At 68.8% G+C, this 117,500-nt stretch overlaps 12 protein-coding genes across 22 annotated transcripts; 7 read left to right on the forward strand and 5 right to left on the reverse strand.

Annotated features, from left to right (window-relative positions):
* Positions 1 to 711: 711 nt before the first annotated feature.
* Positions 712 to 3,250, reverse strand: RABAC1 (Rab acceptor 1). The gene is given in 7 exon segments (XM_074857682.1): positions 712 to 1,021; positions 1,023 to 1,093; positions 1,548 to 1,568; positions 1,571 to 1,612; positions 1,615 to 1,646; positions 1,993 to 2,091; positions 2,647 to 3,250. Coding segments are annotated over 7 exon segments (753 nt in total). The 5' UTR covers positions 3,117 to 3,250; the 3' UTR covers positions 712 to 1,003.
* An 11,227-nt stretch (positions 3,251 to 14,477) lies between these two features.
* On the forward strand, positions 14,478 to 26,187 carry ERFL (ETS repressor factor like). Its single transcript, XM_074857685.1, has 8 exons — positions 14,478 to 14,570; positions 23,414 to 23,493; positions 24,040 to 24,274; positions 24,802 to 24,991; positions 25,073 to 25,196; positions 25,419 to 25,723; positions 25,983 to 26,063; positions 26,134 to 26,187. Exons 2-8 carry the CDS (start codon positions 23,430 to 23,432, stop codon positions 26,185 to 26,187), a joined length of 1,053 nt encoding a protein of 350 aa, XP_074713786.1. The 5' UTR covers positions 14,478 to 14,570; positions 23,414 to 23,429.
* Positions 26,188 to 26,318: 131 nt separating this feature from the next.
* ARHGEF1 (Rho guanine nucleotide exchange factor 1) lies at positions 26,319 to 35,050 on the reverse strand. Of its 2 annotated transcripts, none has more exons than XM_074857680.1 (31): positions 34,882 to 35,050; positions 34,521 to 34,559; positions 34,320 to 34,409; positions 34,122 to 34,235; positions 33,769 to 33,867; positions 33,647 to 33,689; positions 33,212 to 33,317; positions 33,003 to 33,143; positions 32,486 to 32,515; positions 32,265 to 32,367; positions 31,987 to 32,077; positions 31,838 to 31,876; positions 31,488 to 31,649; positions 31,296 to 31,410; positions 30,252 to 30,436; positions 30,031 to 30,177; positions 29,874 to 29,956; positions 29,667 to 29,792; positions 29,454 to 29,568; positions 29,249 to 29,349; positions 29,090 to 29,167; positions 28,942 to 29,017; positions 28,677 to 28,844; positions 28,341 to 28,428; positions 28,163 to 28,264; positions 28,002 to 28,069; positions 27,771 to 27,923; positions 27,416 to 27,601; positions 27,151 to 27,302; positions 26,957 to 27,031; positions 26,319 to 26,766 (listed from the first exon to the last, which is right to left on the reverse strand). In XM_074857680.1, exons 2-30 carry the CDS (start codon positions 34,545 to 34,547, stop codon positions 26,963 to 26,965), a joined length of 3,057 nt encoding a protein of 1,018 aa, XP_074713781.1. In that variant the 5' UTR covers positions 34,548 to 34,559; positions 34,882 to 35,050; the 3' UTR covers positions 26,319 to 26,766; positions 26,957 to 26,962. The 2 variants fall into 2 exon arrangements, with proteins under 2 accessions (XP_074713781.1, XP_074713779.1); XM_074857678.1 differs by having other exon boundaries at positions 28,002 to 28,072.
* A 482-nt stretch (positions 35,051 to 35,532) lies between these two features.
* On the forward strand, positions 35,533 to 37,303 carry CD79A (CD79a molecule). Its single transcript, XM_074857681.1, has 5 exons — positions 35,533 to 35,835; positions 36,213 to 36,644; positions 36,713 to 36,831; positions 36,912 to 36,980; positions 37,067 to 37,303. The coding sequence occupies exons 1-5, from the start codon at positions 35,763 to 35,765 to the stop codon at positions 37,178 to 37,180; spliced, it is 807 nt and encodes a 268-aa protein (XP_074713782.1). The 5' UTR covers positions 35,533 to 35,762; the 3' UTR covers positions 37,181 to 37,303.
* Positions 37,304 to 38,583: 1,280 nt separating this feature from the next.
* Positions 38,584 to 40,550, forward strand: PRR19 (proline rich 19). The gene is made up of 4 exons (XM_074857686.1): positions 38,584 to 39,235; positions 39,316 to 39,455; positions 39,551 to 39,619; positions 39,692 to 40,550. Exons 1-4 carry the CDS (start codon positions 38,584 to 38,586, stop codon positions 40,532 to 40,534), a joined length of 1,704 nt encoding a protein of 567 aa, XP_074713787.1. The 3' UTR covers positions 40,535 to 40,550.
* Positions 40,551 to 40,685: 135 nt separating this feature from the next.
* On the reverse strand, positions 40,686 to 43,754 carry LOC141938729 (uncharacterized). The gene has a single exon (XM_074857684.1). It carries the CDS (start codon positions 43,695 to 43,697, stop codon positions 40,812 to 40,814), a length of 2,886 nt encoding a protein of 961 aa, XP_074713785.1. The 5' UTR covers positions 43,698 to 43,754; the 3' UTR covers positions 40,686 to 40,811.
* Positions 43,755 to 44,762: 1,008 nt separating this feature from the next.
* TMEM145 (transmembrane protein 145) lies at positions 44,763 to 49,555 on the forward strand. Its single transcript, XM_074857688.1, has 15 exons — positions 44,763 to 44,945; positions 45,742 to 45,816; positions 45,888 to 45,965; positions 46,166 to 46,252; positions 46,322 to 46,423; positions 46,489 to 46,573; positions 46,791 to 46,862; positions 46,937 to 47,005; positions 47,084 to 47,164; positions 47,311 to 47,389; positions 47,495 to 47,588; positions 47,677 to 47,849; positions 48,242 to 48,362; positions 48,430 to 48,630; positions 48,785 to 49,555. The coding sequence occupies exons 1-15, from the start codon at positions 44,763 to 44,765 to the stop codon at positions 49,553 to 49,555; spliced, it is 2,271 nt and encodes a 756-aa protein (XP_074713789.1).
* A 214-nt stretch (positions 49,556 to 49,769) lies between these two features.
* Positions 49,770 to 69,066, forward strand: MEGF8 (multiple EGF like domains 8). The gene is given in 44 exon segments (XM_074857683.1): positions 49,770 to 49,829; positions 50,508 to 50,721; positions 51,246 to 51,409; positions 51,523 to 51,732; positions 52,152 to 52,332; positions 52,718 to 52,806; positions 52,889 to 53,102; positions 53,396 to 53,576; positions 53,698 to 53,843; positions 53,959 to 54,078; positions 54,280 to 54,443; positions 54,991 to 55,098; positions 55,399 to 55,546; positions 55,633 to 55,796; positions 55,881 to 55,988; positions 55,990 to 56,076; positions 56,326 to 56,526; positions 56,953 to 57,192; positions 57,530 to 57,648; positions 57,729 to 57,860; positions 58,335 to 58,448; positions 58,530 to 58,778; positions 59,154 to 59,386; positions 59,485 to 59,695; positions 60,131 to 60,362; positions 60,678 to 60,810; positions 60,890 to 61,104; positions 61,252 to 61,362; positions 61,805 to 61,923; positions 61,997 to 62,201; positions 62,293 to 62,464; positions 62,591 to 62,754; positions 63,000 to 63,144; positions 63,365 to 63,599; positions 64,036 to 64,162; positions 64,245 to 64,455; positions 64,542 to 64,756; positions 65,136 to 65,343; positions 65,912 to 66,074; positions 66,326 to 66,518; positions 66,712 to 66,882; positions 67,052 to 67,182; positions 67,263 to 67,395; positions 67,801 to 69,066. Coding segments are annotated over 43 exon segments (8,064 nt in total). The 5' UTR covers positions 49,770 to 49,829; positions 50,508 to 50,549; the 3' UTR covers positions 68,827 to 69,066.
* A 437-nt stretch (positions 69,067 to 69,503) lies between these two features.
* Positions 69,504 to 77,835, reverse strand: LIPE (lipase E, hormone sensitive type). 4 transcript variants are annotated; one of them, XM_074857665.1, is made up of 12 exons: positions 77,704 to 77,833; positions 75,778 to 76,291; positions 75,225 to 75,315; positions 75,006 to 75,151; positions 74,668 to 74,853; positions 74,047 to 74,341; positions 73,638 to 73,865; positions 72,906 to 73,055; positions 72,393 to 72,667; positions 70,374 to 72,151; positions 70,133 to 70,269; positions 69,504 to 69,750 (listed from the first exon to the last, which is right to left on the reverse strand). In XM_074857665.1, the coding sequence occupies exons 2-10, from the start codon at positions 76,288 to 76,290 to the stop codon at positions 70,886 to 70,888; spliced, it is 3,150 nt and encodes a 1,049-aa protein (XP_074713766.1). In that variant the 5' UTR covers position 76,291; positions 77,704 to 77,833; the 3' UTR covers positions 69,504 to 69,750; positions 70,133 to 70,269; positions 70,374 to 70,885. The 4 variants fall into 4 exon arrangements, with proteins under 4 accessions (XP_074713766.1, XP_074713769.1, XP_074713768.1 ...); XM_074857668.1 differs by having other exon boundaries at positions 70,133 to 72,151; positions 75,225 to 75,285; positions 77,704 to 77,835; XM_074857667.1 differs by having other exon boundaries at positions 70,133 to 72,151; positions 72,906 to 73,049; positions 77,704 to 77,834.
* CNFN (cornifelin) lies at positions 69,661 to 70,506 on the reverse strand. The gene is made up of 3 exons (XM_074857689.1): positions 70,374 to 70,506; positions 70,133 to 70,269; positions 69,661 to 69,750 (listed from the first exon to the last, which is right to left on the reverse strand). Exons 1-3 carry the CDS (start codon positions 70,504 to 70,506, stop codon positions 69,661 to 69,663), a joined length of 360 nt encoding a protein of 119 aa, XP_074713790.1.
* LOC141938723 (cell adhesion molecule CEACAM1-like) lies at positions 77,835 to 84,415 on the forward strand. 6 transcript variants are annotated; one of them, XM_074857671.1, is made up of 10 exons: positions 77,835 to 77,944; positions 78,353 to 79,497; positions 79,861 to 80,226; positions 80,910 to 81,185; positions 81,763 to 82,020; positions 82,180 to 82,455; positions 82,783 to 83,288; positions 83,372 to 83,430; positions 83,531 to 83,562; positions 83,644 to 84,415. In XM_074857671.1, exons 2-10 carry the CDS (start codon positions 79,440 to 79,442, stop codon positions 83,952 to 83,954), a joined length of 2,142 nt encoding a protein of 713 aa, XP_074713772.1. In that variant the 5' UTR covers positions 77,835 to 77,944; positions 78,353 to 79,439; the 3' UTR covers positions 83,955 to 84,415. The 6 variants fall into 6 exon arrangements, with proteins under 6 accessions (XP_074713772.1, XP_074713773.1, XP_074713774.1 ...); XM_074857672.1 differs by lacking the exon at positions 77,835 to 77,944 and having other exon boundaries at positions 78,257 to 79,497; positions 82,783 to 83,043; positions 83,189 to 83,288; positions 83,644 to 83,871; XM_074857673.1 differs by lacking the exon at positions 77,835 to 77,944 and having other exon boundaries at positions 78,257 to 79,497; positions 82,783 to 82,965; positions 83,189 to 83,288; positions 83,644 to 83,871.
* Positions 84,416 to 85,437: 1,022 nt separating this feature from the next.
* On the forward strand, positions 85,438 to 95,948 carry BCL3 (BCL3 transcription coactivator). Of its 2 annotated transcripts, none has more exons than XM_074857676.1 (12): positions 85,438 to 85,838; positions 85,937 to 86,108; positions 86,711 to 86,819; positions 87,145 to 87,349; positions 87,784 to 87,872; positions 88,158 to 88,235; positions 88,465 to 88,632; positions 89,270 to 89,363; positions 89,702 to 90,461; positions 91,559 to 93,148; positions 93,568 to 93,673; positions 94,718 to 95,948. In XM_074857676.1, exons 1-9 carry the CDS (start codon positions 85,586 to 85,588, stop codon positions 90,145 to 90,147), a joined length of 1,614 nt encoding a protein of 537 aa, XP_074713777.1. In that variant the 5' UTR covers positions 85,438 to 85,585; the 3' UTR covers positions 90,148 to 90,461; positions 91,559 to 93,148; positions 93,568 to 93,673; positions 94,718 to 95,948. The 2 variants fall into 2 exon arrangements, with proteins under 2 accessions (XP_074713777.1, XP_074713778.1); XM_074857677.1 differs by having other exon boundaries at positions 92,809 to 93,148.
* The last annotated feature ends 21,552 nt before the right edge of the window (positions 95,949 to 117,500 follow it).

Here is a 117,500-nt window from a genome sequence, read left to right on the forward strand (position 1 = left end):
ACAGTGTGTGTGGGACATGAGGGCCATGGACACGTGTGTGGTGGGACATGAGGGTCATGGACATGTGTGGGGGGACACGAGGGTCATGGACACGTGTGTGGGGGGACACGAGGTTCATGGACACGTGTGTGTGGGACACGAGGGTCATGGACACGTGTGTGAGGGGACATGAGGGTCATGGACACGTGTGTGTGGGACACGAGGGTCATGGACACGTGTGTGAGGGGACACGAGGGTCATGGACACGTGGGGGGGACACGAGGGTCATGGACACGTGTGTGTGGGACATGAGGGTCATGGACACGTGTGTGGGGGGACACGAGGGTCATGGACACGTGTGGGGGGACACGAGGGTCATGGACACGTGTGTGTGGGACATGAGGGTCATGGACACGTGTGTGAGGGGACACGAGGGTCATGGACACGTGTGTGTGGGACACGAGGGTCATGGACACGCATATGGGGGGACATGAGGGCCATGGACACGTGTGTGGGGGGACACGAGGGTCATGGACACGCATATGGGGGGACATGAGGGCCATGGACACACGTGGGGGGACATGAGGGTCATGGACACGTGTGTGGGGGGACATGAGGGTCATGGACATGCGTGGGGGGACACGAGGGTCATGGACACACGTGGGGGGGGCACAAGGGGCCGTTCACACATCACACATGTCACACCCCCCCTAGAAAATCCGCACACGTGTGTTTCCGGACACACAACATGTTTATTACATGGAGGGGGCCGTGAGACCCAGAACCCGGGGGGGGGGGGGCAGGGTCTGGTAACAGCCGGGGGGTGGGGGGGGGTGGGGCCGGTGTTTTGGGGTGGTTCCAGGTGTTTTGGGGCGGTTCCGGGTGTTTTGGGGCGGTTCGGGTTGTTTGGGGCATTTCTGGGTGGTTTTGGGGCGTTTCCGGGTGTTTTGGGGCGGTTCCAGGGTTTTGGGGGTGTTTCCGGGTGTTTTTGGGGCGGTTCCAGGTGTTTTTGGGTCCGGGGGGGTCAGACCGGCTCCATCTGCCAGCTCGGGGGGGTCGGGGGGGTCGAGCTGGCGCAGGGCGGCGTGAGACCCGATCAGCACCAGCGTAGCCCCTGGGGGGGCAAAAAAATGGGGGGGGGGGTGTCAGGAGGGGGCCCCAAAACACCCGAAACCCCCCGACAGGCGTGGGGGGGGTCTGGGGGGGTCCTGGGGAGTTTGGGGGGGGTTGGGGTGTCTCAGGAGGGTTTGGGGGGTTCCCAGGGGGGCTTTGGGGGGTCCTAGGGGGGTCCCAGGGGTGTTGGGGGTATTTGGGGGGGTATTTAGTCTGGGGGGGGTCTGGGGGGGTCCCAGGGGGTATCGGGGGGGTTATTTTGGGGGGGTATTTTGGGGGGGGGTATTTGGGGGGGTCCCAGGGGTTGGGGGGGTATTTGGGGGGGGTATTTATTCGGGGGGGTATTGGGGGGGTCCCAGGGGGTTTGGGGGGTCTCTGGGGGGGTCTCAGAGGGTGTATTTGGGGGGGGGGGTATCCGGGGGGTATTTGGGGGGGGGTATCCGGGGGGGGCTCACCCAGCACCCAGAAAACGGCGCCCCAGCCCCCGCCAGCCAGAAGAGCGGCAGCGACACCCCCCCGCCAGCACGTACTGGTGTGCGGGGGCAGCTCCCGGCCTGCGGGGGGGATCCCAGTGATACCAGTGACCCCGACCCCAGTGCTCCCAGTGACCCGCCCTGTGACCCCCCCCAGTGCTCCCAGTGACCCCCAAACCCCTCCTAGTGCCCCTCAGTCCATCCCCATAGCCTCCCAGTCCCCCCCAGTGCCCCCCTTATGCTCTCCCAGTGCCCCCCAGTGCCTCCCAGTCCCTCTCAGTGCCCCCCCAGTCTTTCCCAGTCCCCCCCAGTGCCCCCCTAATGCTCTCCCAGTGCCTCCAGTCCCTCCCAGTGCCCCCCCAGTCCTTCCCAGTCCCCCCAGTGCCCCCTTATGCTCTCCCAGTGCCTCCCAGTGTCCCCAGTTCGCACCAGCAGGACGAGCGGGGCCTGCTGGGCGCGCAGGCGGACGACGTAGCAGGCGCCGAAGAAAACCCCCAGAGCCACCAGCAGCAGGGGGGAGGTGATGCTGGGGGCAGATGTGGGGCAGGTGTGGGGCAGAGCAGCCTCAGGGGGGTTGAGGGGGGGGAGGCTGCCCCATAGCTGGCCCCACACTGACCTGCCCCACAGCCCCCACCCTTGACCCCCACCCTGCCCCATAGCAGCCCCCCACAGCCCCCCATCCTGCCCCCCCGCAGCCCCCCCCTGCTCCACAGCCCCCCCCACAGTCCCCCTGCAGCCCCCCATCCTGCCCCCCCCACCCCCCTCAGCCCCCTGGCCCACAGCAGCCCCCCACAGCCCCCCTGCAGCCCCCCCACCCCCCCACAGCCCCCCTCCTGCCCCACAGCTCCCCACAGCCCCCATCCTGCCCCACAGCCCCCCGCAGCCCTCCACAGCCCCCATCCTGCCCCACAGCTCCCCACAGCCCCCATCCTGCCCCATAGCCCCCCACAGCCTCCATCCTGCCCCGCAGCCCCCCACAGCCCCCATCCTGCCCCACAGCCCCCCACAGCCCCCATCCTGCCCCACAGCCCCCCGCAGCCCCCATCCTGCCCCCCCCAGCCCCCCCCGCCCCCCAGCTCACAGGCAGTAGAGGCTGAGGCCGAGCCCCACGCAGAGGTAGTTGCTCTGGAAGTGCTCGGCGTTGTGGCCCAGGCGCTGGCAGAGCTCCCCGAAGCTCCGCGGGACCCCGAAGCGCCGCTGGTCCAGGAAGGAGCCCCAGGGCCGGACGCCCGCGCGCCGCGCCTCGAGCCACTGCGGGCCGGCCCGGGGGGCAGCACGGCCGGCAGCCTGCGCCCAGCGCCACGGGCTGCGACCCACGGGCCCGACCCACGGACCCACGGACACGACCCACCGACCCACGGACCCACAGACACGACCCACCGACCCACGGACCCACAGACCCACGGACCCAGACCATGGACCCACAGACCCGATCCACAGACCCAGACCCACAGACACGACCCACCGACCCACGGACACGACCCACGGACCCACAGACCCATGGACCCACGGACCCAGACCCACGGAACTGACCCATGGACCCACAGACATGACCCACAGACCCAGACCCACGGACCCACAGACCCGACCCACAACCCCAGACCCACGGAGAACTCGACCCACGGCCCCAGACCCACAGTCCCAGACCCACGGGGGACCCGCCCCACGGCCCCAGACCCCCGTCAGACCTGGCCCACGGCGCCGGCTCCCGCCTCCCCCGTCTCCCAGCCCCACACCCTCGGCCCCACGGCCCCCCCCGCCCTCACTTGGTGCCCAGCGCGGCCAGGGGGTCGCTGTCAGCCGTGGGGTTGAACAGATGCTCCGGGGGGGGGTTTGGCGGCCGCCATGGCCGGGGGGGGGCGACTGGGGGAGAGACGGGGGGGATTATGGGGGGCCGAGCACAGCGGGGGGGCTGTGGGGCGCGGAGCAGCGCGGGGGGGCTGCGGGAGGCAGCGGGGGGGGTCATGGGGGGCAGAGCACTGAGGAGCCGTTATGGGGCGCGGGGGGGGTGACGGCGGCCCCGCGGGGGGGGGGGGGGGGGGGGTCGGTGGATGTTTTGGGGTGTCCCCCCCCCACCCCCCCCCGCTCCTGTTGCCATGGCGACCCGGCCCCCCCCCCTCCCCCCCCCCTCACCTGCTGCCGGCGCGGGGCGGAATCGCGGTGCCGCGTGGCGGGGGGGGGGGGGGGGGCGGGGGGGCGCGGGGGATGCCGGGAGGCGCCGCGGGCATCATGGGAGATGTAGTTTCACGGGGGGGGTGGGCTCTTCCCCCCACCCCCCCCCCCCCAAACCCCTCATAGGGACCCCTCGGGGAGGGGGGAGGGGGCAGAGACCTCCCCAGGGACACCCCAAAGCCCCGGGGAGGCGAGGATCCCCCAGACCCCCCCACCCAGACCCCCCCGGACCCCCAAGGACCCCCCAGGACCCCACCCGGAACCCCCCAGGACCCCCCCAGGACCCCCCAGAGCCCCCAAGGACCCCCTGGACCCCCCCAGGACCCCCCAGACCCCCCCAGGACCCCCCAGACCACCCAGGACCCCCCCAGGACCCCCCCCCGGCCCCCCTAGGTCTTTTGGGACCCCCAAGAGCCTCCTGGGACCATCGGGGACCCCCAGGGACCTCCCGGAGGCATCAGGGACCCCCCAGGGAAATCGGGGACCCCCCCCGGGGCCATTTCGGACCCCAGGGACCCACTCGGGGCCATTTGGGGACCCCGGGGACCCCTCCAGGAAAATCGGGGACCCCCCAGGCCCTTTAAGGCGCCCAGGGCCCCCCCGCTGCGGCAGCCCCGAGGCCGGGGGGGTTGGGGGGGCTGGGGGGGGGGTTGGGGGGTTTGGGGGGGGCGGGGGCGCGCGGCAGCCCCGCTCCATCTTCCCATTTAGCGCTAATGGGCAGGTCCCGCCCCCGCCCCCCCCCGCTCCGCACCCGCCGCCTGATGAAGATTTATCGGCTGCCGCCGCCCGGCGCGGGGGGGCTACGGGGGTGTAGGGACGTATGGGGGGGTATGGGGGCTATAGGGGCTATGGGGGGTGTAGGGGCTATGGGGGGTATGGGGGCTATGGGGGGTATGGGGGCTATAGGGGCTATGGGGGGTGTAGGGGCTATGGGGGGTATGGGGGCTATAGGGGCTATGGGGGGTGTAGGGGCTATGGGGGGTATGGGGGCTATGGGGGGTATGGGGGCTATAGGGGCTATGGGGGGTGTAGGGGCTATGGGGGGTGTAGGGGCTATGGGGGGTATGGGGGCTATAGGGGCTATGGGGGGTGTAGGGGCTATGGGGGGTGTAGGGGCTATAGGGGCTATGGGGGGTGTAGGGGCTATGGGGGGTATGGGGGCTATAGGGGCTATGGGGGGTGTAGGGGCTATGGGGGGTATGGGGGCTATAGGGGCTATGGGGGGTGTAGGGGCTATAGGGGCTATGGGGGGTGTAGGGGCTATGGGGGGGTATGGGGGCTATAGGGGCTATGGGGGGTGTAGGGGCTATGGGGGGTATGGGGGCTATAGGGGCTATGGGGGGTGTAGGGGCTATGGGGGGTATGGGGGCTATAGGGGCTATGGGGGGTGGTAGGGGCTATGGGGGGGTATGGGGGCTATGGGGGATACGGGGGGGTGTAGGGGCTATAGAGGATATGGGGGCTATAGCGGGGTATAGGCGCTATAGGGGCTATGGGGGGTATAGGGGCTGTAGGGGCTTATAGGGGCTATGGGGGGCCATAAGTGCTGTAGGGGATATGGGGGACTATAGCGGGGTATAGGAGGTATAAGGGCTATGGGGGGTAGGGGGGCTATAGGGGGCTATAGGGGATGTGGGGGGGTAGGGAGCTATAGGGGGTATGAGGAGGGGGGGCAATAGGGGGCTACAGGGACTATAGCGGGGTTTGGGGGCTATAGGGGCTGTAGGGGCTATAGGGGGTGGAGGAGCTATAGGGGAGATGGGGGCTATAGGGGATGTGGGGGCTATGTGGGGTAGGGGGGGTCTATAGGGGGTAGAGTGGCTGTAGGGGGCTATGAGAGAAATGGGGGGTATGGGGATAAGATATGGGGAGCTATAGGGGGTATGGGGGCTGTATGGGGGGTATAGGGGGATGTGGGGGCTACAGGGGAGGATGGGGGATATGGGGGCTATAGGGGGATATGGGGATCATGGGGGGAATCGGCTCCTATGGGGGACTATAGGGGCTACGGGGGGGGCATAGGAGCTATAGGGGCTATAGGGGGGGCATAGGGGGCTATAGGGGCTATGGGGAGGCCATAGGGGGCTATAGGGGGGGCATAGGGGGCTATAGGGCTATGGGGAGGTCACCAGGGGGCTATAGGGGGCTATAGGGGCTGTAGGGGCTATGGGGGGACCATAGGGGTCTATAGGGGCTATGGACGGGCCATAGGGGGCTATAGGAGCTATGGGGGGACTATAGGGGCTGTAGGGGGCTATGGGGGACCATAGGGGGGCTATAGGGGCTATGGACGGGCCATAGGGGGCTATAGGAGCTATGGGGGGACTATAGGGGCTGTAGGGCTATGGGGGACCATAGGGGGCTATAGGGGCTATGGACGGGCCATAGGGGGCTATAGGAGGACTATAGGGGCTGTAGGGCTATGGGGACCATAGGGGGCTATAGGGGCTATGACGGGCCATAGGGGGCTATAGGAGGACTATAGGGGCTGTAGGGGCTATGGGGGACCATAGGGGGCTATAGGGGCTATGGGGGGATATGGGGGTGGGAGGGTTGGGGGGTACCGGGGCTATAGGGGGGTGCGGGGCGCTATAGGGGCTTTGGGGAGCCCGGCCCGGCCCACCCCGCCGCGCCCCCTCCTCCGCCAGGGGGCGGCCCCCACCCCGCGCCGGGCCCGTCAGTAGGGACACGGGGTAACAGCGCTCCCCGCCCCCCCCCCCGATGCCGTTCAGGGGGGGCCGGGACGCCCCCATCCATCACCCCGCGCCGCCGCGCGCCGCCCCCAATCAAAACATTTCACTCGTAAATGGGCCCGAACTAATTAACTCAAGTGTTAATTAACGCGCGGCGCCGCCGCCGCCATCCATCTTCGGGCGGGGGGGGAGCGGCCCCCCCACCAACCCCACACCCCCCTCTTCCGATGGGTGCGCGGCGGGGGGAGGAGGGTCCCTTAGGGGGGGGGGGGGGGGATCGACCCCGGTTTGGGGGTCCCCGGGTGGGGCTGGGGGGGGTCCCCAATCTTCTGGGGGGGGTCCCCAAGCTGATGGGGGGGGTCCCTAAGCTGGGGGCGGTCCCCAGGTGCAGGAGGGGCTGGGGGGGTCCCCAGACGGGTTGGAGGGTGTCTGGGAGCGGGGGGGGCTGTTTCGGGGGTCCCTTCCCCTGGGGGGGGTCCCTTCCCCCTTGGGGGGGTCCCCCACTCTGCCCATGGCGGGGGGTCCCTTACCCGCGCCCCGCCGGGCGGGGGTCCGGGTCCGGGGGGGTCCCGGCCCATTGTTCGCCGCTCCCCGCGCCCCCCCCCGCCCCCCCCCCCGGCCCCGCCGCCCCCCGCCCGCCCCCCCCGCCCCCCCCGCCCCCCCCCCCGCCCCCCGCCGCCCCGCCACCGCCCCCATCCATCACCCGCTGACAGCTCCGGCGGCGGCGAATTAGCACCTAAATCGAATATTGATCAGCGCGGCGGCCGCTCCGCTCCGCTGACCCCCCCCCGCCCCGCCCCCCCCCCCCGCACCGGCACCGGCACCGGGACCCCCCCCCCCCCGCACCGCCACCGGGACCCCCCCCACGCCCGGCAATAGGAGCCCCCCCCCCCCGAACCCCCACCGGGGTGACACACACACACCCCCCCCCCATCACCGGGACCCCCCCCCACCACCGGGATCCTCCCCCCATCACCGGGACACCCCCCCCGCTACCGGACCCCCCCGCCGAGATACCCCCCATTACCGCAACCCCCCGCCACCGAACCCCCCATTTCCCTCCGCTGGCGCACACGGGGGGGCTCCCCCATCCCCAGGGGGGTGTCTCGGTCCCGGCAGCTTTGGGGGGGGGACACCACACCCCCCAGGACGCGTGTGGGGCCCCCCCCATCCCCCATCGCCCCCCCCCCCCCCGCTCCCGGCGGCGCCGTAAAGAATCACCGCTGAGCAATTAAGGAGGGAGCGGGGCGTGTCCAGACCCCCCCCCACAGACAGACAGACAGACAGAGCCCCCCCCCCGACAGACAGAGCCCCCCCAGACCCCCCCCAGACACACAGACAGAGCCCCCCCCCCCGACAGACAGAGCCCCCCAGACCCCCCCCCAGACACACAGACAGAGCCCCCCCCCCCCCCCGACAGACAGAGCCCCCCCAGACCACCCCCCCCCCCGACAGACAGACCCCTCCCAAGGCCAAGGGGGGTCCCGGGGGTCGGGGGGGGGCGGAGGGGGGGGGTCGGTCCTCCCTCATTAACCCCCGCGGTGCGGAACAGTGTCACCGCCGCCCGTGTGTGTGTGTGTGTCCCCCGGTGCTGTCCCCGCGTCCCGTGCCCCGGGCTCTGTCCCTGTCCCCATGTCTGTCCCCTCGGCATGGCCCCTGTCCCCTGCCCTCGTGTCCTGTCCCCATCCCTGTCCCCATCCCCGTCCCCATGTCCTGTCCCCTGTCCCCATCCATGTCCCCTGTCCCTGTCCCCTGTCCCCTGTCCCCATGTCCTCTGTCCTGTCCCCATCCCCATGTCCTTGTCCCCATCCCCTGTCCCCTTATCTGTCCCCATGTCTGTCCCCTTGCCATGTCCCCTGGGCCCTCTCCCCATCCCTGTCCCCTGTCCCCATCCGTGTCCCCCATCCCTGTCCCCATCCATGTCCCCATGTCCTGTGTCCTGTCCCCATCCCCTGTCCCTGTCTCCTCACCGGTGTCCTGTTCCCTCTCCCCGTCCTGTCCCCAACGCTCTGTCCCCTTGCCATGTCCCCTGGCCCTCTCCCTGTCCCCATCCGTGTCCCCATGTCCTGTGTCCTGTCCCCTCATCGTGTCCCTGTCCCCATCCCCAGCCCCCCTGCTCTGCCCCAGCCCCACTCCACATCCCTGCCGCAGCCGGGACCCCGTGGGGACCCTGTGGGGACCCTGTGATGACCCCTGGGGACCCTGCGAGGCCCTGTGGGGTCCCCGTAAGGACCCGTGAGGACCCGGCGGGACCCAGTGGGACTCTGTGGGGACCCGTGAGGCCCCGTGGGGACCCCGGTAGGACTCTGTGGGGACCCGTGGAGACCCGTGAGGCCCCGTGGGGACCCGTGGGGACCCTGTAAGGACCCGGCAGGACTCCGTGGGGACCCGTGGGGACCCGTGAGGCCCCGTGGGCCCCGTGGGGACCCTGTAAGGACCCGGCAGGACTCCGTGGGGACCCGTGGGGACCCCCGCGGGCCCAGCCCGTCCCGGCGGGGCGCGGCGGGCGCTGGCGGGCCGACAGCTTGAGCGATGGGCGGCATTAACCAGTTAATCCGCCTGATTGAATGTTTGCTTCCTCCAAATTGAAACATTAAACAACGCGGGGCCGGGCCGGGCGGCGACAAATCACTCATGAAAGATTCATTTTCTCCCGAATAATGCGGCTCATGAGCTCGGAATATACAAATAGGCGGCGGCGGAAACTGCCCCGTCCCGCCGGACCCCCCCGGCCTGTCCCGCCGCGGGGCACCGGGGGGGGGTCGTGTGGGGTGGAGAGACGGGATGCGGGAGGGTGTGGGATGTGGGGTAATGCAGGATAATGCGGGATGTGGGACGCTGAGGGATGCGGGATAACGCGGGATGTGGGATGTGGGATACAGGATGCGGGATGCTGAGGGATGCGGGATAACGCGGGATGTGGGATGCTGAGGGATGCGGGATAATGCGGGATGTGGGATACAGGATGCGGGATGCTGAGGGATGCGGGATAACGCGGGATGTGGGATGTGGGATACAGGATGCGGGATGCTGAGGGATGCAGGATAACGCGGGATGTGGGATGCTGAGGGATGCGGGATAACGCGGGATGTGGGATGTGGGATACAGGATGCGGGATGCTGAGGGATGCGGGATAACGCGGGATGTGGGATGCTGAGGGATGCGGGATAACGCGGGATGCAGGATGATGCAGGATGTGGGATGCTGAGGGATGCGGGATGATGCGGGATGTGGGATGTGGGATACAGGATGTGGGATGCTGAGGGATGAGGGATGCTGCAGGATGCTGAGGGATGCAGGATAACGTGGGATGTGGGATGTGGGATGCTGCGGGATGCTGCAGGATGCAGGATAACGCGGGATGTGGGGTACAGGATGTAGGACGCTGAGGGATGCAGGATAAAAGATGCAGGATGTGGGATACAGGATGCAGGATGCTGCGGGATGCTGCGGGATGCGGGAGGATGCGGGATGTGGGATGCTGTGGGATGAGGGACGATGCAGGGTGAGGGATGCTGAGGGATGAGGGAAGCTGTGGGATGACGGATACAGGATGCAGGATGCTGTGGGATGCGGGATGATGCGGGATGAGGGATGCTGTGGGATGCTGAGGGATGCGGGATGCCAAGGGATGCTGCAGGGTGTGGGATGCAGGATGCAGGGTGCAGGATGCTGAGGGATGATGTGGGATGCGGGATGCTGCGGGACACGGGATGCTGCAGGATGCCAGGGGGTGCTCTGGGATGCAGGATGCTGCAGGATGTGGGATGAGGGGTGCGGGACATGGGATGCTGAGGGATGTGGGATGCTGAGGGACGCAGGATGCTGAGGGATGTGGGATATGGGATGCTGAGGGATGCTCTGGGATGCGGGATGCGGGATGCAGGATGCGGGATGCTGCAGGATGCTGAGGGATGCAGGATGCTGAGGGACGCGGGATGCTGAGGGACGCAGGATGCTGAGGGATGTGGGATATGGGATGCTGAGGGATGCTGTGGGATGCGGGATGCAGGATGCGGGATGCTGCAGGATGCTGAGGGATGCAGGATGCTGAGGGACGCGGGATGCTGAGGGATGCAGGATGCTGAGGGGATGTGGGATATGGGATGCTGAGGGATGCTGTGGGATGCGGGATGCAGGATGCGGGATGCAGGATGCAGGATGCTGAGGGACGATGTTGGATCCTGGGATGCTGCGGGATGCGGGAGGGCGTCCCGGGATGGGGGGAGCAGCCGGACGCTCGCCGTCCCCCCGGGCACTGAGGACAGGTCTGGGCATCCCCCTCCCCCCTCTAAGCCCCCCCCGCCCCCCGGCCGGGGCTGCCGCAGGGGTCACCCCCTTCCCTCTGTCCGTCCCGGGGGGGGGACGTGTCACGCGCGGGGGTGACGGGTGTGCGAATTCCCACGGGTGACAGTGGCCTGGGGACACCGCGGGGCTCCAGCCGCTCCCCCCCGCCTCCGTCCGTCCGGCCTGGTGCTGCCTGTCCCTCCCTGCACCCCCCGGCCTCCCGCCCCTCCGTCCGTCCGTCCGTCCGTCCGTCCGTCCCCCTCTCCGACCCCCGTTATTCCCATCTGCACCCCCGGACTCTCGGCAGCCCGATGTCACCCCGAGTGTCCCCGTCACCCCCCAATCCCTGTGTCCCCCCCTTATCCCCCCACCCCCCCTAATCCCTCCGTCACCCCTTGTCCCCCCATCACCCCATTTTTCGTGAACCACCCCCCATCCCTCTGCCGCCCCCTTACCCCCGTGTCACCCCTTGATGCCTCCGCCATCCCCCCCCCGCCACCCCCCACCCCTCCGTCCCCCCAAATCCCTTCATCACCCCGAACCCCCCCTGCCCCGTATCACCCCTCCATCCCCCCATCACCCCCGATCCCTCCGCCACCCCTTTATCCCCCCCCATCCCTCCGTCCCCCAGCCCGCTGTCCGTCCACCACCCCACTGTCCGTCCATCCCGATGTCCGTCCGTCTGCCCCCCCACTCCCCCCCCCGCCCTCCCCTCCCCCGTCCCTCTCTCCTTTGTCTCTCCCTCTCTCCCGCTCTCAAGTGTTTTCAATTTTATTCTGAGTGGAATTAACTACCCCTGATGTCAAATTGCCGCCGCAATCGATAATAATATCTTTACAAAAGAGGATATTCTTCTCTCTGCGAACGGCCCCTGAAAAATGGAAAATTTAGTCGAAATTGATTCATTACTTGACACTTTATAGGACGGGCCTGCTATTGATCGGGGGCTGTCATGTCCTATCTGCCGTAATCGAAGCTGAGCCGCGCTGTCGATGGGGGTATTTTTCATAATTCCAGGAGACCAGACAGATACGAAAACACACGCGGCTCCCGCCCGACCCCCCCGCGCCGCCCCCGGACCCCCGCGCGCGGACCACCGACCGGCCGCGGGGAGGGGGGCGGCGGGGGGGACCCCTGAGAGCAAACGGGGGGGACCCCCTGGCGAGGTGGGGTCAGGGAGAGCAGGGGGACACAGAGCCCAGTGGGGGGGGGGCCCGGTGCGGCTGGGGGCGAGGGGGGGGGTGTCCCCCGAGCTGGAATTGGGGAGGTCGCCTCGGCGATCTGGGAGCGGGGAGGTGCCCCCCCGACCCGAAATGGGGGGACCCCCCTGCCTGGATGAATCGGGGGTGAGATGGGCATCCCCCCGACCCGAAATGGGGGGGCCCCCTGGCGAGGCTGTGGTCAGGGAGGGGGGGTCCCCCAGAGCTCGAATGGGGGGGACACCCCCTCAACGAGTCTGGAGCGGGAAGGGGCCCCCCCACCCCCAAAATGGGGGGAAACCCTGTTGGGGCCGGGGGGGGGGGAGGTCCCCCATGGGCAGAATTAGGGGGGTCCCTCTGGTGAGATTGGGGCGGGGGGGGGTCCCCAGGGCCAGAAGGGGGGGGACCCCTGGTGAGCATGAGGCTCGGGATGGGAGGGGTCCTCCAGACCCAAAACGGGGGGGTCCCCCCCCGCTTTCTGAATGTGGGGTGTAAAAGGCCTCCCCCGGACCCCAAACATGGGGGGACACCCCCCTCCTGCGACCGGGGTGGGCGGGGGTCCCCCAGACCCCAATGGGGACCTGCCAAGTCCGGGGTGACAAACGCCCCCCCCAAATCGTGGGGACCCCCCCAGCCAGACCCGGGCTCTGGGGGTGGGAAGCGCCCCTCCCCAGCCCCATACACGTGGGGTGCCCCACGCGTGTGCCCCCCTCCACCCCCCAGCCCACCCGCCCGCCCCTTCATTTAACCGCCGCTAACGAGGGCCCGCGACAGCCCGCGACACGTGTGCACACGTGGCGGGGAGGGGGCACAGGCGTGCGTGAGGCCTGCCGGCACACGTGACCCCTCCTCGCGTGTGCACGCTCGTCGCGTGTGCGAGGCCGCGCATGTGTCACGGCACACGCGTGTGTGTCATCACGGCACACGCATGTGTCCTCATGGCACATGTGCGCCGCGGCCTCCGTCTCATCCGGGCACACGCGGCCCAGACCCTGGGTGGCACCTGCCCGGCGCCTCCTCGCACTCGCAGGCGTTTGCACACGCGTGTGCTGCACATGCCACCACACCCGGCCCTCGTGCCGCCCTCACGCGTGTCTCCGCACACGCGTGTGCCTGGGGAAGGCCTTGGCGCCCGGGGCAGGCGTGATCGCCCCTCGCACGCCCCTCGCACGCCCCTCGCACGCCCCTCGCGCCCCTCGGCGTCCCGGGGGCCCGGGGGTCCCGGGGTGCCGCCGCTGCCTCCCGCCCCCCCGATCGAAGCCCATTTCGGGCCGCGCCGCGACATCTGTTTTCAAATTTGATCAGCGATGAACTTTATTTTCCGAGTTTGAGGAAAATTATCTCCATCGATCCGCCGGCCCCGCTCGGCCGCTACTTAAACCCCGCGCAGCCGCCGCCGCCCGCGCCCCTTCCCGCAGCCTCCGCGTCCCGCGTCCCTCTGTCCCCACATCCCTCCGTCCCTCCGTCCCTCTGTCCCCGTGTCCCTCCGTCCCTCCGTCCCTCCGTCCCTCTGTCCCTCTGTCCCTCTGTCCCCGTGTCCCTCTGTCCCTCTGTCCCTCCGTCCCTCTGTCCCCGTGTCCCTCCGTCCCTCCGTCCCTCCGTCCCTCTGTCCCTCTGTCCCTCCGTCCCTCTGTCCCTCTGTCCCTCCGTCCCTCCATCCCTCTGTCCCTCCATCCCTCTGTCCCTCCGTCCCTCTGTCCCTCCGTCCCTCCGTCCCCGTGTCCCTCCGTCTCTCCGTCCCTCTGTCCCTCCGTCCCGCATCCCTCCTCCATCCCCTTCTCCGCTCCCTCCATCCTCCGCCCCACTCCCCGCGTCCCTCCTCCGCCCCGATCCCTCCATCCCTCCTTCATCCCTCCCTCCTCCTCCTCCTCCCCTGCCCCGTCCCTCTCTCCTCCCCTCTCCCCTGCCCCGCTCCCTCCTTCCCTCCCTCCCGGCTCCCACCTGCCCGCTCCGATCCCTCCTTCCCTCTCTCCTCCTCCGTCCCCGTGTCCCTCCGTCCCTCCGTCCCTCTCCCCCGGACCCTGCCCCGCTCCCGCCGCCCCCGCACCCCCCGGTCCCGCTCCCCGCACCCCGCTTCGTCCCTACCCGGACCCTCCGTCCCGCCGATCCCGCTCCCGACCTCCATCCACCCTCCCGGCTCCGGCCCCGCTCCCCGCACCCCGGTGCTCCATCCCCGCACCCCCGTGCTCCATCCCCGCACCCCCGGTGCTCCATCCCCGCACCCCCCTGCTCCATCCCCGCAGCCCCGCTCGCTCTATCCCGCTCGCTCCGACCTCGCCTCCCGCATCCCCGGTTCTCCCCGATCCCGCTCCCTCCATCCCGGTTCCCGCATCCCCGCCGCTCCATCCCCGCCGCTCCCGCTCGCTCCATCCCGCTCGCTCCATCCCGCTCGCTCCGACCCCGCTCCCCGCACCCCCGGGGCTCCATCCCCGCTCCCCCGCACCCCCCCGCTCCATCCCCGCTCCCCGCTGTCCCGCTCCCCGCGCCCCGGTTCCTCCGTCCCGGCGCCCCGCTCCCCGCTGTCCCCGTCCCCGCTCCCCCCCCGCCCCGCTCCCTTCCGCGGCTCCCGCCGGGATGCGACGGACCCTCTAGGGAGCTGCGCCCCCCCCGCCGCCGGCTCCGACGACCCCGGCCCGATGCGGGGCCGCCCCGCGGTGAGTTGCGAAGTTTCCCGACGGCCGCGGCTCGGCCGGTCCCGCGTCCCCGCGCCCATCGCCGCGGCCTCGGGGCGGCTCCGAACGGGTCCCCCCCGCCCCCCCCCCGGGCCCCCCCGGCCCCCGGCCCCGGCCCCGGCCCCGGCCCCGGCCAGGATCGAAGTTTCTGGCAACAAAGGGAAATAGCGAATCGATCGGCGCCGGAGATTAAGAGACAAGTGCGAGAATCCATCAGCGCCCGCGGCCGCCCGCAGCCCCCAGAGCCCCTATAGCTCCTATAGCCCCCGGCACCTATAGCCCCTATAGCCCCCGGCACCTATAGCCCCTATAGCCCCTATAGCCCCTACAACCCCTATAGCCCCTATAGCCCCTGGCACCTATAGCCCCTATAGCCTCCGGCCGCTATAGCCCCTATAGCCTCCAGCCCCAGAGCCCCTATAGCCCACAGAGCCCCTATAGCCCCTATAGACCCCATATCCCCCATAGATACCATAGCCCCCGGCTGCTATAGCCCCTATACACCCTATAGCCCTTATAGCCCCCATATCCCCTATAGACAACATAGCCCCCGGCTGCTATAGCCCCTATAGCCCCTATACACCCTATAGCCCTTATAGCCCCCATATCCCCTATAGACAACATAGCCCCCGGCTGCTATAGCCCCTATAGCCCCTATAGCCCCTATACACTCTATAGCCCTTAGAGCCCCCATATCCCCTATAGACAACATAGCCCCCGGCTGCTATAGCCCCTATAGCCCCTATAGCCTCCGGCCCCTATAGCCCCCATATCCCCTATAAACCCCATAGCCCCCGGCCCCTATAGCCCCCATAACCCCCGGCCCCAGAGCCCCTATACACCCCCCGACCCCACAGACCCTATAGATCTCCCCAACCCCATAGACCCCCCCCTCCATCGGCCCCATAGACCTCTACAGAACCCATAGACCCCCCATACACCCCCCGACCCCATATACACTTATAGATCCTATAGATGCCCCAACCCCGTAGACCCCACAGTGTCCCCCCCACCCCCCCCAGACCCTATAGACCCCCCCAGACCCCCCCAACCCCATTAGGCTCCATAGGGACCCCAGACCACATAGAGCGCACAGACCCTATAGACGCCTACAGACCCCATAGCCCCCCACCCCCATAGCCCCCCACCCCTATACCCCCCCACCCCATAGCCCCCCGCCCTATAGGGCTGCACAATGCGGCGCAGGGCGCGACGCGTGACCGGGGTGCAGAGCGGGGTGGGGGGGGGCTCAGAGCTGCCGCGTGCGGGGACACACGCGTGTGCACACACACACACACACACACACCCCCGGCGAGCGTGCGACGCGTGTGCCGCCGGGTCTGCGCCCCCCCAGTGCCACCAGTGCCGCGGACTGGGGAGGGAAGGGGGGGGTGCTGGGAGCGGCTGGGCCTCCTCATCGACCCGAAATAAGCTGGTTTGAGCCCAAAATGCTGGGGGGGCTGCGGCAGGCGGGGGGACCCCGACTGGGGGGGGGGGGGCTGGTGCTGGGCGAGCTCACGCGTGCGATCGCACACGTCTCCCCGCATGCCAGCACAGGCGCGCACACGCGTGTTGCATGCCAGGCACGTGTGCTCTGCGTGCCCTTCACGTGTGCTCTGCACGCCTGTATACGTGTGCTCTGCGTGCCCTCGTGTGTGTGCTCTGTGTGCCCTTCACGTGTGCACTGCGTGCCCTTCACGTGTGCTCTGCACGCCTGTACACGTGTGCTCTGCGTGCCCTCGTGTGTGTGCTCTGTGTGCCCTTCACATGTGCACTGCGTGCCCTTCACGTGTGCTCTGCACGCCTGTACACGTGTGCTCTGCGTGCCCTCGTGTGTGTGCTCTGTGTGCCCTTCACATGTGCGCTGTGTGCCCTTCACGTGTGCTCTGCACACCCTTCATGTGTGCGCTGCACACCTGTACACGTGTGCTCTGCGTGCTCTTGTGTGTGTGCTCTGCACACCTGCACACATGTGCTCTGTGTGCCCTTCATGTGTGCTCTACATGCCTGTACACATGTGCTCTGCGCACCCTCAGGCCTGTGCTCTGCTCGCCCTCACAAGCGTGCTGCTCACGTTCACGCCCGTGTGTTCCGCACGCCTGTACACGTGTGCTGCTCATGTTCACACCCGTGTGCTCTTCACGCCTGTACACGTGTGCTCCGCACGTTCACGCCCATGTGCTCCGCACGCCTGTACACGTGTGCTGCTCACGTTCACGCCCGTGTGCTCCGCACGCCTGCACACGTGTGCTGCTCACGTTCACACCCGTGTGCTCCGCACGCCTGCACACGTGTGCTGCTCACGTTCACGCCCGTGTGCTCCGCACGCCTGCACACGTGTGCTGCTCACGTTCACGCCCGTGTGCTCTGCACACCTGTACACGTGTGCTCCGCACGTTCACGCCCATGTGCTCCTCACACTCTTCCTCCCGTGCTTTGCACGCCCGCTCCGCGTGCCCCACACGTGTGCCAGGCACCCCCCGTGGGCACCCCCCGCACACGCGTGTGCACCCCGCGGTGGCGGTGGGGGGACACCCGGGGCCGCCCCACACGTGTGGGGCCGCGGGGCCGGGGCCGGCCCCGATCGATGGCGCGAGAGTCGCGTCTTGTCACAATAATTTATTGCCGCCATCGCGCCTGATCGATGCCGGAATTAGCGCCCGGCTCGCGGCGCTCCCCGCCCCCCCCCGCCACTGCCGCCCCCCCCCGGGCCCCCCCCGGCACCGCCGGGACCCCCCAGCGCCCCCCACCCCCCGCCGGGACCCCCCCAGCGCCCCCCAGTGCCCCCAAACCGGTGCCCCCTCGCCCCCGCCTCGGCTTTACACCACCGTTACACCACCGCCTTGGCCCCGCACCCCCTTCGCTTTGCCCCACTGCCGCGGCTTTGCCCCCGCGCTCCGGCTTTACACCGGCATCCTGCTTTTGTGCCGGCGTCTCGGCTTTACACCAGCGTCTTGGTTTTACACCAGCGTCTCGGCTTTACACCAGCGTCTTGGTTTTATGCTGGTGTCTCGGCTTTACACCAGTGTTTCGACTTTACAGCAGCATCTTGGCTTTACACCGGTGTCTTGGGTTTACACCAGTGTCTTGGCTTTATGCCGGTGTCTTGGTTTTACATCAGTGTTTTGGCTTTACACCAGTGTCTCGGCTTTACACCAGCATCTTGGCTTTACACCAGTGTCTTGGCTTTACACCGGCATCTTGGCTTTATGCCGGCATCTTGCTTTTGTGCCAGCATCTTGGCGTTACACCAGCGTCTTGGCTTTACACCAGTGTTTTGGCTTTACACCGGTGTCTTGGCCTTCGGTTTTTCACCACCACCACTGCGGCTTTGCACCAGGGCTTTGGCGTGACGCCGGCGCCTCGGCCTTGCACCGGCATCTCGCTTTGGCACCGGCGTCTCGGCTTTACACCAGTGTCTTGGCTTTACACCGGTGTTTCTGCCACATGCCGCCGCCATGCCCTTTTTTTTGCACCCGCATCTCGGCTTTGGCTTCGTGCCGCCGCAGCTTTACACCACTTTCCCCCTCCCCACCCTTGGCCCCTGCCGGCACCGAGCGGAGGGTCCCGGGGGGGTCACAGGCGCCGCCCCCCCCCGCGGCCGCACACGCGGTAAATAAGAGTGTGGTGTCAGGGCCAAAGTGGCTCCAAATGAAGAAAAATGGGGCCAGGGCCGCGGGGGGGCGGGAGGGGCCATATGGATCCCATATGGGGATGGGGTGGGGGGGGTGAGGGGCCGTATGGATCCCATATGGGGAGGGGGGGGTGTATGGATCCCATATGGGGATGGGGGGGGCGAGGGGCCGTATGGATCCCACATGGGGATGGGGAGGGGTGAGGGGCCGTATGGATCCCATACGGGGATGGGGAGCGGGGGCTCAAGGGTCGGTGTGGCCGCGTGTCGCACACGCGTGTGCAAGGGGCTGCCCCCGCCCTCATTAACGTTAATTAGCGCGTGAACGGCCTCCGGGGTGGGGGGGAGGTCTCGTGAAATGGGGGGCAGCGCTGCCCCCCCCATGGGGCCCCCCTTGCACACGCGTGTGCAACACACACACACACACACACACGCGCGCGCCGCGCGTTCAGGCTTCGCCCGCCGCATTAATCACCCGGTAATGACTAATTACGGCGGCCCCGCCCCCCCGCTCCCCCCCCCCGCTCCCCCCCTCCCCCCGCTCTCCCCCCCCCTCTCCCGGGACCCGCCGAGCACAAACACCCCCCGGACTCGCGGGGCCGGATCCGCCCGGCGGCGGCGGCGCTTTGATGTGGCGGCCCCGGGACCCCCCCCCCGCCCCCCCCCCGCCCCTCCCCCCCCATAGGGACCCGCTGCTGGGGCCGTATGGACCCCCCCGTCCCCTATACATGGTCCGTATGGATACGCTGCTGCTGCTGCTGCCCGCACCCCCCACGCATGGGCCATACGGGCCCCCCATCCCCTACGCACGATCTATATGGACCCCCCCATCCCCTATGCATGGGCCATATGGACCCCCCAATCCCCTATGCATGATCTATATGGTTCCCCCATCCCCTATGCATGAATCTTATGGACCCCCATCCCCTTATGGACCCCCATCCCCTATGCACGATCTATATGGACCCCCCCATCCCCTATGCATGGTCCTTATGGACCCCCATCCCCTATGCATCGGCCATATGGTCCCCCCGTCCCCTATGCATGGTCCATACAGTCCGTATGGACACACAGCCATGGCTCTGCATCCCCTATGCATGGTACGTATGGACACGCCGCTGTCACCACCCCTGTCCCCTATACACGGTCTGTATGGCCACGCTGCTGTCACCGTCACCTTCCCCTATGCACGGTACGTATGGACACACTCCAGCCACCATCCCCATCCCCTACGCACGGTCCATACAGACACGTCGGCTCTATAGGGTCCCTGCCAGAGGATGCTGCAGCCGAGCCGTGGGTGCATCCCGCAGTATAGAGGCGCCTACAGGGTGCATACGTTACCTCTGCAGGAAAACGTGGGGCCGGGGCCGTGGCAGCCTGCACGTGTGTATATAGGGGCAGGATATTCCCTATAGGACTGGGGTTACGGCCATACCCACACTTACATGGTCTATACGGAGGCGTCTCCTACAGACCCGACGTACAGCGGCCGCTCTGCCCCGCAGCCGCCTATAGCTGAATTGTGTAGGGGACGCATGGGTCTGCCGGCTCTGCGGAAACACCTATAGGTGCTTTACACAAACACTGAGTATAGGGGGCTGCGCTCTCCCGCCTCGGCGTGTTTGCGTGGCATGTATAGACACCGTGCTTGCGCTGCCCTTGGGACGTTACCCCTCTGCCAGTAGCTATAGGGTACGGCCCCTATAGCCATTGGTGTTGATGCTGTTTATTCAGTGCTGGCAGAGGCACTACGGAGAGTCAGTGCCCCTATAGAGGGATGTATAGCTGCTGCGGGAAGCTGCCTTCATCCTCCCCTTGAAAACGTCTCTCTATAGGTGTGCTTCCTCTATAGGCGGATGCTGCTCCTATACGGGTATCTATATGGAGCGTGTGATAATACCCGGCGTATACAGGCTGCTCGTCCTTTCCACTATAGATTCCCCTATAGACCCCTCACGCTGGTGCCACTGTGTCCCTACAGAGCTCCGGCTGTATGGGCTCACCTGGCAGGGCCGTATAGGGCTATAGGGTGCAGCTGCGTATAGGGGGGTGTACACGGCCGTATAGCGGGGCTGCGTGTCTGTATACAGCGGGGCCGTATGACCTCTATATGTGGGGTGCGTATCTGTATATAGGGGACTGTGTGTCTGTCTGTAGGGGGCTGTATGTCTCTATATAGGGGGCTGTATGACCTCTATACGTGAGGTGCGTATCTGTATATAGGGGACTGTGTGTCTGTCTATAGGGGGCTGTGTGTGTATCTACCTATAGGGGGCTGTACACCTCTATACGGTGCGGTGTGTGTCTGTGTATAGGGGGGCTCCGTTCATGTATGCTGGAGGGGGGCTGCAGAGCTCTATAGGGATGCTGTAGGGGTGCTATAGGGTGCTATAGGGTGCTATAGGGTGCTGTAGGGTGCTGTAGGGGTGCTATAGGGGGCCGGGTGCTCTCGCGGCTCAGAGCTTTGCCCGGCGCCGGACACACGTGGGGACCCCCCCTCCCCCCATTCCCCCCTACCCCCCCCCTCGCCCCCCATTCCCCCCCCCGCCCCCCATTCCCCCCCACCCCCCCACCCCCCCGTTTTCCTGCCGGGGCGGCGGATCAAAGCGGCCCCATTGATCCCCGCATCGATCCGGCCGGGCCGGGGGGGCCGGGGGGGGCCGGGGGGGGCCGGGGGGGGCCGGGCCGCGCTCCCATCGCCGCGGGTCATGAAACAACGAGCCCAGGCGGGCCGCGGCCGGGCGCTAATTGGGGCCATGAATAATGCAGGGACGGGGGGCGGGGGGCGGGGAGTGGGAGGGTATAGGGGGTGTGGGTGCGGGGGGGGACGTATAGGGGGTGTGGGTGCAGGGGGGAGTGTATAGGGGGTGTGGGTGCAGGGGGTGAGGGTATGGGGTGTGGGTGTACATATAGCAGCGCATGTAAAGGGTCTGAGGGTATAGGGGCTGTACGTGCCGGGGGTGAGGGTATAGGGGGTGTAGGTGTAGGGGTGAGGGTATAGGGGATGTACGTGCAGGATCTGAGGGTATAGGGGGCGTAGGTGTAGGGGTGAGGGTATAGGGGATGTACGTGCAGGGGGTGAGGGTATAGGGGATGTACGTGCAGGGGTGGGGGTATAGGGGATGTACATGCAGGGGTGAGGGTATAGAGGATGTACATGCAGGGAACTGCGTGTCTGGGGACGTATGTGAAGGGTCTGAGAGTATAGGGGATGTATGTGCAGGATCTGAGGGTACAGGGGGTGTAGGTGCAGGGGGTGAGGGTATAGGGGATGTACGTGCAGGGGGTGAGGGTATAGGGGATGTACATGCAGGGGTGAGGGTATAGGGGATGTACATGCAGGGAACTGCGTGTCTGGGGACGTATGTGAAGGGTCTGAGAGTATAGGGGATGTATGTGCAGGATCTGAGGGTACAGGGGGTGTAGGTGCAGGGGGTGAGGGTATAGGGGATGTACGTGCAGGGGTGAGGGTATAGGGGTGCACAGGAAGGAGCTGCGTGTATGGGGGGGTGATCTGAGTGTGTAGGGGCTGAGTGTGTGGGGGTGTACGTGAGGGATCTGAGTGTCTGGGGTGTCCATAAGGGATCTGGGTGTATCGGGGTGTCCATAAGGGATCTGAGTGTATAGGGGTGTCCATAAGGGATCTGGGTGTATAGGGGTGTCCATAAGGGATCTGAGTGTCTGGGGGTGTCCATAAGGGATCCGTGTGTCTGGGGGTGTCCGTGTCGGGGTGTGCGCGCCGCAGGGGCTGTGCGGGGGGGGCCGTCGGTGTGTGCACGGGGTGTGCGCACAGCGCGTACGCAGCGTGTGTAGGGGACGCGTCTGCAGGGACAAGGGGTGCGCGTGACCGCACATGCAGGGGAGCTCTGCCGAGCGTACACAGTGCGTGTACAAGGTGCGTGTACAAGGGGCGTGTGCAAGGTGCGTGTACAAGGTGTGTGTGTAAGGCGCGTGCCGCGTGTGTAGGGGTGTAGGTGGCGAGTCTCAGGGTGTGTGCAAGGGCCGCCCGTGTGCACCGGGGTGTGCGCTGGGTGTGGGTGTAAGGAAAAGGGGGTGTGTAAGGGGGGTGTGCATGCGGGCGTGAGGGTATAAGGGGTGTATGTGTGTAGGAGAGGTGTGTAAGGGAGGGGTGTATGTGTACAAGGGAGGTGTGTGTAAGGGAAGCGTGTACAAGGGACCTATGTGTGTAAAGGTGGGGTGTACGTGTGTAAGAGTGGTGCACATATGTGTAAGGGAGGTGTCCAAGCGTGTGAGGGGAGGTGCGTGTGCCGGGGGGGTGTACAAGTGCCTAAAGGAATTGTGTGTGTGTGTGTAAGGGGCATGTACATGTGTAAGGGGCACATGCACATGTGTAAGGGGCATGTACACATGTGAGGGACATTACGCGTGTGTAAGGGACACGTACATGTGTGTAAGGGGCACGTACATGTGTGTAAGGGACACGTACAGGTGTGTAAGGGTGCGTGTGTGTAGGGGATTGTGTGGATAAAGGACGTGTGTAGGGGCTGGGCGTGCGAGGGGTGTGGGGTAAAGGATGTTTATGTAAAGTGTGTTTGTATAAAGGATGTGTGTGTAGGGGGTGGGGGGGTAGGGGTGTGTGTGTAGGGGGGTGTAGGGGTGTTTGTGTAGGGGGGGGTGTGGGGGGTGTGCGTGGGGGATGTGTGTGTAAAGGCTGTGTGTGTGTGGGGGGTGTGTGTACAGGGGCTGTTTGTATAGGGGATGTGCGGGGTGTCGGGGCGGGGGGCGGCGGGGGCAGGTGCCGGCAGCGGGCGGGTGCCCGCCGGCCGCAATTCCCAGCGCTGCTCGTTAGCGCGGGGCCGCGGGAGCCGCCGCCGAGTTGAAAGCGCCGAAACCCGAATCAAAACTAACAAGGAAACGAGCCGCTGCCGGGGGGCACGGGGGGGGGGGAAGGGGGGGGCGGGGGGGGGGCTGGGGAGGGGCTGGGATCCTCCCCGGGCCCCAAACCCTCCCCTGCGCCCCGTCCCCGCACCCCCAAATCCTCCTCGCACCCCCCAAATCCCCCCCCACCATAACTCCCCCCCACGCCCCTAAATCCCCCCCACGTGCTATTCCTGCACCCTCTTCCTGGACGCCCACCTCTGCACCCCCAAATCCACCCCCATCCCCGCTCCCCCCACGCCCCCCCGGCAAGGCTGCGCCCCCAAACCCTCCCATCGCCCCCCCGCAGGTGTGACCCCCCCGCCATGGACTGCAGCTGCGTCTCCGACCTGCTCCTCACCTCCCCGGTGCCGGCCCTCTGGACCCCAGGTACCCCCCGGCGCCACGGACACACGGATGCGGGGACAGACACCCCCGGGGACGCCGCTGCGCCCCCGTGACCCCCCCGCGGCACCAGCCCCCCCCTCCCCGGACAGAGGACGGGCCCCCCGCGCGGGGAGTGGGGACACACATGATGCTGTCCCGGGCACCCCCTCGTCTGGGGCACCCCATTGTCACCAGCACCCACAGGGACACCCCCCGGGCCCCCCACTGTCACCAGCATCCACGGGGACGGCGTCCCCAGCCCCCCCAGTGTCACCAGCACCCACGGGGACACCCCCCTGGGCCCCCCGCTGTCACCAGCACCCACGGGGACGCCGTCCCCGGCCCCCCAGTGTCACCAGCACCCCCGGGGACGCCCCCCGGGCCCCCCGCTGTCACCGGGACACGTGGCAATGTCATCCCAGGCCCCTCGGTGTCACCCGGCATCCACGGGTGCGCAGTCCCTGGCACTCGGCTGAACACCGGGGACGCTCCGCGGTGCCCCCCGTCGCGCACCCCCCCCCCACGGCCCGTGTCCGTCCCCCCCGTCAGGCTTCGCCTTCCCGGACTGGGCCTACAAGCCGGAGTCGAGCCCGGGCTCGCGGCAGATCCAGCTCTGGCACTTCATCCTGGAGCTGCTGCGGCAGGAGCAGTACCGGGAGGTGATCGCCTGGCAGGGCGACTACGGCGAGTTCGTCATCAAGGACCCCGACGAGGTGGCCCGGCTCTGGGGCGTCCGCAAGTGCAAACCCCACATGAACTACGACAAGCTCAGCCGCGCCCTCAGGTGAGACGGAGCCCGCGCGGGGACCCTGAGCCCACCTGGGGAGCCCCAAAACACCCCGGGGAGCCCCAAATCCACCCCAGGGAGCCCCAAAACACCCCGGGGAGCCCCAAACCCACCCCAGGGAGCCCCAAATCCCCATCTTGGGACCCCCAAACCCTCCCCGGGACTCCCAAACCCAAACCACCCCCCCGGGGAGTTCCAACCCCCCTGGAACTCCCCAAACCCCCCCCGAGGAGCCCCGTGCTGGTGAGGAGGGCGGCAGAGCTGGGGGGACTGGGGGTGCTGGGGATACTGGGGGGGACTGGGGGGACTGGGGGTGCTGGGGATACTGGGGGGACTGGGGATACTGGGGAGACTGGGGGTGCTGGGGGCGCTGGAGGTGTGAGGGGCACTGGGGGCACTGGGTGTACTGGAGGTGCAGAGGGTACTACGGATGCTGGGAGCAGTGGGGTGTCCCAGTGGGCAGTGGGGGGTCCCGGGGGGGGTCCCCGCCCCACCGCCGCCCCCCCAGCCCTCCCCCCCCCCAGGTACTACTACAACAAGCGGATCCTGCACAAGACCAAGGGCAAACGCTTCACCTACAAGTTCAACTTCAGCAAGGTGGTGCTGGTCAACTACCCGCTGCTGGAGGTGGCCGGGGGGGCCCCGCTCCTGCTGGCCCCCGGGCCCTTCCCGGGGGGGGGGCACGGCCCCGACTGCGCCCCGCTCACCCCCGAGGTACGGGGCGACACCGGGGGATGGGGGGGGTGTCCCATGGGAGCCCCCCCGCTCCCCGCTCACACCCCCCTGACTCCGCAGACGCTGCAGTCGCTGTTCTGCGGCCCGCGCCCCGCCGACCCCCCCGGGCGGGCCCCCCCGTTCGAGCGGCAGCCGGAGGCCGAGAAGCTGCGGCTGGAGGCGGCTGCGCCCTTCCTGGGCTCCGGTGAGCGGCGGGGGGGCAGGGGGTGCGATGGGGGGGCGGTGGGTGCGATGGGGGGGGGGGCGGTGGGTACCATGGGGGGGCGGCGGGTGCGATGGGGGGGCGGTGGAGGTGGGGGGGGGGCGGTTTGGGGGGGTGATGGGGGCCCGGCGGAGGTGTGGGGGGGCGGTTCGGGGGGGGGCGGTTCGGGGGGGTGCGGGGCCCGCCCTGACGCCCCCCCCGCAGGTCTCTCGGGCTACTCGAAGGCGCCGGCGCTGCTGGGGGGCTACGGGCGGGGCCCGGTGCCCGAGTACCCCTGGGGCTGGGGGCCCTACGTGCCCGGGGCGCTGCCGCTGGCCAAGCTGCCGGCCGCGCTCTACCCGCCGCCCTTCTACCCGCCGCTGCCGCCGCCGCCGCCGCCGGGGCCGGGGCCGCTGCCGGGGCCGGTGCCGCCGCCGGGGCCGGGGCCGCTGCCGGGGCGGCCGCTGGAGCCGGGCTCGGACTCGGAGCTGGAGGTGACGGACGGCGGCGGCGGCAGCTCGGGGGACGAGGCCGGCAGCCCCCCCCCGGGCCCCCCCCGCGCGCAGCTGAGCGACGCCGACACCCCAAAAAAAAAAAAAAAAAAAAGCCGGGGGTGTTGGGGGGGGGCGGGTCCAGGCACGGGCCCCCCCGAGACGTCCGGCCCCGCCAGCCGGGCCCTGGCCCCCCCCGCGCCCCACGGGGGACACTCCCTCCCCCCCCGGGGACAGAGCTGGGGGGCTCCGGCTCCCCCCCCCTTTTTTTTACCCCCCCCCCACCTGCCACTGGAAGTGCAATATCGTCTGTGCCCCCCGTGCCCCCCGCTTGTGCGTCGTTGTGATGGAGGAACGAGCCCCCCCGCGCCCCCCCACTGTAAATACACCCCCCGTGCCCCCCCCGCGCCCGCCCCCCCTGTAAATACACCCCCCCGTGCCCCCCCCAGCGTGTGTACGAGGCGGCCCCCCTGCCGCCCCCCCGGCGGCTGCTCAAGCAATAAAGTCACCTCGCTCGGCCTGGCCTCTGCCTCGGGGGGGGGCATGGGGGGGCCCAGGCGGTGGGGGGGGCTCAAGTGGCGGGGGGGCCCTGCTCCCCCCCCCCCCCCCCCCCCCCCCAAAAGGACTAAGCGGGTCAGAAGCAACGACGGTTTATTTGGCATTTTCCCGAATTCTTTGGTTTTCTGCCCGACGCACCCCAAACGCCCCCGTCCCAGCGCCTGCTCACAGCAGTGGGGGGGTCTGGGGGCCCTGCGGTAGCAGGGGGGAGGCCGCCTCGGGGACCCCCCCCATTTTCTGTACAAAGGTTTAAAAACACGCCCAAGCAGCCCCACAGCTCCGGACGCCCCCAGGAGCCCCCCCCGCGGCGCTCCCATATATATATATTTATATAAAATCCCAGCAAATGTATAAAAACCAAAGAAACAGCTCGGGGGGGCCGTGGGGGGCACACGGGGCCCCCCCAGAACGGTACCAGGGGAGGGGGGGTGCCCCCAGTGGAGCAACAGACGAGCCAGGATCGGGCCCACGGCCCCGAGCTGCTGCCCCACGGCGGGGGGGGGCCGAAATCCGCCGGGGGGGCCCTGGGGAGCGGGGGGGGGAGAGACAGAAACGGGTCAGCAAGTCCCTGATGTGCCCCACGGCCCCCCCAGCCCCCCTCTCCTGCTGGCTGCAACGCAGCTCAACCATGGGCCCCCCCCAGCCCCCAGCATCTGCCCCACACCCCCCCCAGCCCCCCAGCAGGTGCCCTGGGACCCCCCCGCCCCCCCGTACCTGCCCTCATGTGAAGAGACAGCCGCTGCGCTTGGCCAGGAGCTGCTGGAGCTGCCAGAACTGCTCCTCGATTTCCTGGGGGGCCCCGACCCCCACCCCGTTACAGGGGGGCCCGGACCCCCACCCCATCGGGGGGGACAGACCCCCCCGCCCCCCGGAGGGCCCAGAGCTCCCCCTGCCCCCCCACCCCTCACCTTCAGCCGCTGCAGCGTCTCCTCCAGGCCCTGCAGCTCCTCCCCCAGCCAGGCCGCCTGTGGGGGGGGCAGCGCCAGGGGGGGCGGCGGCCCCCCCGCCTCAGCCGGCCAGGACCCCCAGGGCAGGGGGCGGGGGCCGTTGGGGGGGCCCCCTGCGAGAGGGACAGAGAGAGAGGGGGGTGGGTTATGCCCTGCGGTGCCCCCGTGCCCCCCCGGGGGTTACACGCCCTGTGCCCCCCCCCCCCCCGCGCCCCCCCCTCCGTACCTGCTGCCCCCCCCTCGGGGCGCTGCCCCCGGCCCTCGCCCTCGCTCTCGGCCCCGTCGCCCGCGTCCCGCCGCTCCTCCTCGGGGGGGGCCGGCCCGGGGCCCCCCCAGGCGTCCTCGGGGGGGGCAGCAGCCCCGTCCCCCTCCCCCGGCGGCAGCGGCGGCAGCAGCTGCTTCAGCGCTGACACTGAGGGGGGACGGGGGGGTGAGGGGAGGGTCTGGGGGTGCAGAGAGGGGGGGTCTGGGGCAGGATTTGGGGTGCGGGGCAGTTCGGGGCAGGATTTGGGGTGGTTTGGGGTGGGGGTTGGGGCAGGATTTGGGGTGCAGGGGGTCTGGGGGGGCCGTCCCCCCCTCACCTCTGCGCAGCGCGGCGGTGGCCAGGCCCCCCTCGTCGCCGGGCCGGGGGGGTCTGCGCAGCGCCAGCAGCTCGGCCAGCGCCCGCTCCGCCCCCCTCTTCTCGGGGCTCCCCTCGAACTCGGTGCCCTCCACCGCCCCGTCCTTCTCGCGCTCTGGGGGGGGGGGCACAGCCTGTCAGGCCCCGCTGCTCCCCCCGGGCCCCCCCCAGTCCCCCCCCGGCCCCCGCTCACCATCCAGGGGCAGCGGCTCCTTCAGGGACCCCCCGTTCTCGGAGCTGCTCAGCAGCGGCTCCCGGTAACTGCTGCGGGGGGGAGGGGGGCTCAGCGCGAGCTTGGCGCCCCCCCGCGCCCCAAAACCGCCCCCCCGCGCCCCAAGGCCGCCCCTCACTCACTAGATGGGGCTGTGGGGGCTCTGCGCCCCCCGCGACGTCTTGGCCCGGTGGGACCCCGGCAGCTTGAGGGATCCGGCTGTCTCGCTGATCATGGCGCACCAGCTGGGATGGAGAGGGGGGGTGAGCGCCCCCCCAAACCCCTGCGCCCCCCCCGACCCCGCGCACCCCCCTCACTCACTTCTTCCTCTCCGACACCGTCTGCGCCACCAGCTCGTAGATCTGGGCCCCGTTCTCCCAGCTGATGATGACGTAAAAGGCCTTGTGGTCTGGGGGGGTGGGCAGCGAAAAGGGGGTGTCAAGGGCAAGTTTTGGGGTGACTCCAGCCCCCCCCAGCTCTGCTCTGCCCCCGCAGCACCGGCAGCGACCCCTCACCAGCTCCCACCAGCCCCGCGGCCCCCTCGTCTGCGCGGGCGCCCCGTCCCCCCAAACCAGCCCCCCCAACTGCCCTGCACCCCCAAACCAGCCCCGTGCCCCCCCAGACCAGCCCCGTGTCCCCCCACACCCGCCCCCCCACCTGTGGCGACCTCGCGGGTCATGGCGGAGCTGAGCTTGATGATGGGGCTCAGCATCTGCTTGCCGTCGGGCGCAGGCGTGATGGTGCGGCTGTGGCAGCGCAGCACCAGCCGCTCCTCCTGCCGCTGCAGCAGCACCAGCAGGTCGTCCAGCAGCAGCACGTGCACGTCTGGGGGGGGCACGGACACCCCGAAACCCCGGGGTGGGGTCAGCGGGGTACCCCAGCACAGCCCCCCGCCCCAGCCCGCGGCGGCCCCCGCGCTCACCCACGGCCTTGTCCCGGGTGACGCGCCAGGTCAGGGGCCCCTCGTGCACCAGGTTCCTCTTGGTGATGTCCGTGTTCTGGGGGGGTCGGGGGGCTCAGGGGGGGGTCGGGGGGGGGCCCCGAACCCCGCAGCCACCCCCCCACCTCACCTTGAACTCGCTCAGCAGCGGGTCCGTGCTCTGCTTCAGGTTGGAGAGATCCAGGCGCCGCTGGTAGTCCTTCAGCTTCTGCGGGGGGAACGGGGGGGGGGGTCAGGGGCGCGGGGGGGTGTGGGGGGTGCGGGGGGGGGGCGCGGGGGGGGCCCTTACCATGAGGTTCTCCATGTCCCGCACCTCCTGGTTGACGTGGTTCAGGATTTGGCGGCAGCACTCGGCCGCCTGCTCCACCTTGGCCCGCTCGCCTGCGGCCTCTGGGGGGGGGACAGAGGGACGGATGGACGGACAGACGGACCGGGGGGGTGTGCAGGGGGTCTGGGGGCGCGGCACGGCCCCCCCGCCCCCCCGCCCCTCTCACCGGTGCACTTGGTGATGTTGTGCAGCAGCAGCGGGTACTTGGTGAGGCGCTGCATCTCGGTGGGGATGATGTCCTTCAGCTGCAGCCGGCGGCAGCGGGGCTGGCTCTCCGCCTCCTGGGGGGGGACGCAGCGCTGGGGGGTGCTGGGGGGCGCGGGGACACCCCCGGCGGGCGCGGGGACGCACAGGGACCCCCCCGGGGGGCGCGGGGTACCTGTATGAACTGGCTGAAGCGCGTGTCCTTGCGCTGCTTGGCCTTGAGCTGCTCCAGGGCGAAGGACTGGCGGCTGCAGAACCGTGCCGAGATCTTCTGGAACCAGCTGCCCTCCGTGCCCTCGAACTGGGGGGGCGGGGGGGGGGGCCGGCGTCAGCCCCCGCCGCCCCCCCCGGCCCCGCCGCCCCCCCCGCCCCGCGCGCTCACCCGCGCCAGCAGCACGTCCCCGATCTCGGCGATGACGTAGCTGCTCTCCTCCCGCAGCTTCTTCAGGCTGTCGAGGAAAAGGGCTGGGGCAGGACGGGGGGGGTTGGTGGGACCGGCGCCCCCCCCGCGCCCCCCCCGGCCCCCCCCCCCGACTCACTGTGCACCTCCACCAGGTCCTCCAGGCTGGGGAAGATGTTGGAGAGCTCCTGCTCGTCGAAGAAGGCCTCGCGCAGCATGGGCTGGTAGAAGACCTCGAGCAGGACGCGCAGCATGCGCACGTGGGCGTGCTCCGTCAGGAACAGCTCTGGGGGGGCGGGGGGGTCAGTGCGGCGCGGGGGGGCGCGGGGGGGCCCGGGGGGGCGGGGGGGTGTGTCTCACCGTTGATGACTTCTTGCCGCTTGACTTCGCTCTTCTTCAGCCTGAGGAGGGCGTGGGGGGGGGCGAGCTGCCGCCAGGCCGGCGGCTCCAGCTCCAGCTCCGCCACGCGCGGCTCAGTCTCCTCAGACTGGGGAGGCAGAAAGGACTGCGGGGGCTCGCCCCCCCCCGGCCCCCCCGGCTCCAGGCTGCGGGGGGGGGAACACAGAGGGGAGGGGGGGTCAGCACCGGGGCGGGCGGTGAGCACGGGGCACCCCCCGCCACGGGCAGCGACCCCCCACCCTCCCCACACCCGGGGTCCGGTCGGCGACGCTGGGGTGCCCCCCACCCCCCCAAGCGGGGCGGGGGGGGCCGCTGGGCGCCCGCCACCTACGTGGGTCGCTGGCGGGGGGGGGGGCGCGGTCCCCTGCTCCGGGGGGGCGGCCGCCCGCAGGTCGACGTCGCTGCGGGTGCCCCGTGCGGCGCGTCGGGAGCGCTTCCGCTCGGCCAGGCGCAGGCTCTCCGAGCGCCCCAAGCGCCCCGGCAGCCTGCGGGGGGGCGCGGGCGGGGGGCGGGGGGGCCCCGCGGCGGGGGGCGGGGGGGGAAGCCGAGGGGGCGACGCGGGGACACGCAGACGGACGGACGGACGGATGGACGGGAACAGGCAGCACAGAGAGCACGGCGGGGCAGCGGGCGTGCACAGACGGGGGGCAGAGAGAAACGGGGTGAGATGGGGGGGCCATGCGTCCGTCTGGGGGGGCGCGGAGCCATGCACCAGCCCGGGGGGCCTGGGGGAGGGAGGGGCTGTGGGGGCGGGGGGGGCCCCGGGGCAGGGGGGGCCCCGGTACTTAGCTGCACCGTCGCACCCCCCAGGCATGCAAGGGGCGGTCGGGGGTCACCAACCTGATGCGCCTTCTGGGGAGAGAGAACGGGTTAGGGGGGCAGAGGGGCAGCAGCCAAGCGGGGGGGGGGACAGGAGGGGGCCCCCGCGCCCCCCTTCTCCCCACAGAAGCATGTGCAAACTCGGGGGGTCGCCTGCCCCCCCCCGGCAGAACAGGGGGTGCTCACCTCTCGCTCTCGGGCCCCTCCTCTGGGGGGTGCTGCTCGCCGGCGGGGGGCTCGGGGGGGCAGAGGCCCCGTGGGGGGGGGTCCCCCAGCTCCGAGGGGCCGGGGGGGTCCGAGCCTGCAGGGTGGGGGGGGGGGGTGAGCTGGGGGAGCGCTAGGGCCCCCCCTGCGCCTCCAAACCCACCCCCCCCTCACCTGGATCGCCCTCGGCGCCCTCCCCCGGCGGGGGGTTGGTGGTGAAGGCCGTGCCAGGGGGGTCGGGGGTCCCGGCTGCCCCCCCCCGGGGCCGCGCCGCCCCCCCGTCTGTCCTCTCGCCGGCCTTCGGGCCCTTCTTCTCAGTGTGCGGCCCCTTTTCGGCTGGGGGACGGGGGGGGTCAGTGAAACCCCCTCACACCCCCCAGAATAACTCTGACCCCCACCAGGACCCCGACAGCGGGGAGGGGGCATGCGGGGGGGGCAGCGCTCAGCCCCCCCGGGGGTGAATGGGGCGAGGGGCTGAGCCCCCCCGGGGTCAGGGGTCCCGTGGCGGGGGGCGGGGGGGGTACCTTCGCTCTCAGGGACTTTGTTTTGCCTGAAATCAGCATCTGCAAGAGAAAAGGGAGCTGAGGGGGGGCCAGGTTGAGCCCCCCCAGCTTCGGGCGCCCCAGGACGGGTGGGGGGGTCAGAAGGGGCAGGAGAGCCCCCCCTCACTCACTGTGGGCGTCCCGGCCCCAGAGCGCGGCCCCCGGCAGGCTGAAACCCTTCCGCGCCTTCACCTGCAGCTCGTCAGCCTTCCTCCCCGAAATCTGCGGGGGGGGGGGGAACGGTGGGGGGGTCAGAGGAGTGGGGGGTCAGAGGGGTTGGGAGGGGCAGAGGGGTGGGGGGCTCAGAGGGGTGGGGGGGGGGTCACAGGGATTGGGGGGGGCAGAGGAGTGGGGGGGGTCACAGGGATGGGGGGGGTCACACCCCGGGCAGGGCGCAGGGGGGTCTCACCTTTTTGCGGAAGAAGTTGGATTTGGATTTCTTGCCATCGCCCAGTTTGGTTTTAACCCCCAGGTACTTCATGTAGGTGACGATGGCGCCGAAGATGGCGGAGCTGGAGGGGGGGGAGAGGCTGAGGGGGGCCGGCGGGGAGCCCACAGTCCCACAGTCCCCCCCCACAGACTCCCCCCCCCCCAGACCCCCCCCCCGACCCCCCCAAACACTCCCCTCACCTCTTCTCCTCGTCGGAAGAGATGGTGAGGCTGGGGAGAGAGCAGAACGTGAACCGGGCATCCGGGGAGCGCGGGGCCCCCCCGCGCCTCAGTCCCCCCCAAATCACACCTCGGCCCCCCCAGCCCGCGCCTGGCCCCCCCCAGCCCCCCCCACCTCACCGGCACGCCAGCCCCATATCGCTGGGTCAGCGCCGGGCGCCAGAGCATGGTCCGGTCAGGAGAAGCGTGTGTGTGCTGGGAGGGACTGGGCCGGACTGGGCCGGACTGGGCGGGGGGGGCGGGGGGGTGACACCGTGCGGGGCTGATGCAATCGGGAGCAATACCCCGGAAAAGGGGGGGGAGGACAGGGGGGTCTCCCCCCCCCCAAGCCGCCGCAGCTGGCTGCGGTCTGGGCCGGGCGCCCGGCGGGGAGCGGCCAGATGTGGCGGAGGGAGGGGGTGGCCCGGCGGGGCGGCCGGGGCCGGGGGGGCTCCCCGGGCGCGGGGGGGTCCCCGCCGCGGGGGGGTCCCGCACTCACTGCATCTCCTCCAGCCGCGCCAGCAGCAGCTCCGCCAGCTGCTTCTCCTTGGCCTCGCGGATGCCCTGGTCCCGCGTGCGGTACGACTCCAGCTCCGCCAGCTCCTGCTCGCCCGGCGTCATCCCCATCAGCCGCTTCGACCTGGGGGGGGGATGTCAGCGGCGGGGCCCCCCCGCAGCCCCCCCGCGCCCCCCCCGGCCCCCCCAGACCTGAAGTCCTCCAGCTGCCGGCAGATCTCGGGCTCCTGGAAGGCCTGGATCTCCTGCAGGTACCGGCGCTGCACCTCGTCCGCCAGCAGCTCGGGACGCGTCCGGTCTGCGGCGAGGGGGGGGGCGTCGGCGGCGCTGCCCCTCCCCGCCCCGCGGCCTCTGGGGGGGCCCCGCCGCCTCCTGCGGCCATTCCCCCCCCCCGCAGCCCCATGAGCTCACCCTGGCTGGGGCTTCCCAGACGGCTTCCGGCCCGGCCGCAGCAGCTGGGTGCGGCGGGCAGAGGAAGGGCTGGGGCGGGGGGGGCCCCCAAGGAGGGGGGGGCTCTTGGGGGTGCGGGGGGGCCCCCCAAGGAGGGGGGGGCTCTTGGGGATGCAGGGGGCGCGGGAGGGCTGAGCCGCGGCCCCCCGGCCCCCCCGGCAGCGGGGTGTCACTCACCCAGCTCGAACTGCACCTGGTGGGGGACGGGCACCCGCAGCAGCTGCAAGAGAGGGGGGTGAGGATGGGAGACCCTGCCGAGGGCCCGCGGGGCGCGGGGGTGCGCGGGGGGGGGCACTCACCCCCGCCTTGTCCAGGAACATGTGGCAGAACTCCAGGAACTGCTTCTTGCCCTCCTTGGGGTTCATCCTGCGCAGCATGTCCACGTGCAGGTAGCAGAGCTGGGGGGCGGGGGGGGCACGGGGAGGGGTGAAGGCAGGGTGCCCCCCCCCGCCGCCCCACACCCACAGACCCTGTGTCCCCCCCCCGTATTTTACCTCAGCTCCAGCCCCTGCCAGCGGGGAGGGGGGAACAGAGACAAGAGGTTACTCGAGGGGCGGTGGGGGTGCAGTCGCTCACCCGTGGGTGCCCCCCCGGGGCGTGTGTCCCCCCCGTGCCCCCCCCCGTGCCGCGGTGACCCCCCCGCCGCGCTCACCACGGGGCAGGAGTCGAACTGCAGCACGACGTGCTGCAGGAAGGCCATGAGATAGGCCGGGTGCTGCCGCACCAGCTCCAGGCTCTGGAACAGGCTGTTCTGGTCGTCGGGGTTCTGGGGGCGGCAACGGGGGGGGGTCAGGGGCTGGGGACCCCCCCGGCCCGGAGGGGGCGCCCCTTCTCCCCCCCCCCAGCTCACCGGCTCGATGTCGTTCTCGAAGTCCTCGTCCTCGGCCCCGATGATGGCCACCCCCGAGGCGCCGGCCCCGCGGGTGCCCGCCGCCAGGCTCTGGGGACAGACAGGGTGCTGTGGGGCACGGGGGGCGCTGGGGGACCCCCCCGCGCTGGAGCGGTTTCTCGGGGGGCTCTGGGGGGGTCCTGGGGGGGGGCAGGCACTCACCCCGTTCAAGGCCTCCTCGGGCTCCATGCTGCCCCCGTCCTGCGGGGAGAGAGGGCGTCAGGGCGGCGGGGGGTCACACCTGGGGGGCTCGGGGGGGGGGGGCTCGGGGCCCCCCCGCGGCGGAGGCGCCCTCCCCGCCCCCGGCGCCGGGGCAGGGGGGGGCCGGGGGGGCGGCGCCGCGCTCAAAGGGGCTCTGTGCCGCACAAAGGGCCCCATTGAGCGCCCCGCGGCGGGGGGGCCCCGCTCCACCGGCCGGCGCTTCGGGGGGCACCTCCTGGGGGGGTGGGGGGCACTGCGGGGGTGCCCCAGCGCTGCCCCCCCCTGCCCAAACCCCCCCCCCCGGCCCTGCCCTCGCAGCTACCTGCTTCCGAGCTGGCGACAGGCTCCTGGCAGGGCAGGAAATGTGGCAACCCCCCCCCGGCCCCGGCGAGCGGGGGGGCGGCCCCCAGGGAGCGGGGGGGCAGCGGCAGGGGGCCCGGCTCTGCGGGTGCCCCCCCCGGCGGAAAGGCGTCTCCCCGGGCTGTAAAACAAAGCGGCGGCCCGCGAGTTATTGCCGGAGCGAGCGAAGCTTCCTGCAGGAAGTGATGTGCGGCCGCCCCGGCCCCCCCCCGCCGCGCCCTGGGGCTGCGCGACGGCCCCCCCGCGCCCCCGGCCCGCGGCCCCCCCCCCGGCAGTGACAGGGCCCTGCCCCGCGGCTGAGGGGACACCCCGCTCCGGCCCCCCCGGCCCGCTGCCCTGTCGCCCCGTTGGCCGCTCTCCAGCCCGGGCCGCGGGGGGACGGTGCTGGGAGGGAGGGGCGGGGGGGGCACCCCGCTGCTGGGGGGGGGGGGGGGGCCCGGGGGTGTGGGGCAGGGCGGGGTGTGGTTTAGGGGGGGCCGGGCCCGCCCGAACCCCGCTGGGAGCCCCGGCACTGCCGCCCCGGGTGACAGGCACGGGGGGGGCGGCCCCGGAGCCCCCCCCCAGCGCCCCCCCGGCCCCCCCGTGTCCGGGGCACTCACCGGGCCGGGCCGGCAGCAGGAACCCGCGGCCCGTCGCCGCCCGCCCCTTCCCGGCGCTTCCTGCGGGAGGGGCGAGGCCGGGCCCGCCCCGCGCCCTGAGGGGGGTCCCGGGACCCCCCCACCCAGACCGCCCCGTCTCGGGGCGGGGTCCCCCACACGGCCCCGCCCCGCGCGGCCCCCCGGGGGGGCGGGTTCGGGGCGCCGGGGCGCATCTCCTGGTGCGAGGCCCGGCGCGGACGGCGGCATGGCGGGCGCTCCCCAAACCCGGGGCGCCCCGCTCCTGCTCCCCCTCCTCCTCCTCCTCGGCCTCCTCCCGGGTAGGGGCTCGGGGGGGGCCTCGGGGCGGGGGGCTCGGCGCGGGGGCTCGGGGCGGGGGTCAGGGGTCCCGCGGGTCCCTCACCTCGACGGCGGGCTTGTTGCGCGCCCCGCGGCAGCGGTGACCCTGGGGGCGGCCGGCCGGCGGCGGGGCGGAGGGGGGGTCAGCGCGGCGCCCCGAAAAGCGGCGTCTGCGTGTGCCCGTGCCCCCCCTGCCGCCCCCCGTGTGCCAGCGGGTCCCCCGGGACACCCCGGGGCTTCCTGTCAACAGCACCCAGGCGGGAACCGAAACCGGGCGGGGGTGTCGGGGCGGGGGTGTCGGGGCGGGGCCCTCCCCGCGGTGACGCCCCCTCCCCGCGGTGACGCCCCCTCCCCGCAGGGCTCCTCTGCCGGGCGCCCACCACCGCATGCCGGGGCGGCGAGTGCTCGGTGCCGCCGCCCTCCCGGGCGTCCCCCCTGGCGGTGACAGTGGAGCGCGGTGCGGGCGCCCGCTGCCCCACGGGCACGGTGGCGGTGGAGCCCGGCCCCACGTCCCGCACGGCGGCCGTGGGCGAGGCCCTCAGCCTCGAGTGCCGGTTCCGTGCCCCCGCGGGGGCCCGCGCCACCTGGTACCGGGTCTGCCCCCACCGCAACTGCAGCCGCCCCCACGCGCCGGTGGAGGCCGGGCAGGGCCGGCAGCTGCGGCCGCAGGCCGGCCGGCTCAGCCTCGCCTTCCCGCGCCTCGCCCGCCACGACAGCGGCCTCTACTACTGCCGCGTGGAGGCCGGCCACGCCGCCGGGCAGTCCTGCGGCACCTTCCTGCGCGTGCGCGGTGAGTGCGGGGGGTGCGGGGAGCGCGGGGCGCGGGGGGGCCCCAGGCTGACCCGTCCCCCCCCGCAGAGCCCGCGGCCATGCCCTTCCTCAACATCAGGGAGTCCACCAAGAACCGCATCATCACGGCCGAGGGCGTCCTGCTGCTGCTCTGCGCCGTGGGGCCCGGCCTGCTGCTGCTCTTCAGGGTGAGGGGGCGCGGGGGGGTGCCGGGGGGGGGCCGAGGGGGGCCCCGGCCGCGCTGACGCTGTCCTGCTTGGCCCTGCAGAAGCGCTGGGCCAACGAGCGGCTGCTGCAGACCAAGAAGAGCATCTGCGAGGAGGAGAACCTCTACGAGGTGAGCGGGACCCGCGCCCGCCGCGGGTGGGGCGGGGAGGGGGCGGCACCCGCCGGCCTGACCCCCCCGCGCCGTGCCCCCCCCAGGGGCTGAACCTGGACGAGTGCTCCATGTACGAGGACATCTCGCGGGGGCTGCAGCCCACCTACCAGGACGTGGGCAGCCTGCACGCCGCCGACGCGCAGCTGGAGAAGCCCTGAGGGGGCGTGGGGGGTCCCGCCGGACCCTCGCCCCCCCCCCCCGCGCACCCCTCGAGGCTTCGCTTCGTGAGCACGAGGCTCGCCCCGCACCACCCCCCCGCCCCAATAAAGCTGCCGAGCCACCGGCCGGGTCTGTGTGCTGCTGGGGGGGCTCTGGGCACAGGGACCCCCGCCCCGCGGAGCGCCGGTAAAACACCCGCGGGAGGGCGAAGCTGCCTCCGGTCCCTGCCAGCCCTGCGGGCGCGGCGGCAGCCGGGGGGGGGGGGGGTGGCACCTCCCGGTCCCCCGCCCCTGTCCCGCATGAAGCCACCGCCCCCCCCCCCAGCACCGCAGGGGCCGCTCGGGGCGGCTGAACCGGGGGGGGGGCTCCGGGGACTCACTGGGTGTCCTGGGGCTGCGCCGGGGGATGGTCCCTGGGGGGTGACAGTCCCCTCAGCCCTGGGTCCCTGCGGAGTGACAGTCCCCTCATTCCCGGTCCCCACAGACTCACTGTCCCTTCATTCCCGGTCCCCAGGGGCTCAGGGTCTCCTCAGCCCTGGATCCCTGGGGAATCACAGTCCCCTCCCTCCCTGTCCCCTCCCTCCCTCCCGGGTCCCTAGGGGTGGCCGTCCCCTCCCTCCCTGTCCCCTCAGCCCATCCTCCCGCTCACCTCCAGGCTGCGGTTCCCCTCTCGCCGCGCGAGCCCCTCCCGCCGCCGCGCTCCCAGCCAATCAGCGGCGGGCGCCTCGAGACCGGGGGCCAATCCGCGGGCAGCGCGGGAACGGCGAAGGCCCCGCCCACCCCGCCCCGTTCCCGGCCGCTTCCCAACGGCCGAGGCGCGAGGAGCGGCCCCGCCGCGCGCCCCCCGCAGGCCACGCCCCCTCAGGCTACGCCCACCGGCGCGCGGGGCGGGGCGGGGCCTGTCGGACGGTTGAGAGCGGCCAGAGGTGGTGGGGGGGGGGGGGGGCAGTGGGGGTCCTGGGGGGGCCTGAAGGGAATATGGGGGTCCTGAGGGGGAAATGGGGGTCCTGAGGGGGTCTGAGGGGGAAATGGGGCCCTTGAGGGGGAAATGGGGGTCCTGGGGGTATCTGAGGGGGAAATGGCAGTCTGGGGCAGGGTGTGAGGGGGAAATGGGGCCCTTGAAGGGGGCCTGGGGTCACCTGGGGGAGGTGAGGGGGGAATGGGGGGTCCTGGAGGGTGTGCTGGGGATACTGGGGGTCTGAAGGGGAAATGGGGGCCCTTGAGGGGGGGCCTGGGGATGGTGGGGGGCTGAGGGGGAAATGGGGGCCCTTCAGGGGGGGCCTAGTTAACAGGGCGCCCCAAAACCTCCACCCTCGGGACCTACTGGGCCCTTCTCCCCTGCCCGCCCACCCTTTGCTCAAAAAGACCCTTTTTTTGGTGTTTTCCCAGTTGGATTCGGTGCCATGAGCCACCGCAGCAGCAGAGGGGACGTCAGGGATGCGGGGGACGCCTGCCCGCGGGGGGGCCCTCACCCCCCCGGCCCCGGCCGCGTCAAGCGCTGGAAAACCCGACGGGAGCGCGACGCCGCCAAGTTCGGCAGGAGGGTCCCCGGCGGGGAGCGGCGGGGGGCCAGGCCCCCGCCCCGCAGGCTGCCGCCCCTGGGGGGGGGCCGCCCCCCCGGCAGCCCCCTCCCGGCCCCCAGAACCGTCGTCATCACCCAGAACCGCCTGTGCCAGCACCGGGGGCTCTTCAACCGCGAGGTGAAGTCGGTCGACGTCGAGCGGCTGCTCAGCCCCGGCCCCGCGCAGGACGCAGCCCCCCGCAGCGACACCCCCGCCCCGGGGGGCCCCTCCCCGGCGCCCGCGGAGCCGCCGAGCCCCCCCGGGGCGCCCCGAGGCTCGGGGGATGGGGAGGTCCCCGCCCAGCCGTCCCCGCGCGGGCTGGCCGGCCGGCTCCGCGCCCTGCTGGGCTGCACCGCGGCTTTCCCGGGGCGCGACCTGGCGGGTGAGCGGCGCCGCGGCCTCCTGGCCGCCCTGCTCCAGCACCACCGGGCCCTGCCCGACCTCGCCCCCCTCCTGGCCCACCGCCACCGGGGGGCGGAGGCTGCGCCCCCAGGTACGGCGGCGCCGCGGGCAGCGGGGCGGGGGGCGGGCGCTGGTTTCCGGCCCCCCCAAACCTCAACAGCGTCGCCGCAGGTCGCTGGAGCCCCCGGAGCCCCGAGCAGGAGCCAAGCGGGAGCGCAGAGCGGGGTGATTTCGGGGAGCAGAAGCAGAGCTGGGACCTGAGCCCCCCCTACTGCAGCACCCCCGGGCCCCTGCAAGCCATCGCGGAGAGGGTGAGTGCCCAAAAACCCGCCCTTCCTCCCCAAAACGGAGGCGTCCTCTCCCTCCTGCCCCGTCACCAGTTCAGCCCCTTGCTCTTCCCCGGCAGACCCTGACCTACCCTGCCGGGCCGGGCACCCCCAGCCCCATTTTCGGAGGCGACAGAAAGAAGAGGGAGGTGAGTCCGAGAGCGGGGTGACGGCCCCGGGGGAGCCCCGGGGGGGTTTATTGACCCGTCGCCTCCCCACAGACCCCCTTCTCCTGGACCTCGGGCGAGGAGGAGGAGGAGGAGGACGACCCGCGCCCCGACAGCCCGGCCCCGCTGTTCCAGCCCCCGGGAGAGGGGACGCCGTCCTGGGGGGATACGCGCCGGCGTGGGGGGGCCCTGCCCCATGGCGGGCTCCTGCCCGGTTCCCCCCCCGGCTGCACCTGCGGGGGCCCCCCCGCCCCGCCGCCCACGCCGCCGGCTTTTGGGGGGGATGCGGGCGAGGGCTGCAGCTGGGGCCGTGCCCCGCCAATCGCCCCACCGGCTTTCAGCCCGGTCGCGCCGCAGCATCGCCACGCACCCCGGCGCCCCGGTGCGGTGTCGTTCGCTCCCCGGTGCCTGGACCCCCGCTGCGGGGCCAGCCCGGACCCCCAGATCCCCGACGCCTGGAGCCCGGAGGCCTTGCGCTGGCTGGGCTTCGCGCCGGGCTGGCCGCAGGCCGAGCGCCGGGCGCCACGTTGCCGCCACGGCCACGACCCGCCACGGCATGACACGTTCCGGCTCAGCTCCCGCCATCTCGGCCGGCCCTTGGGGCCCCCCAGCCCCGTCCCCTGCTGCTGGCAGCCGCCGCTGGAGCACGGAGCCCCCCCCGAAACCCACCGGCGGTGGGACCGGGAGGACCGGTGGGATGCGCCGGAGCCGGGGTGCCGGCGGGGCCTGGGGCAGCCGGGCTGGCTGCGGGCGCTGCAGCGCCTGCCCCTCTCCTGCCTCCCCCTGCCGGCGCCAGAGCGGGGCGGCTCCCCCCTGCCCAGCCCCGAGAGCTGGGGCTGCCCCTGCGCGAGGCTGTGGTGGGGGGGGCCCTTCCCGGGGGGCCCCCCAGCTCAATAAAGGTTGTTTCTCCCAAGCGTGGTGTCGCCTCTGTTTCCTCCAAACCCCCCCGAGCCCCCCGGCAGCGCCTCGGCCCCACAGCGGGAGCAGCCGCGGGTCGGGGTCCGGACCCGCCCGGGACGGGAAGCACGGCTGCTGGTTCGGGGTGAGAAAAGCCCTTGCCGGGCCATTTCCCGGCGCTCGGAGCAGAACCGGCGGTTTTGGGGCACTGGAAAGAAAAGCGTTTGCCCTCCCCAGCGCCTCTGGGACACCTGGGGGGCGTCTCCAGGGGCCGCGGTCACACCGGGGGAGGGCCACCCTCTCCGCAGCCTTCCTCCTCCTCGCCCTCCTCGCCCTCGGCGTAGCCGCTCCGGAGGGCGCGTTTCAGCTTGGCCCAGAAGAGCGGCCGGGCTGGGGGCTCGGGGGGCCAGCTGAGGTACGTGCGCTTGAGCAGCACCCGGCGCATGCGGTGGTAGGCGGAGAGCTCGGCGTCGGGGATGGCCTCCAGGAAGACGAGGACCAGGACGTCGCGCAGCTCGTCGAAGAGGCGGTAGCTGGCCAGCTGGATCTCCAGCGAGCACCACTCGCTGCGCAGGTAGCTGCGGCTGACCACGCACACCGTCTTGCGGCTGTTGTAGATGGCGTCAACGATGTTGTCGACGATGGCTCTGCCGGGGCTGAAGTCGCGGTGGTGCAGGCAGAGGCGCAGGGCGCCCCGCTCCAGCTCGGGGACCAGCTCCCCCAGCACCCAGCCCTCGTCGGCCGAGTTGTAGGAGACGAAGCTGTCGTAGGCGTAGCGGCGCTGCTCCGGCCGCCAGCGCCCGTTGGCCCAGGCGCGCAGCAGGTAGAGGTGGTAGCGGAGGCGCCAGTAGGCGCGGTGGTGCAGCAGCGGCAGCGCCAGCAGCAGCAGCACGGCCGGCGCCGTCCCGGCGAAGAGGTAGAGCCCCACGTCCAGGAAGCAGACGCGGGTGTCGAAGCTGTGCAGGTAGGCGGGTGGCCGCCCCCCGCCGCCGCCGCCGCAGCTGTAGTTGTAGAGGTAAACCACCTGCACGCGGGCGCGGCCCAGCCAGGCCGGCAGCCAGGCGTTGGCGCAGGCGCAGCTCAGCGGGCACTTGCGCAGGTCGAGGTAGCGCAGGGCGGGCAGCTGCCCGTCCAGCCGCCGGTCCAGGGTGCGCAGCTCGTTCTTGGCCAGCTGCAGCTGCTCCAGCCGGCTGAGGTTGCCGAAGACCTCGGGGCCCAGGCTGCGCAGCCCCACGTTCTCCAGGTCCAGGACGCGCAGGCTGGTCAGGTTCTTGAAGACGCCGGCGGGCAGGTCGCCCATCCCGCCGCTGCTGTCGGCCAGCGTCAGGTACCGCAGCTGCGCCAGGTCGTCAAAGGCGTCGGCGGGGATGGCCAGCAGCCAGTTCTGGGACAGGTAGAGGGAGCGGAGGGCGGTCAGGCCCTCGAAGAAGCGGTGGGGGATGATCCGCAGGCCGTAGGGCTGCTGCGCCTGCAGCTTCAGGTCGTAGAGGCGGCGGAGGTGCTGAAAGGGCGGGCGCTGGCGCGGGCGCCGGCTGATGTACCGCAGGGCGTTGGCGCGCAGGTCCAGCACGCCCAGGGAGGCCTGCACCGGGGCGAAGGCCGCCGCGCTCACCTCCTGCAGCCGGTTGCGGTCCAGGTAGAGGCGGCGCAGCCCCCCCAGCCCCTGCAGCGCGGCGGATGCCAAGTGCCGCAGGTTGTTGCCCCCCAGGTCCAGCGTCTGCAGGCGGGCCAGCCCGGCGAAGGCGCCGGGGAAGAGGACGGAGACGCGGTTGTTGCGCAGGTTGAGGGTGCGCAGCTGGCCCAGGTCGGCGAAGGAGCCGTCGTAGAGGTCAGTCAGCAGGTTGTTGTCCAGCCGCAGCTCCCGCAGCTCCCGCAGCCCCTGCAGCGCCTGCCGGTCCAGCCGCGCCAGCCCGTTGACGTCGAGGCGCAGCAGGTGCAGGTGGGGCGCGTCGGCGAAGGCACGCGGCCCCGCCACCAGGATGCGGTTGAAGCGGAGCGAGACGTTGTGCAGGCGGCGCAGGGCCGGCGCCGCCTGGCAGGGGCTCAGCCAGCGCAGCAGGTTGTGCTCCGCCACCAGCTCCCGCAGCTCGCCGCGCTGCCGCGGCCCCAGCAGCCGCCCCACGCAGCCCAGCCGCCGCAGCCGGTTGCGGGAGAGGTCCAGCGCGCCGAGCGGTGGGCAGGCGGCCAGCGTCCCGTTCGGCAGCGCCTCGAGGCCGTTGCGGCGCAGCCGCAGGCGCCGCAGCGGCCGGGGCCCCGCCAGCCGCTGGCACACCTCGGCCGCCCCGCCGGGCCCCAGCCGCAGCCCCGAGAAGTCGAGGCTGCGCGGCCGCACGTCCGAGACCTCCAGCAGCCGGAAGACGTCGAGGGGGTTGCCGGCCAGGCGCAGGCGGCTGAGGTTGCGCAGGCAGAGTCGGGCGAAGGGGGCCGCCTCCGAGATGTTGTTGTAGGAGAGGTCGAGCGCCCGCAGCGCCGGCAGCAGCCCGGGGGAGCCGCCGGCCAGAGCCCCCAGCGAGTTGTTGCAGAGGCGCAGGGCGAGCAGCGACGGGGGCAGCGGTGGCCCCGGGCCCAGCGCCGACAGGTTGTTGCCGCAGAGGTCCAGCAGCCGCAGGCGCGGCAGGGGACGGATGGCCAGGGCCACCGGTCCCAGGGCGGGCAGGTGGCCGCCCCGCAGCGACAGGCGGCGCAGGTTGGCCAGCGGCAGCAGCGCCCCGGGGGCCAGGGTGGCCAGCGGGTTGCGGTCCAGCCGCAGCGAGGAGAGGTTGCCCAGCCCGGCGAAGGCGCCCTCGGCCAGCTCGGCCAGGCGGTTGTGGGCCAGGTCGAGGGTGGCCAGCGCCCCCAGCCCGGCGAAGGCCCCCGGGGCGATGCCGGCCAGGCGGTTGTGGGCCAGGTCGAGGGTCCGCAGGAGGGGCAGGCGGGCGAAGGCGGCGGGCGGCAGGCGGCGGAGGCTGTTGTGGGAGAGGTTGAGGGCGGTGGCGGCCGGCGGCAGGTCGGCCACCGCGCCGGCCACCGCCTCCAGGAAGCGCTGGACGCAGCGGAAGAGCCCGGGGTCCCGGGGCGACTGGATGCAGTTGCGGAAGCCGTAGGCCAAGCCCCCCGGCACCGCCAGCAGCAGCGGCAGCAGCAGCGGCAGCAGCCGGCGCGGCGACGGGGCGGGGGGACGCATCCTGCCCCGGGCCGGGGGGCGGCCGGAGGCCTGGGCACCTCGGAGGGGGGGGGTTGGGGACAGGGACCCCCGTGCAGGCAGGGCAAGGGGTCGGCGGCCCTCTCCCCCCCTCTTCGGGCTCCTACCGTGCCGACCCCGTGCCAGCTGCCCTCTTCTTCGGGTGTTTCTGCCCCTTTGGGACAGAAAAGGGAAGTGGGGGGGTATCGCTTTGCATCACCGCTGCCCCCCCAGTGACGCGGGTGGGGGGTGGCCCCTCCCAGGCCGGGCACGGGGAGCCCCGGGGGGCCGGGGGGGGCTGAGGCCACACACCTGGGTCACCTCCCCGAGGCACCCGGGCCTGCAGACCCCCTGGGGACCAGCGTGTCCCCGTGCCCCCCGGCCCTGCGCCCCCCACCCCCTGCCCCCCCCCGTGCCGCCACTTGCCGCCACATGCTGCTCTCGCTTCCCCTTCCCCCCGCCCCCCCTTTCCCACCTGGTTTTGGTTCCCCCGTGGGGCGGGGGGCGCTGGGGTTGGTACTGGAACGGGGCTAGGGTCTGTACTGGGCTGGACTGGGGGTCTGGGGCAAGTGCTGGGTTATACTGGGCTGTACTGGGAGGTGCATGGGGGGCTGCTGGGTTGCACAGGGTTATACTGGGTTATGCTGGGAGGAAGGTGCTGTGCTGCACAGGGCTGCTGGTGTTATGCTGGGTTATACTGGTTGTACTCGGCTATGCTGGGTTATACTGGGTTATACTGGGCTATACTGGCTTATACTGCGTTATACTGCATTAAACAGAGTTATACTGGCTTATACTGGGCTATGCTGGGTTATCCTGGGCTATACTGGGTTATACTGGGTTATACTGGGTTATACCGGGTTATACTGCGTTATACTGCGTTAAACTGGGTTATACTGGGTTATACTGGGCGGGCGCTGCCCTGGCAGCCTCCCCGGGCCTGTCTCGCTGCTGCTGCGGGGGGGGGGCGGGGCCTGTGCGGGGGGGGGGGGCTGTACCGGGGCGGGGCCAGCGGGGGGCGGGGCCAGCGCCGGGGCCGCGCCCGGGAGCGCGCAGGGGCCGGGGGCGATGGGGCTGCGGCGGCGGCGGCGGCGGGGGGGCGCGGGGGGGGCGCGCCCCGGGGGGGGGCCCCGGGGGGGGCTCCGGGGGGGGGCCCCGGCGGTGCTGCCGCTGCTGCCGCTGCTGCTGCTGCTGCTGCTGCCCGCGGGCGGCGGCGCCAAGTACGTGCGGGGCCGCATCAGCACCAAGGAGGTGAGCGGGGACCCCCGGGGGGCGCCGGGACCCCCTCCGGGGTGCGCGAGGGCCCCCCCGGGGTGCACCGGGACCACCCCCGTTTGCACCGGCATCTCCTTTTGCACCGGGATCCGCCCCGGCTTGTGCATCGGGACCCCGGGTTTGCACGGGGACACCCCCCGCCCCGCCCTGCACCGCCCCCCCGCCCGCCCTTTTGCATCGCAACCCCCTCCCCGGTTTGCACCGGGACCCCCCTTTTCGTACTGTGACCCCCCCTCCGCTGTTTGCGCCGGGACCCCTCCCCGTTTTGCACCGAGACGCCGTTTTGCACCGATCTCCCCCCATTTCCCCCCCCCCCCCCCGCCCCGTTTCTCTTGGGGGGGAGCCCCGGGAGGATGCGGGGTCTCGGGGGGCCCCAGGAGGAGGCTGTGGGGCGGGGGGGGGCTCTGGGGGTCCGTGGGGGTCGGGCCCCCCCTTCCCAGCTCTCACCCAGGCCTGCTCAGCCGTTGCCGTGGAAACGCGGAACAGGGACGTTGCCATGACAACGGTGGGGATGTGGGGGGGTCCTGGGGATGAGGGCGCCCCCCTAGCACCCCCCCCCGTGTGTCCCCCATCCCCCGTGGGGGCCCCAGGCCCTGCGCGGTCACCGCGTCACCATGGCCGGGTCACCCAGATGCCTGCGTCCCCCTGGGGATGGGGGGGTGCAGGGGGGGTGCAGGGGGGGTCCCCGGGGTGCAGCAGGGGAGTCCTGGGGGGTGGAGGGGGCTCCCGGACACCTGGGTCCCCCCCTGACCCCCCCGCTGCCGCCCCCCAGGACTGGGTGTTCCTGACCCGCTTCTGCTTCCTCTCCGACTACGGGCGCCTCGATTTCCACTTCCGATACCCCGAGGTGAGGGGGGGGCTCACGCCCGCCGGGACGCTGGGGCCCCCCCGCGCCGCTGACCCCCCCGCCCCCCCCAGGCCAAGTGCTGCGAGAACATCCTGCTCTACTTCGACGACCCCTCGCAATGGCCGGCCGTCTACAAGAGGGGCAACAAGGTGGGCTGGGGGGGCTGGGGGTATCGGGGGGCACCGGGATCCGGGGGTATGTTGGGGTCTGGGGGGGTCTGCAGCCGTGGGGGTGCACCGGGGCCGGGGGGGCTCTGGCTCCACTGGGGTGCAGGAGGCCTGGGGGTGCCCTGGGGCACGGGGGGGGCTCTGGGTGCCGGGGGGGTCCATGCCCACTCCGTGCCCCCCAGGACTGCCTGGCCAAGGAGTCGGTGATCCGCCCCGAGAACAACCAGGTCATCAACCTCACCACCCAGTACGCCTGGTCGGGCTGCCAGGTACGGGGGCACCGGGGGGGCGCCGGGGGGGGGGTCCCGGGGGGGTCCCGGGCTGACGCTCTCCCCCAGGTGCTGCTGGAGGACTCGGTGAGGTACCTGAGCTGCGCCAGCGGCCGCAGCTTCCGCTCCGTCCGCGAGCGCTGGTGGTACGTGGCCCTCAGCAAATGCGGGGTGAGTACCCCCCCAGCCCCCACCCCACCGGCCCCAGGCACCCCCTGACCCCGGGACCCCCCCAGGGCGACGGGCTGGAGCTGGAGTACGAGATGGTGCTGACCAACGGGAAATCCTTCTGGACCCGGCACTTCTCCGCCGATGAGTTTGGTACGGCCTCAGCCGGGGGGGGGAAGGGGGGGAGACCGCAACACATGGGGGGGGATATGGGGGGCTGCAGTGCAGGGGGGTGGGGGGCTGGGGAGCTGCAAAGTGGGGGGGATATGGGGTGGAATCGGGGGGCGTGTCTGGGAAGCGCCCTGGTTGGTGCTGGGGGGCTCGTGGGGGACGTGCAGGGGGTGAATCACGCCCCCCCCCCAACCCCCAGGTATCCTGGAGACAGACATCACCTTCCTCCTCATCTTCATTCTCATCTTCCTCGTCTCCTGCTACTTCGGCTGTGAGTGGGGGGGGCCAGGAGGGGCCATGTCGGGGGGGTGTCACGGTGCTGATGCCCCCCCCCGGCCCCCCCAGACCTGCTGAAGGGCCGGCAGCTGCTTCACACCACCTACAAGATGTTCATGGCGGCCGCCGGCGTGGAGGGTGAGGGGGGCCGGCGGTGGGGGGTGTTGGGGGGGGCAGGGTCCCCGCACTCACCCCCCCTCCCGGTGCCCCCCCCAGTCCTCAGCCTGCTCTTCTGCTGCGTCTACTGGGGCCAGTACGCCTGCGACGGGGTCGGCAGCGGCAGCCTCAAGATCCTGGGTGGGTGGCGCACGCGGGGCCCTCGTGCAACGCACGGCGGGGGCGCGGCCCCTGGTGCACAGGCGTGTCCACACGGCCCCGGCGCGGGGTGGCGTCGCACGAGCCCCCCGGCACGCGCCAGCCAGCGCTTCCCTCCTCTCCCCCAGCCAAGCTGCTCTTCTCCGTCAGCTTCCTCATCTTCCTTCTCATGCTCATCCTGCTGGGCAAGGGCTTCACCGTCACCAGGTACGGGGGGGCAGCTGTGGGGCGGCCGTGGGGCGGCCGTGGGGCCGCAGGGCTGGCCCCGAGCTGCCGTGGGGCGGCCCCCCCCCACCGCCGGTGCCCCCCCAGGGGCCGCATCAGCCACGCGGGCTCGGTCCGGCTCTCGGTCTACATGACGCTCTACAGCATCACCCACATTGTGCTCCTCACCTACGAGGCCGAGGTGAGACCCCCCCCAGCATCCCCCCCCCCTGCCGGGCACCCCCCGGCCCCGCTGACCCCGGGGGGGGGTATCTGGGGGGGGGGGGCAGTTCTTCGACCCCGCGCAGGTGCTGTACACCTACGAGTCGCCGGCCGGCTACGGGCTGATCGGGCTGCAGTTCCTGGCCTACCTCTGGTTCTGCTATGCCGTCCTGGTCACCCTCAAGCAGGTCCCCGAGAAACAGCCCTTCTACCTGCCCTTCTTCGCCGCCTACACGCTCTGGTGAGCGCACGCCTCGCACGGGCCTCGCACGAGGGTGGCTGGGTGTGCACGGGACGCGGGAGGTGAAGGGACAGGGCTGGCATGGGGCGGCGAGGTGGGATGGGGTTGAGCAGGGCTGGGGTTCGCACGGGGATGGGGTTTGCACGGGGCTGGGGTTCACATGGGGTTCACACAGGGCTGGGGTTCACACAGGGATGGGGTTCACATGGGGTTCACACGGGGCTGGGGTTCGCACAGGGATGGGGTTCACATGGGGTTCACACGGGGCCGGGGTTCGCACGGGGCCGGGGTTCACACAGGGATGGGGTTCACATGGGGTTCGCACGGGGCCGCCCCGCGAGGCATTTGCACGAGGCCGGGTCTCGCTCGCACGAGGGCCCCCCGCCCCGCAGGTTCTTCGCGGTGCCAGTGACGGCGCTCATCGCCAATTTCGGGATCCCCAAGTGGGCGCGGGAGAAGATCGTCAACGGGATCCAGCTGGGGATCCACCTCTACGCTCACGCCGTCTTCCTGGTGAGCCCCGGGGGGGCCCCGCCGCGGGGGGGGCACCCCCCTCACCCCCTCCCCGTGCCCCCCCCAGGTGATGACGCGACCCTCGGCCGCCAACAAGAACTTCCCCTACCACGTGCGGACCTCCCAGATCGGCTCCGCCGAGGCGGGGGCGGCCGCCAAGTTCCCCCCCCGGCACGGCTACGGCAACGTCACCTTCATCAGCGACTCCGTCCCCAACTTCACCGAGCTCTTCTCCATCCCGCCCCCTGGCCCCAGCAGCTCCCCCAGCGTGAGTTGGGGACCCCCCCGCGGCGCCAGACAGGTCCTGGGGGGTGGGAGGGGCCCCCGCAAACCATCTGGGTCTCAGCATCTGGAGGGGACCCCCCGAGCCCGCAGGCGCTGGGAGCGGGAGGGACCCCCCCGAGTGTCTCTGTGCCCCCCAGCAGGTGCGGAAGCAGGTGGAGGAGACGCCAGCAGCGGAGTGGGGACCCCCCCCCGCGCGTGTGGTGACCACGACAGACCTGGGGGCCCCCCGTGCCCCCCAAAAGGGCCCTGGGGTGGGGGGCGAGGGCCAGGGCCCCCCCTCGCAGCTCCAGGCACCCCCCCCCCCCCAACGGCTACACCGAGTACTTCAGCATGCACACGGGGGGGGGGCGGCACTTGTAGCCCCTGACACGGCGGGAGCCTTCCTGCCCCGCGGCCACCCCCCCGTCCTGTCCCAGGGGGACCCCAAGTCCTGCCCCACAGACACCCCCAATCCTGCCCCCCAGGGTCCCCACGTCCTGCCCCACAGACACCCCGAGTCCTGCCCCACAGGGTCCCCAAGTATTGCCCCCCAGGGACCCCAAATATTGCCCCAGGGGGTCCCCAAGTATTGCCCCCCAGGGACCCCAAGTCCTACCCCCCAGGGACCCCAAATCCTGCCCCCCAGGGACCCCAAGTCCTGTCCCAGAGGGTCCCCAAGTATCGCCCCCCACAGGGACCGCGAATCCTGCCCCACAGAACCCCCAGACTCTGCCCCAGGGGTCCCCAAATCCTGCCCCACAGACACCCGAAGAGCCCCCGGGTCCCGTCCCTGCGCCCCCCCCCCGCCCCGGGTTGGGCCCTCCTCCTCCCCCCGCCTCCCCAGGCGCAGCGGCCCCCCCCCCGTTTCTGGAGAGAAGGATTTTGCCAAAATAAAGCGATTTCTCGTGTTTCCACGGGCTGCGGACTGATGGCGGGGGGGCGCGGCCTGGTCGGCCCGGGAGGTCGCGCAGGGCGGGTCCGCTCTGGCCCCGCCTCTCGCTGCCCCGGCGGCACCGCTCTAGCCCCGCGTCTCGCTGCTCCGCCGCTCCGCGCCGCCGTGGCCCCGCCCCTCGCCGCCGCTCTGGCCCCGCCCCTCGCCGCCGCTCTGGCCCCGCCCCGCCCTCCGGCGCGGCCGCTCTGGCCTCTCGTCTCGTTGCTCTGGGCCCGGGATTCCGCCTCTGCCCTCAGGAGCCGCCGCAGCCGGTGAGGGGCGGGGGGCGATGCTCGGGGGCCCAGTAGGCGCCCTGTGGGGGCCGGGGGGGGCCCCGCAGAGCCCCCCAGCGCCCCGGCACCGCTCCAGGGCCCCCAGCCCCGGCAGACCCCGGCAGAGGCCCGTGGGACCCCCCAGCCCCGTGGGCCTCGTGGGAGGCCCCGCTCCGCCCCACGGCGGGATTTGGGGGGGGGGGGGGGGGGGGCTGCGGCGTCCTGTAGCCGTGGGGAGGGGGCCGGTAGCATCCTGGGGGGGGGGCCCTGTGGGGATGGGGGGGCCCTGTGGAGGCTTTGTGGGGCTGGGGGCTCCCTGTGGGTCAGGGGGGTCCTTGTGGGGTCCCTGTGGGGATGGGGGAGTTCCTTGGGGGGTCCCTGTGGGTCGGGGGGTCTTTGTGGGGTCCCTATGGGGTTGGGGGGTTCCTATGGGGTCTCTGTGGGGCTGGGGGCTCTCTGTGGGTCAGGGGGGTCCTTGTGGGGTCCCTGTGGGGCTGGGGGGGTCTTTGTGGGGTCCCTGTGGGGTTGGGGTGGTTCCTTGTGGGGTCCCTGTGGGGCTGGGGAGGGGCCCTGTGGGGATGGGGGAGTTCCTTGGGGGGTCCCTGTGGGGCTGGGGTACCCTCAGGACCCGGGGACCCCCCATGGGACAGGTCACCCCAACCACCCCCCTCCCCGCAGGCGCATGGGGCTGCCCCGGCGCTGAGCCGCCCCCGCCCCGCCATGGCCGCCCCCCCGGCGCTGCTGGCGCTGGCCCTGGCGCTGAGCGGGGTGCGCGGGGCCGGCGCTGGCGACTGCAAGGGGCAGCGGCGGGTGCTGCGGGGTCCCTCCGGCTTCGTCACCGATGGCCCCGGCAACTACTCGGTCAACGGCAACTGCGAGTGGCTGGTGGAAGGTAACGCGGGGACGGGACCCTCTGGGGCCCCCAGTGCTCCTGGAGACCCCGTGACAACCCAGACACCCCCTCAGCATCCTTAAAGCCCCCCTGAGACACCCCAAACCGCATGGGGCACCCTAAGGGACCCCTGGTCACCCATAAGCCCCCCTGGAGACACCCCAGAACACATGGAGCACCCCAAGAACCCCTCCCAGTATCCGTATAGTCTCTCCTGGGGCTCCCCAAGTGCCCCCCAGCATCCCTAAAGCCCCCTCAGGCCCCTTGGGACACCCCAAGGGACCCCCAGTTCCTTGCCCTGGGCCACCCTGTGGTGGGTCCCCACGGTTTGGGGGGTGTGGGGGGGCAGCATTGTGTCTGTGTGGTTTGGGGGGGGCTGAGGTGGGCCCGCAGTCATCTGGGATGCCCCACATCACCTGGTGGGGACTTGCTGCCCCCATCCTGGGGGCTCACGCGCCCCAGGGCCCTGCTGCCACCTCCCTCCCTGGGGTTTGGGAGCCCCCCCTGACACCCCGTCCCCGCAGCTCCCAGCCCGCGTCACCGGGTGCTGCTGACCTTCACCTTCATGGACACGGAGTGCACCTACGACTACCTCTTCGTCTACGACGGGGACTCCCCCCGCAGCCCCCTCCTCGCCAGCCTCAGCGGCAGCACCCTGCCTGCCCCCCTCGAGGCCACCTCGGGCAAGGTGGGGCCGGGGGTGGCTGTGGGGGTGCAGGGGGCGGCTGTGGGGCAGCTGTGCGGGGCACTGGGGCGCAGGGGGCGGCTGTGGGGCCCCCTGACCCCTCGTTGCCCCCCCAGATGCTGCTGCACCTCTTCAGTGATGCCAACTACAACCTGCTGGGCTTCAACGCGACCTACAGCGTCTCGCTGTGCCCGCGGGGCTGCTCGGGGCGGGGGGGCTGCGACCCCCAGGGCCGCTGCCAGTGCCAGCCTGGCTGGGGGGGTCCCGACTGCGCCCAGCCCCACTGCGCGACCTACTGCCAGACCCATGGCGGCGCCTGCAACCAGGTGGGGACCCCGGAACCTGCGGGGGAGACCCCCGAATCCCCAGGGGTGCGGCCGGGGGACCCCAAACTTGCAGGGATGGGGATGGGAGACACCCCCCATAACCTGTGCAGAGGGGGGACCCCCATACCCCATGGATGGGGCTGGGGGACCCCAAACTTGCAGGGACAGGGATGGGAGACCCCCCCCATACCCACAGGACTGGGGGTGCAGGACCCCCAAACGCACTGGGAGACCCCAGACGTGCTGCAGGTGGAGCGAGGGGATCCCCAAACCTGCTGGGCCCCCCCAAACCCCCCAGGAGTGGGGCTCTGGAACGTCCTGGCCAGAGCCTGCTGGGGACGGGGCCTCTGCGTGCCCCACTTTGGGGTCCCTCGGAGGGAGCCCTGTGCCCCCACATCCCCCGTTGTCCCCCCACCCAGGCCACGGGGCGCTGCGAGTGCCGGCCGGGCTTCGTGGGGCAGGCGTGTGACCTGGCGCTGGGGGAGAACCGGGGGGGCGGCCGCTGGTACAACGTCAGCGAGGGGGACCCCGACTTCTCGCCCCGCACCGCTGCCGCCGGCGCCGTCCTGCCCCGCGCCGGGGCCCTCTACGTCTTTGGGGGTGAGCGGGGGGGTCTACAGGGGGCTGTGGGGTGGGACACTGGGTCCTGGGGGGCTGTAGAGGCCTGTGGGCTTGTGGGGGATGATAGAAGGGTGTAGAGAGCTATAGAAAGGTATGGGGGGGCTACGGAGAGCAATGGGGGCCTGATGTTGGACTGTCGGGGGGCTGTAGGGGGGTGACGTGGGGCTGGGGGGGCTGTAGAGGGGTACAGGGAGGGATGTGGGGGGAGATGGGAGTTGGGGAGGCTGTGGGGGCAGGGGCTGCCCTGGGGGGGCCATCACAGAGGCAGGTGGGTGCGGTTGTGGGGCCCTGGGGGGGCTGCAGGGGAAGGGGCTGGGCTGTGGGGTGGGGGTCCCCACCCTGCATCTGTGTGTGTCCCCCCCAGGTCTGGACCTCAACACGGCGCTGGGCGACCTTGTGGTTTACAACTTCACCACCAACCGCTGGTCGCGGCTGGAGCTGACCCCAGCCCCGGTGCGTGGGTGTGCCCCCCCCTCCTCCCAGGGCCCCCCCAAAAGCTGGGTGTCCCCACCCCCCCGCTGACACCTCCCCGCAGGCCCCCCGGCACTCGCACGTGGCCGTGTGCTGGCGCGACGCCCTGGTGCTGAGCGGGGGCGAGCTGGCGGGGGGGGCGCTGGCCCGTGATGTCTGGGTCTTCGACCCCTTCCGGGGGGGCTGGAGGGAGCTGCACCCCCAAAACGGCACCCGGCCCCCTGGGCTGGCCGGCCACGCTGCCGCCCTCGTCGACGACTGGCTCTACATCTTCGGAGGTGGGGGGCTGGGGGGGCACTGGGGGGTTGTGGGGGGCACTGTGGGGCTGTGGGATCTGGGGGGGCTGTGGGACTGGGGTCCCCTATGGCTGTGGGGGTCTGGGGGGGCTGTGGGACTGGGGTCGCCTATGGCTGGGGGGGCTGTGGGGTCGAGGGGGGGGGGTGATGGGGCCGGACCCTCCCTCCAATCGGCCTATGGGGGGCTGTGGGGCTGGATACCGGGGTCCCTCCTGTCCGTAGGGCCCGGGGGGGGTCCTGGACGCCAGGGTCCCCATCTGCCCCCCTGCCCCCAGGGCGCACAGCCGAGGACGTCTTCTCCTCCCAGCTCTTCCGCTTCCACCTGGAGACGTGGGGCTGGGAGCGGGTGGTCCCGTGGGGGGGGAAGCCCCCCGCCGCCGCGGGCCACTCCATGGTCTTCCACCCCCCCTCCCGCACCCTCCTCATCTACGGGGGGCACCGGCCCTCCACTGCACGGTAGGTCGGGAATGGGGGGGGGCTGTGGGGCATCCGTGGCCCCGGGGGGACCCCGTGGGGGGTCCTGGGGCTGCCCCGCCCCACACGCCATCCCTGCGCCCCCCCGTCGCGGCCCCCCCAGGTTCAGCATGCGGGTGAACGCCACCGACCTGTTCCACGTGGACCTGCGGCACTGGACCACGCTGCGGGCCCGGGACGGCGCCCGCGGCCCCCGCGAACGCGCCTTCCACACCGCCACCGTCGTCGGCGACTACATGGTGGTCTACGGTGAGCGGGGACCCCCGGGGACCCGTCGCCGGGGCCGTTTGGGGTGAACGGGGTCCCCGCTGCCCCCCGGGGGGCTCCAGCCCCCCCCAGGGGTGACCCCGTCCCGTCCCCGCAGGGGGGAACGTGCACATCCACTACCACGAGGAGAAGTGCTACGAGGACGAGATCTTCTTCTACCACCTCGGCTGCCACCAGTGGGTCCCCAGCGCCGAGCTGGCCCACGGACTGCCCCACGGTGAGGGGGCTGCCCCACAGCGGGGGGGGGACATGCGTGGGGCTGCCCCGTGGCGGGGGGGACACGGGGTAGGTCTGATGTGGGGTGCAGGGGACACCAGGGCGTTGGGGGTCTGGGGGTCCTGTGATGTGCCCCCAGTCTGGGGGTCCTGGGGATCCCTGAGGGATCTGGGGGTCCCTCCATGCTGATGTGTGCCCCCAGACCAGGGGTCCCGGGGGTCCCCAGGGCAGGGCCGCTACGCCCACGTGGCCGGGGTGCTGCGGGGCAGCGTGCTGCTGGTGGCGGGGGGCTTCAGCGGGGCCCCCCGCGGCGACCTCCTGGCCTACAAGGTGCCGGCCTTCGTCTTCCAGGTGCCAGCTCAGAACGTGAGTGTCCCCATCCCAGGGGTCCCTGAGCCCATCTGGGGGTCCTTGAGCCCATCCTGGGGCCACCCCTGGAGCCCCCTGCCTACCCTTGGGGTCCCTGAGCTCATCCTGGGGGTGTCCCTGGAGCCCCCCACCTACCCCTGGGGTCCCTGAGCCCATCTGGGGGTCTCTGAGCCCATCCTGGGGGTGTTCCTGGAGCCCCCCGCCCACCCCTGGGGTCCCTGAGCCCGTCTGGGGGTCCCTGGAGCCCCCCGTTCCCTTGGAGCTCCTTGCTCCTCTCTGGTGGGGCTTGCGGATCCACCGGTTCCTTTAGGGGGTCCCCCCTCCCACCTGGGGGGTCCCCAGCTCCCCTAACCCTCCCTGGCGGTCTCTGTTCTGGTTGAGGGGTCCCCCAGCCCATCCCAGGGGTCCCTGCTCTGGTCCAGGGCGGGTCCCAGGTCCCCCTGCCCCTTCCAGCCCTTGCTGCGGTGTTCCCGGGGCCCCCTGTCCCCTCGCTGCGGGGTCCCGGCCCCCTGGTGCGGGGTCTCCATCGCGCTGTCCCCCGCAGTACCACCTGGACTACTGCTCGCTCTACGCCGAGAGGGGCACCTGCTCCAAGGACCCCCAGTGCGCCTGGTGCCTCGGGGGGTGCCAGAGCCCCGCGCCCCACAGCAACGTGAGTGCGGGGGGGCCCTGGGGACATGGGGGGGGGTCGTGGGCACCAGGGGCCCCTGGGGACATGGCAGGGGGGACGGGTGGATGCCGGGGTCCCCTGGAGCGGCGTTGGGGGTCCGGGTGTTGGGGTCCCCTTGCGGGGGGCAGGTGGGGGCCAGGACCCCGGGGTGTGTTTTTGAGGGGGGGGGCGAGTTTTGGGGCCGGGATGCGTAGTCGAGGCCCTGGGGGGAGCTCAGCGCCACGGGTAGCCCCGTTTGGGGGTGCGGGGGGTCCCCGCTGACCCGTGTGCCCCCCCCCGCAGTGCCCCAGCACCGGCTGCCTGGGCCTGGCCCGTCTGCTGGTGGACTGCGAGTCCTGCCTGGCCTTCGGGGGGGCCGGGCCGGGCCCCCCCCGCGCCCCCGGCCCCTTCGGCTGGTGCGTGCAGAACGACACCTGCATGCCTGTGGCCGGTGAGTGGGGGTCCGCGCTGGGGAGGGGACGGAGGGGCCCCAGCGGGGACGCAGCCCCCCCCGAGCGCGGTGTCCGCCCCCCCCAGAGCAGAGCCGCTGCCGCGTGGGGCAGATCTCGGGGACCTACGGCTGGTGGGGCCCGCGCCCCGTCTTCGTCACGGCGCTGCAGCACTGCCGCACCGCCAACTTCCTGCCCGGCCTCCACCTCGTCACCTACCAGCAGCCCCGCAACGACTCCCAGCCCGACAAGGTGGGTGTCCCGCTGCCCCCCCACCTCATGGGGGGTCCCCCGGGTGCGGGCAGGGGGTCCTGGCGGCAGCCGCCCCCCCCCCAGGTCTCCATCGTCCGCAGCACCACCATCACGCTCAGCCCCAGTGGCGACACCGACGTCTCCCTCGTCTACCGGGGCTTCATCTACCCGCTGCTGGGCCCCCCCCCCGGCCCCCGGCCCCGGCCCCAGCGTCTGGGCCCGCATCCAGCGCCTCTACGTCGTCGCCCGCCTCGGACGGCACCCCAACTCCCCCGAGCTGGTAACGGGGGGAGGTGGGGTCTCTCCTTGCGGGAGGAGGGGGACGGTGGGGCTCGGGAGGGGTCGGGGGGCGGTTGGGGTCCTCCCCCTGCAGGAAAAGTAGAGTAACGGGGTTTGGGGGAGTTTGGGGGAGTTCAGGGTCCTCCCCATGGATTTGGGGTCCCGCGCAGGAGGAGGTGGGGCGCTGGGTTGTGCTGGGGGTCCCAGCAAGGCTCAGGGTCCCCCCGGGGTTTTGGGGTCCCCCTCGCAGGAGGAGGTGGGGCGCTGGTCGGTGCAGCAGGAGCGGGAGACGCGTCCTCTGCAGCGCCCGCGCCCCGAGCGGCTTTTTGGGGCGCCCGAGCGGGGCAACAAGTACGCGGTGCAGGTGGAGGGGCACTTCAACAGCTCGGGCAGCGGGCAGAGCAGCGAGCTGACCCTCGTCTGGGACCGCACCGGCGTCCCGGGGGGCAGCGTGAGTGTGGGGGTCCCGGGGGGGTCTGTACGGGGGTGTGGGTTGGGGTGGGGGGTCCCTGTGGGGTGGAGAACTGGCGTGAGGGGCTCCTGTGGGGTACAGGGTGAAGGCCGGGGGTCCCTTGTGGCACAGGTTGGGGTGGGGGGTCCCTATGGGGGTGCGGGTTGGGGTGGGGGGTCCCCATGGGGCACAGATTGGAGTGGGGGGTCCCTGTGGGGTACAGGGTGGGGGTGGAGGGTCCTCATGGGGTGTGGGGTGGGGGGTCGCCGTGGAGATGCAGGGTGGGGTGGGGGTGCCATGGGGTGCATAGGGGTCTGTATGGGGCTGCAGAGGGGTTGTGGCGGGGGTTCCCTTCGGCGTGCTCGCTCTGGCTGGGGGCTGTGGTCTGGGGTACCCCCTGCCCCGACACCCCCTCCTGCCCCCCAGGAGATCTCCTTCTTCTTCCTGGAGCCCTTCCGCTCCCCCCCGGGGCGCTGCCCCTCCTACCCCTCCTGCCTGGCCTGCCTGGCCGACCAGGGCTGCGGCTGGTGCCCCCCCAGCGCCTCCTGCCACGGCCGCCTGCACCCCCCGGGGGGGCTCTGTGGAGGGGGAGGGCCCCGCCTGGTCCTGGCCCCCGCCAACTGCGTCCTCTGTGAGGACTATCGCGACTGCCATGCCTGCGCCGCCGTGAGAGCCGGGGGGGGCTGGGGGGCTGCGGGGGGGCTGGGGAGGGGTTTTGGGGGCTGCAGAGAGTCTTGGGGGGATGCAGAGGGGTTTGGGGAGGGGTCTGAGGGTCTGCAGAGCGATTAGGGGTCTGCAGACGGGTTTGGGAAGGGGTCTGGGGGTCTACAGAGGCGTTGGGGGGCTGCGGAGGGGTTTGGGGAGGGGTCTGGGGGTCTGCAGAGGGGTTTGGGGAGGGGTCTGGGGGTCTGCAGAGGCGTTGGGGGGCTGCGGAGGGGTTTGGGGAGGGGTCTGGCGGTCTGCAGAGGCGCTGGGGGGCCGCACAGGGGCTCACCCCCCCCAGGACCCCTTCTGCGAGTGGCAGGCGCACAGCAGCAAGAAGGGCGACTTCGTCTGCAGCCGCCGAGGGCGGCAGGCGGGGGCCGTCCGCGCCCCCCAGCACTGCCCCAGCCTCTGCAGCCAGTGAGTGCCGGGCCTGGGGGGATCCGGGGGGGCCCAGGGGGGGTCCTGGCGGGCGGGGGTCTGACGGTGCCCCCCCCCAGGCGCCACTCCTGCGCCGAGTGCCTCTCCAACTCCAGCCAGTGCGCCTGGTGCCAGTCCACGCGCAGCTGCTTCTTCTTCGCCGCTTACCTGGCCAAGTACCCCTACGGGGACTGCCGCGGCTGGTACGACAGGTGAGACGGGGGGGCAGGGGTCCTGGGGGGCACAGGGGTGTCCTCGGGGTCCTGGAGGGGTCCTGGGGGGCACAGGGGCGTTCCGGGGGTCCTGGAGGGGTCCTGGGGGGCACAGGGGTGTCCCAGAGAGTCCTGGGGGTTCTAAGGAACAGAGGGATGTCCTGGGGGCCCAGGGGATATGATATCTTGGAGGGTCAGGGGGGGCACAGGGGTGTCCTGGGGTGTTTTGGGGGTCCTGGGGGGGTCCTGGGACACACAGGGTCATCCCAGGGGTCATGGGCATGTCCTGGAAGGTCCTGGGGAGCACAGGGATGTCCCAGAGAGTCCTGGGGGTCCCAAGGAGCAGAGGAAGGTCCTGGGGGCCCATGGAATAATCTTAGAGCATCCAGGGGGGGCACAGGGGTGTCCTGGGGGTCCCGGGGGCGCCCTGGATGGGTCCCTCGGCCGAGTGGGTGACCCCGGGGGTCCCGGCAGCGTCCACTCGGCCCCGCAGTGCCTGGATTGCTCCCGCTTCAACACGTGCCGGGAGTGTCTGCAGAACCTCGAGTGCGGCTGGTGCGGTGACGCCGACAACCCCACGCTGGGACGGTGAGGGGGGGCCGGGGTGGGGGGCTGAGGGTGCCCCCCGAGCCCCGGGCACGGCCGCTGAGCCCCACCCCGCCCCCCCAGGTGCCTGGAGGGCGACTTCTCGGGGCTGCGGGGCTACCCCAACTGCTCGTCGGCGCTGGGGGAGCCCGGGGGACTGCCCCCGGGGCGGGCGGCCGCCTGGTCCTATGGGCAGTGCCCCGACGTGGATGAGTGCCGGCTGGGCATGGCCGCCTGCCACCCCTTCGCCGCCTGCCACAACACCCCCCAGGCCTTCGAGTGCCGCTGCCGGCGCGGCTACGCCGGGGACGGGACCACGCACTGCAACCGCACGTGAGCCACGGGCCGGGGGGCACGGGGGGGACACGGGGACTGCATACCCATCCCACAGAATGGGGACGTGGGGGGACACGGGGGGACACGGGGACTCCGGACCCGCCCCATGGAATGGGGACACGGGGGGGACACGGGGACTGCGGACCCATCCCACGGAATGGGGACATGGCGGGACACGGGGACTCTGGACCCGTCCCACGGAATGGGGACACGGGGCCCACACGTGTTCCTCTCGTGATGGGGACATTTTGGGACACCCCGTGTGCGGGGGGCACAGGAGCTGGCTCCCGCCATCCCGGTTCTGGGGGGGCCGTGTGGGGCCAGGGGTGCTGCTGTCGGGGGTCCCCACGCCCCCCTGCATGTCCCCCCCAGGTGCTACGAGGACTGTGGCCACGGCTACTGCAGCGGGGCCCCCAACTACACCTGTGTCTGCCACCTGGGCTGGACCTCGCCGCCTGCCAACGCCACCGCCCGCGGGGACACGGAGGGGGACGCTGCTGTGGACACGGCGGGGGACGCGGCCGCCCTCTGCTCCGTGGACTGCGGCTGCCACTTCCACAGCAGCTGCGAGACGGCTGGGCCCGGCGTCTGCGACCGCTGCCAGAGTGAGTCCCCCCCGTCGCCGCAGCGTCCCCCCCTCGCCGCAGCGTCCCCTCCTCACCGCGGCGTCCCCCGTGTCCCCATGCCTGCCCTGTCCCCGCAGACTGGACCCATGGGGAGCGCTGCCAGCTCTGCCGCCCCGGCAGCTTCGGGGACGCCACAGGCCCGGGGGGCTGTCGGCAGTGCCAGTGCCACGGCCACGGCCGGCCCGAGCGTGGCCACTGCCACGGCCACACCGGCGCCTGTTTCTGCGCCCCCCCCACTGAGGGGCCCCACTGCGAGCGCTGCGCCCCCGGGTACTTCGGGGACCCCAGGTGAGGGGGGGCACGGCACCCCCACGGACCCCCGCCCTCTGCGAGCCCCTGACCCCCGGGGACTGGCCATGGACCCCCGTGCGAGCCCTTAGCCCCAACTCACGGGGCACGGACCCCTGTGTGAGTCCCCAGCCCCAATTCACTGGCCACAGACCCCGCTTGTGAGCCCCCAGCCCCAACTCACTGGCCCCTGACACCCATACTCCAGCCCCTGACCCCCGTGCAAGCCCCCAGCCCCAATTCACTGGCCACAGACCCCCCTGTAAGTCCCCAGCCAAATTCACTGGCCCCTGACGCCCATACTCCAGCCCTTGACCCCCGTGCAAGCCCCCAGCCCCAATTCAGTGGGCCCCAACCCCTCTTGCAGCCCCCTGACCCTTCTGCAAGCCCCAAACCCTGCTTGCGCCCCCCCACACACCCCTCTCGCCCCCCCAGGGACGGGGGCACGTGCTACCGGGAGTGCGGGGGTCGCTCGCTGCTGGCCAACCTCTCCTCGCCGGTGGCCCTGGGATCCCGGCTCGCTGGGGGGGGCCCAGCGGCCGGGGGGGGCCTCTCCTACTGCGTGTGGGTGCTGTCGGCCACGGGGGGCCTGGAGCCGTGCCCCCCCGGGGAGCCCTGCCCCCCCATCAGCCTGACCCTGCAGCCCGACCTGCGCACACCCTGCATGGTGAGGGGGGCTGGGCGAGATGGGGGGCACGGGGGGGGGGCACGGGGGGAGCACGAGGGGGGCTGGGGGAGATGGGGAGAATGGGGGGGGGCACAGGGGGAGCATGGGGGGGCTGGGGGAGATGGGGGGCATGGGGAGGGCTGGGAGCATGGGGAGGTGCATGGGGGGGGCTGGAGACTTGTGGGGGTGCCTGGGGGGCTGCATGGAGAGTACTGGGGACTGTGGGGTGCACAGGGGGGTACTGGGGAGGTGGGGGCACACGAGGGGGTCCCGCCGGTGCTGTCGCCCCCCCCCGAGCCCCGTGCCCCCCCCCAGAACAGCTACGCCTACGCCTTCGACGGGGTGCCGGCCTTCCTGGACAGCGGGGTGCTGCAGGGGGACCCCACGCTGCTGGGGGCCTTCTGCGGGCGCGGCCGCCCTGAGCCCCTCACCCTGGAGGCCCACTCAGGTAGGGGGGGGCAGGACGCGGATTCTGGGGGGGCCAGGGTGCCCCAGGACACCCCCCCGACCCACCGTGCCCCCCCCAGGAGTGCTGGTGCTGTACTACGAGGCGAACGGCAGCGAGCCGACGGGGTTCAATGCCAGCGTGGGGGTGCAGAGCTGCCGCCCCCCCTGTCCCGGGGGGCAGGAGTGCCAGGGGGGCCGCTGCGTCTGCCGGGGGGGGCACGGGGGGCCCGGCTGCCGCCAGCGCCTCTGCCCTGGGGACTGCGGTGCCCGCGCCGGGCAGGGGGCCTGTAACACGGTGAGGAGCAGGGGGGCTGCGGGGGGGACACAGGGGGTTCACGGGTGCAGGGGGATGCAGGGGGTTTGGTGGGGGGGTGCAAGGGGGGTGCAGGGGGTTTGGGGGTGCAGGGGGAGGCGGGCAGCACCCCCTCACCCCCGCCCCCAGACCCTGGGGCTCTGCATCTGCAGCGAGGGCTTCGCCGGCCCCGACTGCTCGGTGCCGCTGGGGCCGGGCAGCATCGTCTGGGAGACCCTCGTCGACGGGCAGCTGGCGGCCGTGAGTGCCCCCCCCCCGCCCCACACTTGGGGGGCCAGGCACTGCCCTCTGCCCCGGGGAGCCCTGGGGGACTGGAACCCCCCAGACCACCCTCCCCTCCCCACCAATCCTGCCCCACAGCTCTGGGGGGCCCCATGTCTCCTTCCCCAGTGCCACATAGACCCCCAATACCCCCCCGGACCACCCCCATCACCCCCCAGTGCCCCATAGATCCCCGATACACCCCAGTACCACCCCCATCACCCCCCAGTGCCCCATAGACCCCCGATACCCCCCCAGACCACCCCCATCACCCCCCAGTGCCCCGTAGACCCCCAATACCCCCCCCCGACCACCTCCATCACCCCTCAGTGCCCCATAGATCCCTGACACACCCCAGTACCACCCCCATTGCCCCCCCCAGCCCCTCCCGGGGCTGACCCCGCCGTCCCCCTGCCCCCAGGACACGGCCAGCCGGTTCCTGCACCGCCTGGGCCACAGCCTGGTGGAGGGGCCGGAGGGGACGCTCTGGATGTTCGGGGGGCTCTCGCTGCCCCAGGGGCTGCTGGGAAACGTCTACAGGTCAGCAGGCCCCGCCCCCGGCCCCCCCGGCCCCCCCGGCCCCCCCCGGCTCCCCTTTACTCTGCCCCTGCAGATACTCCATCCCCGAGCGCCGCTGGACGCAGATGCTGGCGGGGGCGGAGGACGGGGGTCCCGGCCCCTCGCCCCGCTACTTCCACGCGGCCGCGCCGCTGCCCGCCCGCCGCGCCATGCTGGTGCTGGGGGGGCTGACGGCCGCGGGGGTGGCCAGCGACGCCTGGGTGCTCAACCTCACCACGCTGCAGTGGCGGCAGGAGCAGGTGGGGACCCCCGGCCCCCCCAGCCACGTGACGGTCTGTTCTGGGGGCTCGGTGTCACCCGCACCCCCCTTACCCCCCCGTCCCCCCCCAGGACCCGCTGCTGCCGGCGGTGGCGGGGCACACGCTGACCCCCCGGCGCGGGACCTCGCTGCTGCTCATCGGGGGGTACTCGCCCGAGAACGGCTTCAACAAGAAGCTGCTGGAGTACCGGGTGGAGACAGAGAGCTGGGAGGTGGGGCAGCAGGCCGGGACCCCCCCCACAGGTAACGGCCCCCCAGATCCCTACGGTAAGGGGTGCCAAGCCAGCTCCCCCCTTGCAGCGGGGCTGGGCCTCCCCGGTGCTGCCCAGGCCCCCCTGCGCTGGCCCCAGCCCCGTCTCACCCCCCCAGGCCTCTACGGCCATTCGGCCGTCTACCACGAGGACACAGACGCCGTCTACGTCTTCGGGGGCCACCGCTTCCACGTGGAGACCGTGTCGGCCTCCCCCGAGCTCTACAGCCTCTACTGCCCCAACCTCACCTGGAGCCTCCTGGCCCCCTCCCAGGGCCGCAAGGTGGGGGCGGGGGGGCTGGGGGTCCTTCAGGGGCATTGGGGGGCATCTGGGGGTGTTGGGGTGCTATCTGGGGGCCCTTGAGGGGCGTCTGGGGGTGTTGGGGTGGTATCTGGGGGTCCTTGAGGGGTGTTGGGGGGCATCAGGGAATGGGGACCACGCTGGGGGTCCCTGTGGGGCGCTGGAGGGGATCTGTGGGGCAGCATTTGGGGGTCGGCTCTGTGACCCCGTGTCGTGTCCCCCCCCAGCCCCTGCCCCACTTCTTCCACGCGGCAGCAGTGGTGGGGGACGTGATGGTGGTCCTGGGGGGCCGGACGGAGACCCACGACTTCAGCAACCAGCTGCTGCTCTACCAGCTGCGCTGCAACGCCTGGGTGCTGCCCCCCCACACCGGTGAGGGGCCACACCGGGCACCCCGCGATGGGGGGACCCTGACACCGGGGGGTGGGACTGCGCCCCCAGTCACGGGGGGGCGCGTGGGGCCGGGGGGATCGGAGACCCCGGAACGCTCGGGGAGCGGGTGCTCCACGGGGAAGATGCTGCAGCCCGGGACGGGGGGACCCCAGAGGAGCTGGGGGCCCCCGAGCTGACTCCGTCCGTCCGTCCGTCCCAGAGCCAGCGGTGGTGGGCGAGCCCATGAACCGGTCAGTGGCCCACGCGGTGGCAGTGGTGGGGGGCCGGGTCTACGTCTCGGGGGGCTTCAACGGGGTGGCCCTGGGGCGGCTCTCGGCCCTGCGGCTGCCCGCGGACCCCTGCCTGTCCCTGCCCGGCCCCGAGGCCTGCAACCGCTCGGGCGCTGCCTGCGCCTGGTGCCACGGCAGCTGCCTGTCCGCCGACGCTGCCCAGCGGTACGGGGGGCCGGGGGGCGGGGGGGGCACGGGGGGCTGGGGGGGCAGCTGTGGGGTGGGAGGGGGTGCAGGGGGCTATAGGGGGGTCTGGGGGCAGCCGTGGGGCTGGAGGGCGTGCGGGGGGCTATAGGGGCATCTGGGGGTAGCCGTGGGATGGGAGGGGGTGTGGGGGACTATGGGGGGGTCTGGGGGCAGCTGTGGGGTGGAAGGGGGTGCAGGGGGCTTCAGAGGGGGGTCTGGGGGCAGTCGTGGGGCAGGAGGGGGTGCAAGGGGGGAGTACAGGGGAGTCTGGGGGCAGCCGTGGGGTGGGAGGGGGTGCAGGGGGGCTATAGGGGGCTCTGGGGGCAGCCGTGGGGTAGGGATATGGATTAGGGCTGAGGGTGGGCAGTGGGGGGCGAGTGGGCGGGGCATGCAAATGAGATGCAAATGTCACCAGGCTGGGCTGCGCCCCCGGCCCCGCCGCCTGCGCCCCGAGCCCGCGCTCCCCCGAGGATTGTCGGCGCCTGCGGACCTGCAGCGAGTGCCTGGCCCAGCACCCCCGCGCCCTGCACCAGGGCCCCCCGGTGAGGCGGGGGGACGCGCGCACCCCCGGGACGGGGCTGGGGCACGCGGGGGCGCCCCTCACCCCCGCCCGCCGCCCCCCAGGCCCCCCCGCAGTGCAAGTGGTGCACCAACTGCCCCGAGGGCGCCTGCATCGGCAGCGGCGGCAGCTGCACCTCGGAGAACGACTGTCGCATCAACCAGCGGGAGATCTTCGCTGCGGCCAACTGCTCCGAGGTGTCCTGCGAGGCCTCCGACTGCCCCAAGTGCACGGCCTCGGGCAAGTGCATGTGGACGCGGCAGTTCAAGCGCACCGGTACGGGCCAAGGGGGCTGCGCTGAGCCCTCGCCGCGGGCGGGGGGCACAGCGTGGGGCACCCCAGCAATCTCCCACGCCCCCCAGGCGAGACCCGCCGCATCCTGAGCGTGCAGCCCACCTACGACTGGACCTGCTTCAGCCACTCGCTGCTCAACGTCTCCCCCATGCCCGTGGAGTCCTCGCCCCCCCTGCCCTGCCCCACGCCCTGCCACAACCACAGCTCCTGCCCGCTCTGCTTGGCCTCCAAGGGGGCGGACGGCGGCTGGCAGCACTGTGTCTGGAGCGTCAGCCTGCAGCAGGTGGGGGGCTCGGGGGGGGGCGAGTGTGGGGCTGGGGGGGAGCCGGGGGACGAGGAGGTGGGGGAAACTGAGTATGAGGGCGTGGGGAGTCCAGCTGTGGGGTGTAGGGGGGAGCTGGGGGGCTTGGGAGGTCTAGGGGTCTGAGAATGGGTTGTGGGGTGTAGGGGGGAGTTGGGGTGGAGGAGGTGGGGGAACCAAGTTCGGGGTCTTTGGGCTCCGGTTGTGGGGTGTAGGGGGAAGCTGGGGGTGCCACAGCATCAGGGGGTGGCTGGGGGGATGGGTGTGGGGTGCTTGGGGGGGGCTACGGAGCACAGAGGGCAGCTGGGGGGAGGCTGTGGGGCACAGGTCCCCCCCCCCCAGCCCCTTTCTCCCCCCGCAGTGCATGAGCCCCAGCTACGTCCCCCTGCGGTGTGCGGCCGGGGCGTGTGGACGGCTGCTGCGGGGGGCCGAGAGCTGCACCCCGGGGTGTGCGGGGGCCCCCCAGTGCTCCCGCTGCCTCCGCCAGCCCCGCTGCGGCTGGTGCGCCCGCCGCGGGCACAACGGCAGCGGCCGCTGCCTGGAGGGCGGCCTCCACGGCCCCCGCCACGGTATGCTGTGGGGCGGGGGGGCACGGCAGGGATGCCTGGGGGAGGCTATGGGGTGCCTGGGGCGGGGACAGAGGGCTCGGGGGGGTTATGGGGTGCCTAAAGGTGGCTATGAGGTGCTGGGGGGGGCCTTGGGGTGCCTAAAGGTGGTTATGGGGTGCCAGGGGGGGCTATGGGGTGTCTGGGATGGGTTATGGGGTGTCTGGGGCAGGGACAGAGGGCTTGGGGGGGTTATGGGGTGCCTAAAGGTGGTTATGGGGTGCCTGGGGGGGCCTTGGGGTGCCTAAAGGTGGTTATGGGGTGCCTGGGGGGGCCTTGGGGTGCCTAAAGGTGGTTATGGGGTGCGGGGCAGGGCTATGGGGTGCCTGGGATGGGTTATGGGGTGCCTGGAGCAGGGACAGAGGGCTCGGGGGGCTTATGGGGTGCTTGGGACAGCTGTGGGGTGCCTGGGGGGGGCTGTGGGGAGCCTGGGGGAGGGGCTGTGGGTGCCTGGGGCAGCCGTGGGGAGCCCAGGTTGGAGCTGTGGGGCAGGGGGAGCCGCATCCCCCCAGCCCTTTCCCTGCGGCCCCAGGGCTGGCGCAGGCGTGTGGGGCGGAGGCGGAGTGGGCTTTCCTGGGCTGCCCCCCCGAGAACGAGTGTCTCAACGGGCACCACGACTGCAACGAGACCCAGGACTGCCGCGACCTCCCGCACGGCTACCGCTGCGCGTGCAAGAGCGGCTACACGCTGGATAAGTGAGTGTGCGAGGGGCGGGCGGCGCGAATCCCCCCGCGCGGCGCGTGCGCGGAGCCGGCGGCCGGGTGGGCTCGTGCGAGGGCGTCGTGCCGAGCCACCCGCCGGGGTTTGTGGGGCCAGACGGGTGCCCGGGGCGCCCTGCGCGTCCTCGTGAGCACGTGGGGAGCGGGTTTGTGCGCTCAGAGAGCCCCCGGGAGCGCAAGGGGCACCTCTGCGCGCCCCCGTGCCCCCCTGCGAGCCCTCCCCGCAGCGCCACGGGGCTGTGCCGGCCGGTGTGCGAGCAGGGCTGCGTGAACGGGACGTGCGTGGAGCCCAACCGCTGCCGCTGCCACTTCGGCTACGTGGGGCACAACTGCTCGGTGCAGTGCCAGTGCAACGGGCACAGCCAGTGCCGCGACCCCTCCGCCCGCGACCAGTGCCTCCAGTGCTTCAACAACACCAAGGTGGGGCGGCCGTGGGGCAGGGCAGGGTGCGGGGGGGCTGTGGGGCGGGGGGGATGTGGGGCAGGGACAAAAGAGGGTGACAGGGCGGGCTGTGGGGGGGCTGCGGGGCAGGGAGCTGCGGGGCGGGGGGCTGCGGGGTGGGGAGCTGTGGGGCAGGCCGCAGCGCGCAGGGGCTGAGCCTGCCCCACGGCAGGGCCCGCAGTGCGAGCGGTGCCGGCCGCTCTTCGTGGGCTCGGCACGGGCCGGGGGCTCGTGCCGGCCCTGCCGCAGCTTCTGCCGCCACAACGCCGCCGTCTGCATCTCCCGGGAGGAGTACGAGCGCGCCCGCCGCGACCCCGCCCGCTTCCCCCTCGAGCCCGCCATGGTCAGTGGGGCTGGGGGGTCCCCAGGGGGTGCCCCACAGCAGCAGGGGGGAGGGGTCCTGGGGTCCAGGGGAGCGTCCCCGTCACCTGCCCCCCTCCCTCCGCTGCCAGGGGGGTCCCCGCTCCTCCCGGGGGGCAGCTGTGCACCCCGCCCACCCCGTCCTCCCCCAGATCCCCACGTGGGTGTCGGAGGGGCCAAGCGAGGAGGCGGCCGTGTGCGTCAACTGCCAGAACAACAGCGTGGGCGAGCGCTGCGACGGCTGCCGGCCCGGCTTCTTCCTCCTCGACGGCGCCTGCACCAAGTACGGGCCCTCGTGCGACGGGGCGGGGGGACCCTCGTGCCAGGGAGTCCCCTCGTGCGAGCCCCCTGTGACGCCCCCAGGTGCCAGTGCAACGGGCACGCGGACACGTGCAACGAGCTGGACGGGACGGGGTGTCCCTGCCAGAACAACACCGAGACAGGCAGCTGCCAGGGCAGCAGCCCCGCCGACAAGAAGGACTGCTACAAGCAGCAGGTCGGCACTGGCACCCCCACTGCGTCCCCACGCCCCGGTCCCTGTGCCCTGGTACCCGTTGTCCCCACACCCATGTCCTTACGCCCATGTCCCTGTGATCCCCACACCCATGTCCTGTGTTGTCCCCACACCCACGTCCCTGTCATCCCCACACCCGTTGTCCCCACACCCATGTCCTTACGCCCACGTCCCTGTGATCCCCATACCCATGTCCCTGCGCTCTTGTACCTGTTGTCCCCACACCCATGTCCTGTGTTGTCCCCACACCCACGTCCCTGTTGTCCCCACACTCCTGTCCCTGTGCCCTGTCCCCGTGCCCCCCCCTCAGTCCTGGTGCTGCCCCGGTGCTCGTGTCCCCGTGCCCACGGGGCCGGCCCGCTGCTGACGCCCCCCGTCCCCCCACAGTGCGCCAAGTGTCGCGACTCCTTCCACGGGCACCCGGTGGGGGGGCAGCAGTGCTACCGGCTGATGGCGGTGGAGCAGGAGTATTGCCTGGACCCCACCTCGCAGAGCAACTGCTTCCACCAGCCCCAGCTCCAGCACCTGGGGCCCGGCCGCACCGTCCTCTTCGGCGTCCAGCCCAAGTTCACCAACGTCGACATCCGCATCACGCTGGACGTCACCTTCGGCGGCGTCGACCTCTTCGTCTCCACCGCCTACGACACCTTCGCTGTCGACGTCGACCCCGCCACCGGCCGCCACGTCGTCCGCCTCCAGACCCCGCACCCCGCCGGCGCCGCCAACGCCACGCGGCTGCGGGAGGAGCGCGCCGCCGGGCTGGTCACCTACCTGACGGTGCGGGAGGCGGCGGCGGCGCTGGTGGTGCGGGGGGTGCGGGACCGGCTGGTGCTGACCTACCCCCACGCCCTGCACCCCCTCAAGTCCAGCCGCTTCTACCTGCTGCTGCTGGGGGTGGGGGGCCCGCGGGGCGGCCCCTCGCAGGGGCTGCTCTTCTTCCGCCAGGACCAGGCCCACATCGACCTCTTCGTCTTCTTCTCCGTCTTCTTCTCCTGCTTCTTCCTCTTCCTCGCCCTCTGCGTCCTGCTCTGGAAGGCCAAGCAGGGGCTGGACGCCCGCCACGAGCAGCGCCGGCACCTCCAGGAGATGAGCAAGATGGCCAGCCGCCCCTTCGCCAAGGTCACCGTCTGTTTCGAGCGGGGCGCGCCCCCGGGGCCCCCCCACCGCCGCCCCGCCGCCGCCCCGGCCCACCCGCTGCCCGGCGCGGGGCCGGTGACGCTGGAGCCCACAGAGGACGGGGTGGCGGCGGTGGCCACGCTCCTGCTGCAGCTGCCGGGGGGGCCGCGGGGGCCCCACCGTGCCGCCCTGGCCTCTGCCCTGGTGACGCTGCGGCAGGGGCTGCAGGAGTACGGGGGGGGCCCGCCGGCGCGCAAGGCGGGGCTGGCCCACGAGCTCACCTCCATGGCGCTCTGAGGGGGGGACGCACCCCGCTTCCGGGGCGGCACTCGGCCCTGGGGGACACCCCTGGACGTGGGGGAGAAGGGGGGTGCTGCGCCTGTGTCTGCCCTGTGGGGCACCCCCCAATTTATGGGGGGGAGGGGGGGGTGCAGCACCCCAGTGTTTGGTGGGTGAGATGGGTGTGCAGCACCCCTGTACTCACACAGGGCACTGTCCCGTGTTCCTCCCCCCAGTATTTTGGGGGTGGGTGCAATGTGTTACCCCAACATTCTGGGGGGTGGGGGCTGCCCCCCTGTTGCCCTGCACAGCACCCCTGGATGGGGGGGGGCAGCACATCGCCCTTATTTGGGGGGGCGGGCAGGGGCTACCCCCTCCTTTCACAACAAAACACTCCAGTATTTGGGTGGGGCAGCGTGTTGCCCCCTATTTTGGGGAGGGGGGGGTGTGCCAGGGTGCTACTCCCCCTCCCCTTTACACCTGTATTTATTTGGGGGGAGGGGGGGGCAGGGGAATGGGGGTGCTGCTTCCAGCCCTTTGGTGTGGGGGTCACTCCAGCATTTGGGGGGGGGGGGGGGGGGGATCGCCTCGTTGCACTCTGTTTTGCACACACCCCCCCTGGCTGTTGGGGGGGGAGGTTAATAAACACCATTTGCCCCCCAGCCTGTCCTTGAAATCAGCCAGGACACAGGGGTGGGGGGTCAGGATGTTTATTAGGGGGCTGGGGGGGACGTGCCACATTTCAGGGTGAATAGCCCCACTTTGGGGTGAAATCTCCCTCTTCTAGGGTGTCTCTGCTGTCCTGGGGGTGCCTCACCCCGTTTATTGGGGCAAATACCCCCCCGTTTGGGCTCAGCAGGAGACCCGCAGCTCGCGGGCCATCTGGCAGACAGCGCAGGGGCAGCAGAAGCAGACGGCCGCCCAGTCCTCCAGCACGCAGCCCTGGGGAAATGGGGCGTCGGGTCGGGTCCCAAAACCCTTCGCGCTGCCCCCAGGCCTCCCATTCCCCCTGGAGATGCCAAACCCTCCTGTCCCCCCCCAAACCCTCCTGCCCTGGGCAGAGGGGACACTCCAACCCCTTTGCTCCCCACACAGAACACTCCCCGCCCTGGACACCCCCAAACCCTCCTGCCCTTGGGATGGGGGGGACACCCCAAACCCTCCCCAGAACCCCCCCCAAATCCTGCTGTTCATGGCAATCCCCAAACCCCTCAGCCCTGGGTTAGGGGAGCAGCCAAACCTTCCCCCTGCCCTGCTCCCCCCCAGGGATCCCCCAACCCCCTGCCCTTGCTGGGGACCACCAAGCTCCTGCCCGGGGCCATACCCGAATCCGGAGCTGCTGGCGCAGGAGGGTGCGCAGCCCCACCATCGCCCCGGGCAGGCAGGGCAGGAGCCCGCTCTCGCCCGCTGCCCGCGCCAGCCGGCAGGCCAGCAGGCAGGGGCAGGCCGTGCCCCACAGCCCTGGGGGAGACAGGTCAGGTCAGGGGGTGCCCCGCGGCGGGGTACGGGCCGTGGGGCATCCCCCGGCAGCCCTGTCGCCGCCCACCCCGTGTCCCCCCACTCACCAATGCCGTCGCCGAGCCAGCAGTCGCACAGCCCCGACCCCCAGTCCTGGGGCAGCGCCTGGCAGGATCGGGGCGCGGGGGGTGGCTGTGTCAGGACGGGGCGTGCCGTGGGGCAGGCCGCGGGGCAGTCCATGGGGCTGCGGGGCGCCCGCGGGTCCCCACGCAGGAGGAGCGGCTGCCCTGGATGCCTGGATCCCTCGGAGCCCTGGGGCGGGGGGGGGCGGGGCCCCACCCTTCGCGTGGGTCGTGTGTCGGGCGCGTCCCGCTTCCCCAGCCCGCCCCACGGACCCGCCCCACGACCCCTGGGGGAGGGGGCCCGGAAAGCAGCGGGGCTCCCCGTGTATGGGGGCAGCTGCAGGAGGCAGCGGGGTGGGGGCTACGGGGACTGCGGGGGCCACGGCGCGGGGCTCAGGGGGGCTGCTCCCGGTGGGTCGCCCGCCCGCCCCACCCCTCCCCGCCGCGCAGGCAGGCCGCCGTGGTGTCAGCCGGTCTTTATTCCCCGCACCGGGGACTCAGGACCCCACCTCGCGCCCCGCGGGGCCGCTGGGGCGGCGGGCGAGCGGCTGGGCCGCACTGCGCCCCCGACCGGGGGGCGGCCGGGGGGCGCCGGGGTCCGGGCGGCTGGGGGCGCCCCCCTCCGTCAGGGCCCCGCAGCACGGGGGTGGCTGCGCCGAGGGGCGCCGGGGGCCGTCGTCGGCCTCGGGGCCCGGCAGGGAGCCCGCACCGTGGGACGGGAGCGCCGTGGTCCCGTGGTTCCGGGCGGCGCCGTGGGTCAGTGCAACCCCGGTGCCGTGGGTCAGGGCGGTGCTGTCCGTGTGGGTCAATGCGGTGCCGTCGCCGTGGGTCAGTCCAGCCCTAGTGCTGTGGGTCAGGGTGGTGCCACTGCTGTGGGTCAAAGTGGCCCCAGTGCCATGGGTCGGGGCAGCGCTGGTGCCGTGGGTCGAGGTGGCCCCGGTGCCGTGGGTCGGGGCAGCGCCATCGCCTTCGACCCCGGTGCCGTGGGTCGGGATAGTGCTGGTGCCATGGGTCGGGGCAGCGCCGTCACCTTCGACCCTGGTGCCGTGGGTCAGGGCCGTGCTAGGGCTGGTCACAGGTGGAGCGCTGCCGCCATGGGTCGGGGCGGTTGCAGAGCCGTGGGTCGATGTGCCCCCCACGCTGGGGTCGGCTGCAGCCGTTGAGCCGTGGGCCGGGGCAGCTCCAGGGCCCCCCACATCCCCCACACTGTGGGTCGTTGCAGCCGGGGAGCCGAGGTTTGCCGTGGCCCCCACACCGTGTGTCACCAAGCTCTCCCGGCGGCCCCCCAGCAGCAGTGACCCACGGCGGGGGCTGTCCTGTGGGGCCAGGCTGTCCCTGCGGGGCCCCAGCAGCAGCGACCCACGGCGGGGGCTGTCCTGCAGGGCCAGGCTGTCTCGCCGTGCCCCCAGCAGCAGCGACCCACGGCGGGGGCTGTCCTGTGGGGCCAGGCTGTCCCTGCGGGGGCCCGCCAGCAGTGACCCCCGGCGGAGACCGTCCTGTGGGGCCAGGCTGTCCCTGCGGGGGCGCAGCAGCAGCGACCCGCGGCGGGGGCCGTCGGGGGGGGCACTGGGGGGCTGGAGGATGTCGCGGATGAGGCGGGTGCAGATGGCGGTGGCCTGGCGGGTCTCGGGGCTCAGGGGGCCCAGGCTGAGGAAGCCGTGGGGCAGGTCGGGCACCACCTGCAGCGTCACCGGCCGCCCCAGCGCCCGCAGCCGCCGGGCCAGCGCCACCGAGTCGTCCAGCATCGGGTCCAGCGCGCAGGCCTGGGGGCGGGGGCACGAGTGGTCACGGGGGGGTCAGAGGGAGGTGGGGATGTGGGGGGCACGGGAGGCAGTGGGGACGTGGGCACATGGAGCGCGGGGGTGTCAGGGGACGCGGGACATCGGTGGGGACGTGGGGGCATCCATGGGCGAGGGGTTGTCGGGGGAACGTGGGGGTGTCTGTCAGGACACGTCAGGGGCTTGGGGGACCCGTGGGGAGGGCAGGGGGTCTCGGGGTACTCACCACCAGGTGGACGGGGGGCAGCGCCCCCAGCATGCCGTCGGGGGCCAGCAGTGGGGACATGTAGGGGTTCCTGGCCAGGGGGGCGGGAGGCAGGTCGAAGCAGGCGGGGGGCCCCCGGCTGCGCAGGGGCTGGAACTCGTCCGGGTACTCCAGTGCGTCCCCCCCGTCCTTGGGGGTCCCCTCGCCATTGGGGGGAGCCCCCAGGGGGGAGCTGGGGGGGGGCTGCTCCTCCCGCAGCCCCCCTGCCGCCTCCGAGATGCTCTTGCGTGCCGAGTCTGTGGGGTGGGGGTGTGAGGACCCCAAATCCCCTCCTCCGGTGTCCCCAAGTCCCCCCGGGGTCCCCAACACCTCGTCCATGTCCCTCAAAACTCCCAGTGTCCCACCCCTACACCCCATGTCCCCACCACCTCCGTCTCCCCAGATCCCCACCCCCGGCGCCCCCAGCACCCCAAACCTGCTGGCGCGGGGCAGGGTTCGCCCTCCCCCGTCCACCCATTCCCCCCATTGCCTTACCGGTGTGAGGGGGGGCCCCGCGGAAGAGACCGCCCAGCCAGGCGGCCGCCCCCCGGCGCAGGTCGCGCAGCAGCAGGGCTGTGTCACGGCGCAGCAGCCGCGTGGGGCTGAGGGTCTCCAGGGTGGGGGGCTCGGCCTCCCCCTCTGTCCCTGGGGGGCAGGGGGTCCCCAACTGGCTTCAGCAGCCCTGCTGGGGCGGGGTGGGGGAGCGCGCCCGAGGGCTGCCCCTGCCCCACATGTCCCGTGTCCCCCCAGTCTCCCCCTACCATCCTGTGTCCCCCTTCTTCCCCCAGCCCCCCATGTCCCCTCCGTGTCCCCCCGATCCCCCACCTTCCCCAGCCCCCATGTCCCGTGTCCCCCGATCCCCCACCTTCCCCAGCCCCCCATGTCCCCTCCGTGTCCCCCGATCCCCCACCTTCCCCAGCCCCCCATGTCCCCCCGATCCCCCACCTTCCCCAGCCCTCCATGTCCCCTCCGTGTCCCCCCGATCCCCCACCTTCCCCAGCCCCCCATGTCCCCTCCGTGTCCCCCTGATCCCCCACCTCCCCCAGCCCCCCATGTCCCCCCCTAAACCAACCCCCACATCCCCCAGCCCTGTCTTCTGCAGCCCCCCATGTCTCCTCCATGTCCCCCGACTCCCCCAGGCCCCCACGTCCCCCCGGCCCCTCTTCTCCCCCAGCCCCCATGTCCCTGCAATCCTCCGCGTGCCCCCCATCTCCCCTGTGCCCCCACCTGCGTAGGCGCTGAGGCACTTGCACAGGACGCCGAGGGGCAGGAGCGGGTCCAGCAGCGTCAGCAGGCGGGAGGGGGACACGGCGGCCTGCACCAGGGTGACGGGGTAGGCCGCCATGATGCCATCGGGCGCCTGCACCCCCACGGCGGCCGCGCGCATCGACACGGTCAGGCAGAGGTTGCCGCCCGCGCTGTCGCCCGCCAGGCACACGCGCTGCGCCGTCGAGCCTGCGGCGGGACGGGCGGGGTCACCCCGGCGGCAGCACGGGGGGGGCGGCAGCCATGCGGCCGGGGTCTGACCCCCCACGGCAGGGCCCCCCCCAATCAGCTCTTACAGGGGGTTCCCCACATCCTCCGCCCCGCAGCAGCCCCCACACCCCCCTGCGCCCCGCTGCCCCCCGGGTCTGACCCAGCAGGCGGCAGTTGCGCAGGGCCCAGCAGTAGGCGTAGAAGCACTCCTCCAGCGCCCGGGGGAAGGGGGCCTCGGGGGCCAGGGCGTAGTCCACGGAGAGGATGGGGGCGCCCAGCTCGCGGGCCCACCCCCGCAGGTAGGGCTCGTGGGAGCGGGACGTCTGCGCCACGAAGCCCCCCCCGTGGAAGTGGACCAGGAGGGCGGGCGAGGGGGGCAGGGGGGGCCCCCGCCACCACCGCAGCGGCGCCCGCGGCCCCTCGGTGCGTGTCAGGGCGCTCAGCGCCGCACTGTCCTGGGGAGGGGGGAGCAGGATGAGCCCCGCCCACTGCAGGGGACCCTGGCGCCTGCCCCTGCCCCCCTCCCCAGCACGACCCCCAGCAGACAGCCCTGCCCCACACCCCCGCGGCAGGGACCCCCCCAGCACGCGCCACAGTGTGTCCCCCCCAGCAGACAGCCCTGCCCCACGCACCCCCAGGGACCCCCCACAACAGGGACACCCCACTGTGCCCCCCACGGTGGGTTAACCCCGTGCCCCCCAGCAAACAGCTTCCCTCAGCAGGTGTGTCCTCCCCCCATCCCCCCTGTGGGTGCCCCCCAACGTGCCCCCCCCGCCCTCACCTGCCCCTCGCGCAGCTGGTAGGAGAGCAGCCGCATGTGGACGGGGCCTGGGCCGGTGTGGGCCACCGGGGGGGCGATGGTGACGGTGACCGAGGGGTCGGCCGCCAGCGGCAGCTCCAGGGGCTCGGGGGGCACCGTCAGCGCCCGGCACACCCCCACCTGCGTGGCCGTCATGCTGGCCACCGACTGCAGAGAGAGGGGGTCAGGGGGTGCGGGTCCCCCTGGGCTGCCCCATAGCAGACAGCCCCCTCCCTCTGCCCCCCGCAGTGGGACCCCCGTGCCCCCCAGCCGAGCGCCGTGCCCGGGGGGTCCCGGGGAGGGTCCCAGCCCCTGCTCACCGCCAGCAGCTCGGTCTCCGTCAGGTTCCAGAAGCTCTTCCAGAAATGCACGTCCAGGTTCTGTGTCAGGCGCTCAAACTCGTCCCCTCGCAGCTCGGGGTCAATGGCGAACTTCCCACTGGTGAAGAGGGACCCGGCCGCCACCCCTGGGGGGGGACAGGGGGGGTGACAGGGTGGACTTGGCACCCGGGACCCCCCCGCCAGCCCCCCGGCACTCACCCAGCCCCATGTCGTTGCGCTTGTAGTTCTCCCCGAAGGAGACGAGGCCGATGGCAATGGTCTGCAGGAAGGGGCGGATGGAAGGGGCGAACTGTGGAGATGGCACCGCCTGTCACTGCCCGTCCCCGTGTCCCCACGGGCCGCCCGTCCAAGGCCAGCACCGTGGGAACCCGCGCCTGTCCCCGTGCTCCTCGTGCCCCCACGCCCCGTGTCCCACACGCCTGTGACCCCTGCCTCGTGCAAACACAACCCCCTGGGATGTGTCCCCATTTCACTGCGTCCCCGTGTCCCGGCACACCCGCAGCCCCAGGCACCGCGTGAGCGCAACGCCGTGTCCCAGCACATCCTCACACGTCCCCTGCCTCGAGGCACCGTGTCCCCATGTCCCTGCCCCTCTCCACCACAAGCCCAAGGCCCCACGTCCCCGCGCCAATCAACCCGTCCCCTTGTCCCACCGACCCAAATCCCCCGTGCCAGTGTGTCCCCGCGTCCCACCGGTCCAGACCCACCCCCACGTCCCCCCACCGGCCTGTCCTGACGTCCCCACGGTCACCTGGAAGCCGAGGCAGCGGCCGTAGAAGCAGCCGTTGTGCATGGTGCTGTACTCGCGCAGCACCAGCTCGCTCAGGCCGTCCTCCTCGGGCGGGAAGAGGCAGCCGGGGCGGTTCTGGGCCAGCAGCCGCTGGGCCAGGCAGAGCAGGGCACGCAGCTGGGCCAGCGCGGCGCAGTAGGCCTCCAGCTCGGCCACGTTGTGCCCGGCGCGGAAGAAGACGCTGCGGCGGTGGGCGGCCACGTAGCGGCTCTTGTGGACGGCGTGGGCCAGGCAGCAGCACGCGGTCTGCACCAGGCTGCGGTAGCCGTTGCCTGGCGTGGCCTCGTCCAGGTCGAAGCGGTGGTAGAGGCGGGCGAAGTGCCGCAGGGCCGGCTCCAGGCGCCGGCCATGCTCCCGCAGCGCGGCGAAGGCGGCAGCGAAGCGGCGGCCACTCTCGGTGCCGCTCCGCTGGAAGAAGGAGGCGTTGTCGTCTGCCAGCGCCTGCAGCGACTGGAAGAGCGGCCGGGCGTCCATGCTGCCGGAGCGGGAGGGTCAGGGGGCGCCCTCACCCCCTTATGAACTGGCCCCTGTGCCCCCAGGAGGAGCGGGAGGCTGGGGGGCTGGCACGGGGGTCCCCGGGAGGCAGCCGGGGCTGGGCAGGGCTGTGGGGCCAAAGGAGCGGGGCAGGGGGGTGAGAGAGGGTTATGGGGGCTGAGGGTCAGTTATGGGGCCAAAGAGTGGGGCAGGGGGGTGAGAGATGGTTATGGGGGCTGAGGGTCAGTTATGGGGCCAAAGGAGTGGGACAGGGGGGTGAGAGATGGTTATGGGGGCTGAGGGTCAGTTATGGGGCCAAAGAGTGGGGCAGGGGGGTGAGAGATGGTTATGGGGGCTGAGGGTCAGTTATGGGGCCAAAGAAGTGGGGCAGGGGGGTGAGAGATGGTTATGGGGGCTGAGGGTCAGTTATGGGGCCAAAGGAGTGGGACAGGGGGGTGAGAGATGGTTATGGGGGCTGAGGGTCAGTTATGGGGCCAAAGGAGTGGGACAGGGGGGTGAGAGAGGGTTATGGGGGCTGAGGGTCAGTTATGGGGCCAAAGAGTGGGGCAGGGGGGTGAGGATCAGCTCCGGGGTGCCGGTGCCCCGTTATAAAGCGCCGGCTCCACCTCAGGGAGGAGCGAGGGACATGGGACTCGCAGGGGCTGGTTCTGGGGGGCCCTGGGAGGCGCCTGGGGCCGGACGGGCCGAGCAAGTGGGGCAGAGGGGACGGGGAAGGGCCGCGGGGCGCCAGCACCCCCTGGCAGGGGCAGCTCGAGGGCCCCAGCGGGGCGTCTGGGGCAGGGGCCGGCTGGGGTTGAGCAAGGGAGTGGGGCAGGGGACAGCGGGGCAGGGGGCACGGGGACAGGGGCGGCTGCTGGGACAGAGACATCCCCGTGCAACCCGCGCTGGGGCCGAGGGCACAGCGACAGCGGGCTGTGGGGGTGTCTGGGTGAGCGGGGGGGCACGGGGGGGCCGTGGGGCACAGGGGGGTGTCTGGGTGACGGGGGGGGCACAGGGGGGCCGTGGGGCACAGGGGGGTGTCTGGGTGACTGTGGGGGGCACGGGGGGGCCGTGGGGCACAGGGGGCTGTCTGGGTGATGGGGGGGGGGGCACGGGGGGGGTCGTGGGGCACAGGGGGGTGTCTGGGTGACCAGGGGGGGCACGGGGGGGGGGTGTCTGGGTGACCGGGGGGGTACAGGGGGGCCGTGGGGCACAGGAGGGTGTCTGGGTGACTGTGGGGGGCACGGGGGGGGCGTGGGGGGCACAGGGGGGGTATCTGGATGACCGAGGGGGGCACAGGGGGGTGTCTGGGTGACCGTGGAGCCCGCGGCCCCCCGCAGCGGCCCCTTTCTCCCCCCTTTCCCACCCCCATTTCGGGTCCCTCCTCCCCCCACCCCCCGCCTCTTTTCCCACCTGCGCTCCACCGCCCCGCCGCTTCCGGCCACGTGACGCGTCTTGTCCAATCGCCGTCAGGTGCCGCGCGCGTCGCCCTGGCAACCGCCACCGCCCCCCCGCCCCCGGCCGCGCATGCGCGCTGACCCCGACCCCCGGCGCGTCCCCGCGGGGTCGCGACCCCTGACCCGGCGCGGCGGAGTCGGCGCTTTGCTGAGGCCTTTATTGGGCGGGTCGCGACCCCTGACACCGTGACCCCGAGGTCAGAGGGGGGTCGGGGGGGTCACGGGGGGTCGGGGGTAGGGGTAGCTAAAGGGGGTCGGGGGGGCACCGGGAGGCCCTGGGGAGCGCGGGGGTGTCCGACCCGGGCTTGCGGGGGGTCACGGGGGGTCACGGGGGGTGCCGAGGCGTCGGGGCGGTCAGCGGCGGCGTCCAGGGCGGTCCGAGGCTCGGGGGTGCCCTGCAGGTCCGGTGGTCGCGGGGGTCCCTAGAGGGGCAGGGAGAGCCCCTTGGTGGGGGCGCGCGGGCGGCAGCGCCGGGAGCACCGTCCCCGCCAGCGGCTCCGGGGGGCGCGAGAGGACCCTGGGGAGGCAGAGGGGGCCGGGGGGTCAGAGGGGTCCCCCGAACGCCCCACCCCGCCCCCCGCGCTCCCTCACCCTCTCTCTCGCAGGCACACGGCCGTCCCGGGGGGGCTGCCAGGCCGCCGATGCCGTCAGCACCCCCAGACTTCGGTGGGAGCATCGCCAAGGGGGGGCGATGCCGGCGGGCATCTCCCACCCCTGGGAAGCTCTGGGGGGGCCGGGGGGCGGCGGGGACCCCCCCCAGCAGCGGCAGCAGCAGCAGCAGCAGCAGCAGCGCCGGAGCCATTTTGTCCCGGGGGGGGACCTGCCGCACCTTTATTCCCCCCCAGCACCCGCGACCCCCCCGACGTGAGGCGGCGCTGCCGGGAAGTACCTGGGGGGGTTGATACCCGCCCGCCCTCGCCACACCCCCACCCCCAAAATGGGCTCTGGCCCCCCCTCGCTCCCGGCCGCAGGCCCTGATGTCACCGGGATCAGGGGGGGCGTCCCCTCCCCACTGGAGCTGGGGTGATGCCATGGTGTCCCTGGCCCCACCGTGTCCCCACGGCCGGCCCTGTCCCACCTGCCCCCACCCTCCCTGTCCTCGTGCCTGTCCCCTTTCCCCCCACCATCCCCGTCCCCCCCGCGCTGTCCCCGTGTCCATCCCTGTCCCCACGCCCATCCCCATGCCTGTCCCTATGTCCATCCCTGTCCCAATGTCCCTCATGCTGTCCCTGTCCCCATCCCTGTGCTGTCCCCATCTCTCCCCGTGTCGATCCCTGTCCCCGGGTCCCTCATGCTGTTCCCTGTCCCCTCTGTGCTGTCCCGATGTCCCCACACCGTCTCCGCCTCCATCCCCATCCGCCTCGCAGCCTCCTGGGGCACCCCCGTCACAGGCCCCGGTCTGGGGACCCGTCGGGGCACCCCGATGGCAGCCCCCCTGTGCTTTGACCCCAAGCCCCAGTCCAGCGGTGCCCCTGGGGGGGGTCCCTTCCCCAGGGAGGGGCCGCGGCCGTGCCAGGGCACCCCGGGCTCCCCGCCGTGGTGACGTTGGCAGGTCCTGGCACACGTGCCACCACGGGGCTGGTGTGGGGAAGCTCGTCCCCCAGGGAGGGCCGGGCTGTCCCCTCCCTCTCACCAGGCACGGCCACGGGCACGGCTGCCGCAGCGGAGGACCCGAGCGTCCGGCGAGTTGCCATGAACCACCGAGCGCCGGGCCCCCGGCGGAGCCCCTGCGGCGCCACCGTCCTGACAGGTGGGGGGCAGTGGGGCATGGTGGGGCCCCTCTGCCTTCGGGGCCTCCCTGGGGTCCCTCAGGGGTCCCCTCCGTCTCCCAGGACCTCCCCTGGGGTCTCTCTTGGTTCATCCCCACTCCCAGGTCTCCTTGGGGTCTACTGCGGGGTCCCCTCTGTTCTGGGACCCACCTGGGGTTCCCTCTCGGGCTCCCCTTCCCCCCAGGCTCCATCTGGGGTCCCCTGCAGGGTCCCCTCTGTCCTGGGGTTCACCTGGGGGGTCCGTCTTAGGGTCCTCTCCAGCCTCGGGGGTCTATACCCATCCCACCATGAAAACCCTCCGGGGACGTGTCCCCCGGGGCTGACGCTGTCTCCTCCCCCCGCAGCTGCCCTCCTGCTCTCCTGCCCATCGCCGGCACGGGGCCAGGCCCCCCCCTTCGCCATCCGCCAGGACCCCGCGGCCGCCCGGGCCGGGGGCGACGTCACCTTCGTGCTGGAGCCAGCGCCCGGCAGGGTCCTGTCCTGCTCCTGGTACCGGGCGCCCAGCACCGACTTGGCCTTCGAGATCTTCACCTACTTTGCGGAGCCGGATCTGGGGCAGCTGAACGGGTCGGCGCACACCGGGCGGGAGACGGGCGCCGCCGACTGCTCCATGTGCATCCGCCAGCTGCGCCTGAACGACAGCGGCGCCTACACCGTGGCCGTGCGGCAGCCGGCCAGCGCCAGCGCCAGCGCCAGCCTGGTCGTCCACGGTGAGTCCCCGCCGCGCCCCTGGACCCGCCGGGCCCTTTCCGGGGCGACTGCCGTCCGTCCGTCCGTCCTCTCGGCCGCCGTCCTGCCCCAGCGAGCGCCGAAACCCCCGAGCGAAGGGCGCGGGGAGGGTGGGGACCGCGACGCGCCCGGCGGCCTTTGGCCACCCTACGCCCCTGCTTGCTGCGCCATTTCGGGGTGCCAGAGGCGTCCCCGTCCCGTTCCCCCGCTGGTGGCACCCGGTGAATCATTAACCGCTCGCTGCGCTTCCGCCTTCCTGTGCTGCCCGGGCACAGGGGGGCTGGGGCCCACCACAGCCGGGGACTGCGTGTTCCCCCCAGGGTGTCGCGCACCCGGGGCGTGGAGACGAGGCCCCGCGGGGTGTCAGGCCAGGGCCGAGCCCCAGGGTTTCCGCGTGGGGGCGTGGGGACAAACCTGTGCCCCCCCCGGCGGGGTTTGGGATGGGGACACGAGGACAGAACTGCGCCTCGGGGTTTCGGGATGGGGCGTGGGGGCAGCCTCGCTCCTCAGGGCTTTCAGGACGGAGACGGGGTGACGGTGGGAGGGAGGAGCATCCAGAGTCGGGGCGCACTTGGGGCAGCGCCGACCCGATCCCGACCCGACCGTCCCTGTCTCCCTCCTTGGAGTCCTCAGGCCCCGGTGACACTGTCTGTCCCCTGCACAGTCCCCCTGACGCAGCCGGCGGTGACGCCGGACAACGCGACAGTGACAGAGAACGACACCGTCACCCTGAGCTGCCGCAGCCCCCCCGGCACCGAGACGGTGGCCTGGCTGCACGACGGGGCGCCGGTGGCGGCTGGCGGCCGCCTGTCCCTGTCCCCAGACAACCGCACGCTGACGGTGCGGCCGGTGCAGCGGGGTGATGCCGGTGCCTACGCGTGCCAGGTCAGCAACGCCATCAGCACCAACCGCAGCGACGCCGCCACCGTCACCGTCGTTTGTGAGTCCCCACGCCGTGCCCATCCCCTGCGCCGTCCCCGTGTCCCCAGCACCGAACCCCTGTTTGTCCCCGTGTCCTCAGTGCCCCGTGTCTGTCCCCACGTCCCTCGCGCTGTCCCTGTGTCTGTCCCCACGTCCCTAGTGCTGACCCCACCTTTATCCCCTGTCCCCACCGTCAGCCCCATCTCTGTCCCCACGTCCCTGGGCTGTCCCTGTCTCTGTCCCCCTGTCCCCAGCACCGTCGTCAGCCCTGTCCCCATGACCCTCTGCTGCGCTTGTTCACATGTCCCCCATGCTATCCCCAGCGCCCTCCCCGTGTCCGTCCCCATGTCCCCAGGCTGTCCCTGTATCTCCCAGTGCTGTCATTGTCCCCATCCCTGCAACCCTGTGCCGCCCCTGTCCCCACACCATCCCCCTGTCCATCCCACCGTCCCCCCCCACCGTCCCTGTGTCTGTCCCCGTGTCAGCAGTGCCGTCATCATCCCATCTCCACGACCTTGTGTCACCCCTGTCCCCACATCAGTCCCTGTGCCGTCGCCCCCGTCCCCGGTGCTGCCCCTGACCCCTGTCCCCCGCAGACGGTCCCGACGCCGTCACTGTCACCCCAGCGGGGCCCCTCGACCTGCCGGCCGGGTCCCCCCTGACGCTGACCTGCGCCGCTGCCGCTGTCCCGGCCCCCCACTACACCTGGTTTTTTGGGGAGACCCGGCACCCCGGGGCCACCTGGGTCCTCGACCGCCTGTCCCTGGTGCATGGGGGGGGCTACGTCTGCCAGGCCCTGAACCCCCACAGTGGCCGCGGCCGGAACAGCTCCCGGCTGGAGCTGCGGGTCTGGGGTGAGTAGCCAGGGGCGCTTGTGCCACTGTCCCCGCCGCTGCCGCCACCACCGTCCCTGCCACCGCGCCGTGCGGCGAGGGGGGAGCTGTGGGGGTGCGGGTGCAAGGGCACCACACGAGCCAGGACCCTCTGACCCCCCTGCGCCCGTCTGTTCGCAGAGTTGCTGACGCAGCCGGCGGTGACGCCGGACAACGCGACGGTGACGGAGAACGACACCGTCACCCTGAGCTGCCGCAGCCCCCCCGGCACCGAGACCGTGGCCTGGCTGCACGACGGGGCGCCGGTGGCGGCTGGCGGCCGCCTGTCCCTGTCCCCAGACAACCGCACGCTGACGGTGCGGCCGGTGCAGCGGGGTGATGCCGGTGCCTACGCGTGCCAGGTCAGCAACGCCATCAGCGCCAACCGCAGCGACGACGCCACCATCACCGTCGTCTGTGAGTCCCCACGCCGTCCCCGTGTCCGCCGCACCATCCTGTGCCTGCGTCCCCTGCGCCATCCCCGTGTCTGTCCTCTGTCCCCATCCCCCGTGCCATCCCCATCCCTGCGTCCTGTGTCCATCCCTGTCCCCGTGTCCCCATGCCATCGCTGTCCTGTGTCCCTGTCCCCGTCCCCCCACGCTGTCACCGCCCCTCGTGACCCGTGTCTGTCCCCGTCCCCGTGTGTCCCGTGCTGTCCCTGACCCGGCCCCACACTGTGCCTGTCCCCACGTCCCCGATGTCCCCTCGCCCCTCCCCACGACCCCTCACCCCTCTCCCCCGCAGATGGTCCCGATGGCGTCACCGTCACCCCGCCGGGACCCCTGTGGCTGCGGCTGGGGTCCCGCCTGGAGCTGCTCTGCGCCGCCGCCGCCGCTCCTCCGCCGCTCTTCGCCTGGGCCCGCGGCAACGCCAGCCTGGCCACCGGCAGCCGCCTGCGCCTTGACTTTGGGGACCCCGGCCAGGCCGGTGAGTACCGCTGCCGGGCCACCAACCCCGCCCTGGGCCGCGCCGCCGAGGCCTCTGTGCTGCTGCTGCAGGAAGAGGGTGAGTGGGAGCGGGGGGGCCCCGGCACGGGGGGTCACCGCCCCGCACGGCGGGACCCCAATGCGGCAGGCTCTGGCGGTGGGCGCCCCCGCTCCCTCGCTGCCGGGGCCCCCCTCTTTGGGGGCGCCCCTCCGCCTCCCCCCAGGTCTCGGCAGCGGGGCCATCGCCGGCATCGTCTTGGGGACGCTGCTGGGGCTGCTGCTGCTGGCGGCCGCTGGGTACCTGCTCTGGCGCCGCGTCGGCAGGTAACGGGGCTGGGTCCCCCTGGGCCCCCCCAGGATCCCCCCTGGACCCCCAGTCCCCGCTCAGGGCTCCCCTCTACCCCCAGGTCTTCTGCTCCCACCTCTCTCAACCTCAACGGAGCCAAACCCAGCGCCGCCCCCCGCGGTGAGTCCTCTGCACCCCCAGCCCCCTCCCCGTGTCTCGGGGTGTCACGGGGACCCCCAAAGCCTTGGCGGGCTCATCTCACCCCCCCTCTGCCCCACAGAGGCCCCGGCTGCAGACGGTGTGGACAGCACGGTAAGGGGGAGGCTCTGGGCAATCTCGGGGGGCTCCGGCAGGAGGCTGTGGGTCCCCGACACGCAGTGCTGCCTTTTTCAGGAGGAGGTCAAGTACTCGACCCTGACCTTCAGCACCCCGGGGGGGCCGGCGCCCCACAGCGCCCCCCGCCTCGACGGTGGCACCGTCTACTCCGAGGTCAGGCGGAAATAGGGGCCGCAGCGGGGTCGGGGCCCCCGGCTGGTCCCGGGGTTCAGGGCTGCCCCGTGTGGGGACGCTTCGAAATAAAGGAGGCGACGGGAGGAGAGATCCTGGCGCGATGCACGCGCAGCCCCTCGCACGCGCGTGTGACCCGCTCGACGTCCCGCGTCCCACCGCCCCTGGTGGAACTTTCTCCTTCGCGTCCGGCCTAAGGCTGGTTCAACTCTGCCTAAGCCAGCCTAACCCCAGCCTAACCCTGCCCCGGCGCTGCCCCCCGCTCCCCCCGAGGACGGGCCCCCGCGCTCCCCCGCACCCCCCGGGCCGAGGAGGACGAGGCGGGCGGAGGCGGCGACGCTTTAATGCCGGGGTGTCGGGGGGGTGTCGGGGGCACCACGAGACTGGCCCCCGCCCCCCCCCTGCGCGGCGCCGGCTCACGGGGGGGGCGGGGCCGGCTCGGGGGGGCGGGGCCGCAGCGCCGGGGCGGGCGCCCCCTCGCAGATCGGCGCCTCCTCCCCTGGGGGGACGCGCGGAGATGGGGGGGCCCCGCCGTCCGGGGGACACCCAGGCGTCCGCCGGGGGGCCGCGCAGTCCGGGGGGGTCCCCGCCGTCCGGGTCCAGTGCTCACCCTCGCGGGAGGCCGCGGGCTTCCTCCCTCCCTCTGGGCCGCTCCTCGCGTCCCTGCAAAGAGCCACGGGGAGCTTGGGGGGGGGGCCCAGCGTTCGGGGGGGGGGACACCCCCCGGCGTCCGGGGAGGGAGGCTGGGGGGGAACCGCGGGGTCCGGGCGGGAGGGGCAGAGCACCCACGGTGGACGGGGGAAGCTGTTCAGGGCGGGGGACCGGGGGGACCCCGGCGTTGGGGGGGCGGGGGGGGACCCCGGCGTCCGGGCGGCCTTACCCTGGGCGCGGCGTGCGGGGCCGGACCCGCCGGTGGACCAGGGCAGCCCCGAGGGCCCCGGCCAGCAGCACCCCGACCAGGGCCCCGGCCACCACCCAGGCCAGGAACGGGGGGGGCCCGGCCGGCCCCGAGGCCGGCGCCCCGGTGGGCGCGGGCGTGCCGGGGAAGGTCGCGGCGGGCGAGGCCGGGGGGGACGCGGTGCCGGGGGGTCCCGTGGCAGCGGGGGGCTGCAGCTCGCCGGCCCACGGGGGCCCCATGGCCACGGGAGACGCGCCCCGAGACGCCAAACCCGTCGGGGCTGAGTCATGGGGCGGCGGGGCCGGGGGCGGGCGTGCGCGGGCGCGTGTGTCCCGGGGGGCGCTCGCGGGGACCCCGGCGGGGGCGGCAGCGCCGGGCACACGCGTGTGCGGGGGGCGCGCGGCAGCGCCGGGACTTTCCGGGCGGTTTCTGGTAAAGTCGCCGGGGCGGAGCCGGGGGGGCCCCGGGGTCAGCCCGGGACACACGCGTGTGCACACGCGTGTGCGGGACACGCGGTGCGGGGCGGGCTGTGGCCGGCGCACGTCTGCAGGCGTGTTCACGCGTGGGGGGTGCGGGACGCGGGGCCCCCCCCTGGGCGCGAGGGGGGGGGGGGGCGGCTGGGGGCGGGGGATGCGGGAGGACCGGTGCCGCACCCGGACGGCCTGGTCCCCGCCCAGGGGCGGGGCCGCTCGCGGGGAACCCCCCGCCCCCCAGGGGTCCCCGGGGCGGGGGCGGGGCCGGGGCGGGGGGGGGGCGGCCCCGGGGCCCCCCCCGGCGGAGGCGGCCCCGAAAGTCCCGTCGCTGCCGGCGGGGAAGTCCCGGGGTCGCTTCCGCTCCGCAGCGGGACCCAGGCGTCCGGGAGGGGACCCCGGCGTCCGGGGGGGACCCAGGCGTCCGGGGGGGGACACACACGGGACTCCGGCCCCCCCCATGGCGGAGGAGCTGCCCGTGGACCTGCGGACGCGGCGCGGGGCCCCCCCCGGGCCGGGCCCCCCCGAGGCGTCGCTGCCGCTGCGGAAGCGGCGCTCGGCGATGCAGGGGGTGATGGAGGGGCCCCCCCCGGGGCGCGGCCCCCCCCCGGGGAAAGCGCCCCGCGGCGCCCCCCCCGCGCCACCCCCCACCGCCTGCCCCCCTCCCGGCCTCGGCCTCGGCTTCCACCCCCCGCCTGCCGCCTTCTTCTCAGGTGAGACCCCCGCCCCCCCCCGCGGACGGCCCGGAGGGCGGGGTGGGGGTGCGGGTCCCCTGGACGCCGGGGTCCCTCCACTGACACCCGCCGCGCAGGGCTGCGGGGGGAGCTGCCGCTGCCGCTGCTGGGGGGGTCCGGAGCGGGGCTGGCGGCCCCCCCGGGGGTCCTCGCCCTCCCACCCGCGCCCCTGGCCCTGCTGGGACCCCCCGAGACCCAACTGGCCGCCGATATCGCCGCCGCTACCGGGCAGGACGAGGACGGTGACACGTGAGTCGAGGACCCCTGCCGTGGGACCCCCCCCCCCCCCGTGGGGTGCCTTCAATAGGGGCCCCCCAGGAGGACCCCCTCGGCGACCCCCCGACGGACACCCTGTCGTGGGAAGCCCATAATGAGCCTCCCGCCGGGACCCCCCAGCGGGCCCCCTCCCCATGCAGACGCCCTGGTTAGGACCCCCCCTCCCGCGGGACCCCTGTGGGGACCCTCCAGCGGGGACCCCCCAATGACCTCCCGTGGGACCCCCCTCGGGGACCCCTCGCTGCCCCCCCCCGCCCCCCGCGGGGAATCCCCGGCCCTGCCGGGCTGCCCCGGCCCCGCCCGCCGCCGCGTGACGTCACTGCCCCGGCCCCGCCCCTTTACTGGAAGCGCGGGGGGGAGGGGCGGTTTCCTCCTGCCCCTCCCCCCCAGGTGCCCGTGACACCCCCCCCTCCGCGTCCCCTCGTGTCCCGCGTCTCCCCCAAACCGCTGGTTCCTCCCTGGAGACGGCGACACCCCCCCCCGCGACCCTCCACGTCCCCCCGTGACCCCGCGTTCCCCCAGGGCGCCGCAGGCCCGTGACCCCCGGTGACCCCACGTCCCCCGTGTCCTCCCAGGGCGCTGCACATCGCCGTGGCCCAGGGGGCCGTGGGGGCCGCCCGGCGCCTGGTGGGGCTGTTCCTGCAGGGGGGGCAGGAGCTGGACGTCTACAACCGCCTGCGGCAGGTGGGGGCGACGTGGGGCGCGACGTGGGGAGCGAGGTGTGGGGTGGGGACATGGGGCCGTGGTGGGACACGGGGTGGGGGGGGGGAGACACGGGGGAGCTGGATGTTGCTCGCCCCTCGCACACCCCTCGCACCCGTCCCGCGGAGCCTGGGGCGCCCCCGGCACCCCCGCGCGCCCCCGCCCCGCGTCCCGCGCCCCTCTGCGCCCCTCGCACGTGCGTCGCAGCCCCCTCGCACGGCTGGCGCACGCCCTCGCGCGCCCCCGGTGCCTGCCCGAAGCCTGCGCGCCCGGGCACGCCCTGACACGCCCTGACACGCCTGCGCAGACCCCCCTGCACCTGGCAGTGATCACGGGGCAGCCGGGGCTGGTGCGGCTGCTGGTGGCACACGGGGCCTCGCCGATGGCGCTGGACCGGCTGGGGCGCACGGCCGCCCACCTGGCCTGCGAGAGCCGCAGCCCCCGCTGCCTGCGCGAGCTGCTGCGCCCCGGGCCCCGGGGGGACCCCGACCTGCAGGCCCGCAACTACGAGGGTGAGCACCCCGGGGCAGCGGGCTGGGGTCCCCGTGCTGCGGCACCCCGAACTGGGGGCATGGGAATGGGGGGATGGGGGCACGGCGGTGGGGCACGCAGGAGCGGGGAGGCACAGGAAGGGGGGGCCCGATGGGGGGAGCACCGAGATGGGGAGGGCGATGGGTGGGCACAGAACGGGGGGAGCAAAATGGGGGAGTACAGAAGGGGGGTGTGTGCGATGGAGAGCACTGAAATGGGGAGGGCCATGGGTGGGCACAGAAGGGGGGACAGCGGGGGGGCATGGAAAGGGGGGTGCAGTGGATGGCACAGCAGGGGCCAATGGGGCTGTCCAAACAGGCTGTGCTGCCCCAAACCTGCATGGGACCTGGGGCTTGGGGCGGGGCTCAGGGGGCTGGGCCCCCCCCCCCCCCGACACCCCGGTACTGCTCCCCAGGCCTGACCCCGCTGCACGTGGCCGTCAGCTCGGGCGCCCGCGAGAGCGTCCTGCTGCTGCTGGAGCACGGGGCCGATGTCGACGCCGTGGTAGGGCTCGAGGGGCCCTGGGGGGCTGGGGGCACGGAGGCAGAGCTCCATGGGGGGGGGGGGGGGGGAGGAGCTCAGGGGGTCCTGGGGGGCTTAGAGGGCTTTTGGAGGGCCCTGGGGGGGGGCATTCAGGGGGTCTGGGCTGTGTTGGTGTGGGGACGTTGGAGGAGGCTGAGGGGCTTCAGGGGCCCTGGGGGAAGCGGGGCCCAGAGGGGCTGGGGCAGGGCGGGTGTCGGGGGGGGGTTTGGCGCCCCCTCAGCCCCCCTGCCCGCCGGGCTCCCCCAGGACATCAAGAGCGGCCGCTCGCCGCTGCTGCACGCGGTGGAGAGCAACAGCCTGGAGATGGCCGAGCTGCTCATCCAGGTGGGCTCTGGGGGGTCTCTGGGGGCTTTGGGGCATTCGACTTGCTTGGGGGAAGGGGGGCGCTTTGGGGGGCTGCGGGGGCGTTGGGGCTGCGGGGGGCTGTGAGAAATTGGGGGGCCTGCGGACGCTGAGTGGGGGGCAGTGGGGGGGCTGTGAGACATTGGGGGGCTTGGGGGGTGGGGATGCAGCGGGGGCCGGGGGTCCCAGGGCTGATCCGGGGTGCCGGCAGCGGGGCGCCAGCGTCAACGCCCAGTCGTACGCGGGGTGCACGGCGCTGCACGCGGCGGCGGGACGGGGGCTCCTGGGGGTCCTGCGGCTGCTCCTGCGCAGCGGCGCCGACTGCGCCCTCAAGAACTACCACAACGACACCCCCCTGGCCGTGGCCAGCAGCCGGCAGGTGGGGGCCTGTGGCGGGGGAGCAGGGGGCGCAGTGTGGGGTTGGGGGTGCAGGAGGGGGGTGCGATGGGGGGGTTGGGGTGCAATGGGGCATTGGGGTGCAGGATTAGGGTGCGAAGGGGGAGTTGGGGTGTGGGAGTGGGCTGCAACGGGGGGTTGGGGTGCAGTGGAGGTAATGGGGTGCAGGAGAAGGGTGTAATGGGGGTTTGGGGTGCAGTGGGGGGGTTGGGGTGCAGGAGAAGGGTGTAGTGGGGGGTTTGGGGTGCAATGGGGGAGTTGGGGTGCAGGAGAAGGGTGTAATGGGGGTTTGGGGTGCAATGGGGGGGTTGGGGTGCAGGAGAAGGGTGTAGTGGGGGTTTGGGGTGCAATGGGGGATTGGGGTGCACGGGTAGGGTGCAATGGGGGGGTTTGGGGTGCAATGGGGGGCTGGGATGCGGGGGGGCAGGGTGCTGGGGTTTGGGGTGCAGTGGAGGGGTTTGGGCTACAGGGGGATTTGGGGGGACATGGGGGGACACGGTAGGGGGTGCTGGGGAAGGATCTGGGGATGCACTGGGGGGACCGGGGGATTGCAGAGGTGGGTTTTGGGGTGCATGGGGGTTTGGAGGGGCTCCCCTGTGCTGACTCCGGCCTCCCCCCAGGTCATCGACATCCTCCGGGGAAAGGCTTCACGGCCCCCCACTGCCCCCTCCAGCCCCCCACCCCTCCCCGATGGGCCCCCCCAGGCACCCAACGGTGAGGGGGGAGGGGCTCTATCAGGTTGGGGGTTCCAGGGCACTGGGGGGGGTCAAGGGGGGCATCAAGGCTTTTGGGGGTTGTCTCTGGTGGGGGGGGAAAGGGGGGCCCCGAGGTTCGGGGAATGTCACTGGGGGTCTTGAGTGGTGGGGGGGTTCGTGGGGAGCCTGGAGAGGGCTCCAGGGGGGAGTTGGGGATGTCTGGGGGGGGGCATTGAGGGGTCCTTGGGGGTCCTGGAGGTCCCAGCGGGTCCCTCAGGGGGTCTGGGGCGTCCCCGGGAGATGGAGGTCCCCGGGGGGGTTGGGGGTCCTCCCTGACTGCCTCGCTGTCCCCCCCAGGGCCGTCCTCCCCCGGGTCCCCCCCGGCCTCCCGCAGCCCCCCCCGGACCCCCACCGCGGCCAATCAGAGGGCGGACTCCGCTGAGACGGCCAATGGGGTGCAAGGTCTGGGGCCCTGCCTGGGGGTGAAGCATGAAGGTGGCGGCGGACAGCCAATGGGATGTGCCGGTGGCCCTGCCCTCGCCCTGCCATTGGCCAATGCTCACCTGGACCCTGCCCGCCTCTACTCAATGGTGTCCCCCGGCCGGGAGGCCACAGCCAATCCCCTTGCGCCGCGGCCCTTCCACCAGCCAATTGTCTCGCTGGGCCCGCCGGCCAATCAGGGGCCGGTGCAGGCAGCCCAGATGGACCAATCGTGGACGCCGGCGGAAGGGGGCGAACACCCCCCCGAGCCCCCCCGGCTCCGCGCGCGGGAGGGGCGGGGCCAGGCGGGGGGGGGCAGGTGACGCCCCCGGCCCTCGGCCTCCAGGGGGACACGCGGGGACCCCCCCGGAGCGGGGACCCCCCCCCGGACTTCTCCCGCCCAGGGCCCCGGCGTCCGGGAGCGACCCCCGTCCCCATCCACGAGCATTAACACCCCCCCGGCGGGGGAGGCGCCGGTCCTGTAACCAGGCGAATTAAAGCGGTTTTGGGTACAAACCCTCGGGGGCGGCGCTGAGGCGGGGAGAGCGGGGCTACAGCCAGGGCCGGGGCTGCGGCGGAGGGCACGGGGAGGGGGCGCGGAGGGGCCGGTGCGAGCCGAGGGAGCAGCAGAGAGAAGGTGAGCGGGGCCGCGCGGTCGGTCGCCTGGCGGCTGCCGGGGAAAGCCGGAAGGGGGCGGGCCGCGGGGTCCGTGTCGGCGGCGCGGAGCGGCGGGACCGGGGGCAGAAGCGGCTCCGCGGCGGGGCCGGGCGGCGGCGGTGCTGCGCTCGGCGAGGATTCCGGGTGCGTGGGGGGGTGTGTGTGAACAAGGGTGTCCCCGAGGGTCGGAGAGCCCCCCCGAAATAGTCCCCCCTGAAAGAGTCTCACCGAAAGAGCCCCCCCCAAATGCTCCCCGCCCCCCCCGAAACAGTCCCCCCCGAAACAGTCCCCCCCGAAACACTCCACTTTCTTCTAACCTCTACTTCCCTGCGGCCTCCCACTTCTTTTTGGCCTCCTGCCAGGGCTTGCCCTCCACTTATTTCTGGCCTCTACTTTCCCCCGGCTGTTTTGGTGGGGACTACTTTGGGGTAAAATAAGACAAGTTGGGGAAAAATCAGGTGAATATGGGAGGAAATTAGGGAACAAATGACACAAATTTCTGGGTAAAACACAGAAAAATTATCAAAGTTAGGAACACTTGGGGCAACTGGAAGAAAAACTACAGGGGGGTGAGTAAAGGGGGCAGCAGGTAATTTCTATATCAACTGGGGCAAGTAATGGGGGGGGGGCGATTATCAGGCAGGGCATAGGTTTTAAAATCTAAGCTCAGCCGTAAGTTGTGAAGCCCCAGCGACCATCTGGGTTCCCGAGATTTGCAGTTTTTCAGCTAGAGTTCAGGGTTTAGAGCTTATTGTTAAATAGACGGGTCTAAATCCTGAGATGATAAACTTTGGGCTGTTGATCCCGTTGAGAAAGGCGCCCACACTGCACGAGGTATTGGTTAAAATTCCATTGATTGAACTGAATGGCAGAAGGAAAAGAGGTTAGCGTGGATAGTTCTGTGTCCTTCAGGTGCTGGGAACTCTGATTTGCACGGAACCAGAGGGACCTTCCATCCAGGCACGGCGTACCCTGCAGATCCCCTCTGTAGGGAGGTTCCACTGATGTCTTGGTCTTTAGAGCTCATAGAGAATTTTCTTAGAAGAAAATAGTTCTATTCATGATTTCTGTCATCAGACAAGAGGATGTTCACAGGAAGACCTGCTGCTCCACTTTACGATGAAGACGTGCAGGTGCTGTAATCAGCAGTGCCAAGTGGGAGCTGCGTGCGGGCTCCTTTGTGACGGTCGGCCGAGTTCGTTTGTCAGCGAGGGATGTGCAGAGCACGGCCCGGGCTGGAAGGAGAAGCTCTGCACGCAGCATAGCCCAGCTCAGGCCTGCAGCTTCTCAGGTTAACCGCTTTGTGGGTCGCTGGCTCGTGGATCGTAATGGTCTCCCGGCTAGGCTCCCCACGATAACCTTCCGACCGCCCGGCGTTCGGCCCTGCGCTCTGACCCGAGGTCCGGGTTTGGTATCGGGCTGGCACGATGCCCCAAGTCAGACTGCTGAGGTGGCGGGTGACCTGAGAGCTGGGCAAGTTTCCCGCAGAGTCCTAGTCGAGGGATAGGGCAGAGGAACAAACAGGTGAGGTCAGGCGTCTTCCTCTCAAAGAACAGAGCTGACTCCTGTCCCCAGAGGAAGAAGCAGGGCGGGAGGCTCACAGCTGCTCACTGCCTGGTGGCAGCGAGGGCTGCAGCAGGAGCCGACCCTTCCCCACCAGACTGATGAAGGCTGCTCCAGTAATGACTCTGAAGGGGTCGCTGGGGAAGGGTGAGCATCCCGGCACCGAGCCTCGCGGCAGACTCGCTCCCAGGTGTTAGGCGCATTAATTAATAAAGAGTTGCTTTCTTCTTTACCCTGGTGGCTGCGGGTCCTGCAGTCCCTCCACGTTCCGTGAGAAGGGCCTGAGGACAGTACCCAAGGGAGGGGGGCGCTACCTCTTGCTTCTGAGCGAGTGGGAGCTGGTCCCAAGGTCTCTTAGACCCTTTTTGGGTCCCTGGGAGGTCCCAGAGAACTCCCGCACTGTTCACAGGGCTGCTGTGGGTTTCTGGACACTCAGGGCTGTTGGTGGCATTTCCCATTATCCCAGGAGGCAGTCAGCCCCTCTCAGGGCTGCATGAGGTCCCCGGGCTGCTCCTGACCTTTCCTACAGCACCCTGAGGTGTCCCCAGTGTGTCTGGGGCAGAGGGCTGGGGCCCGTGAGGGTGGTGCTGGGAGACAGGGATTCTGTGTGCCACTGGGCCTTCTGCTTTTGGCTGGCCGTGCCTCCCAGTCACCCCTTTGCCCTGTCATCCTCTGGTGTTTTTCTTCTTTTTGTTGCTCCCCATAGCTGTCAGTTTGTTCTTTTCCCCTTAAAACTTACCCTTTTTCTTTTTTGTGCAACCCAGGACTTCTCCTTTTCCCTTGGGCAAGCTGCTCTCGGGAGCTGGGGCCCACTCTGCTGCCCTGGCAGCCCCAGCTGTCCCCGGTGGGGCTGATGGTGATGGTTCCTGTTCCCGAGCAGCTACAGCTGTGGACTGGGAGGCTGGGGACGGAAAGTCCCAGGTGCAGCCGCGGGGCTCACAGCCATGGCCCCTCTCCATCCGAGGCACTGGAGCGGAGCAGGGGCTGTGCAGCTCGGGATGGCTGCGCAGGGTCTGTCTGGGACAGCGGAGCTGCTGCCGAGCGTCGCCTGCCGGGACGGGGCCTGTGACCGCGACCGCAGAGGAAGGAGAGCCGGGGCTGGAGGTGCGTGCTCGGGGCTGGGGGGTCCCGCTGGGACGGGGGAGCTGTGCTGGGAGCGTGAGGAACCGCTGGGGTGAGGGGTAGCCTGGAGCCGTGGAAAGGGGGAGGGGGGGCACCGGGGGCGCACCGTGGCTGCCTGCGACCGACCCCGGTTCCGCTCCTCCTCTCTCGCGGACCCCCCTTCCCCACAGCCCTGCCCTGCGCCTCCGGCACGGTCCCGAGCTGCTCCAGACCCCCACCCCGCGGGCGACCTCCCCCTTCCCACGGGTCCACCCAGACCCAGGTCCTTGCCAGCACTACGCCAACCCCTCAGGGAGCCCCCACCGCCCCCCTCCAGGAGAGCCCCTGCCCGGTGCCCTGGCCCCCCCTGCAGAGCGGCGGGAGGAGACAAGGGCCGTGTAACGCTTCCCTCCTCTTTTCAGGTGAACTGCCCTGGCTGCGAGCCCGCGGTAAAGACAAGAGGAAATGTTGGTCAGCCAAGGTGACGAACACAAGATCCAAGGTACTTCTGCCTCTGGAGAGGAAAAGGTTTGTTTCCTTCGGCAGGGAAAGCGGCTCCTCTGAGCCCGGGGATTGCGTGGGGGCGGGGCTGTAATGCGCGGGGAACGGGGGTGACCGGGCACCGAGGGGAGACACGGCCTGTGGGCAAAATGGGAAACGTGGCCCTGGGAAAATGGCCCTGGAGAGGGGCCGGGCTGCACTGGGCTTGGAGGGGACGTGGCCGGGCACGGCTCCCCACGGGGGTCCTTCAGCCTGGGGGGTTTGGGGTGCGGCGCTGACGGTGCTGGAGAAGGAAAACCTGAAGCGGCACTAAGGAAGTGATGCCCTGCCTGTGCTGGTGCTGCCCCGCGGAGAGGTGGGGCCGGGCCCTCTGCAATTCCTAAGCGCTTCCCAGACCTGCCCGTGGGGCTCTGGGGGTGCAGGGCTGTGGGGTGGCTGCATTGCCCCCCACCACCCCTCGGCATCGCGTGTGGGGACTGCGGAGGGGGTCAGAGAGCAGACGGGGTGAGCTGTGCTGTGGGCCAGAAATGGAGGCAACGTTTTGCGTTCCTGGGGCTTGAGAACAGACGCGTGGGGCTGATTGTGGGGCTCAGAAACAGGTGGAGTTGTATGGCTTTGGGCTCAGAAACAGAGGTCAAGTCGTGCATTTCTGGGACTTGAGAAGAGGCTCAGCAGCCAGGTTTTTGGGCTCAGAAACAGGCGCTAAGGCGGCTGGTTTAGGGGCCAAAAGCAGAATGCAGTTTGGCTGGTTTTGCAGGCAGGTGAGAGGCGGAGGGGTGTGGGAGGGCCCTGGGGGCTGCGGGGGACAGGAGGGGGTGGGGGTCGGGGTGGCATGGGACCCCGAAGCTCGGGAGGCCGGCGTGCACCAGGCCAAACTCCACGTCTGAGGTGGTCTCTGGGGGGAAACGCGCCTTTCAGACCCTACGTGCCCTCTTCGAGTTCAGCAATTCTTTGTACGCTGCTTAGAATAATTATGAACTGATTAATAATACAAAGTAATGAATGCTTAGAGAATGTGCAAGGAGGATGTTTAGTCCTAATGCTCAGGTTCTGACAGTGATTGATTTACAGCCTTGTCAAAAGCCCAAGCTGTTGCCGGTAGCTGGAGCCCGTGAGGAGAAAGAGCTGAAATCAAGCGGAGTTTCAGTGCAGAGCTGAAGCGTCACCGAGCCAGACCTGCAGCCAGCAGGAGCTGGAGCGAGACGGGGCGTCCGCTGTCTGGAGCCGGCATTAGCCAGAGCCACGATTCTCTGCGGCTGTGAGGAGCAGGAGCTGCGCTCAGCCGGGGTGTCGACTGGCTGCAGCACCCCTTGGCTCGACGGCCCCCCTGGCACGGCTGAGGAGCGGCCAGGCGCAGGCAGGGCTGTCCCCAGCAAGGAGCTGCGGGCAGCAGGGAGGAGAGTCGTCCTGCTGCCAGCGGGGAACCCGGCCTCTTCCCTCGGGGATTAAACCCATGTGGAGGGTCTCTCCCGGTCCCGTTCCCGAGGGCAGAAGGGAGGTAGGGGTCCCCCGGCTCTCCTGAGGCGCAGGCGAGGCGGCAGCACAAGGTGTCAGCGTCTCCACGGTACCTGGCAAAGGGGAGAGAAACCGGGGTCAGAGCTCCCTGGGTGCCCAGCCCCGCACGGCTCCTCTGGCGGAATCCTCCCCTGTCTTTTCACTGCTGGGACGCTGTGACAAATAGGTTAATTTTTTGCCTCCTTTTTTCCCGGTGTCACCTCCTGTGTCACGTGAAGAAAAGCCTGGATGGGTTATTGCAGTTCAAGGGCACTACAGATAGATACTTGTGGTGGTTTAGCCCCTGCCGGGGTCTGAGACCACGCGGCCGCTGCCCCTCCCCCACAAAGGGAGTGAAATACAAAGCCCCAAGACTGAAATAAGGGAAGGTTTAACACAACAATGCAATAGCAACACAACCAACAATAACAATAACAGTAATAGTGATAGCAATGAACAGAGCAAAATAGCTACCAAATACAGCAGTTTGAAGCACGATGTACAAAACCACGAGTGCACCGCGCTCCCGCGCCAGGAAAAATGTGACCTGCCAGGATGTGACGTCCGCATGGTATCTGAATAACCCGGCTAGAGCTCCCCCCCACTGCTGGGGAAACTTAACCCTATCCTGGTTAAACCAGGACAATACTCCACAGCAAACCAGCAGAAAAGACAAATTTGCTGCCAGTGCAGAAAAGCTGATGAAAAATTGCTGTATGATGAAAAAATGATGTACTTGGCAGTAGAAGTCATCACCAACAAGACTTTTCACTGTCTTTAAAATAAAAAAAGTCACTTTCCTTCCAAAGCACATTTTCCAGAAGTTGATGGCGTCGCTGGTCTTTGGGTTCTCAGCTGTAACAGTCAAGACACATAAAAACATGTTCCCCTGCAGTGCACCCAAAAGTGTTACTAAATCTGCCAGGCCCTTCTGGTAGCCTTCTGCACTGCAGCACTGGGGACTTGATTTTTTTTTTTTCCCTCCCCAAAACTAAAACCATATGGGGCATCTTTTATCTCCCTAATTTTTCTATTATAGATTAAACTTAAAATGGTATAATTTATGAATTGACATGCATTGTTTCAATTTTTTCTGGCCTCTACTTCCCTGCAGCCTCCCACCCAGGTTTGACCTCCCACTCTGTGTCAGTCTCCATTTTTTCCCGGCCTCTACTTCATTCTGGCCTCCCACCCCTTTTTGGCTTCCACTGTATTCCAGCCTCCACTTTTTTCCAGCCTTTAATTCCCTGCAGCCTCCAGCCCTGTTTCAGCCTCCACTTTTTTCCGGCCTCTAATTCCATCCAGCCTCCCACCCCATTTTGGCCTCCCACACCATTTCAGCCTCCACTTTTCTCCGGCCTCTACTTCCCTCCAGCCTCCCACCCGGTTTTGACCTCCCACCCCTTTTCGGCCTCCATTTTTTCCCAGCCTCTACTTCATTCTGGCCTCCCACCCCATTTTGGCCTCCCACCCCCTTTCGGCCTCCACTTTTTTTCTGGCCTCTACTTTCTTCCGGCCTCCCACCCCTTTTGGGCCTCCCACCCCCTTTCGGCCTCCACTTTTTTCTGGCCTCTACTTCCTTCTGGCCTCCCACCCCCTTTTGGCCTCCCACCCCCTTTTGGCTTCCACTTTCTTCCAGCATCCACTTCTTTCCAGCCTCTACTTCCCTACGGCCTCCCACTCCCCTTTTAACTTCCACTTTATTGGGGCCTCCATTTTTTTCCCAGCCTCTACATTTCTGCAGCCTTCCACTGAGTTTTGGCCTCCACTTTTTTCCAGACTCTGTTTCCCGCCAGACTACCACCTTGTTTCTTCCTCCCACCACATTTTGGCCTCCACTTTTTTCTGGCCTCTACTCTCTTCCGGCCTCCCACCCCGTTTTGGCTTTTACTTTTTTCAGGCCTCTACTACCCTGCAGCCTCCAGCATTGTTTCAGCCTCCACTTTTTTCTGGCCTCAAATTCCCTCCAGACTCCCACCCCCTTTTGGCTTCCACTTTATTCCAGCCTCCATTTTTTCCTGGCCTCTACTTCCCTGCAGCTTCCCACCCGATTTTGACCTCCCACCCTGTGTCGGCCTCCATTTTTTCCCAGCCTCTACTTCCTTCTGGCTTCCCACCCCGTTTTGACTACCACTGTATTCCAGCTTCCACTTTTTTCCAGCCTTTACTTCCCTGCAGCCTCCAGCCCTGTTTCAGCCCCCACTTTTTTCCGGCCTCTAATTCCATCCAGTCCCCCACCCCATTTTGGCCTCCCACCCCATTTTGCCTTCCACTTTATTCCAGCGTCCATTTCTTTCGTGCCTCTACTTCCCTGAGGCCTCCCCCCCCCCCCCCCCCCCCCCCCCCCCCCCCCCCCCCCCTTTTAGCTTCCACTTTATTGCAGCCTCCACTTTTTTCTGGCCTCTAGTTCAGGCCTCCCAACCTGTTTCGGCGTCCCACCCCCTTTTGGCTTCCACTTTATTGTGGCCTCCACTTTTTTCTGGCCTCTGTTTCCTCTGGTCTCCCACCCCGTTTTGGCCTCCCACTCCCTTTTTGGCTTCTACTTTTTTCAGGCCTCTACTTCCCTACAGCCTCCCACCCTGTTTTGCCCTCCACTTTTTTCTGGCCTCTACTAGCTTGTGGTCTCCCACCCTGTTTTGGCCGGTTATTGTTTCCACCCGGACCCTATTCGCGGTTGCACCTGCCGCGGGTCACTGTTTCCACCCGGACCCTATTCGCGGTTGCACCCGCCGCGGGTCACTGTTTCCACCCGGACCCTATTCGCGGTTGCACCCGCCGCGGCTCACTGTTTCCACCCGGACCCTATTCGCGGTTGCACCCGCCGCGGGTCACTGTTTCCACCCGGACCCTATTCGCGGTTGCACCCGCCGCGGGTCACTGTTTCCACCCGGACCCTATTCGCGGTTGCACCCGCCGCGGGTCACTGTTTCCACCCGGACCCTATTCGCGGTTGCACCCGCCGCGGGTCACTGTTTCCACCCGGACCCTATTCGCGGTTGCACCCGCCGCGGGTCACTGTTTCCACCCGGACCCTATTCGCGGTTGCACCCGCCGCGGGTCACTGTTTCCACCCGGACCCTATTCGCGGTTGCACCCGCCGCGGGTCACTGTTTCCACCCGGACACTATTCACGGTTGCACCTCCCGCGGGTCAGTGTTTCCACACAGACCGCACTCCAGGTTGCACCGCCTCCTGCACACTTTTTCCACACCGATTCTATTCCAGTTTAAAACCCACATTACACGTTACAGCTTAGTAACACCTTTCAATTACAACTGTAGGTTACAGCTTACACTGACACCTTAGGGTTACAGTTACACTGTACACCTTAGGGTTACAGGTTAGAGTTAGGGAGTGGACTCGGGCGTGGGCTCTAGGGTTAGGGGGTGGACTCGGGATGGGCTTAGTGTTAGGGGGTGGACTCAGAGGTGGGCTTAATGTTAGGAGGTGGAGTCGGAGGTGGCCTTAGAGTTAGGGGGAGGACTCAGGGGTGGGCTTAGATTTAGGGGGTGGACTCAGAGGTGGGCTTAGAGTTAGGGGGTGGACTCGGGGGTGGGCTTAGTGTTAGGGGGTGGACTTGGGGGTTTGCTTAGGGTTAGGGGGTGGAATCGGGGATGGGCTTAGTGTTAGGCTGTTGACTCAGGGGTGGGCTTAGAGTTAGGGGGTGGAGTCGGGGATGGGCTTAGGGTTAGGAGGTGGCCTCGGGGGTGGGCTTAGGGTTAGGGGGTGGAGTTAGGGGTAGTCTTAGAAGTACGGGGTGGACTCAGGGGTAGGCTTATGGTTAGGGGGTGAACTCAGGGGTGGGCTTAGACTTAGGGGTTGGGCTCAGGGGTGGGTTTAGGGTTAGGAGGTGGACTCAGGGGTGGTTTTAGGGTTAGGGGGTGGAGTCGGGGGTGGGCTTAGGTTTAGGGGGTGGACTCGGGGGTGGGTTTAGAGTTAGGGGGTGGACTCGGGGGTGAGTTTAGAGTTAGGGGGTGGACTCGGGGGTGGGCTTAGGGTTAGGGGGTGGAATCGGGGATGGGCTTAGAGTTAGGGGGTGGAGTCAGGGGCGGGCTCTAGGGTTAGGGGGTGGAGTCAGGGGCAGGCTCTAGGGTTAAGGGGTGGAGTCAGGGGCGGGATCTAGGGTTAAGGGGCAGAATTGGGGGTGGACTCTAGGGTTAGGTGTTGGGGTTAGGGATTAGGGTCAGGGTCAGGGGTTAGGATTAGGGGTTGGGGGTGAGGGTTTAGGGTGATGGTGAGGGGTTAGGGGTTAGGGTGAGGGTGAAGGTGAGGGGTTAGGTTTTAAAAAAATAAAATTGGAGGCCGAAATGGGGTGGGAGGCCAAAAAGGGGTGGGAGGCCAGAAAGGTGTGGGAGGCTGGAGAGAAGTAGAGGCTAGAATAAATTGGAGGCCGAAAAGGGGTGGGAGGCCAAAAAGGGGTGGGAGGCTGGAGAGAAGTAGAGGCTAGAAAAACCTTGGAGGCCAAGTGTGAGTGGGAGGCAAAAAAGAGTGGGAGGCCAGAAAGGGTTGGGAGGCCGGTGAATAGTAGAGGGCAGAAAAAATTGGAGACTGAAATCGGGTGGGAGGCCAAAAAATGTTGGCTGGCTGGTGATAAGTAGAGGCCAGAAAAAAATTGGAGGCCAAAAGTGAGTGGGAGGCCAAAAAATGGTGGGAGGCTGGTGGTAAATAGAGCCTAGAAAAAAATTGGAGGCCAAAAGTTAGTGGGATGCCAAAAAGGGGTGGGAGGCCAAAAAGGGGTGGGAGGCTGGAGAGAAGTAGAGGCCAGAAAAAATTGGAGGCCGAAAAGGGGTGAGAGGCCAAAAAAGAGTGGGAGGCAGGAGAGAAGTAGAGGCTAGAAGAATTGGAGGTTGAAAAGGGGTGGGAGGCCAAAATGGGGTGGGAGGCCCAAAAAGGGTGGGAGGCTGGAGACAAGTAGAGGCCAGAAAAAAAAGGAGGCCAAAATGGGGTGGGAGGCCAAAAAGGGGTGGGAGGCTGGAGAGAAGTAGAGGCCAGAAAAAATTGGAGGCTGAAAAGGAGTTGCAGGCCAAAAAATGGTGGGAGGCTTGTGATAAGTAGAGGCCAAAAAAAATTCGGGGTTGCACCTGCCGCGGGTCACTGTTTCCACCCGGACCCTATTCGGGATTGCACCTGCCTCGGGGTCACTGTTTCCACACAGACCGCACTCCAGGTTGCACCTCCTCCTGCACACTTTTTCCACACCGATTCTATTCCAGTTTAAAACCCACATTACACGTTACAGCTTAGTAACACCTTCCAATTACAACTGTAGGTTACAGCTTACACTGACACCTTAGGGTTACAGTTACACTGTACACCTTAGGGTTACAGGTTAGAGTTAGGGAGTGGACTCGGGCGTGGGCTCTAGGGTTAGGGGGTGGACTCGGGATGGGCTTAGTGTTAGGGGGTGGACTCAGAGGTGGGCTTAATGTTAGGAGGTGGAGTCGGAGGTGGCCTTAGAGTTAGGGGGAGGACTCAGGGGTGGGCTTAGATTTAGGGGGTGGACTCAGAGGTGGGCTTAGAGTTAGGGGGTGGACTCGGGGGTGGGCTTAGTGTTAGGGGGTGGACTTGGGGGTTTGCTTAGGGTTAGGGGGTGGAATCGGGGATGGGCTTAGTGTTAGGCTGTTGACTCAGGGGTGGGCTTAGAGTTAGGGGGTGGAGTCGGGGGTGGGCTTAGTGTTAGGGGGTGGACTTGGGGGTTTGCTTAGGGTTAGGGGGTGGAATCGGGGATGGGCTTAGTGTTAGGCTGTTGACTCAGGGGTGGGCTTAGAGTTAGGGGGTGGAGTCGGGGATGGGCTTAGGGTTAGGAGGTGGCCTCGGGGGTGGGCTTAGGGTTAGGGGGTGGAGTTAGGGGTAGTCTTAGAAGTACGGGGTGGACTCAGGGGTAGGCTTATGGTTAGGGGGTGAACTCAGGGGTGGGCTTAGACTTAGGGGTTGGGCTCAGGGGTGGGTTTAGGGTTAGGAGGTGGACTCAGGGGTGGTCTTAGGGTTAGGGGGTGGAGTCGGGGGTGGGCTTAGGTTTAGGGGGTGGACTCGGGGGTGGGTTTAGAGTTAGGGGGTGGACTCGGGGTGAGTTTAGAGTTAGGGGGTGGACTCGGGGGTGGGCTTAGGGTTAGGGGGTGGAATCGGGGATGGGCTTAGAGTTAGGGGGTGGAGTCAGGGGCGGGCTCTAGGGTTAGGGGGTGGAGTCAGGGGCAGGCTCTAGGGTTAAGGGGTGGAGTCAGGGGCGGGATCTAGGGTTAAGGGGCAGAATTGGGGGTGGACTCTAGGGTTAGGTGTTGGGGTTAGGGATTAGGGTCAGGGTCAGGGGTTAGGATTAGGGGTTGGGGGTGAGGGTTTAGGGTGATGGTGAGGGGTTAGGGGTTAGGGTGAGGGTGAAGGTGAGGGGTTAGGTTTTAAAAAAATAAAATTGGAGGCCGAAATGGGGTGGGAGGCCAAAAAGGGGTGGGAGGCCAGAAAGGTGTGGGAGGCTGGAGAGAAGTAGAGGCTAGAATAAATTGGAGGCCGAAAAGGGGTGGGAGGCCAAAAAGGGGTGGGAGGCTGGAGAGAAGTAGAGGCTAGAAAAACCTTGGAGGCCAAGTGTGAGTGGGAGGCAAAAAAGAGTGGGAGGCCAGAAAGGGTTGGGAGGCCGGTGAATAGTAGAGGGCAGAAAAAATTGGAGACTGAAATCGGGTGGGAGGCCAAAAAATGTTGGCTGGCTGGTGATAAGTAGAGGCCAGAAAAAAATTGGAGGCCAAAAGTGAGTGGGAGGCCAAAAAATGGTGGGAGGCTGGTGGTAAATAGAGCCTAGAAAAAAATTGGAGGCCAAAAGTTAGTGGGATGCCAAAAAGGGGTGGGAGGCCAAAAAGGGGTGGGAGGCTGGAGAGAAGTAGAGGCCAGAAAAAATTGGAGGCCGAAAAGGGGTGAGAGGCCAAAAAAGAGTGGGAGGCAGGAGAGAAGTAGAGGCTAGAAGAATTGGAGGTTGAAAAGGGGTGGGAGGCCAAAATGGGGTGGGAGGCCCAAAAAGGGTGGGAGGCTGGAGACAAGTAGAGGCCAGAAAAAAAAGGAGGCCAAAATGGGGTGGGAGGCCAAAAAGGGGTGGGAGGCTGGAGAGAAGTAGAGGCCAGAAAAAATTGGAGGCTGAAAAGGAGTTGCAGGCCAAAAAATGGTGGGAGGCTTGTGATAAGTAGAGGCCAAAAAAAATTCGGGGTTGCACCTGCCGCGGGTCACTGTTTCCACCCGGACCCTATTCGGGATTGCACCTGCCTCGGGGTCACTGTTTCCACACAGACCGCACTCCAGGTTGCACCTCCTCCTGCACACTTTTTCCACACCGATTCTATTCCAGTTTAAAACCCACATTACACGTTACAGCTTAGTAACACCTTCCAATTACAACTGTAGGTTACAGCTTACACTGACACCTTAGGGTTACAGGTTAGAGTTAGGGAGTGGACTCGGGCGTGGGCTCTAGGGTTAGGGGGTGGACTCGGGATGGGCTTAGTGTTAGGGGGTGGACTCAGAGGTGGGCTTAATGTTAGGAGGTGGAGTCGGAGGTGGCCTTAGAGTTAGGGGGAGGACTCAGGGGTGGGCTTAGATTTAGGGGGTGGACTCAGAGGTGGGCTTAGAGTTAGGGGGTGGACTCGGGGGTGGGCTTAGTGTTAGGGGGTGGACTTGGGGGTTTGCTTAGGGTTAGGGGGTGGAATCGGGGATGGGCTTAGTGTTAGGCTGTTGACTCAGGGGTGGGCTTAGAGTTAGGGGGTGGAGTCGGGGATGGGCTTAGGGTTAGGAGGTGGCCTCGGGGGTGGGCTTAGGGTTAGGGGGTGGAGTTAGGGGTAGTCTTAGAAGTACAGGGTGGACTCAGGGGTAGGCTTATGGTTAGGGGGTGAACTCAGGGGTGGGCTTAGACTTAGGGGTTGGGCTCAGGGGTGGGTTTAGGGTTAGGAGGTGGACTCAGGGGTGGTCTTAGGGTTAGGGGGTGGAGTCGGGGGTGGGCTTAGGTTTAGGGGGTGGACTCGGGGGTGGGTTTAGAGTTAGGGGGTGGACTCGGGGGTGAGTTTAGAGTTAGGGGGTGGACTCGGGGGTGGGCTTAGGGTTAGGGGGTGGAATCGGGGATGGGCTTAGAGTTAGGGGGTGGAGTCAGGGGCGGGCTCTAGGGTTAGGGGGTGGAGTCAGGGGCAGGCTCTAGGGTTAAGGGGTGGAGTCAGGGGCGGGATCTAGGGTTAAGGGGCAGAATTGGGGGTGGACTCTAGGGTTAGGTGTTGGGGTTAGGGATTAGGGTCAGGGTCAGGGGTTAGGATTAGGGGTTGGGGGTGAGGGTTTAGGGTGATGGTGAGGGGTTAGGGGTTAGGGTGAGGGTGAAGGTGAGGGGTTAGGTTTTAAAAAAATAAAATTGGAGGCCGAAATGGGGTGGGAGGCCAAAAAGGGGTGGGAGGCCAGAAAGGTGTGGGAGGCTGGAGAGAAGTAGAGGCTAGAATAAATTGGAGGCCGAAAAGGGGTGGGAGGCCAAAAAGGGGTGGGAGGCTGGAGAGAAGTAGAGGCTAGAAAAACCTTGGAGGCCAAGTGTGAGTGGGAGGCAAAAAAGAGTGGGAGGCCAGAAAGGGTTGGGAGGCCGGTGAATAGTAGAGGGCAGAAAAAATTGGAGACTGAAATCGGGTGGGAGGCCAAAAAATGTTGGCTGGCTGGTGATAAGTAGAGGCCAGAAAAAAATTGGAGGCCAAAAGTGAGTGGGAGGCCAAAAAATGGTGGGAGGCTGGTGGTAAATAGAGCCTAGAAAAAAATTGGAGGCCAAAAGTTAGTGGGATGCCAAAAAGGGGTGGGAGGCCAAAAAGGGGTGGGAGGCTGGAGAGAAGTAGAGGCCAGAAAAAATTGGAGGCCGAAAAGGGGTGAGAGGCCAAAAAAGAGTGGGAGGCAGGAGAGAAGTAGAGGCTAGAAGAATTGGAGGTTGAAAAGGGGTGGGAGGCCAAAATGGGGTGGGAGGCCCAAAAAGGGTGGGAGGCTGGAGACAAGTAGAGGCCAGAAAAAAAAGGAGGCCAAAATGGGGTGGGAGGCCAAAAAGGGGTGGGAGGCTGGAGAGAAGTAGAGGCCAGAAAAAATTGGAGGCTGAAAAGGAGTTGCAGGCCAAAAAATGGTGGGAGGCTTGTGATAAGTAGAGGCCAAAAAAAATTCGGGGTTGCACCTGCCGCGGGTCACTGTTTCCACCCGGACACTATTCGGGATTGCACCTGCCTCGGGGTCACTGTTTCCACACAGACCGCACTCCAGGTTGCACCTCCTCCTGCACACTTTTTCCACACCGATTCTATTCCAGTTTAAAACCCACATTACACGTTACAGCTTAGTAACACCTTCCAATTACAACTGTAGGTTACAGCTTACACTGACACCTTAGGGTTACAGGTTAGAGTTAGGGAGTGGACTCGGGCGTGGGCTCTAGGGTTAGGGGGTGGACTCGGGATGGGCTTAGTGTTAGGGGGTGGACTCAGAGGTGGGCTTAATGTTAGGAGGTGGAGTCGGAGGTGGCCTTAGAGTTAGGGGGAGGACTCAGGGGTGGGCTTAGATTTAGGGGGTGGACTCGGGGGTGGGCTTAGTGTTAGGGGGTGGACTTGGGGGTTTGCTTAGGGTTAGGGGGTGGAATCGGGGATGGGCTTAGTGTTAGGCTGTTGACTCAGGGGTGGGCTTAGAGTTAGGGGGTGGAGTCGGGGATGGGCTTAGGGTTAGGAGGTGGCCTCGGGGGTGGGCTTAGGGTTAGGGGGTGGAGTTAGGGGTAGTCTTAGAAGTACGGGGTGGACTCAGGGGTAGGCTTATGGTTAGGGGGTGAACTCAGGGGTGGGCTTAGACTTAGGGGTTGGGCTCAGGGGTGGGTTTAGGGTTAGGAGGTGGACTCAGGGGTGGTCTTAGGGTTAGGGGGTGGAGTCGGGGGTGGGCTTAGGTTTAGGGGGTGGACTCGGGGGTGGGTTTAGAGTTAGGGGGTGGACTCGGGGGTGAGTTTAGAGTTAGGGGGTGGACTCGGGGGTGGGCTTAGGGTTAGGGGGTGGAATCGGGGATGGGCTTAGAGTTAGGGGGTGGAGTCAGGGGCGGGCTCTAGGGTTAGGGGGTGGAGTCAGGGGCAGGCTCTAGGGTTAAGGGGTGGAGTCAGGGGCGGGATCTAGGGTTAAGGGGCAGAATTGGGGGTGGACTCTAGGGTTAGGTGTTGGGGTTAGGGATTAGGGTCAGGGTCAGGGGTTAGGATTAGGGGTTGGGGGTGAGGGTTTAGGGTGATGGTGAGGGGTTAGGGGTTAGGGTGAGGGTGAAGGTGAGGGGTTAGGGTTTAAAAAAATAAAATTGGAGGCCGAAATGGGGTGGGAGGCCAAAAAGGGGTGGGAGACCAGAAAGAATTGGAGGCCGAAACGTGGTCGGAGGCCAAAACGTGGTGGCAGGCTGGATGGAAGTAGATGCCATTAAAAGTGGAGGCCGAAAAGGGGTGGGAGGCCAAAACAGGGTGGGAGGATGGAGGGATGTAGAGGCCTCCCACCCCGTATTGGTCTCCCACCATGATTCAGTTTGAAATTTCTTTTGGCCTCTACTTCTCTCCAGCTTCCCACCCCTTTTCGCCCTCCCACCCCATTTCTACCTCCACTTTTTCTGGCCTGTAGTTCCCTCTGGCCTCCAACCCATTTTGGCCTCACAGCATGATTTTGCATCCACCTTTCATGGCCTCTACTTCCTTCTGGCCTCCCACTATATTTTGGCCTTCCGCCCTGTTTCAGCATCCACTATTTTATGGCCTCTACTTTGCTCTAGCTCCCACCCTGTTTGGGCCTCCCACCATGGTTCTGCCTCTCATTTTTTCTGCCCTCTACTTCTGTCTGGCCACCCACCCCATTTCGGCCTCCACCTTTCCCGGCGTCTACTTCCCTCCATCCTCCCACCCCGTTTCGGTCTCTCACTCCATTTTGGCTTCCACATTTTTCTGGCCTCTATTTCCCTTCCAGCCTTCCATTTTGGCCTCCCGCAGCTTTTCCGCCCCCTCCTTTATTCAGGCTTTTATGCGCTCTTTGCACTTCCGACACTTTGTCGCCCACCGAGCCCTTTTTGTTTCTCTCACCCCTTTTGGCACTTCACAGTTTTCTGCCCCGTACTTGCCCTTCAGCCTGTCACCTATTTTCGGTCTCCACTCTTTTCTGCCCTCCGAGTCCCCCCGGGACTCCTGGCATCAAAGGCCAAGGGTTCAACGGTAACCGGGCTCAAACATCCGGAGAGGCCCCGCCACGGCCGAATCCAGAGAGGCCCCAGAAAGGGAAAGAAGAAGAAAATCACGGCCATCTCGGCAGCACCCGCCTCCCACCGCAGGAAGAGAGAGCCCGCTCTGCGGACGAGGAAGGAGCCCTCTTCACGGTCCGCGGCGGGCCAGAGCGCCGGCGAGCGCCGCAGGGTCCGCGCGCGTCACCCAGAGCGCGGCACGGCCACGCGGCGCACGAGGGAGCGCGGCTACGCGTACGGGAAGCCGCGTCTTCCCTTCGGGGCCCCGTCGCAACTCTCACGCATTTCGGGCTCTCCCCCGGCCCCCTCTCTCTCCCGCACCGCCGTGATTTTTTTGCTTCCCTTTACCTCTGCTCTCCTTCTTCTCTCCCGCTCCCTCTTATTCTGTCTTCTGCTACCTCTCCCTTTTTCTTTTTCTCTAGACGCCTTTGTCCCGCTTCCTCTCCTTCTGTTTTTTCATCCTCCGTCTCTCTCCCGTACCCCAGCACCGGTTTTTTCCTTTTTCGATTCTTCGTCCCGTTCGGCATCGGCATCTTTTCGCCCGCGGCGTCTATTCGTTCGGCATCTTATCGTACGTCTCTTTTCGGTATCCGGTATCCCAAAGACGTGCGTCGTCAGCTTAGATCTCTTCTCGAGTTTTTCAGAGAAGAGGATCGCCTTCATCTATCGTCTAGGCATCTCCTATGTTTTTTTCTGTTAAGTTTGCATTTTTTTTTTCGTTCTAGCAATTTAGGCGTCAGGCCGCTTCATACGCTTTCCGATACATTTCAGGGAATTCCACATTTTTTTGGTGTTTTCTGTCCTTCGGGACTCTTAAGGGAGTCAGTCGGAGAGACGGTCAAGGTCACTCCGAATCGTCGGCGACGCACAGTAAATAATTTATATCGGAACCGGTGATATTTCCGAGAAGGAATTCTTATAGGATCTAGTTCCGCTTCGTTCTTTAGCGCTCTCCGGGACACGGTTCCATTATCACAGAATCACAGAATCAACTAGGTCGGAAAGGACCTCGAAGATCATCCAGTCCAACCATTCACCTAACACTGCCAGTTCCCACGTACACCATATCTCTCGGCGCTATGTCGACCCTACTCTTAAACACCTCCAGGGATGGGGACTCTACCGCCTCCCCGGGCAATCCATTCCGCTGCCTAATAACCCGTTCTGTAAAGAAATACTTCCCGACATCTAGTCTAAACCTTCCGTGGCACACCCGGAGGCCACTCCCTCTCGTCCTATCGCTTGTTATTTCATTAAAGAGACTCATCCCCAGCTCTCTGCAACCTCCTTTCAGGTAGCTATAGAGGGCCATGAGGTCTCCCCTCAGCCTCCTCTTCTCCAGACTAAACAACCCCAGTTCCCTCGGCCGCTCCCCGTACGACACGCGCTCCGGACCCTTCACCGGCTTCGTTGCCCTTCTCTGGACACGCTCGAGTAATTCAATGTCCTTTTTGTAGCGAGGGGCCCAAAACCGAACACAGTAATCGAGGTACGGCCTTACCAGCGCCGAGTACAGGGGCAAGATCACTTCCCTGTCCCCGCCGGCCACGCTATTTCTGATACGGGCCAGGACGCCACGGGCCTCGTCGGCCACCCGGGCACACTGCCGGTTCACGTTCAGCCGGCTGTCGATCGACACCCCCAGGTCCCTCTCTGACCGGCAGCTCTCCAGCCACTCCTCCCCAAGCCCGTAGCGCCACCGGGGGGGCTTAGGCAGCACGCGCGGTCTCGCCGGAAAAGACGAGTCACCCCGCGGCATTTCGGTTTTCACGTAGGAAACTACAGCGCCTCGTTTTGGATAACGATATTATTATCGCCTTTAGCCGACTACTTCCCCACGTAGCTTACCACGATATCTGTCTTTTTCTATCTATACCCCAGAAAAACTAGGTTTCATTCCCGTCCCGGTCACATCGCCGACACAATAGACTTAGCGAAAGAGCGGATATCGTCGTATCCGGTAAGGGTCGCTTTCTTTCTACGGCATTTTGCAGGTCACAAACTTAAGGCAGAGGAGAAAACTCCCAGCTGCTCCCACAGGTGCCTTTATGCCTTCCGGTGGTTCAGCCCTCCCCTTTCCCAGGTGATCGTGGTCAGGGTGGTGGGTGGGGCCTGGGGTATATGAGCCACAGCCTCTCATCAGGGAGCTCATTCTGCTCTCGGGCCTCTCTGAGGTCAGCGCTCTGGTGTTCTTCAGAGTCAGCGGCAGATTTTGAGCCGAGGAAGCTCTTCATTCTGCTCTCGGGCCTCTCTGAGGTCAGAGCTCTGGTGTTTTTCAGAGTCAGCGGCAGATTTTGAGCCGAGGAAGCTCTTCATTGTGCTCTCGGGCCTCTCTGAGGTCAGCGCTCTGGTGTTCTTCAGAGTCAGCGGCAGATTTTGAGCCGAGGAAGCTCTTCATTGTGCTCTCGGGCCTCTCTGAGGTCAGCGCTCTGGTGTTCTTCAGAGTCAGCGGCAGATTTTGAGCCGAGGAAGATCTTCATTGTGCTCTCGGGCCTCTCTGAGGTCAGCGCTCTGGTGTTCTTCAGAGTCAGCGGCAGATTTTGAGCCGAGGAAGCTCTTCATTGTGCTCTCGGGCCTCTCTGAGGTCAGAGCTCTGGTGTTCTTCAGAGTCAGCGGCAGATTTTGAGCCGAGGAAGCTCTTCATTGTGCTCTCGGGCCTCTCTGAGGTCAGAGCTCTGGTGTTCTTCAGAGTCGGTGGCAGATTTTGAGCCGAGGCAGCTCTTTGGGCAGGTGTGTTTTAATAATCACAGAAATAGAGGTACCTGAGACAAGAGTTTCAGCATCAGTCAAGGTTCAGCAGTGTGTATAGTAGGAAGTAAACAGGTACATAGTGGGTTTTTATCAGGTAAGTAATTTTGTATCCGCGGGGCGGGTAAAACAGTTTAATAGCGTACACTTACATCTTTTCTTTTCATTCTAGATACATTGCATTTTCCTGACTTCATCGAAGACGGGACCTCGGTTTTTTCCCTAGCGTCGCCGTATACATCGTAAGGCGTCGATATCATCCACATAAACGTGACCAAAGGGGAGAGGACGGAGCGAGGGTCAGAGCGAGCATCTCGTAAGCATCCGTATACGGAGTTGTAGCCTTTCTCAGAAAAACGGCGGGGACGTTTTAGCGTTCGTCAGGAAAGAGTCAGGGACGTAAGGCACGGAGTCTTTCGGGATCCGGGACGGCTCATCGCGTTTCCCGATCGCCCGCAGAGCGCCGTATCGTCTCGCGGGCGCAGCGTAGGCAGCCTTTGGAATAGGATGAGCATTTGAGGCGAACCGGGGCAGCGGAGAGGAGGGGCACGGGCCCGGCGTTTTCCCCCGAGCGCAAATATAATATTCCATCTTTTGAAATCACAGGCGCCGCGAGCGACGACGGCCACGGCATCCGACACCGAAAGCGGCACGGAGCGGGCGAGCCGAAAGGGCCACGCTTTCGAGGAGGAGGGCGTCGCGGAAGAGGGCCGCGTCGGCCGACACGACGCCGACCGGTCGCTCGCTTCGCGGACGTTCGGTGGACGACGCGGAGGAACCCGGCGACTCGGGAGCGTCCCGGTCGGCCGACGCGGTCGTCGCGGAAGACGGTCCGGCATCCGGCCCTCTCGAAGCTAAGTCGAGGGTCCAGGGCGGGAAGGGTCCGGGAGGAAGGGACAGGGTCGGGAATCGCAGGGAGGGCTTTTCGAGGTGGCGTAGGGGAGAGGACCGTCCGGGAGCGGCGCCCCAGGCGCCCGTAAAGGGAGCGAGTCACTTTTCGGCACCAGAGTACCGTGGTCAGGGCAGTTCCAGCCCGCGTCCGTGTCGTCGTGTACTTTGCGCGTTCCGCGTTCCGTATCTTATACCGTGCCGTCCTCAGGTCTAGACGTCTCCGTAGGTCTTTGCGATCGTCAGGCATCTCGATAGCCCTCCCGAGAGTCTCGAGTACGTCCCCTCGTCGGCACGGCACCCGTCGAGCCCTTCTCGTCTCGCGATTATAACCGGAAGCGCGGATCCGTCCGGCGCGCGTCGCGTCGAGGACGTTCTCGAGCGGTCGTCTCTCGCAGGGGCGAGCTAGGCGGCGCCCCAGGCCGTGCTTTCGAGCGTCATTTTGGCACCCGGTAGTCTTCCGGGGTTTCGTCCCCGCATCTTATGACTTAAAACCCGGCTTCTCACGCATCCGTCGTTCCGGTTTTGACGGTAACTTCGTCTCACGGGCCGCAGCGGTCGCCTCTCATTTCGGGGCCGCCATCGCGGCGCCGTAGGCCTTCTCCGCCGGCGGCATCTTCCCTACGGCCGTCGTTCTCGTCGCTCGCCATCTTCTCGCGTCACTCGTGGCGTCCGCGTTCGGCGTCTGTCCGCGTCCGGGTCGGACCCGTCCCGCCCAGGGGTTTAGCCGTAGTAAAGATGAGGGGAGCGTGTAGTAACGCATCCATCCGCCCGGACGCTTTGGGCGAAGACCGTGCGGTCCATCTCCGGGCGAGTAGCCGTAGAGAGCCTTCACGGTTATTTTCCTCGCGTTCGGCAGGCATCAGAGGGCGGACTCTGGCTCGCAGGGAGCGGGCGATCGAGCGGGTCAAACGAGCCTTAGCTTGCACGTGAGGCTCGGTACTTAGGATTTTGGGTATTTTAGCAGTAGCCAGAAGGGAGATGGAAAGGAAAGACAAACCTTTGGTCTCGTAAAAGTCTAGGTTAACGCCGAGATGCCTTTCCTTACAGGGTTCGGGTCGTTTAAGCGCAAAGCGAGAAGCCGCTTCACGACGGGCGACGGAAGAGGTCAGAGGATCCGCGGGACCGGCGGCTCCGAGGGGCTCACGCCATTCCGGTTTTATTTTCTAGGCGCGAATCGACGCGTGAAGCGGGATACCCGCGCCCTCGGACTTCGGCGAGGCGAGCGATGACCGGCGTGCCCGAGCGGCAGTTCTTCAGGTGTCATAATAGTATCGTAGCTAAAGTCATACCCCGTTTGAATAGCACAGGCGGCGACCGGGCCTCGGCACGGCGAACGGAAGAATCCGTCTCCGAGCGGCCGAGGTAAACGAGCAGGGGAGAGGAAGCTCCGCGAGCGAGCCGAGGATCGGGGCGGCATCTCGCCGCGCGCTTTTACCTCTTTCTTTTGCAGGTGCCGCGCTCCTTCCCGGAGCGTCGACGCCGCAGAGTCACGAGCGGTTTGAGAAAAGGCGAGAGAGTCGTCAAGCGGTCCGCCGGGACCCGAATCGCCGAGGATCGCGCGGCCATACGAACGACCGTTCGCCTTCGCTTTCGCGGGCGTCGCGAGGTCTCCGCTCGAACGGCGGAGGCTTCGAGGCGAGTCGTCGGAAGAGAGGACCGGGAGGCCGGGCGCCGCCGAGCGGGCGATCGCTTACGAGTAGGACGGCGGCCGCGTTTCTCCAGTTTTTAGGCTTCCACGGGAGACGGGGGGGCACAACGTACGGTTATCGGGAGCCGCGCGGCCATTCCGAGGAGGGCATCGCCGCGGTAGAGGTCGATACATGTCGACGTGTCGGTGACCGGAGACGTTCTGCGTTACAGGTGATGAAGAGCAATGCGGTGACTGCAGGGAAACCCTGGTTAGATGACATGCTCCCAATGAGGATGAGTTCTGGACCGTGCTCTCTGAAAGATAAGTCAAGGGGCCAAAGCAGCGGGTGGGGCGGGGCTAGAAGAGGGGGTAGGACATCGGGGTCGGCGGGAGGGGTCTTTAGGTTTTGTGAATTCTGGAGGCAGATAGCGGGCCTCGGGCCCGTGCGGGGCGGCGGCGGGCCTCGGGCCCGTGCGGGGCGGCGGCGCGTCTCTGGGCGGCGTCGGGCGGCGGCGCGTCTCTGGGCGGCGTCGGGCGGCAGCGCGTCTCTGGGCGTCTCTGGGCGGCGTCGGGCGGCAACGCGTCTCTGGGCGTTGTGTTTGGTCGTGTCTGATCTGAGTGTTACGCTGTCTGGCATTAAAGCAGCAAGAGCGGCGCATAGCTCTATATCTGTATTTCGTGACCTTGCGAAGCCAGCGTTCACGTGAGCGGGAGTCGAGCGGATCTCAAGCGAATTGAGAGGTAACACGAGGGAAGCCTGTAAGTCAGCTTTTGCATTGTTCTTGCAGTCAACTTGCAACAAGACTGTCGAAATGGTGAGTGATACTTCTCGTGAGATACGTGCCCTGGCAAAGCAGCTCCGGGCCAAGCGGGCAGAGCCGTGCGGTACGCCTAGCGGGCGTTCCTTAGTTACGTGACGTGTCGACGTTTGTCTCGGCCTTCAGCGTCGAGGAGTCTCGGGCATACTCGCATCCCGCTCCGCGTGCAGCAGCCGTCCGTCTCGCTCTGTACCGCTAAGAAGCGTGACGTAGAAGGTCAACGTTCCCGATCTAGTTTAGTCTCGTAGGTGGAATCGGTAGGTCTTTCACGCAGCTCTCGCTCAGGCTTAACCGGCAGGCGTAGTCTCTGCGATGCTCTGTCTCGTGAGGTCTTCTGAGGGATTCTTCCCTGCGTCATGACAGTCTTTCGTCTTTCCTAGCATTTTGTCTCTGTCGGTCACCGGGATGTTATCGCCCATCTTTCATCCGGAGTTCCGGCCGTCTCGCACGGCAGGCCACGCCGGGGCATACGCGTCACATCGTCTCGGCGTCGTCGCGCGCGCCGTCGGGCCGTGTCTTTCGGCGCGGCGTTAACTCTACCCCGTGCGGCGCTCTCGCGTCCTCGGGTCACATTTACGGAGCACGTAGACGCCCGCGTTAGCGGCGGAGCCGCTTTGCGCGTTTGTAGCCATTCCGTATGGGGCGGAACGGTCCCAGGAGGGGACGCTAACGTGCCGGCGAGCGCGGCGAGCGGGCTCTAGAGTTCCTTCTTTTGTCTCTTGCAGGTACCACGGGGCTACCGGCATTCCGGAAGCGAATCCTTCCGTGAAGTTTGCCGGAGCGTACGACAGGAAGAAAAGAAGGACCGGGAGCGACGCACAGAGGGAAACGTATTCCTCTTCTTCCGAGGACGAGGGCCCGCGGCACGGATCGAGCGGAGCGGCGGTCACGGCTCGAGGCGCACGATCGTGCGATTCCGGGCACGGTTACGGAATCGGGGCCATCCGCCACTCTGGCGGGTGAACGTTGGATAGAGTAGATGTGGAACGAGCGTTCGTTTTGGAAGGTGTTTATCATTGTACGTGAGGATGTTTTTCACTTCAGGGTATATTGATGTAGAAAGAGTTAAAGTGTCTTTTAAAAATAGTAAAGAAACTGTTGAGCAGGGGGATTTCTTAATCTCTTTGACCAGGTTTAAGTCACTTAGTCCCACCCGCTCCATCCGGCGACGTTCACAGCCGGCGTTCAGGGGGAGGTCGGGCTCGGGCCACGGCGTTAGCGGGCGGGGTGAATTTCGAGGCCTTCGGGAACCACGTTCCGAGGAGCCACGGGGCGAGGGCCGGCGGCGGCGATCGGGTAGCGGGACGGGTTTGCCGGGAGCAGGGGGCGGTTAGCACGGTAGCCGAGCGAGCGGGGCGCTTAGAATGCGTCTGCCTGTGCGTGACTGTTTAAATTAATGTTGTTTTTGTTGCAGGTGGAGTTGAGTTTTTTGAGTAGTTAGGCAAAAACAATAAAATAGCCACGGGGCAAGGGCCGGTAGTAGCAGTCGGGTAGGGGGATGGGTTTGCTGAGAGCGGGGCGGCAGTTAACGGGGTAGCCGAATGAGCGGTGTGTTTGGAGTGTGTGTGTGTGTGTGTGCATGGCTGTTTAATGTAATTTTTTTTCTTCTTGCAGGTGGAGTATAGTTAGGCAAAAAACCAATATAGAATAAAAAAACCCCAGCCGGGGGATTTTTTTTTTTTTTCCCCCGGCTGGGTTTTTTTTTCCCCGGTCCCGGCCGGTCCGCGAGGCGACGATCGTCGCCAAAGTTCGGGCGCGGAGCGGCGCAGGGACGGGGTTTTCGCAGGCGGGGCCATCCGGGAGGCTCCCGGGAACGGCGTTCCCGAGGAGCCACGGGGCGAGGGCCGGTAGTAGCGGTCGGGTAGGGGGATGGGTTTGCTGAGAGCGGGGGAGCGGTTAGCAGAGTAGCTGAATGAGCGGTGTGTTTGGAGTGTGTGTGTGTGTGCATGGCTGTGTAATGTAATTTTTTTTTTCTTTCAGGTGGAGTATAGTTAGGCAAAAAGCAATATAGAATAAAAAAACCCCAGCCGGGGGATTTTTTTTTTTTTCCCCCGGCTGGGTTTTTTTTTCCCCGGTCCCGGCCGGTCCGCGAGGCGACGATCGTCGCCAAAGTTCGGGCGCGGAGCGGCGCAGGGACGGGGTTTTCGCAGGCGGGGCCATCCGGGAGGCTCCCGGGAACGGCGTTCCCGAGGAGCCACGGGGCGAGGGCCGGTAGTAGCGGTCGGGTAGGGGGATGGGTTTGCTGAGAGCAGGGGGGGCGGTTAGCAGAGTAGCTGAATGAGCGGTGTGTTTGGAATGTGTGTGTGTATGCATGGCTGTGTAATGTAATTTTTTTTTTCTTTCAGGTGGAGTATAGTTAGGCAAAAAGCAATATAGAATAAAAAAACCCCAGCCGGGGGATTTTTTTTTTTTTCCCCCGGCTGGGTTTTTTTTTCCCCGGTCCCGGCCGGTCCGCGAGGCGACGATCGTCGCCAAAGTTCGGGCGCGGAGCGGCGCAGGGACGGGGTTTTTTCAGGCAGGGCCATCCGGGAGGCGTCTGGGAACAGCGTTCCCGGGGAGCCACGGTGAGAGGGCCGGATGTGGCGGTGCGATAGCGGGACGGGTTTTCTGAGAGTAGGGGGTGGTCAGCGTGGTAGCTGAATGAGCGGGATGCTTAGAACGTGTCTGTGTGAGAATGACTGTGTAATGTAATGTGGGGTTTTTTGTTGCAGGTGGGGTAGAGTTTTTGGAGTAGTAAGGCAAGAAAACAATATGGAATAAAAAAATCCCAGCTGGGTTTTTTCCCCCTCCTGTTGCTCCTTGCAGCGATGATCGTTGCCAAGGTTCAGGCACAGAGCGGTCCAGGGATGGGGTTTTCACAGGTGGGGTGATTTGGGAGGCTGATGGGAGCGGTGTTCTTGGCATCATAGTAGTCTCTGAACAGTTATGAATATATTTAGTAAAGATCTGATGGTAATATAGATGTGTGGAATGACCCTAAATGTTGGGAGGTAAAGCACCCCTTAGGGTTTTAGGGTTTATGAAGTCCATAAGCGTGTTTGTGTAATGTAGGTTCAACGAAGGTGTATTTGTTGGGTTTTTTTGAGGTTTAATTAGTAAGTAAAAGCCGGTTTGTAATGTCGCCGTAGCAAAGGCACATTTGCCACGCTCGTAAGGTTTACTAAGGAAAGAAAGGTTTTGCGTGGCGTAGGCTCCTCGAAGTGGTATTTGCTGTAGGTTGTTATGTTATTAAGTAAGTAAAAGCTATTCTGTAATGTAGCATTAATAAAGGTGTGTATGTTGGTGTTGGCTCCAGTGCGGTTTTTTGGGGGGGGGAATAAAGGCGTGTAGGTCGGGGTCGGCTCCCGTGTGGTTTTTTTGGACGTCTGAATTTGTCTCTCTCCCCGCCTGACTTTGCCCCCCTTTGCGTTAGCCGTCATCTGACTTTGCCCCTCCGTCTCCGGCTTCGCGTCCGTCTTTGTCTCTTTGTCTGTTTGCCTTTGACCGTGCGTGTCGGACTTTGACCGTGCGAGTCGGGGTCGGATGTTGCCTTTGACTGTGTGTATTTGACTTGGACTTTGTGTTGGACTTTGACTGTGTGCATTGGACTTTGATTGTGTTGTAGTTTGTGTGCTGGACTTAGGCTTTGACTTTGAGTGTGCTGGACTTTGAGAGTGTGCATTGGACTTTGAGTGACTGTCTTTGACTGTGTTGGAATTTGTGTGACTGTGTTGGAATTTGTGTGACTGTTTTGGACTGTCTTGGACTCTGAGTGACTGTTTTGGACTGTCTTGGACTCTGAGTGACTGTCTTGGACTGTCTTGGACTCTGAGTGACTGTGTAGGACTGTCTTGGACTCTGAGTGACTGTCTTGGACTGTCTTGGACTCTGAGTGACTGTCTTGGACTGTCTTGGACTCTGAGTGACTGTCTTGGACTGTCTTGGACTCTGAGTGACTGTCTTGGACTGTCTTGGACTCTGAGTGACTGTCTTGGACTGTCTTGGACTCTGAGTGACTGTCTTGGACTGTCTTGGACTCTGAGTGACTGTCTTGGACTCTGAGTGACTGTCTTGGACTGTGTTGGACTTTGAGTGTCTGTGTTGGACTGTGTTGGACTTTGAGTGTCTGTGTTGGACTTTGAGTGACGGTCTTGGACTGTCTTGGACTCTGAGTGACTGTCTTGGACTCTGAGTGACTGTCTTGGACTCTGAGTGACTGTCTTGGACTTTGTGTGACTGTTTTGGACTGTCTTGGACTTTGAGTGACGGTCTTGGACTGTGTTGGACTCTGAGTGACTGTCTTGGACTGTCTTGGACTCTGAGTGACTGTCTTGGACTGTCTTGGACTCTGAGTGTCTGTCTTGGACTCTGAGTGTCTGTCTTGGACTGTCTTGGACTTTGAGTGACAGTCTTGGACTTTGTGTGACTGTTTTGGACTCTGAGTGACTGTCTTGGCCTGTGTTGGACTCTGAGTGACTGTCTTGGACTTTGTGTGACTGTTTTGGACTGTATTGGACTTTGAGTGTCTGTGTTGGACTTTGAGTGACGGTCTTGGACTGTCTTGGACTCTGAGTGACTGTCTTGGACTGTGTTGGACTCTGAGTGACTGTCTTGGACTGTGTTGGACTCTGAGTGACTGTCTTGGACTGTGTTGGACTCTGAGTGACTGTCTTGGACTGTCTTGGACTCTGAGTGTCTGTCTTGGACTGTCTTGGACTCTGAGTGTCTGTCTTGGACTCTGAGTGTCTGTCTTGGACTGTCTTGGACTTTGAGTGACAGTCTTGGACTGTGTTGGACTCTGAGTGTCTGTCTTGGACTTTGTGTGACTGTTTTGGACTCTGAGTGACTGTCTTGGACTTTGTGTGACTGTTTTGGACTCTGAGTGACTGTCTTGGCCTGTGTTGGACTCTGAGTGACTGTCTTGGACTTTGTGTGACTGTTTTGGCCTGTCTTGGACTCTGAGTGACTGTCTTGGACTCTGAGTGACTGTCTTGGACTCTGAGTGACTGTCTTGGTCTGTCTTGGACTCTGAGTGACTGTCTTGGACTTTGTGTGACTGTTTTGGCCTGTCTTGGAC

The sequence above is a fragment of the Strix uralensis genome, unplaced genomic scaffold, assembly GCF_047716275.1.
Source record: "Strix uralensis isolate ZFMK-TIS-50842 unplaced genomic scaffold, bStrUra1 scaffold_258, whole genome shotgun sequence".
In the NCBI taxonomy this organism is placed as follows: Eukaryota; Metazoa; Chordata; class Aves; order Strigiformes; family Strigidae; genus Strix; species Strix uralensis.

Coding starts and splice junctions, on each gene's coding strand:
- ERFL (XM_074857685.1), top strand. CDS start 23,430: ATGGACTGCAGCTGCGTCTCCGACCTGCTCCTCACCTCCCCGGTGCCG. Junction 24,992..25,072: donor GCGCCCCGCTCACCCCCGAG/GTACGGGGCGAC, acceptor CTGACTCCGCAG/ACGCTGCAGTCGCTGTTCTG. Junction 25,197..25,418: donor TGCGCCCTTCCTGGGCTCCG/GTGAGCGGCGGG, acceptor CCCCCCCCGCAG/GTCTCTCGGGCTACTCGAAG.
- ARHGEF1 (XM_074857678.1), bottom strand. CDS start 34,547: ATGGAGCCCGAGGAGGCCTTGAACGGG. Junction 32,078..32,264: donor CCAACTTCTTCCGCAAAAAG/GTGAGACCCCCC, acceptor CCCCCCCCGCAG/ATTTCGGGGAGGAAGGCTGA. Junction 27,032..27,150: donor AGACGCTGCAGCGGCTGAAG/GTGAGGGGTGGG, acceptor GGGGCCCCCCAG/GAAATCGAGGAGCAGTTCTG.
- CD79A (XM_074857681.1), top strand. CDS start 35,763: ATGGCGGGCGCTCCCCAAACCCGGGGCGCCCCGCTCCTGCTCCCCCTC. Junction 36,645..36,712: donor CACCTTCCTGCGCGTGCGCG/GTGAGTGCGGGG, acceptor CCCCCCCCGCAG/AGCCCGCGGCCATGCCCTTC. Junction 36,832..36,911: donor GCCTGCTGCTGCTCTTCAGG/GTGAGGGGGCGC, acceptor TTGGCCCTGCAG/AAGCGCTGGGCCAACGAGCG.
- PRR19 (XM_074857686.1), top strand. CDS start 38,584: ATGAGCCACCGCAGCAGCAGAGGGGACGTCAGGGATGCGGGGGACGCC. Junction 39,456..39,550: donor TGCAAGCCATCGCGGAGAGG/GTGAGTGCCCAA, acceptor CTTCCCCGGCAG/ACCCTGACCTACCCTGCCGG. Junction 39,620..39,691: donor GCGACAGAAAGAAGAGGGAG/GTGAGTCCGAGA, acceptor GCCTCCCCACAG/ACCCCCTTCTCCTGGACCTC.
- LOC141938729 (XM_074857684.1), bottom strand. CDS start 43,697: ATGCGTCCCCCCGCCCCGTCGCCGCGCCGGCTGCTGCCGCTGCTGCTG.
- TMEM145 (XM_074857688.1), top strand. CDS start 44,763: ATGGGGCTGCGGCGGCGGCGGCGGCGGGGGGGCGCGGGGGGGGCGCGC. Junction 47,006..47,083: donor GGCGGCCGCCGGCGTGGAGG/GTGAGGGGGGCC, acceptor TGCCCCCCCCAG/TCCTCAGCCTGCTCTTCTGC. Junction 47,850..48,241: donor TTCGCCGCCTACACGCTCTG/GTGAGCGCACGC, acceptor CCCGCCCCGCAG/GTTCTTCGCGGTGCCAGTGA.
- CNFN (XM_074857689.1), bottom strand. CDS start 70,506: ATGGACTGCCCCGCGGCCTGCCCCACGGCACGCCCCGTCCTGACACAG. Junction 70,270..70,373: donor CTGGCTCGGCGACGGCATTG/GTGAGTGGGGGG, acceptor TGTCTCCCCCAG/GGCTGTGGGGCACGGCCTGC. Junction 69,751..70,132: donor GCCAGCAGCTCCGGATTCGG/GTATGGCCCCGG, acceptor CCATTTCCCCAG/GGCTGCGTGCTGGAGGACTG.
- LIPE (XM_074857665.1), bottom strand. CDS start 76,290: ATGGACGCCCGGCCGCTCTTCCAGTCGCTGCAGGCGCTGGCAGACGAC. Junction 75,152..75,224: donor GCGCAACGACATGGGGCTGG/GTGAGTGCCGGG, acceptor GTCCCCCCCCAG/GGGTGGCGGCCGGGTCCCTC. Junction 74,854..75,005: donor CGGAGACCGAGCTGCTGGCG/GTGAGCAGGGGC, acceptor CTCTCTCTGCAG/TCGGTGGCCAGCATGACGGC.
- LOC141938723 (XM_074857671.1), top strand. CDS start 79,440: ATGAACCACCGAGCGCCGGGCCCCCGGCGGAGCCCCTGCGGCGCCACC. Junction 79,498..79,860: donor CGGCGCCACCGTCCTGACAG/GTGGGGGGCAGT, acceptor CTCCCCCCGCAG/CTGCCCTCCTGCTCTCCTGC. Junction 81,186..81,762: donor CGCCACCGTCACCGTCGTTT/GTGAGTCCCCAC, acceptor TGTCCCCCGCAG/ACGGTCCCGACGCCGTCACT.
- BCL3 (XM_074857676.1), top strand. CDS start 85,586: ATGGCGGAGGAGCTGCCCGTGGACCTGCGGACGCGGCGCGGGGCCCCC. Junction 86,820..87,144: donor TCTACAACCGCCTGCGGCAG/GTGGGGGCGACG, acceptor ACGCCTGCGCAG/ACCCCCCTGCACCTGGCAGT. Junction 89,364..89,701: donor GCCCCCCCAGGCACCCAACG/GTGAGGGGGGAG, acceptor TGTCCCCCCCAG/GGCCGTCCTCCCCCGGGTCC.